This window comes from Cupressus sempervirens, chromosome 1, assembly GCF_028749045.1.
Source record: "Cupressus sempervirens isolate cs-2001-9-10 chromosome 1, ASM2874904v1, whole genome shotgun sequence".
Lineage (NCBI taxonomy): Eukaryota > Viridiplantae > Streptophyta > Pinopsida > Cupressales > Cupressaceae > Cupressus > Cupressus sempervirens.
In genome coordinates, this window is record NC_143118.1 from 172,098,425 (window position 1) to 172,242,603 (window position 144,179).

The 144,179-nt window shown below is 36.4% G+C and overlaps 1 protein-coding gene across 1 annotated transcript; it reads right to left on the bottom strand.

Annotated features, from left to right (window-relative positions):
• Positions 1–28,943: 28,943 nt before the first annotated feature.
• On the bottom strand, positions 28,944–107,642 carry LOC149576686 (syntaxin-52-like). Its single transcript, XM_089819154.1, has 6 exons — positions 107,113–107,642; positions 50,519–50,620; positions 29,822–29,925; positions 29,603–29,688; positions 29,440–29,481; positions 28,944–29,321 (listed from the first exon to the last, which is right to left on the bottom strand). The coding sequence occupies exons 1-6, from the start codon at positions 107,424–107,426 to the stop codon at positions 29,190–29,192; spliced, it is 780 nt and encodes a 259-aa protein (XP_089675280.1). The 5' UTR covers positions 107,427–107,642; the 3' UTR covers positions 28,944–29,189.
• Between the last annotated feature and the right edge of the window lie 36,537 nt (positions 107,643–144,179).

Genomic DNA, 144,179 nt, shown 5'->3' on the forward strand with positions numbered 1-144,179 from the left:
GATTGATTCACCCCCCCCCAACTCTCAGAGTCTACTTTTCTCTATTGTATTTCCAAAAAGGAATTGTTGTGTACATTGAGGGAAGGCCAAAAGAAACAAGGAACATTGCAAGTTTTATAAATGGTATGTGTCCTAGGTCAACTAATAAGTGACCCAATTACATTTTTGAGGCACGTGAGGGAAATAATGTTTTTGTATGTGTGATAAAATCATTAAGTTCATGGGAAGATTTGCTAATAGATTACAATTTAAGTCGCATATATACAAAGAAAGTTGGTATCATGGGACTTGTGAGTATTAAATATGTAATATTTAAACTAATTACTTCCAATTAGAACTCCAATATACAATATACCATTTTAATAATAAATTTTTTTGCTAAGTTGACTATTCCTTTCATCATGCTAATGTTTTTATATATATTCTTTGTCGCAGGGTGAGATGGTCGAACTATTGGATGACAGAGGGAGGGATGTTGCTCCCACCCCTTCTGCACTGCAGGTAAACATTTTGTATAAAAATTTATGCAATTGTAATTTTACAAAATGTCATAGCATTATATTACTTTCGTGAAGGTCTTGGAATTGTTTTGATTGTTTTACTAATTTTTTTGTCACAATTTGATTCTTATGAAAAGGGAAAAGAAAATCTTACACAAGAGCAATTGCTTGCTGATATGGCAGCCACAATGTTATGCAATGATGACATCACGTACTACAATGATCCTATAACCTTGTATAAAAAGACCCTAAAGAGCATCAATCTACAAATTTTACGGCCCTTTGATGGATCCAAATCCATCAGAAGACAAACAAGCAACAAAAAATGAATTGTGTCATAGAGCATGCCATCTGGAAGTAAGCAACAATGAGTCTTTTGCTAGGACAATAGTTCAATAAAGCTTTATATTTTATACTAATTTATGGATCATGAGCCACAATATGTATGTTTTGTTATAGGATTTTTTGAGACCCCACCAAGTTGTTCCATGTAACGAGGGTACCAGTATAGGTCCTATAGGTATGTGATTTCAATTCTCAATCATCATAAGGGACATTATTTTCTTCATGATTATTATTGACAGTTTTATATTACTCTTGTCATGTTTTTGCAATCTATGTTTTAAAAAGATGATACTTTTTTTTTTTTTTGTTTTTGTGTGTGTGTGTGTGTATCATTATTTTTTAGGTGTTCTTGTCATTATTTTTTAGGTGTTCTTGATTTCCATATATCTACTTCTACAAGGCTGGCTAGCACTCCAAGATTGTTGACTACAAGATCAGCAACAAGGAGCATGAAAATATCCACATCTGATGTAACTAGAGCTAGTAAATCCTTATTTTTCTACATTGTGTTATTGTTAAATATGATTTTATGTACTTTCTTGTTCATTTGAGTATAGTATGACATCGATGAACTTTGTTTAGGGACATGTACACCTTCTCATGTTGATAAAACTTACACCAGTACTACTGATAATTTACCAACCTTTCTTGGAGCAGCCCATGTTACTTGTAATAGATCATTGGAGGCATCATTTTTTATGGCAAAGAAAAATATGATTCCCTTAAAATTTCCTAAGCTTTTGGGTACTTTCAAATTGTAATTATTTAGAGTGTAATTATAGTTTACTTATTCATAACTCATTTTTGACTAATGATGATCTCATGATGATTTTGCAGGAAATGATATTTTTTATGAAACTTTTTTTATTCAACATTGAAGATATTTGGCCCACATTACATAAAAAGTATGTATCCTGATAGAATTGGATGTTGCTACATTTTTCCGTTCATCCATTTTTTGTAATATATTCAACATACATAGCTTGAACTAATTTTTTTATCTAAAAATTTTGTTTTTTGTTAAAAGTTGGAATGAGAAGAGCACTAAATTAAAAGATTAGCTCATAAAAACTATGGAGGAGTTCTCTGGTCAAAATATTTTGAACAAAGCCCAAATTCTAAAAAAATCTTGCAAATAGATAAAGACTATGAGAGACCAGTACAGAAGGGCTCTAAGGCTCAACCCAAAGTATGAGCATCCTCCTATGGTGCCATACCTAGAGTGGAATGAACCCATTGAAGATGAAAAAGAGATGAGACTAAAAGATAGAGGAGTTAAGCCACCACAAGGAAAAAATAGGTAAATAGAATTACATTTGGAAGTGTGTAAACATGTCTATCTGGTTTTTGGGGTGTTTTTTTTCTCATGGGATGGGCAGTCTAGTAGGAGGTTGGTGTATTTGCTACTTTTACCATTGATTGCAATTTTCTTATAGATTTCCTTGTTTTCTTTGGATAGATCTAAGTAATGTATTGATTAAATATCTTATAATAATTCCCATACCAAAAGCCTTTCCCCCTTTCTATGGCACCATCCCAAAAACTTAGGGAGATTACGATGTGTAAATTTACTATTTATAATAATTTTTGAGTAATACACTTCCTACCCTTGATTGGAATCTAGGTTCATACTTTTCATAGCCACAACCTACTTTGTACTTTGAAGGAATAAAGTTGGAATACAACCATAGTCAGTAATGTTGCTAGGATCTTCCATCCTAATCTAGCCTCACAAATCTGAAACCAATACAACTTTAAGGGTTTCAACCCTAAGGAATCAGCAAGAATCTCTCCTCTTAAGATCATCAACTCTTTCACAAATGATGTAGGAGCATCCTGGGTGTAAGAGCAATCTTGCATCACCAAAAAATATTTTTATTTTTAGTCTTTTCTATATTAATAACGACTAGTAGACAAGAGGTTACTATTTCTAGGAACTTGCTATTTTTAGTAAGTTTGTCATATGAGCTCAGAATGTTCTCATTTTCTACATGAAGGTTCATTTTAGAATTATAAGCCTACCATAAAAATTGCATTGCTCCAGCTTAAGTATCAGAGAAGTTATTATGGATTTTTGATGGAAATTATTGGAGAAAAATCTATGAACTCAGTTTTGAAGGTCTTAGAGGCCTAGATGAGGTCTAAAAACTCAGCAGAAGGGTGCTTGCACAATTTTGAGCCTATAGGTCAAGAGGTGGCATTTCCAAAAAAAATTTATAATAGCCAATTAGAGTAACGGTTCGAGAGTTATGTCCTTCCAAATTTGGGCTACCTAAAATTTTAAAATAATTGTCAACAATGTATTCGACTGAATCTATATGTATTGTTAGGGTCTGTCATCCCTAGGTATTAAGTTTTAATTTCTAGAACCTTCCTAGGCAGCATAAGATTTCTTATTTAAGAAAGGCCCAAATATTGTCTAGAATAACTTTGGGTGGTAGTTCACAGCTTATCTTGTAGATTACTATAATGAAGGCACCCATGTGGATTAGCATATCGTACTTGTGAATTTTGTAATTCCATATTTGCGGTGATAATAAGGAGTCCATATTTTGTTCTCGCATTTGTTGTTGTTTCTTTGTTTATGTTATGGGTTTATGGTATTAAGGGGAGCACCCTTCATCAACAATGTAAGCCACCACTTACACAAACTTAAAGTTAACTCCTCAACCTTATCTAAGTGCCAACCCAAAGAAACTTAACAATCTCTATTTGAGAAAAAGTTTTTGGCTTTTTGGGAAATCTAGATATTCTTATTTCCCCTTCAATATGTCCAGTTGTCTTCCTTCTAGATAATACATCCATTAGCATTCACCAATGTTGGGTGATGCGATGCGCTCCCCTGCCCACAAGTGGTTAATTATGTGGTGTTCCATGTTCACTAACAGTCATGGCTTTTGGTGCAACGGCAAATGGGCCCTACAATTGGTATCAGAGCCTGGTTTTGGCCTGGTCATGGGTTCAAATCTCTCTGGTGCCTTCCCGACCCGCGTAAGCACCTGGTATGCGCATCGAGGGGGAGATTGTTGGGTGATGCGACGCGCTCCCCTGCCCACAGGTGGTTAATTATGTGGTGCTCCATGTTCACTAACAGTCATGGCTTTTGGTGCAATGGAAAATGGGCCCTACAACCAACTCCTATCAATGTTGTAAGAATTCTTGCTCTGAGCACTCTAGTCACATCATGCGGCAACTAAAGTCTTTTTTCTGTAACACCTTGTTGTGTTATTTCCTGCAAAAATTTCAAGGTGAAAAATTTGAGCTAGGATCAGATACAAAGTGGCTCTCAAACTAAACTTAGCATTCAGGAAGCATGAATTGACATACTATAGATTAGCTTCATATGTACCTAAGGCATGTCAATAGAATACTAGATATTGCTAAAAGATATTGTTAATTATTTGAATGGAAGAATCACCCCTGGCTTTGGTGAACTAGATGTTGTTGCTTCCAAATCTATCTTATCTGTTCCATGGTTGATTGATATATGTATTGATCTATTCACATCCTTTTGAACTGTGCATACATGTAATGGTAGTTTAGAATGTTATCAAAATTTATAGAATATAGCATGTTTATTTTCATGATGGAATGATGAAATGGGGATCTATTCTCTAAAGTATAGTAGAATTAAATTTACACAACATTTTTGTATCTTATATTCCTTTACATGTATGACTTATTAAGTGGAGTAAGGTACAATAGAATATAAATAGGATTTTTGAAGCCCCTATTCTATTTACACCATTTCTGTTAAGTAGCTTGGTTGTTGTTTACACTTTCAATACTACAAGTCAATCTCTACTAAAATGTGTAAGTTATGAATACTCCAAACAAAAATCTTAAAGATGTAGATTCTCCTCTTCCTTGTACATGGTCTCATTTGGAGGATTCCTAAAAAAATATTTAATTATTTTCTTTATAGACTAGTATATCTCACAACTTGTGATCTTGAAAATATTGATAGTTAATAAAGTTAGATTTTTCTTACCCATATCGTTTGTAGAGTCCTTTAAAGAGAAATGGTCCAAAAACTTTTCTTGTTGTTGTTTCACAATTCTTTCTTTAGACAAGATAGGTTGAGGTTTCCCAAGAGCTTTACATCAATAGGATAATCAGTCAATATGCAAGAATTCACTAACTTTTGAAGTAAAAGAATCAATATAAGAAAAACTATCTACATCAACATCAAAGAAACTCATGTATTATATATGCAAGGACCACCGTGTATAGGAAGTTGAAGACAAATATAAAGCCAAACAAAGTAGCAACCCCTATCCAATACCAGCATTCTTTTTGAAACAATTGGTGGCTTTTGAGAACTTCAACACCCAAAAGTGATCTTTCCTTGATGTTCTGCATTGTGCAATCCAATATCAATTCAAAAAAAAAAGTATTTGAGTTGTAGACCATAGGAGTACAAGGTAACAATTAAGTAGTTTTTATGAATGAACACTTTAGCAGTCAATAGGGTTTTAGGATAACAATAATGTAGTTTTGTATGAATGAGTATTATGTATCACACCATAACAGTAAGATAGTTTTGTGTACACATATCTTTCTAGAGATGTTGAAAATATGTCTAAGAGATCCCCATTTTCTACAATAAGTTTTCACCATAGAATTTTCTTCTTTGCCCATAAGGAGAAATACTAACAATTTAGTTTTAAAAAATTGTGATGTTACAAAAATACAAAATGTGCATGTTTACAAAAGTAGCTCAATAAGGGGCATACACATAAAAAGGGTCAAAGTTGCTGATATTATAAATTCTCATGTAAATGTGCCTTATGTTTTTCTTTAATGGTCAAAATCGCATCCAAGAAAAATGTTAAAATGTACTTCCACACTATGTATGTCCATCAAGTAGTTCAATTATTTTGCTCTGTGATGTTTTGCAATATCAATAAACTTACAACTACTTTCTTATGGGTAAATGCATATGGTATATGTTATAGATATCTTTCAAATTAATTTTTATCCATTTGAATCTAATTGAATCTAACATATTTCAAAGTTTACATATGCAGGCTGCAGGACACATCAAAGGCGACATAAGTTAGGAAAGAGAAGGTTGGTCAACACCATCTTGGCTTTGGTGGATATATGAAAATTCAATCACACCTTGTGACTAGCAGTAAATAAAATTTCATATCAATTTTTTATATAAAATTATAAATAAGAAATACATTCAATATTGACGATATTATGCAAAAAATGCAAGGTATTGAATTTTATGTAGCACCCACAGAAGAGGACAAACAAATTGGCTTCAAGCAAGGTTATAAAGTAGTGGTTTCCCGCCACTGCACAGATTCCAGTGGCGAAGTAGATGTAGAAGATCCTGATGCACCAGTTCACACATGGGTAAATAGGCCTAATGAATAATAATAGTAATTGAGAACTTCATGAGAAATAATCTATTTGATGTTAATTTTGAACAATGATAACAATGTGTGCATGACATTTCACTGCAGCCTACTACTCCTGGCATAGATCTTACTCATGATGACAAAGGCATGGATCCTACACATGAAAAAGACCTTTATGTGCATCACAATGATATAGGTACATGTTCAATTTCTATTAAAAATTAATCGTGTAATTATTAATAAAATTTAACATCTTAAATTGCAATTGGTGTAACCTTTATGTGATAATTTTTGAGTATGCAGAGCATGATGTCAATGTTGAACATGTTGAGGTTGGTGTTGAAGAAAATGTGAGAGCAGATGATGTGGCACTATTAGGTAAAAAAAATCCCTATTATGTTCTTTAGATTAATGAAATACTTATAACATCAAAAAAAATGTGTAGAATTAAACCCATTTATTTTGTATTGCAGGGGTGCATCAACCTTGTCCTCGAAAAAAGAAGAGCAATCCTCATGCCATAAGATTAGAACCACAAGAGCCACAAGAGAATGCCAAAGATAGCCGCGATGTTCTTTTTAGCCTTTATCTTCAACAAAACAAAATAAGAAATGAATGTTAAAAAACTTGTTTGATGATGAATATGTTGATGAATTTTTATGAATGTTGCTTATTAATGAATTTAATGTCATGTTATTGAATATTGTTATGTGATTATAATAATTGATGTGTTCATGAATTATTGATGAATGTTTATAGGTATTAATGAATTATATGTCATTTTAATGGATGCTATGTGACTATAATGATTGATGTGTTCACAAATTATTGATGAATATTTATATGTATTAATTAATTGTATGTCATGTAAATGAATGTTGCTTATTAATGAATTTTATGTAATTTTATTGAATATTATTATGTGATTATAATGATTGACGTGTTCACAAATTATTTATGAATGTTTATAGGTATTAATGAATTATATGTCGTGTTAATGAATGTTATGTGAATATAATGATTGATGTGTTCACAAATTATTGATGAATGTTTATACGTATTAATTAATTTTATATCATTTTAATGAATGTTATGTGATTATAATGATTCAATGATATACTTCTAAAATGAATGAATGAAATATTTACTTATTTGTTAATGCGGAATTTAGAGTGATTATAGAGGGGGAGATGCCAAATGAGCTTCCACCCTCACGTAGTTGGCTTTGTTAAGTAGAGAATATGAAAGGATTCTCGAAACCAAGTGAATCTCAAACTATACCTATCAAGTTGGGAGCAAACAAGACTTTAAGCTTGGAGGCAAGTGGCATCCTATAGTGGATTGGGTTTAAAGTGAACTAGATGCTTTTTTCTTTGCATTAACTTTTATCTTCACTGATTTTTCTATAAATCACTACATTGTGACTCGGGGATTCAACCACCAATCCATTGTGTCAAAAGAAAATGCAGATTTCAATGGAAAGTGGGAGTTACATTGTGGTCATAATGTTCTTGGTTTTTTCTATCACAGCAGAAGCCAACTATTACTTCCTTCTCATTCTCAAATTCTAAGCCCCACCCATAAACTCCAAAGTCATTACACCCTTGCAATTGATGCCAAAATATTATGAAAACATCTAAATTCTAGCTCGTTGATTACTACAGGATCGACATTTGTAGTGCTTAATGTGCAAATCTCTTGTAGGTGTAATCTTTACACATTTTCCATGGAACCAATTCTCGCAAACATCATAGCTAATCCAGAAATTAGATGATTTTGTTGTATAAACTCCATCGTAGGATCCACAATGTGTCTCCCCATCCTCCTCCTCATCTTCATCCTAGCCCTCCTCTTCAATATCTTTTAGTTGTAATAACTTTTTCATTTTTGGTGGAGAAGCAAATGTTTGCTGAGAAAACAAAATCACAGAAGAAAAGTATGTGAGGATATTATTTGAGGAAGCCATAGTCCCTATATAAGAAGAAAATAAGCATATAGATATCACCTTAAAATAAAAAAATAGAAACAATGCATGTGAGGATATTTCTTATGGTTGAGAATTGTATGTTCATTGTGAAAGAGGAGTGTATGAGGACTCACCGACTTCCCTATTGACTTTCTTTTGCTATTGGTGTTGTTGGTTATTGTAGACCTTTCCTCCACTTACTTCTTTGCAATTCCAATAAAAACCTCAAATATTGTTGGAAGTTTATTCATCAAGTTGAATAGTCGCTTTTTGCCAGTACCCCAATTTCATTCATACACTCAAGGCTAAAACACTATAAAATCTTATTCAAAACTTTTGTCCAGAATAAAATGTTTCCCTTTTGTAAATATTAAAATTGTCAATTTTTGGTTTTTGTTTACATATATTACCTTCTTTACTAACTTGTCATGTTAATTCATCATTACAATCTAGAGAATGCAAATTGATTCTCTTAGTTCTTATTGTAACAATGGGATGGTTTGTGTGGGTGGGTAGGTTTTTGAGTTTGCTGACAAATATAGAGGCATATACAGTGACTCATTAGAGTCAGACGTTTTCCTATTTTATTGCTCTTATTTTGGATATCATGTAAGTATATCCCACCATAGACTTTCTAAGTTAACTAATAGCAAAAAAATTGGAATATGCCTAATATATATTCATTAAATTTGTGCAAGATGAATTACTTTAGGGAGCAGCATGGTTGTAGAGAGCCACTGCAAATGAATCCTACTGAACTACATTCAAGAAAATGGCCATATGTTGGGTGCTAAGAAAAATATGAATATATTCAGCTAGGATGATAAACATGTAGGAACTTGAGTCCTTCTATCAAAGGTAATGAAGCTCAATAAATCTCCCATATTTTTCCAAGCCTTTTCTTCTAAATGGTTCATTGCTCAGTGGGTATCATCTATTTGATAAAGCAATCAAAGAACTTGATGGAAAAACTATTGATAGTCCTAATAAAGGTCCTAAGTTCAAGATACAGGTCATTTTTAAAATTATCATTCAAACAAATTTTTTATAGTGCACCCTTCCATTGAATATCACTTTTATTGATTGTACATGAGAGTTTTGTTTCTATTTTAAAGCTCCTATGTTTGTAGTGTTGACCTGATATCAAAATATAGATTATAAAGTCTATTAGAATTCTCATTAGCTTCACTAAATATTGCCTCAAGTATGAAACCCTAGGCATGAAGACTTAGACAAGTCTTGATATTGTATGCTTTCATTACAGAGAAACACATTATGAATGGTCATGAGTGTTGCAACAAAATTGTATGCTTGAATTGATTACGCCTTGATTATAGATCTATGCTCAATTGATTTGAATATGCTTAATTGGATTTTCTTGTAGGAGATAATAGTGATAGGACTATGAAAATCATCGATATTTTGACACATCTTTCCATTGAGGGCTTGAGAATACCATCGAATGATCAATGGGAGTCATCGATATTTCAATGCATCCTGCCATCAATGGTATGACAAACCTGTCAAATATTCTCTAGCGTGAGTCAATATTTTGACATGGCCTGCTATCAACGGTATGACAAACCTATCAAATCATCTATGGATGTCGTCAAAATTTTAATGTTTCAAACTAGTACTTTGACACCACCATGTTGCATTGGTGATGATGATTTTCAACGGAGTATATTGTCGATAAATCAACAGTTGTGGAGTGCATTGAACTTTTGATGAAATTCTAGTGACATTATTTTTTGACATGGAAGTGTCAAACTTTCGACCTCCAAGTGTCAAAAAAAAGTTCCAAATTTACTGGTGTGAAGGGATATGTGAACAAATTCTATTATTTGAAAAAGATCAATGAATTAAGTAATAATTTTAGTACTAGGTCCCTAAATTCTTTTATTAGTCATGCATACTATAACTTTCAAGTATATGTCATTCATAAGAGGTATATTATTTATTTTTATGCATTCCTTTATGTACAATCCTAACCTTTCTTTGGTCTCCAATAGACTTTAACACTTCACCAAATTGATATGAATTTCCCCTCAACTATACTTTTCCTTGTGTTTTATGTACTTTCTCATTCAATCTTATCTCACATCCATATCTTTCTAATCTCTTTTATTTATTTTTTGTTTTAAACCTAATCCTATAAACACACCTCTTATTTTAACTTTGATACTCAACTAACTATATGTGTCATAAGGTTTCTCTAAACCTTGAGATCCAAAATTATTTTACATTAGCACTTTTCATCTCACCTACCTTCTAATATGTTTAAAAAATCATTAAGTCATATAATTAACACTTGAATAAAATGTAAAAATTTATTTATCTCATCAAAAAAATAATTAACTTATATTATGATGAGTATCTACAAATACCTTTAGTGACACAAATAGTGAAGATGATGACAAAGATAATTAATAATTTAATTTGGTTTATAAAAGATGGTATGTCTAACAATGATTTTTGGTGCAATGATATGGAGGAAGTATATTTCCTAAGTGTCTAGATTTATTGAATTCAAATTTGATGAAAATATACGATCATGATTAAGTAGCAAAATCTGGAAGATTGTCTATTTGTTTTGAAGGAGCAGTTTTCATTTTTCTTAAGCAATTGATTTGAAAGAAATAATTACAAGTAAAGAGTTAAAAAATTCCTAATAATATGGTCTATGGTATGCTCATGAAGGTGATTTCTCTTTGAGTGTGTTTACTGATGTAGATTAGGAAGGAAAGATTAATGAAGGGAAAAGTAAAAGTGGTGGTGCATTATTTCTAAATTTTATAATTTTATCATAGACAAGTAAGAAGCAAAATTGCATTTCCAAGTCTAGTGCAGAAGATGAGCATGTGGAAGTTAGTATCAATTGTATATAGGTTTTATGGATGAAGTATATCCTAGATGGAATTCAAGAAAAGGTGACTAAACTGGTGACATTTTTTTGTCACAATATAAGTGCACTCAACATTTCAAAGAAAGTGTAGGAGAAGGAATTTAAGTTGGAGTATGTGTCAAGCTAGGAAATATATGCACTAAGCCATTACCTAAGGATAATTTTGAGTATCTAAGAGGTAATATAGGGGCATAACCCTCCTAGAAGAAAACTAAGATGTAGTCATTTTTAGAAAGGTAGGGGTTTATGTTGCACCAAAATATCGACCTGTCAACACTTGATACAATCAATAGTCTTATAGAACCACAGGAGGCAATTAAGACATGTCACGAAACCTATGAGGGACTCTAGCCCACTACCAACAATCTCCCTCCCAACATTACTCATTGTGGTCTACAGGATTTGAACCTATGACCAAGCTCTGATACCAATTGTTAGAAAGACTAGGGTTATCATTGCACCAAAAGATCGACTTGTTAATGCCCTATACAACCAATAGTCTTATAGAACCATAGGAGGAAGCTAAGACATGTCACAAACCCTATGAGGAATGTTAGCCCACTGTCAGCAATTGCAACATCAATCTTGTGGAAACATTGAATACTTTTAACTATGGATTGATAGTAAAGAGACTTATCCTTAGGGGGGGTAGTCATCAATAAAGAAGATTGGTGTAGCTTAAGGTGACCAATATTGTGTGACATGTTTGACATTGTTGTCAAAAGGGGAAGAATAACATCAATAGTAGAGAATATCATAAGACTAACATAAAGAAATCAAGGGGGAGAAGAAGTCAATAAGTTAAATAAGTGTTTAGCTAAGGGGGGACAATTTCTATTAGAAAGCTTGTATTTTTTATTTTTTTTGCATTTGGATCCCTGTATGAATGTACTTTCTTGAAGGACAAGTCCTCCTCTTCTTTTTTATCCCTAAGTATTCTTACCTCCCTGGGATAGATTGCACTTTGGATCCCTTATGGATACACTTTCCTTAAGGAAAAACCCTTTCATTTCTTATTGACCTCTAAGAAAGCTTACCTTCTCTTAGGATAGGTTGTTCCTTTCTAGATTCCTTATTGACACATTCCTTAAGTAAAAATACTTGGATTGACTATCATGGAATACAAACCTACTAGAAATATTAAATCTATCTTTTTTATGCCTTCTTTGAGTGGTTCATAGTAAGACACACAATCTTACTAGGCTAAAATGATCTCTCTCTCTCTCTCTCTCTCTCTCTCTCTCTCTCTCTCTCTCTCTCTCTCTCTCTCTCTCTCTCTCTCTCTCTCTCTCTCTCTCTCTCTCTCTCTCTTTAATTTTGGATTTGATGAGGACTTTAGTCACTTGGGAGTTTGATGTTTCTTTGTCTCCTTAACCTTGATGAGATCATCTTATGCATTTGATCTACTTTGTTGTGAGCATCCACTTTCCTCATACTCTTGCTAAAGTGGGGGATTAATGTATTGTATTGAGATGTTATAACCCTTTTATTTTGAAGCTCTAGGACTTATTAAGTCTCATTTCAGTGATTTCTAAAATCTAGATACATTTAGGCTTGATTTAACACTTATCTTTGTGTTTCTTTGGTGTAGGTTCACCTCATGAAGAACAAGGGAAAAATTGAAGTTTAATGGGATTCCATGAGTGATAATGATTTAATAGGGGTACTCTAGGAATAATAAGGTCTTAAATACAAATCTATCAAGTTATAAATGTAATAAGGCCCATTTTATGAGACCAATTATGTGATGGGCATGTATAACCCATCATGGTCAAACTTAGGAAATGAGTCATAGATGGTCTAGAAATTTGGTAGATAAAGTCCTATGTTGACTTTATTCATTTTTAACAAACTTGGTTGGGTTTTAATTCATAAAGTGTAAATTGATAAAATTTGCAACATTTTTCAAAAGTTGTCACAAAGTTGCATGACAACTTTGACAACTTTTGGAAGGCCAATAGAAAAATTCATCTAGGAGCCATATAAGTTCATAAGTATGTTGGGGAATTTGATATAATTCTATTTGAATTTTTTTAGGAAGATTTGGTTCCATATTAAAGAATTTTATTTGTTTAATGAATAAGGCTTTACATATTCTTTAGTAAAACTTCCATGTTCAACTAGTTGCTACTGCGCTAAACATATTCATAACAAATGGAATCTGTTGTAGTGCATAGAGGAATGATTTATCTATTCTCTAAAATTAGTTTGGTATTTCTTGATAATATTTGAAGGAATAAAGGGTTAATTTTTACAAGATTGTGTCTTAAACCCTAGGCCTAATAGGTTTTGCAAGCTAAAATGCATCTACCTTGAGTTTTCATCATTGGAATTCAATGATAGTTGGGAGAACACAAGTAGAGAAAGCTTAATTTATGTTTCAAAATGTTTCAAGTGGAAAACCAAGTGGACCTGGAAGAAATAGTGAGACCTAGCCAGGCATCTCCATGTGACTGGTTGTGGATTTTATAAAATAATTGCTCATAGATGTAGAAGAGACATGGCTAGGCTCCATTGAATGGTGGGATAAGTAATTTTGTATTGTAGCATCACTAACCCAAGAATTGGTTCACGAGTGTGAAGATTATAGAATATAGTTTCTTTGTAAATGTGTCAATTGGGCCTAATTAGGTTAATTTGAAATGGTACATTTTGATCTAGAAAAAGAAGGAACCCATGTCCAATTATCTGAAATCGTAAAGTAAAAGGGTATTCATAAAAGTAATTTTGTAGTGTGTATGTTAGTAAGTAAATTCAAAAATAGGAAGGAAAAAAAGTGCATTAGGAGGGCTAGTTGGAATTAGGCCTCTTCTAGGCATGAATTGAAAAGTTCAACTTTGAGAAAAGAATGGGTTGTCAAACCTTGATAGTTTGCATCCAAATGAGTGATAATTGAGTCTCAAATGTCTACCCATACCTTAATTTTTAGTTCTTCATTATTATTGTGCTTTGGAGAGGATTGTATATTCAAAGTAAATTTTTTGTGGACCTTGTCAACAAATTGTTGAAGGGTTGGACATATAGGAGTCTTGGAATCTATTAATAGGCTCTAGGAAGTGTGTGGCATCTAGTTTAATTCAAAAGGAAAGTAGAATTTTTATTACACAATCAGTATGCTCAAGGGTCTAGTAACCAAGAACTTATACTTTGATCTATTACCTCCTCATCATTATTCATGGAATCTCCTTACACTTCCCAAATCTCAACTTCATTTTCCAATTCTTCCCTCTTGGGTATATGTCAACTCAAGTCTTTCTATATCTGGTATAGGTCAAGTCAAGTCATCCTATATCTCAAGAGGTGAATTTTACCTAGGATCTAGGCTTGATGTAGGTGTGTTTCTTTTCTCGCTCTTAATTTTTCTTGGCCTTCAAAATTCATTCCCAAATGAGTATCTAAGGACATTAAACATCCTCATTTGGGCATCCATTATTATACAAAAGTATCTACATCTCATGAAAAGGAATCTATGTGCATGAAAATTTTGACTATTTTAAGTGTAATCAAGCTCTTTTAGATTCATGATTTGAAGGTTTCAAATTTAAGATGTCCATTCTTCCTCCATCTGAAGGAAATCTTCTCTCACTAATGCAAGTTTATCTCTTTCATGTTGGTCAAGCAAAGAAATTCACAAGCAAGAAAGAAGATCCACATCAATCAATCCTCCTTATCCATTCAAGTGGTCAAGCATACATACATTTTAGATCTAGGATTTGGAAATTATAGGTTTATTTCATTTGTGAAGATACCCTAGATTCTCTAACACATATTTAAAAGAATTCATACATTTTCATGGGTTTATTGGAAATGTATCCATCTATGAGGGTTTGACAAGCAAGGTGAATACTTACATTTTTGTGTTTTTACATGATTACTTATTTCATTTCAAGATTAATTTATGTATAGGACTTGACCAAGGCAAGCCCCTTTCCACCAACAATATCCAATTTTTTTGGTGTGCAATAATAGGTGAAGAAGTTTTAGATTTAGATTTGAAGAAAATTCAAAACCAATGATAGGTACAAAAAGGAGCTTTATAGTTTTTTGGGACAAGTTGACTTCTTTCTCCATATACTTGGGTATATGTCACTATAATTTTGAATATTTATAAAGAACTATAATTTTTATAGTCAATAGATAAAAGTGTATGGATCCTAGATCCAAAATAGTTTTACTTTTTAATAATTTTTTTATATTCATTTTCAAATCTGAAGTTTTTTTCCTCTTATAACCTTTGAGTACATTTTCATTATTATTCTCTTTTGGTACTTTCTTTCAAGAATTGTATATTATATTATATATATCTGTCTAGAAATAATTTATTTAGTGATAATATGCGATCTCTTGTATATTTTACATATCATAATTCTTATCTATATAGACAATACCCAAATCCAATCTTTAGCTAGATCTTGCATTTGTACCCCTTCCTCCTTTTGGGTTGTGCTAATCATATTTTGCCTAAGGGTCACATTTTAGTGTTCTAATGTGGGGATCAGGGATCTACCCTTGCTAAACATTTTCCATATCACATATACTACTTTTTAAAAGTTTTGAGAAACAAAATGGGAGGTTCCTATGTGAAGCATTAAATGGATGTCTTGTGGAGATGTCAAACTTTAATTTCTACTAGCCTTAGTGAATGAAGAAAGTGTAAACAAAGTTATATTTCCCTTCCATTGAAAAATATTCTTTTGATACAAGGAGAAAAAAAAGTGCATGCTTTGCAATAGTCACAAGGAAATCTAGGACTAAAAATGTATAAGGGGAATTATAGACCCAATAAGCCACGGACTTTTTCAAGTACTACAAATTATTGCAACACATTGTCACATCCAAATGTAAACAATATTCAAAATCATCCCAAGGACTCACCAAAACATAGATATGGGACTAAAGTGAAGAAAATTGAGTATACTATTACACGTTTTTTAAATTTTCAAAGATTAGAAAAATATTTGACAATGACTCCTTCACTTCTTGGAATTCCCTTATATTTTTAAATTTCTTCCATTTCCTTTGATGTATCTACTATCCCCTTGAAGGAAATATATGTTCTATGTCTACATTAATGGTTTTACATTTTATTTTCTTCCACCTAAGGCCCATAAACTTGTAATCCTTGTACTTGGTCACCTTTTGATTGAGTTACAGGAAGTGGATCTTGATCACTACACTCTCCATGTAAAATCAGATCTTTATTTAAATCAACTCCACATTATCTTCTATTTTTTGTATATCTTTCTTGGGATCGAACTAGTTTTCTTTATGCACTTACAAATATTTGAATTATATTGTTTTTTTTTTTAACTTTATCTTTTACTTCATGTTTCTTGCACTAACTAGGCAACAAATTTAGAGCTAATGTGCAATATCCCAATCCGATGCCTTTCCTTGCTATATTGAGAGAAAGGTTATTAAGATCTTTAAATTTAGTTTTTTTTCCCTTGAGGATGAATCTTTGGTAGCCTCATCTAGTATCTCTTTGTAACTTGGAAGGTCTTCCTAGTCTCTTTCTTTGTGTGAATGGTGGAACATCAAAACTTTATCTACTTTCATCCTATAGAAACTTTAAATAAAATTAAATAAAATTAAACTATTTTCTCCATATTATGTTATTATGAATGTTAACCTCGATGTACTATCAAAACTTAATTGATTTGGAATTCATCCCATGGTAAACATGTGCAAATAAATGGTCTCTATGTCTCCATTCAATTTCCTTTACCAATATCTATCTATAATTATGTTGCATCCATCTAAGATCTACTTGTTCAACTCTCCAATTGCTAGGAATTTATTATTATCTAGTTGTGTGACTTTATTGTTTGTTTGTTTAGGCATAAAACCTCATCATCTACATATAATGGCATTATGTTGAATATTGTTGCTCCTGAATTCGAAATCTACCAAGAGATTGTGTAAAAGTTTCCCAAATATTTTCAAAGAGAGAAGAAATAGTATTGTCTCATCCCTTTCTTGGTGTCAGTCAACTATATCTTCCTTGTGATTGTTAAATTTCACTTCTTGCATCTTGTCAAGATTCTCTGTAATTGTTGAATTTCCACTCTAAAGACTATTTTGATTTTGTACAATCTCTTTGTTCCTTGTTACATGTTAAGTTGTGGTTTCATTTTTAGTTATCATATTTTTCACTCTCAATTTCTTTTTTGAATTGAACTTAGTGAGCTTTGGGTAGTGTAAACTAGGTGTGAGGTGCCTTGGTATGATCATGCATTTTGTACCAACATATTGTAGCTTTGAGAAACATTCATGTTTTAAATTATATTGGATGCTCTTTTGGTTATTAAATGTATTTTGCATAGCTCTTCATGTATTTTGAGTAACATTTCCTTGAACATCGTTATCATCCAAATCACTAAGGAAAACACAATGCTTGATGTGTCTCACCAATCAAGTTACTTATCAAGATGACTATGCTTTACCACTACAAATGGGGAATGATGTGAGATTTTTACGAATGAGGAATATGACTATAGGGATATAATCAACCCACTTCCCACAAAATAGGTACCTTATGACCATTATTTTAAAAAAAAAACATGTTATTTCCATGTATGAACATCCTCATGTTTTGATGTATATTGATGATCCTATGCTTTCTCTTAAATTTTCAAATTAAGAATTTTTACTTTAGGTTTTCCTTGGATCATTTGATTATATTGGTTTGGTTTGATATATTTTTCTTACTTTCTAGGCTTGGTTTATAGGGGTCTCATTTCTTAGAAAGATGATGTATTACAAACCACACTTGGGTATACTCTTATTGGGTATGTTTAGTTAATTTCTTGGATGCCTTTTTGGGAGGTTCATATGAATTGAAAAAATTCCCTACTTGTTTCATCATTTGATTAGGATTCCTCCTCAATTTGGAATTGAGACATCCATTGAAATTTTTGATATCTAAATCTTTCAATTATTATATATCTTAAACTTTATTAATTTTTCAAGTCATTAACATTTCTTACGAGAACTTGTAATTAGTGAAAAGTCTTAAATCATGTTTTAGTGCTCCTATAATTCTCAAACCTATAATAAGTTGACTACTTATGAGACAAAATGTAAATGTGAAAAAAATATGTGAAAAAATGATGAAAAGGTAATATAGAAAAGAAGATAAGAAAAGGCATAAATGAAAATAAAATAAAATATCATGTTAGGATGTGCAAAGAATAACTTGTCAAAAGTACAAAAATCCCCATGAGATTGCAATAATAACCTTGTTGACACTGTAGATCCTTGACTAGCAGCTAGGTCCTATCCATGATACTTTTGTAACTATGAATATCCTATGTACCCAAATAAAATAGATTTTAGGGGATTTTAGATGGTTTTTTCAAGAAAGAATGCATAAATTTTCACACACATAAGTAATTAAAGATGAAGGCTCTTACCTCAATTTTTGGTTTCTTCCATTTTAAGTATACACCATAATTGTCTGATAGTTGGAAAGGGAATCGATCATAGATTCACAATTTTAAATAATTTTATACTTGAAAAGTTTTTAAAAAATCATTAGTTGATTTTTCAGATGTTTTAACATTTTCACACTATAGGCCCATTATAAATGTGAACCCCTACTTTTTGCTTGGTTGTAAGGTAGTCAGTTGGCTTAGTAATTTAGATTTGGCGATGATCTAGAGGACCTAAGGCTAATGAGATGCAAGATTGAGTAACTCTAAATACAAGTCAAACCCCTTAATGTGAGTTAAGTTGGAATGGTGTCATTAGTTTCCATACTTACATCCTTCACATAGGTAAATCTTGACTAAGGTAAGAATTTGAAAGATGATCAATCTTGAGGCAAGATTTTGAATATGTCATTAATAATGAGTCATTCAACCAAGCTTGGTTTAACCCTCAAGCACTTTCTCAAACAAGTCACATTCCTTTAACAAGTTTTTAAGGATATAACTCGAGTAACCTAACTCAAGAATCAAGTTTGCATTTGATGGATGGAAGATAGGAAGCCCAACATGGTTTGATTCTTTATGGCATGATAAGAGTTCCAATTAAGGTTGAAATACAATTTAATGGGGAAAGTTTGAAAGAGCATTCTTTCAAAGGAACTAAGTAAAAACTCAAAATGACCTTCAAGTTCTAGAAGTACCTTCAACCCTGGCCTTCATGAGGAGACAACAATTTTGATAAAATGGAGATGATATGTGTGCTCCCAATTAAGATAAAAAAATAATTAGGAAAAGAAATTTTACAATCAAAGGGGGAATTAATTAGCCAAATAATGAAATGGAATATATAATATGAAAACCCAAACTTAGTGTAATTTTGGGTGACCACTTGGAAAATTGCAAGGGTAGGTTAGAGTCCTATCTCTCTTTGCAACAAAACTCCAAGGGTGGTTCAGAATTCAACCTCCCCTTGGAACAAAATTACAAGCCTCTTTGAATCACCATATAATGGTTTTATAATTTTAAATCAGAATTCATTCCTTCAAAATCAAATTCAACGAATTCCAATGGGAAAAATTTGTGTGATCAATCAAGGAAACCTGAATGCTTATGATCAAATCACAACAAAAGCTTGTAAAATTGAAAGTGCAAATCAATGAGAACATGAAATAAAGTATTGTTAAAGAGAGAAATTAAAGTGTAAACCCAGAAATTCGAATAGGTAAGTGGTAACTAAATGAAACAAGACAAGAATTTGTTTAGTGTTAATATACAAAGTCATGCAAATGTAACTTCAATTACAAGTTGAAATCATATGAACTTCTAATATCGAAATATCTTAATTTTGTTTGCACTTTCGATTTTATGAAGTTAATGCAATTACCCTCCTATTTTGCAAGGGAATGAAGAAGGAAGGATCTCAGTTCAAGAAAAATAGGTCTTTCAAACATTAAGAGGAAATGCAAGAGGATGCTCAAGGTTGAGTGCTTCATGTGAAAAATTTATTACAAACCCAAGAATAAGATTCACACCTCAAGATGTATTTCAAAGAGCAAGTTGCACAAGGAAAATAAACAATTCCATGAATGGAGAATATTATTACAACAAAGAATTTCATTTGGAAATCCAAAATCAATTTTAATGATCCAACTACATGGAGGACTTCATCACTTTTGGAAGAGCAAGCCAAGACACAAGTTCAACAATTTGGCAATATAGGCCATTATAATTAATCGAGTGCTTGAGAATGTTAAAGAGGTATTGCTAAATATGCATAGACTTCTTTATAATGACAAAGAAATAGAATTGAAACTAAAATTGCAAGATATACATGCTAAGATTGCACTCAGTAATCTCCAACCAATCAAAACATTTTGATTTCACACATTTAAGTTCATCTGATCCAAAGCATCTACAAGTGATTGTGTAATGCAATTAATGTCTTTAGACACTTAGTGTACATCTCGTTAGGAGGTTGGGCGATCAATGGAGTGTTTCAGTAAAACATCTTTGGTTCTTGCTAAAATGACCCTTCTGTGGATGTATCAGTGTAGGGGCTCGTTGATGAGTTCTTGATTGGTGATCAAAGGGATCAAGATATGAGCCTTTATCTAAGAGGTCTTGAATTTAAATCTACTCAAGTGTAACATTTAATAATTATTTATCACAAAAAATAATTTAAAAATAAGCAATTAGGGCTTGGGCCCACTACCTATCAAAAAATAACAACATTTAAATTTAAGGAACCTTTTTTAAATAAATTCAAATATTTAAAACATTTGAATTTATTTTCTCCTCTAGATGAAAGAGAATGAAAAGGAGAAGAAGGGGAAGGCCAAGGCCAAGGAGGAGAGTGGGGGGTAGGGGGAGGATAAGATAAGATAAATTTATTAATGTCCAACAAGAGGCCACAAAAGGTCTAAGGGACTGAAAGAAAACAACTAGGGCAACAACCAACAACAAGAGCACCAAATGGTGTCTGAGAAGAAAAAAAAAATGGAAAAGGAAAAGGAAAATAAAATAACCCAAGCATAAAGACTAAGGATCCTTTCTAAGTGAGAAAAAATCCAACACCAAAGGATAGGGTCCAAGGCTAGGAAGAGCCCTGGACCACCATAGAGTATCGTTGGAGGTGGAGTGTCATCATAAAAAAAACCTACAGGGAGGCTCACACACCTACAGTGACTAGAAGTGGGCAAGTAAAGTTGTTGCTTTGATCCCTAGACAAGGGACATCGATGAGAAAAAGGAAGTGATAAGCTTATCATAGACCTTCCTTGAAAGGAAAAGAGCCTAGAAGGTGTGATCACAGAGTCACATGGCCTCTTGAAGGTAAAGAGCAAGGCACCATTAGTTGATGTAATTGAAGAAGGACGAAAAAATCTTGCACTCCCTAAACAAACAATAATACCTCCCTCTAATCTCGTAGTAGGTGGGATACCATAAGATAATGTGAAACTCAGTCTCTACCTAGGCCAAGGTACAAAGGCGATAGATCCGATCAATTATGTTGATCTGGTAGTTAGCCTGGATGTGGAGAGGGTGAGAGTCAACACAATAAGAGCTTAAAGAGATGCAGAGGGCATGGTTCTTGCAACGAGATGGATAATGGAGGTGTATAATGACACCATCCTAAGTGTCCAAAAATTTCTCATTATAGGTCATCCTCAACCAAAGACCACTTGTGGGACTACACTAGGTCATGGTAATGTACTACCTATAGATGTCAAGTCCAGCATGGCCATTCAAATACTGCTAAAAGGGGAGAAGGTGGGCGGGGGAATCCAGAGAGTATTGGATAGGAGGGAGGTGATCAATCTCAATACCAATAGAACCCAATAAGGCAAAAGCCTACGCATACCAGCAACAAGATCTACTATCAGAGTCAAATCTGGTAATGGATACATATGAGCAATAATCCGTAGGAGTACCTCTAATGCTCATTAACAGAGGCTGTGAAGCCCTGAAGATGGCAAAGAAACCAGATCAAGTCAAAGATGACCTCTAGCCTAAAGGGATGAGCCCCAAACTTAGCCAAAATAATTTTATAAGGAGTGGATTGATGGCATCTGATGGTATGCCAAAGGAGAAGGATCTAAGGCCTCTTAACTAGGGTCCAATCAAAATCAAGAAGAGAGGGTCCCCACACAATAGAAATGTAGAGAACAGTCACTCTAACCAAGGAGTCCATGAGGGATGGCTTAGACATGGTATCCTAAAAGTGGTTTCTGAAGCACTATCTCTCAAGCATAACTAGGGATCTGAGCCCTTTGTTGACCCTAGGCTCCATGGCAGGTCTCAAGTTGAAGGGGGACCCATGAACTTAAGCCCAAGGTAAGTACATGAGGAAGAAAACTCAATCTCATTTCCCTAAAAATAGAACTAAAGATGGGAAGTCTTTAGGAAATTAAAGACCATCATCTGATTCTTCTCCATGTTCACCACTAACTGTCTCAAGTCATAGGAGGAAGTCAAACCATCAAGAAGTCATTGGAGGCTCTCTAGAGAAGAAGCCAAAAGAACCATGTCATCTGTAAAAAGGAGAATGGACATCAAGACCTAATGCAAGTGATAATCATCATTGGGGAGAGAAGAATCATTAAGGAAGGCCTCAAGCTAGTCAATTTAGATGCCAAATAAAGTGGGGGAGAGAGGGAATCCCTGCTTCACCCTATGGTACTCAAGATTAGGTCGGAAAGCTTGTTAGGAATCTTGAATCTACCCACAATGGACTTGTATAATCTCATAATAATCACCAAGAGTCACAAAGATCCTAATATCTCTAGGTTTCTAGAAAAGAGCCACCCTAGGAACAAAGTTGAAAGCTTTGTGAAATTCTACAAAGCAGCAGTAAACTTTCAACAAGCAATGATGAGCTTCCTCAATAATGGCCTGAAGAGTCAAGATGTGATCTATAATCTAGAAATCAGCCTGAAATTTGGCCTACCCCCTCGCATGGCAACCCCTCCTGCCAAGCTCTCTGGAGAGAATAATGTTCAACACAATATCAATGAGTTTGGAAAAAGTGTGCCTGATCATGATAGTCATGTGGTGTTAGGGTCAGAAATCAACCCGATCTTGTGAATGGGGTTAATAATGTGTCTTGACTAGGAGTCGAGGAAGCACATGTAGACCACCCTATTAAAGGGTGCAGTGAAGAAAGAACCCAAGAACATGTAACCAAGCTTGAAGAGTCTTTCCTGGAACCCTTCCTTATCCATCATCATGTTGCAACTCATGGAAGAAGACAAAATAGAAAGGAAAGGAGAAGTAGAATGTATAGAAGAGAATGAAAAGAAGAAAAAAAAAAAAGAGAGGAAGGAGAAGGAGATGAAGATGAAGTAGAATGCAAATAAATAAAATACATTTTGTTCCCTCCCCTATCTTTAGCCTTCCATTATATTAAGTATCTTAATATCAACATAACTATTATACCTCTTTTAGGTGCAACTGCTAGTATAATTTTAAATTAGAATTTAATCCTTCGTAATCAAATTCAAAGGATTTTAATGGGGGGAAATTGTGTGACTAATCAAATCAATTTGAATGTTTATGATCAAATCACAACAAAAGCTTGCAAAATTGAAAATCAAATCAATGAGAACATGCAATGAAGTATTGATGAAGAGAGAAAGTAAGGTGCAAACTTAGAAATTCAAATGGGTAAGTGGCAACTCAATGAAACAAGAGCTTTGTGCAGCTCAAATCCCTACCTAATGTGGGGTAGGAGGAAAAGGAGAATGTTTTTGTGCATGGATTTATTTAGTCATATTAAAACTAGGTTTCTTCTTATATTTATATTTAGTATGAAATCAATTGAAAATCAAGAAATTTTCCATAAGGTTTTTCATGTCAATTCTAGAATACAAATCCATTCTATATCAAGGTCAAGGGTTAACAAACAATAATCAAAAGTATAAAATATATAGAATTAGGAAAGATACAGCCATCTTCAATATAGTGGAGTGATAATCTATGGATAAAATAACAACCTCTTCATAATTGTAACACATTTTTCTAAACAAGAAAATATACTTGTATTACAATATGAAATTAAAAAAATGAATAGTAATATTCAACTAAAGTTATAAAAATCAAACTAATGGTTTATCTCTAAAGAAACAAATAACAAACTAATTAATTAACAAAAGTATCAAATTGATTTATAACTAATAGATTTTCTTTATTAAAAAATTAAAATAGTCTAACTATCCATTAAATTTTTAGAAATTAAATAATATATTAAGTTGAATTAAATAATATATTTTAACTAAATTTGTAATGACTAGTACTCACTCTTATGAAAGTAATAATATAATTCATAATTTTAGTTGAACCTAAATTGCTTATGACTTAAAGATTAAAATAATTTATCTCAAATGCAACTTCATAATTTTAGTTGAAACCTAATTACTTATGACTCAAAGATCATTAAAATACTTCATCTCAAATGAAACTAGCTAATTTACTTTACAACTGAAAAATTTATGTTAAATTACACAATAATCCCACTTCCTTAACGCTGGAAATAATACTTTGATGGGATGAAGAATTTAATTTCTAGATATTTTTAAATTTAAGATATCATATTGTTTTTGTAAGACATAAGTCTAGCTTCACATAGAGATGAACAATGATCAACTGAAGAACGATCAAATGCAGCTTTGTTTCTATCGTCCACTTCAATCTTACATGTTTTATCTGTAAGCCATTGCAATAAAAAAAAGTTTGAAAAATCACTACACAGACAGATACCGATGAATTATGTTAATTTTAGTGTAATTTATCTCTCATAATATTATTTTTCTTTTTAAAAAATTTCTTCACCTTCAAATACTTATCAAATTAGGGGACAAGGAACAATTTATTTTTACACTATATAAATGGCTCGACAACTTTATAAAAATATATATATAAATTCTTCTATATACAGATTCATTTGTTTCTACAAATATTAAAGATTCATTTTAGTTTTTTAATGAAAAATTATTTGTGTGAACACAATTAGTAGATTGAAATTACAATCAAATTCTTTCACTTGCAATATATTGAAGAAAATCAAAACAGAGAGAAAATTTCCGTCTACCAGGAGGAACATGACGTACCAGAATGGTGTAGAACAGAAGAAGCCTTGTGTCAGCACCACTTCAGAATTTTAATCTAAAAATATCTTCTCACTCATCTCAAACAATCTCTTTGATCTGTGTAGTGGTGTAATGACATGGTTGTTTGATCTAAAGCTTTCATATTTCTTTATTCTTCAGCTGGTCATAGTGTTGTTTTCTCTCCAACTTGACACATTTAATGAGATTTGACATTTATCCATTGTGGGAGAGACAAATGACATCTAGGTTGTTTAGTATGTATCTCCAAGTTCATTTTTCTATAGAATTTTTTATGTATTAAAATTAAAAGACCGCTGGAAAAAAGGCCCTACACCAATGAAAAAATCAGAATTTACAATCAAAAATTGTGTTTAATGGAAAATTATAAATGAAGTATACTTTTCCTAATTTTCATTGTTTCTTAGATCAGATTTATTGCAAATAGTCACCTGAAAACTAGAATCCCCACTTGTAGAAAGCATGAATTAACAAAACTAGAAGTAGTATGATATTTTCAGTTAGGAGTTGAAATCATATGAATTTCTAATATGAGAATATCTTAATTCTGTTTGCACTTACCATTTTGTGAAGTTAATGCAACTACCCTCCTATTTTGCAAGGGAATGAAGAAGGAAGGAGCTAAGTCCAAGCAAAAGTGGTCTTTCAAACATTAAGAGGGTGTTAAAGGTTGAGTATTTCATATGAAAAGATTATTTCAAAATTATTTCAAACCTAAGAACAAGATTCGCACTTCAACATGTATTTCAAAGAGCAAGTTGCAAGAGGAATATAAACCAAGTCTATGAATGGAGAAGATTATCACAATCATGACTTTCCTTTGGGAATCCAAGATCAATTAAAATGATCCAGCTACATGTTGGACCTCACCACTTCTAGAAGATAGAGCCAAGCTACATGAATGTGTATTGGTGTAGGGTCTCGCTAATGATTTCTTGATTGGCGATCAAAGGGGCCAAAATCCAACTCCTCGATTGTTATCGACAGAAGTCTTGCTGATGCAGAGGTTCATCAGTGATTGCAGGAGATATTTTCCTATGTTCTCTATGTCAATGGGTTCCATTGACATGCATCTCGTTGATATTGTTTGGGGCAATGATAAATGCAAAATTTTCATAGATAGAACTTTTAGAGGCGTCTCTGATATCGATTGTTTTGGTAGATAGATCATTCTTCTTAGTGGAAGAGTTGACATTTACCATGAGTAAACCCTATGTTATGACTGCTCCTTAAAAAGGCAGTTTGTACATATTGTAGGGTTTCTTCTCTTATTCTTAAGAGTATTGTAAATTTTCCTATGCCTTGCAGTAATAAAAATCATATTTACCTCTTTATCCCAATTTGGTATATAAGAATCTTTCTTGCCTTGTCTTGATTGTTTCTAGTTAATTTCACATATTTGTATCCCATCATTTTTTACCTTCATGTCAACCTTGTAGAATAGATTGGAGTGAAAATTAGTGTAAAAGGGCTTTATTGGTGTCATGTGAAGTTCTAGGCATAGATTAATCTCATTCAATCAACCTAGTGGATCGTCATTTCATTTCATGCAATTCTTCTTCATTTTTTCTTCAAGCACCCATTTCTAGGTGCATCCAAATTGCAAAGCTCAACCTTCTCTGAAAATTCTATCTCATTGATCAAGTCTACATTGAGAGATTGTTTCCATGTTTCACAAGGTTGTTTAAGTCACTAATCATCACCAAAACAAAGGTGCAAACTTTTGTGACAACAACTATCTCAAACCATTTTTAAGGGAAGAGTTAGTAAAATTGTTGTCTTCATGGTGAATACATGTGATATATTAAAAGCATTGCATAGTTGCTTTCTTTTCACTTGGAATAGGATTCATGTATTTTAATTTATTTATTTTGGTAGGTAATGGGCCAAAGTCTTGATTATTATTATTTAGTGAAACTAATTATTATTGTGTCAAGATTGAGTAGATTCAAACACAAGACCTTCCACATGTGAGGCTCACAAGTTACCATTGTGTTGTAGCCTCTTGCATGATCCACATAGTTTAAATTTGCTTAACTTGATTAGAAGTTTAAATTAGTTCAAGTAAAATAGTTGATTACAAAATGAAAGATATTATTATTGTTGAAATCATGGAAAAATTAGTATTCATACATGTTGATTATAAGTAATAGTGTAAGTTTGGTTTGAACCATGTTACAAGCATTCCACATCAATTTCTTGAAGCTCATTGATTTGCATAGTTTATAATTCTGATGAGCACAAGTGGTTTGAAAATCATAATCGTATGTGTAAAAGATTGCCTTCTCCATAGCATAGTTGATGTGGCAAGGCAAGGACTAGTTTGGTCTCACCGCAACATTATCTTGCATTAGCAAAGTTAGGAATAGGTTTGGTTTCGCCACAACATCAACATTGTCTTGCATTAATAGAGTTAGGAATAGAAGTAGCTTAGATCTCTAAACCCTCAACTATTTGTCTTTTATTTCAAACCATTGCTTGAAGTCATTCAAAGAGCTCAGTTGCTATATCATTTACATTCAAGAAGTTGACAAATCCTCCACAAAAGAGCTAACATAAATGCCCAATTGATTACCAATGAATCACATTATAATGCTGAGTTATGTCCAACGTTTGAAGGAATGTTGAATTTATCTTAGCTGGTTACATATTATCACATGTTTAGAATCTAATTTGTTGTTCTATCCTATAATACTATGTGTATATCCTACATGTTGAAGTGGTTGTGAAACTCACATCAACAAAATTGTTGACAGCAAATCACGAGACTAAAAGTCATGTCTGCAATCCTTTAGTAACATGTTTAACATTAGATGACATGTATACATCATACATGTGGTACCATTAACTGTTAAAGCATATATTCCAACAAAAGGCTCCATAGTTATAATTGTGTTTGATCATGTGGACAAGAATTGAGTTCTTTAAATTGCTTGTTATTTGAAATTCTTATGTCTTTTTTTAACATTGATTTGCCTATGCAAAAATAAAGATCAAGATTATGAGGGTCATTTTTCGTATACCACAATAATGGTATGAATTCTCGTGTCTTGTCCATCATTTACCATTTAAGTTCTTAAATCTTGTTTTGTTATTTGACAAATTGGCTGTGGAGAAGCAAATTTACACATACAATAGTTTAGCTATGAAGAATTCAACAGCCTACCTCTATCATTTGCCTTTACTTGTGCCTGCAAGCATTTGCCACTTGGTAATAGAATTCACACAGAGAATAAGAATAATCCCTCCAGGCCTCCCTTCCATCCATTTAGCCAGCCTACCATCTAATCAAGATGAGCCTATGATTGGCAAGACTGCACAGATCAATAATATTAGAGCTGGAATAGTACATCCTAGTTGCTGTATAAATATGATTTAGGTTGGCGTCCCATGGAGGGGGCTTCTTAGGGTGCAACTGAGATATTTTAGGATTATTTTTAAGTGGATGATCTCATAAAATTTGTAGTATAATTTAAAATCCAAAAGGTATGGAAGCTGGCGGTCTCATGAATTCTATAATTTGGCAATTCAAAGTAATAAAATATTAAATAGTTAAAAAATTAAATAATAAAAATTGAAGGGGAATTGATAAGTGGAAAAAAAAGGGCCTAAGATGGGGGAGCATTTTCTGGATCCCACCTTTCCTACATTAAATCTACGCTCATAAAAGGTAGATGTTGTAGTTTTTAAGAGAAGATTCTAATTAATCTTGGTTTCATTATTGTTTTAAACATGTACACATTCCTGCAAGTAGGCATGCGCTCTGTTCCTTACCAATGTCAAACAAAAAGTATCTGTTCATATTAGATGAAAGGGCAAGATCACCATACCTCTTATGGCTTGACACTTCTTTTATTTAGACAAGATACATAATATACAGCTTGACATGATAGATCTGGAAACTATGATACATCAGTGGCACAATATAAGAGCCAATAAGATGCTTCGATGAAGTGACCATAATATTATCCATTAGGCTTAACATGCTTAGATACAAAAATGCCAGATGGGAAAGCTGATAATTTAATTACAATGAATAAAAGAATTAGTTAAATTGATTTGATGGCTGCCACAATAATAAAAACTATAATTACAATTGCAACTACTATTAGAAACAAGTTCATCATCAACTGACACTTCTCAGAACATCTGTCCGCAAGCAAAAAGCCTTTATGTGCCTCCTAGAATCAACCAACAAAAATATTATGTCAAGAGAAAGTTGATGAAAAGGAACTAATTGAGTAGTAGCCTAAAACCCTAGATTTTGAGTAATATATACAAAAGATTTGTGAATCATACCTGTGAAGACTGATTAGAATTGCCATCCTTGTCCACAGAATCCTGCAGTCATTCATCAAAATGGATCATATGAATCATGGGAAACATCATGAATCACTCACAAAAAATCAAATATTACATGTGTACATGCATTTGTAACAGATGTTGGTAAACCATCTCCTACCAGAAGTGGAATCTGCAATTTTCTTTCCTCCTCAACAGATATCACCGTATGCTTCTTGTCAGTCTCAGAAAATGGAGGCTCTTTGTCTGAATCACAAAACATAATTTCAAGCCAATTTGATGTGAACACTTATCTTGTATTTTCTATGTTATCCATGCATGCATAGGGGCTAAATTCAGAAATAACTTAAAAAAATAATAGGCAAACCAAATTGCACACCTTTCACATTTTGATCTTGAAAATAAATGATACTGCTGTTATTGGGATAAGTAACCTTCTCTTTATCTAACTGCGAACTAACTTTTGCTTCCTGGACATTGGACCTGTGAACATGATATAGGTTTTAGATTCCAGAATCTTTAGCATATGTAAAATATTAGTAAACAACATTTATAGTACATGACCCAAAGTGTAAGTTGGAACTTTATCTACCACACACGGATGCATGTTCAGAATCATAAACAATTCACAATTCAACCAAAAATATGGACTTGCATTACATATTGTCTTTTTTGGTGTAAATACGTATTTACTATTTACACTTACTTAAGTTTACTTAGGTTAATGCATTATTTTATTATTTTGCATTATTTTATTATTTTATTTTGTGAGACACTCAGGAGTTTGCGCACCTTTTTGAGTTGTCATGTTGACAACATAGAAGCACGCAACTCTATTTTAGCACATGGTGTCTACAACACTGATTTGTGTGTCACACCTTTGTAGGCTTGTCCCCTCATCATTGCACTTACCTTCGTGCTTAATGGAAGATAACCCATATCTGGTGGACATGTGCCTGGTTGTATGACTTAACATGTAGTTGATTACGAGGCATTTTAGATGTATCTTAGAGGACTTTAATATATAGGCACTCCTAGTGTACTTTCACAAGGCATATTGAATGAATATATTGTCATTCTGATCATTCTCTCTCTTCCTGGTCTACAGTTGTTCTTGTGTTTGAGTTCTTAGTTCTTGGGTGAATTTTGCCCTTAGGCAAATTCTTACATGGTATCAGAGCTTGGAGATTTTCTCATCACATAGCTGTTCGAGACCATTGTTGCTTCAACACCTCAGCCTGAATCTGGGGTGCGGCAGAAATTGGGAGCGTCTAGCGCCAGATCTGACCTCGCCATTGTGTCTAGAACGCTGATTCGGTGAAGATTGACTATAAACTTGGCTATCTTCGGCCAAAATCGACCGTGAGGCAAAAAAAAATTTGCAAATCAGAACTCGAAGGCCCCGACTTGCAATTCGAGTATAGTCATTTTTCGCAGATTTAATTAATTTTTCGAATCTACATTTTTATTTCTCTACAATTATTTTCGTCAGTATTTCTAGAAAAAAAATTTCCCTTCCGACAACCAATAGAGAAAATTGTTTTAGCAGAACTGGGCAGTGACACCCCGACTCTACTATTTGGAGAAATATTTTATTTTGTGGCAGAGAATTTCACAGCGAACATTCAACACAAATTCGAGCGCATCACAGTCATTTTCTAGCAACAATTTTTCAGACACCACTCATAAATCCGGCTTCCTCCACCGATAGCCCAACAACCAACTACAGCTGGGCAACAACAAATTCCGGCAAGGTCTTCACGTTCCCAATAGCTTTGCCTTTGTGACCCTTTGTGCGGCATTTTGCATTTAAACTGCCCACACTGCAGTTTCCTAGTGCATGTGGGATTTTGTTTACAAAATCCAGCACAAATTTGCACGTCTGGCGACCGCGGCATAATATTCCGGCAGATATTCTTTTGTCGGCTCTCGTGCACCTTTTCGACCTCAACAAAGTTATTCCAGCGACATCAATACCTTTTCCGATGTGAAAACAGTATTCCCGATGCCCTGCGACGCCGCCTTCCTTGTTTACTGGCGCTCGTCCTTTTCAAAACCCGGCAAAATATTCTGCATACATGCGACACCACAAACACATGGAACACCCATATTCAGCCATGCGAACACAATGACCCCTCCTCGCGGCAACTCATCTAATAGCATATGCCACGGTGGACAACGCACTGCCATGCCAGCACACCAATTTCCCAACTTGCAATGCCACGTGTATGTCGCCCAAGCAACTACCACGCAAACTCAAGTTGACACGTTGGCAACACACAGTAGGCAGTACAGTCCACATAAGCAACCTGACACATCAGCATTAATTGCCACATGAGGTGCCATGTCACCAGCCGTATGCGAAACATGTCACGTCCGTACAATATGGACACCCAATCACCCTGCCACGTCAACCCAAGCGCTGATTTTTTCGCTGACATCAACCAGTCACTAGGTTAAATTTGACAACCGTTTGACAATCAAAACCAAGGGTTTTATAACGGTTGTGACGGTCGTTTGACCGTCAAATTTAAGCACAGTTTTCCTGCCATACCCCTCTCCAGATTGCTTTTTGCTTTGGCAGCCTGACTTTGCGAGCCCATAACTTGGACATCTAGACTCAAATTCAAGTGCAATTTTTTTTTAAATTGGGTAGAATTTCCGAAAATTTTTAGTGGTGTTCTTTTTTGGTTTTGGTGCAAGGATTTTTCAAAAATTTCATTTTTTGGTGACTATACCTGCATAATCTTGTATTTTGCAACTTCAAACGCTCTGTACAAGCTCATCTGGTCACCTTTTCAAGTTCCCTTTTTTTTTAAAGTGCGTTATTTTTCGTTTACTTTCCACATCTGCAATCAAATTCTAGCGTTGTGTGGACAAAATTCTTACTTTCAGAACTAGGGCTTTTTCTGCATTGTAAAGTTTTGATTACTTTTCAGAATTGTTGTACATCTGAGCTACAATGCTTAGTGACAGATTTGGGCCTCAAAAGGTAGTTGTAAAAACAAAATCAGAAAGTCCACTTTGTTCATTTGAACAAGTGGCCCATTGTACATGCACTACTTATAAAGTGTCAAAAGCATCCTTTTTGGGGGGGTTTTTTGATTGAGTGAAAAGGGGGGGGGTGTATTGTGTTCTTATGTCTCTCTTTGTGCTTTTTTCATTTTTGCATCATGGGTTCATTTAAATGTCCACCTCTAACTTCACGCAATTATTCTACATGGAAAGATATTGCATGGAGTAGATTAATGGAAAAAGGATATAGTCTTTATGTTGATGGTACAATTACCAAACCTACTGATGCTAAAGAACTCATTGAATGGAAAAGACAAGACCAACAGGCTTTAGGTGTTATCAAGAGTTGTGTACATAGAGATCTCTTCTTTCACATTGTCAGTTGTATAGAATCCAAATTAGTTTGGAACAAACTTGAATCATTGTATGGTAAGGTGGATGAAGAAAAGGGATTTCAGATTAAGGATGATCTACTTCTTGTCAGCCGACTGGATGGGTCCGACGGTGTTTCTGTAGCCGACGGATTGATTTTCGTCGGTGTTTTGTATTTTGTAGCCGACGGGTAAATAGTTTGTAGCGGATGTAATGTTGTGGCCGACGAACTCCTTCGGGAAGGTTCGGCGGTAGTATTTATATCCCGTCTAGGATCATTGAAAATCATCATCTATTATTGCGAATATTATGAAGCCTAATGTATGTTCTAGCATATGCGAATATAATTTTGCCATTCTGTTCCATTGTCTGGATGCGTTGATTTCTTTACCAGTACGGTAAACATTTGGCGCCATTGCCTTATGAATCTGGAAGGTGGGAGGAATGAAGATTAATGCCAAATCAGCTTAACAAAGACCGAAATAAGGCGAAGGGAAAAGATGAAATCCGTACTGCACAAAAACATTTAATTCTAGCACAGCAGGCAGACCGTCGAAGGAGATTCCAGAAGCTTGCTGACGGAAACAGGAGTGCAGAGGAATTTTTGGAGGAGACTCGGCAGCGGGTGGAATTGGTGGAAGAAGCACCGGAGGAGTTCTTGAATTTGTGTTCGCCGAGGGAGAAAAATTCAGACAGAAGAGCATCAACTCGCATGACTCGCAGTGCCGAGGGAGCACGAGCGTGGAGTGACCTCTTCGTCCGAGATAGACTTCCGCGGGAAACAACTTCAAAAGATCCTTCTTCACCAAGGTTCGCAGTTGTCGACACCTCCGGTGTGGGGGAGCAGTCTGCCGGTGTGGGAGTGCAGACCTCCGGTGTGGGATTTCAGACCTCCGGTGAGGGAGTGTAGACCGTCGGTGCGGGAGTGCAGACCTCCAGTTTTATGATGGCGGGACCCAAAGAAAAGCTACCAAAGTTTGAGGGCGACGGTACAGCCGACCCCACCCGACATTGTAAGACATGTGAGACGATCTGGCGGGCAAATGGAATCACAGATGCCAATGAATGGGTCAAGCAATTTTCGGCAACCCTACGAGGTGTGGCGATTGATTGGTTTTCGGATACGGATCCACAAAAGCTAAATATCTGGGATAACATTAAAAAAGAGTTCCTGGCGGAATTTAAACTTTTGCGGGATGATAATGAAATCGTAGCAGAGATTTCCAATACCAAACAGGGGAAGCACGAAACTGTCCGCGTCTACACTAGGAGATTAAAAGACTTAATAAACAAAATGGAAAGCAAGCCGACGGACGGATTGCAGAAAAGATGGTTCGTGGACGGCCTACGATCGAAGTTGCGGAGGAAAATGAAAATTGTGCCACCGTCGTCATATGTGGACGCGTATAACAGAGCACTAGACCTTGAAAGTGAGCAGAAGACAAAGAAGAAGAAAATTAGCTCCTCTGATTCTGATGACGACGAACCTGCCGGAGATGATAGCAGTGACAACGAAGATAGCAGCAAGAAGGTTCGTGCCCTACAAAAGGATATGGTTCGCATGATGGAGTTTAAAAATATGCAGAAGGAGCCAAAAAGCAGTGAACTGTGGTGCACGGAGTGTAAGACCGACGGTCATACTAAAGGATCTTGTCCAAAGAACCAATTTTGTGACATCTATCAGATCATGGGCCATTCGACAAAAGACTGCCCCTTTAACATGAAGACAAAAGGATCTCTGCAGGTGCTTCTCACACAAGAGGCTTCCCCGTCAAGTAGTAGCGGAAACACGAATACCGTCGGTGCTACATCCAGAGGATACAGGAATAATCGGCGTGGACAGAACAATAACAACAACAATAACAATACCAATACAAGCAGAAGCCGGATCCAGTATGATGCAAACGGATGGCCGATTATTCAGTGCCGCGCATGTAACTTGTGGGGGCATTTTGCGCGGGAGTGTCCAATGGCGAATACACCAACTATTGTGCCGATGGTGCGGACCCGGCGATCACGATGACTCAAAGTGTCCAAAATCCGGAGTGAACTTGATCACTGTCGAGGCGGATGAGGAAGAAGTTTTGGCAATTACGCAACAACAAGCAAAAGAATACCCGAACCCCACCGAAGAAAAGAGGAAATTTGCGAAAGCACGGGCGGAGGTTGGAAAAGTATCCCAAGCAGTAACACCTCTAAACACTGCCGGCACTTCAGCGAGGAATTCCGCAGAACAAAACATAGTACGACAAATTTTGCAAACGGAGGTGCGAGTAAAGGTAAGTGATTCGCTTCTCACCATGCCTCAACTTCAATCTGCTCTTTCAAATATGGCAAGAGAATCAAGTCTCGGGAAGGAAAAGTCACCGAGAGAACTGAGTAGATGGAAGGAAAAGGAAATTGCTATTGGAGGAGAAGATCAGATGTTGCTGGCGATGACATCCGGACAGCACCCTGCAGTTGTCGAGATGGGGATACTTGTACATGTTCTCACAGACACCATAGTTGACAGAGGGTCCGACATAAATGTAATGCCAGAAGAAACCTGGAGGAAACTTGGACAGCCGACATTGTGGCCTCCGAGATTTCAGCTGCTAACCGCCGATCAGCATGACATTAAACCACTAGGTATTCTCATGGCACAGCCGGTAACCATTGGCACTCAGCTGTTCCTGATGGATTTCGTGGTGATTCCGTTGAAGAGGAAAGGCTATGACACCATCCTGGGTCGCAGGTGGCTTATCGAAGCAAGAGCTCGACACGACTGGAAGAAGAACACCTTATCACTGGAAAGCAAAGGTCGCCGATTCGTCATTGATCTGCATACCCAAATGGTAGGGGAAGAGGCCCTGTCATCAGATTCTGAGGGAGAGGAGGACGAAAGCAGGCAACGGATGTAACCGGATCAGGAGGGCGTCCTCCGATTGGACGGGGGAACAACGGATGACGACTTAGATTCCGTCAACGGTCTCTACCATTGGCAAATGGAGGACTATGAATTATTTCATAGCTACAATGTCTTGTCAATTGAGAACGAATATCCGAAGGAGTTTAGTGAAGTAAAGGAGGGAGAGGCACCGTTGGATGTTACACCTGCCCATGCATTCAGTGAAGGGGAGACAATCAAGTATAATGAAGCTACGCTGCAAACGATGAATTTGGGGGACAAGGCAGAATCGAAGAACATACTAGTCGGAGATAATTGGGATCCTGTACTCAAGGCCGCGGCATTCAAGATATTTATGGACTACAAGGATGTGTTTGCATGGACATACAAGGACCCCAAGGGAGTGCCGCCAGAATTGTGTGCACCGCATCCCGTTGGTGGAGGGAGTTGTACCTGTACGAAAGCGACCCTACAGGATGAACAAGAACTATGCGGCACAGGTTACGGAGGAAATCAACCGGATGCTAAAAGTTGGCATTATCTTCAAGGTACAGACCATCGAATGGGTGTCACCGATAGTCATCTCATTGAAGAAGGATACTACTCAAATCCGGATATGCCTTGATTTTAGATGCCTGAATGCAGTGACGATCAAGGATCCTTTTCCGATTCCATTTACAGACAACATTCTGGAGGAGGTCGCGGGACATGAAATTTACTCCTTTATGGACAGGTTTTCCGGATACAATCAGATTTCTATAGCAAAGGAGGATAAGTTGAAGACAACGTTTGTCGTTGAAGATGGGGTCTAGGCGTACAACCGGATGCCATTTGGGTTGTGTAACGTGCCGGCCACATTCCAACGGATTATACTGCATATCTTCGACAGGATGTCTGTGGGAAATTTCAAAGCCTTCCTGGATGATTGGTCAATATTTAGCACAGAGGACGGACACCTGGCAGCACTTGGTGAATGTATGGAGAGATGTCGCAGAGCCCGACTAGCATTGAATCCCAAGAAGTGCAGATTCATGGTTCCACATAGCAGACTGCTCGGACACATTGTCTGTAAGGAAGGATTAAAGACGGATCCCGACAAGGTGGGAGTCATTCTTGAAATGCAGCCATCTACTAATGTGACGGAGGTAAAATCTTTTCTCGGGCATATAGGTTATTATCGGAGATTTATTAAAAATTTTGCCAAGGTGTCCCAACCGTTAGATAAGTTAACCTGCAAGGAAGAATCATTTAGATGGGATAAAGAGCAAGACGAGGCATTTGAAGGACTAAAGGTACGACTGGCTACGGCACCCATCCTGGCATATCCGAACTGGAATAAAGAATTTCATGTTCATGTGGATGCCTCCAACTATGCGATCGACGCGACCCTGGCACAGACTGGTAATCACGGACTAGATCATCCAATATACTTTGCCAGTCGGTTGCTATCAAAGGCCGAGCAGAACTACAGCACGACTGAAAGAGAAGCGTTGGGAATGGTTTATGCTGTGCAAAAATTCCGTCATTATTTGCTTGCTACACCGTTTGTGTTCTATGTTGATCACCGGGCCTTGTTGTACATGATTAATAAACCCGTCATCCAGGGGAGGATCAGCAGATGGCTACTCCTGTTGCACGAATTCACCTTCAAAATCATTGTCCGGCCAGGAAAGAAACATGTCAGTGCCGACCACCTGTCGCGGATCAAAACAGGGTAACCAACGGAGGGTGTGAATGACGATTTCCCTGACGCGCAGCTGTTTCAGATTGGGGTACTGCCGGAATGGTACAGGAGTACTGGCGAGTACCTGTCAACAGGACAGCTTCCCACGAGAATGTCATCGAATGACAGGCGCAAGTTGATAATCAGGAGTCGTACATTTCAGTTGATCAATGGATTGCTCTACAAAATGGGGCCGGATCATATTCTTCAGCGGTGTGTGTTGGAAGAGGAGATACTGCAGGTGTTAAAAGAAGCACATGAAGGTCCGGGGGAGGACACATGGGGCTCAACACCACTGCACGAAAGATATTGTTGGCAGGTCTCTGGTGGCCGACGGTGTACAATGACGCGCGAGAATGGGTCGTCGAATGTGACACTTGCCAACGGGACAAAAAGCCGCTGAAGAGAGATTTTATGCCACTGCACCCCTTACACGCGCAGGAACTTTTTGAGAGATGGGGATTAGATTTCATTGGACCACTGAGGGTGAGCAAGACTTGACGGTGCCAGTACATCATTGTTGCAACGGAGTACCTGACCAAGTGGGTGGAGGCACGTGCGTTACCAGATAACTCGGCCGTCAGCACTGCGAAATTTATTTATGAACAGATCATTACCAGGTATGGAATTCCATTACAATTAACAAGTGATAGGGGAGGTCATTTTGTTAATCATGTTATTCGACTGCTCACCACTCAGTTTAAGATTTATCATTCACTGTTGAGTCCGTACTATCCAAGAGCAAACGAACAGGCAGAGGCCATCAATAAAATCCTAGTATCCATCATCTACAAATCCTGCGTAGTGGAAGGTGCTGATTGGGAGGAAAACTTACCTGCTGCCCTGTGGGCGTACCGCACGGTGTACAAGGTGACGACAAGACACACACCATTCCAGTTAATGTTTGGACAGGAAGCAGTAGTCCCAGCGGAATTCATAATCCCGAGTCTTCGAATAGCGTTGGAAAACAAGTTGGATGACGACAGAAGCTTACAAGAGCGGTTAAATAATTTGAATAAGTTGGAGGAGAAACGGTTGTTGGCACAGTGGGCGACAGAAGTGGCACAGAACAGACGCAAGGTCTGGCATGATAAGCATCTGAAACGTAGCAGATTCCAGCCGGGACAATTAGTATTGAAGTATGATGGCCGTAATGAAATCAAGCCGAGAAAATTCAAGGTACGATGGGTTGGACCATATCAGATCCGAGAGATTGGTGACAATGGAGCAATTAAACTGGCGACCTTGGACGAACAGGAGATGGCTCAGTCAGTTAACGGATCTAAATTGAAAATATACCACGCAAGAAGGATATCTTCGTCACCCAGTACTCACATGAATCCTCGGTTGTCATCAGTACAGGACGGTGAGGCGACACCGGCAATTGAAGGTACCTCTGGTATTTTCTTTTAAAATTAAAAACAAAATTTTAAAAAAAAAATTTAAAATAAAAATTGAGGGGCCCCGCGGGCAACAGTCTGTCTACGGGCGTTAAAGACAAAGCCCCACGGGCAACTGACGGTCCGCGGGCGAGAAAGCCAAAGGCCCTGCGGACAGACTGTCCACGGGTAAATAAAAAGCCCCGTGGGCAGCTTGTCCACGGGCTCTAACTCTAAACTCCTCCGCCAGAAAGGCCCCGTGAGCAGTCTCCGCGAGTAAAAAAGGAAAGGTTTGCAGGCATATAACAAAAAGAACTCTGCCATAAAGAACTCCGCCGTCTGCAGATTTCACCAAAAGTAGAAACTTCTTCATTCCTTCATCACCAGCAGAACACTTCGGCAGGTTGCATGGGTGCATTAAGAGTGGTTTGCCGATCGGTAGTCTTGAGATTGGGAGGGGCAAGCGGAAGGTTTGGTTGCCGCATACTTTACTTGCTACGGCATTTTCAGTACGTGCTCGCCTCGGCATCCTACAGAAGTGCATGGCGCTGTCGTGACAGTTTTTGTGGTCCGGGCTAGTAGAAGCACACGATATTACTGCCAATTTTTGCTTGGATGCAGAAACTCTCCATGCCTGTTCTACACGTACAATCCGAACAACTGCGGCTCTTCGGGGATCTGTGAACCGACTGTTGCAGGAGGCAAGTAAAGAGGAGAATGGAGTGCATATTAACGAAGGTTTTGTGACAACGTAGGGAGATTTTGTGCATTCAATTTTGACCTCACAACAGCAATAAAATTGTTGAGATCACATTCTCCTCCAAACGGGATTCTTCGCCAGATACTATAAATACACTTTGCACATATTTCTCTTCCTCTCGACCTGCAGGGGATTGGACTGGCAGTTTTCCGCAAAACTTCATTGGGTTGCCGCGGGAGTAAGCAGAACTATAAAAGAAATAAGAAATAAGAGGCCACCTTGATATGGAATCGGCAGGCAAGCGGAAGCCGTGGAAGAGTCAGTTGGCAGCTAATATGGAAAAGAATTCAAGAGTTTTGGTATCGAGAATTCGAGTTGCAGGCCCCTCCGGTTCGAGTAGCAAGAAACAGAAGACCAAGGAGGAACTCACCTATCTCACCGTCCAATATGAGAGTCTTAGTGGGAGCGAATGCCGGAAGTGGTGGCAGGAGACCCCGGAAGCAAACCAGATTAAACAGATTTTGATGCGAGCACAGGTGCATTGGGCCATCCAGCTTCCCATCTTTTCCATCCGGTTGTTCGAATCTGTATTGCGCACCATGATAAAGACATATAGCGCCCGGAGCAGAACAAGTACATTCCTGTACAAGCAGCAGCAAATGATGGTGTCTTTTAAACCTAGGGATTTCACTAGGGTTTTCAGCATCCCTGGCCCCGATGGGAGGAAAGTGGAAATCAAAAACCATAAACTCTCCCGGGAAAGGAAGGAGCATTGGATAGATCTAGTGTGTCGGGACCTTACACCCATTGAGAGGGAGACAGCGGTTCAGGGGACAAAGTGCAGAGGGCTTCGCAGGGACTTCATTCGGGAGGGTCATTGGCGGTGTATCATGGACGTCATCAAGAGCAGGTTGACAGGCGCCACTCGAGCTTCGAATATAGCATTGCCGCAAATTGTGTTTATGAATGGTATCATGCAGGGAGTGGTATATGATTGGGCCTCAGTGCTTGCTGACAGGATGGAGGAATTCATGACGCTTCAGCACCGAACATTTTTTATGCCGCACCATGTCATCGGGCTGTTTTTGGAGGCTGCAGCCAACCAGATTCCACTAGATGGTTTTGAGGCTCCTCCAAGGGGCAAGTTGGCAGACGGGGAGCCTCCCATATTCTACTGGGGACACTTGGATACAGGAGGATCAGCAGCAGGTCACAAGAAAGTACTCCGCGGACTGGCTGCTTCCGGAGAGACAGATAGCGGACGAAAGGGCACTTCGATGAGTGACGAGGCGGAGTCCGTGGAAGAAGAGGTGAGCACATCGGCGGAAGTTGACGGTGAGGCAACGGGTAGTGGGCCCACATTCTTTACCCCTCCTCAACTGTCAACTTCGGCGCATTTGACTACCTTTCCGAACAGTCATTCCCGCGTTTGATCAGCGCCATGCCCCGGTCTTTATGACTCCTCCAGCGGAGGCAGATGTCCCACGGACAATGACGGAGATGGTCCCACAGGGAGCGACAGATGTCCCACGGACAGTCGCCGAGATATTGCCAACGGCTGTAGCAGAGGTGATTCCAATTGTCCCAACAGATGCCACCGTCGCAGTCTCAACGAGAGCACAGTTGCCACCACTAGAGCCTGAGCCGCAAGTTCGGTTGGAGGTCATTGATTGTGATGCAGTTGTCACCGTTTCATCATCTTTTTTAGCAAAGGCCGAGTCAGCTCAGCCAGTACCGGAGGAGAACATGGAGATCGCGCAGTCAGACCAACCAAAGGTGATGGATAGAGCTAGTGAGTTTTTGAGGCAGCAGTTCCGACTCACTCCTGCGAAGCGAGGTCCGTCCATTCAGTCTCCTAGGTGTTCAGGAACATCACCAGCAGTACCAAAGCCTCAGCTTCAGGAGGAGGGAATGCCACATGCTATGGTTGCGCCAACAGCAGAGAAGGCGGCACCGGATGTGGGCATGGCTCCCGCTGCTGAGGAGGAGAACAATGATGCGGAATAGTCATTGGAGGACTTCACCAAGGAGGATTATGGGTCGGATGAGGACAGGTGTCGAGATTACCTCAGGACTATGAAGTCTGCGTTGAAGAAGGGACATGATGTGGCAATCCAGGCCCTGACTCGATGGAGGGAGTGGCATTTGATTAGAGCATATATCCGTGGGATCTGTCCTCGACGATTTCAGACTTGTTTTGTAGACAGGGCTGGCCGGCGGTGGAGACAACTAAGATGTTGGCAGATTGGGCTATTGAGCCGGAGTTGGGACCCAGTGACACCCCTATGATGAAGCTGGCACATGAGATTGTGGGATTGTACAAGGATGTTTACTATGGTCGTCGGCGTGCGAAAGCGGACAGGGTTGCAGCAGAGAGATCATTGGCAGCTGAGAGTGAGGCTAGACAGAAGATAGCCGCCGACTTGGCCAACCAGCAGGCAGCATGGGCCGCAGAGCGGACAGCACTACTAGCAGATATGGCAGCAGCAGTGCAGGAGAGGGACGTGGCTAGGCAAGGTACAAAGGCGGCGGTTCGAGATAAGGATGCGGCTGAGCACGAGATGCAGTTAGCTAGGAGGCAGGCTATGGATGCGGCGCTTCTTCTAAAGGAGGCCGTCGAGGTTATTTCTCAAATTTAGACAGATCTCCGCATCAGGACAGAGCAGGTGTATGAGTTACGTCGCCAGCAGCACACTTCTGGGATGCCCCCTTCTCTCTAGTATTTCTTCTGTTGTCTGTAAGTTGTCTCCTAATTTTGTTAGTCGTCAGGAGACAACTATTTTTTTGGGGGGGATGGTGTCAGCCGACTGGATGGGTCTGGCGGTGTTTCTGTAGCTGACGGATTGATTGTCGTCGGTGTTTTGTATTTTGTAGCCGACGGGTAAATAGTTTGTAGCAGATGTAATGTTGTGGCCGACGGACTCCTTCGGGAAGGTTCGGCAGTAGTATTTATATCCCGTCTGGGATCATTGTAAATCATCATCTATTATTGCGAATATTATGAAGCCTAATGTATGTTCTAGCATATGCGAATATAATTCTGCTATTCTGTTCCATTGTCTGGATGCGTTGATTTCTTTACCAGTATGGTAAACACTTCTCTTGGATCCAAAGAACTTTGACACAATTCAGGATTACATCAACAAAGCCAATGAGTATAGGGCACTACTTAAAGATTGTGGAAATCCCATGAAAGATGAAAAGTTGATTCATCACATCCTGAAGGGGCTGCCTTCAGAGTATGCTTCGTTTGTTTCGAGTTTTAATACTCACAGGTTGACCATGGGAACTGCTTATCAGAAGCCTTCATTTGATGCATTTGCAGAGATGTTGATTGTTGAACAATCTCACTTGATGGATTGAGGACTTCTCACGACATCAAAGACCAAAGCCTTGGTGGTTAGTGATGACTGATGAGCTCCAATCAAGTTAAGGAGGGAAAAGTTCTAGCAACAACAACAAGAAGCAGTGGAAGCAGAAATCACAATTTGAGACACAACAATCCTCCTCACACCAAGGCAATTCTTCTTCCAACAAGAAGGGAAGTAATGACAAGGACAAACTTTTTTCTGCATATTGCAAAAAGCCGAATCATGACAAGCATCATTGCAAGACTAAAAGAATCGATGAGTTAGAAAACCTACTCAGGAAGAACAAGATTCAAGTGCCAAGTACTTCCAAGGATTCAACTCCAACCTCTTCAAAGGGTAAAGGGCAAGCACTTATGGCAAACTCAACTTCTTCGGAATGGATACTTGACTCGGGTGCCTCCTACCATATGGGTTCTTTAAAGGGAGATTTTTCTTCATTGAAGCAGTCAAAGGTACCACACATCTTTGTGGGAGATGATACTAAAATGGAAGTTGAAGAAAAAGGACATGTGGAAATGGACAATGGGGAATTCAAAGATGTTCTCTATGTTCCAAACCTTAGCTCCAATCTCCTATCAATTTACCAAATCACTCACCTTGGAGATGGTCATAAAGTTGAGTTCCTTCTAGATTCAGTGATGGTGCGCAGTCTCAAAAATGATTCATTGGTTGCAGTGGGGAAAGTCAATGATGACAAGAGGTTTTATTCCTTCTCCCACTTTGTGCCTAAGTCTTCTTCTCAAGCTTTGTTGACTCACTCTAATTCACAAACAGCATTATGGCATGAGCAGTTTGGTCACCTTGCCTTCCACCATCTTCAGCAACTTTGCTCAAAACACATGGTCAAAGGTCTACCTAACATCAACTTTTCTAAGAGTGAGTGTTCATCATGTTCAATGGCTATGCATCTCGAGGAGAAGTATGATAAAGGGAAGTCTTCTAGAGCTCCAGTTGTTCTCCAGTTGGTTCACATGGTTTTAGCAGGTCCTTTTGCAGTGACTTCAGTCAGCCAAGGCTGCTATATCCTCACATTTGTTGATGACTTTTCGAGATTCACTTGGCTCTACTTCATTCATCACAAGAATGAAGTAGTTCATAAGCTTCAAGACTTTAAGACTCATGTTGAACACAAATCAAGGAAAGCCATCAAGGTTCTATGGGTGGACAATGAGAACAGATATGTAGACAGAAGACTTCAAGACTTTGCAAACTTGAGAGGATTGATCTTCAAAATCAACCAGCATTAAGTCCGCACAAGATAGATGTTGCAGCACTGAGGATTAGGACTCTCAAATCCATGGCAAGTTGCATGGTAAAGGCCAAGTCTCTCGATCTTACACTTGAAGTTGAAGCCATTAGCAGTGCTACTCACATACTTAACAAGTCTCCTCATAATGCCCTAGACGAGAAGACTACTTTTGAGGCATGGTGCAGCAGAAAACCAGTTGTGAGTCACTTCAGAGTCTTCGGTTGTCTAGCATGGGCAAACCTATCTTCCAGGGGTTGCAAGGCACCAACACCTAGGCCTTGTACTTTCATCGGTTATGAAGACAATGTGAAGGCTTACAAACTTATGGATCCAGAGACTTGTGAGATTTTTGTGGAGAAGGATGTTCACTTTGAGGAAAGTTCACCCGACTTATCCTCTACCCCTCTCCGCACATCATAAATAGTGGAAACTGATAGTGACACCAGCGATAGTGCTTCAACAGATTCAAACACGTGGGGTTCTATTGACAGTTGCAGTGAGAGGTCACATCATCAATCCAGTCCACATGCTTATATTGCCACAATGAAAGGTCCAACACAGCATGGTACATCTCGTCTTCCAGCTCCAGCTTCAAATGATGACTACATGGCAGACATTGCAGGTTTGTTCATGGAGTCACACACCGCAAACTTGGGAGATAGCCTCGAGGACTTACATCTTCTCTTTGATGAAGGTGATCCTTCAACAATTGTTGCGAGGGCTCACTCTGACCCTCATGTCCATTCTCTACATGATCAATCTTCACAGATTGGCGTGATTGTGGATACTTATGTACAACAATTGGCGGAGGTCTCTTTGTCAGTTGAGGAGACAGATGGTTCATTGGAACAGGTTCAACAGACATCCTTGCCAGATCTGCATTCGTTCTTTTCAGCATAGTTGGAAGGGGTGAACATCAGCATTAGCACAGGGATACTTGAGCAGGTTTCAGGGCCACTATACATCTTCAGGATTGTACCTTTGCCTTTGTTTCTTCATAAGGGGAGGAACGTCATTCTGCACTCTTGGACCAGCTTCTTCATTGGAGCAGCTTTCACTGACAGGCATTCTTCATTTGGAGGGGGGGACTACCTTGTCTCTCTTCCTCTTCTTTCTTATGGGGGGACTTTTTCCTCTTATGAGGTTCTTGTTCTTCTCCTTCTTCACTATTGTATATACTAGATGTATGTCGTAATTGGGGGGTCTTGATTACTCCATCCATCCATGCATCCCTATTTATCTCTCTTTTTGGGGGAGGGTTTTTCCCATGAGGTTTTCCTTCTTTCTCCGCTTTATGAGAGATTGCATTTTCATTATGTACATGGGTACCTAACATGGCCTAGTAGCCGGGACCCACCCTGCATTTCATCCTAGTTTTCGTAAGCTTAAGGGCATTCCCCTAAGTTGCACTTAAAGGGGGTTGTTAGTGTAAATATGTATTTACTATTTATACTTACTTAAGTTTACTTAGGTTAATGCATCATTTTATTATTTTATTTTGTGAGACACTTAGGAGTTTGCGCACCTTTTTTAGTTGTCATGTTGACAACATAGAAGTACGCAACTCTATTTTAGCACATGGTGTCTACAACACTAATTTGCGTGTCACACCCTTGTAGGCTTATCCTCTCATCATCGCACTTACTTCTGTGCTTAATGGAGAATAACCCATATCTGATGGACATGTGCCTAGTTGTAAGACTTATCGTGTAACTGATTACAAGGCATTCTAAATGTATCTCAGAGGCCTTTATATACAAGCACTCCTAGTGTACTTTCACAAGGCATATTGAATGAAGGAATACCAGCACTTCCATAATAAACCTTTTAAAATATAGCATTTATATCTAAACAGGAGTCCAGTGAAGTAAATTTTCGTAACGAACAAACTTGCAGGAAGAGTGTTATTCACTGAGCATGTGAACGTTGTACCAGAGTTGCTATGTAGATCTTGCATTGGCATTTGTAGATCCAGTGCCATGGCCATCAAATCAATGATCAAGTAGTTTGGCAGCACAACAGGTGCACATTGGGTAGGTATAAATATTGTCCTATTACAACTAAAACAGTTTTACATTGGGTAGGTATAAATATTGCTTCACAATACATATTGCTTATAGTTCTGAGACTCGTCAATAAACTCTTCCATATAGCTGGAGATCTTCAGATAGCATGCCTGCTCTTCTTTGTTGTTATTTTTCAAGATTTCCACTTCAATTCTTTAGGAGCTTTCCTCAAAATTATCCTCTAAAATCTGATTCATGTAGCTATGCGTCTAGGATTGTGAAATCTGTAGTAATGTTTATTTTATATTGCACGTACATTAAATTTGTATTTTTATAGGTTTGTACTAACTATGAGTCATAAAAGTAAATTTGGCAGTAAAATGTCCAATCAAACACAACTGAAAAACAATGTTCTGGTTTCACCTAAATCTGTTGTACCCAAAGCTGGAACTTCAAAGAAATTATGAATAAAGGAGAATTTTCAGAGACAGAAATTTGGGACTACAGGATTGAACAAAGCATTTTTGGAATGACAAAACTGAAAATAGTAATTAAGTTGACAATGTTATCTCTTCCTCACAAAATGAGAAGCCTAAGAAAATAGACCAACCTACAGTTAAGAAACATAAGATCTGTATGGACTGTAACAGTACATGGTTCCCATTCTTAAGCATGTGACACAGTTTAGAAGGCACTTTCTATTGAACAGCTCCATCAGAGTGCCAGCAGCCAGTACATATATAAGAATTGAGTGGAAAGAGAACAATGTGATGGAGAGCTCTATCCTTCTAGAGCACTCTAGCTCTTACTAAGACCTTTCTCTTGGTCTCATTAGGGCAACTTACCTTACCCTTACCTAGAGATCACTTCAAAGATCCCTCTCCTCCTAATAGACCTCTCCACCAACTTCAAACCCTCTCACATTGCTCATCAACTTCCCTGTGCACCCATGGACTCTAGTTGCTCATTGCACCTCAAACTGGTTTGGGAACTTGGAAAAGGAATTCCTACTAACATATCCCTATTTGAACACCATTTGATCCATTAGGAATGGATCTTTCATTGATCTGCTTACCAATCCCTTGGTTTTTGACCTTTAGGCCTTGTAGCCCTTTTGCCCCCAATTAGGTCTCCTAGAAACAAAAAACCTAGTGTAGACTTCAACTTTGTCAAATGAACCCCCAACTTTCTTTGGGATTCCTTCTAAGGTTCTCCTAACCTTCAAGATTTCCAAGGTCTAAGGTTCCAATACCATCCGTACATGTGCCTATCAGAAAACCCCTATTTTTGAGGGTTCCTAGGGCTTGTGGACCAGTCTGAGTTCTAGGCCTTCTTTTGGAGCCTTGTGCAACTCCTCCTTGCAACCATCTGTCAAGGATTCACAACTCTTCCTCCTCCAACTCCTGATTGGCACAAACCAACCATTTAGCAAGTTTTCTTGCTACTGTCCTGCCTAAACCACTAGCTAGAATGCCTCAGCACTCACCTAGGGCTTGCAGGCAAAAATAGCAACCCTGCATTTCAACACTCCAAAATTCATACTTACGATATTTACAGAATCTACCTAACTCACAAGGTTCAAGTTCGAGTTCAAGTTCGAGTTCGGCAACTATGAAATTCGGATGAAGTTCGATAAGGATAAAAATTCCAAAAAAAAATCGATATTAAATTCGCCTGATATAAAAAAATAAATTATATATAATAGTATATCAATACTTTATTTTCATTTTCTTCTATTGACTCTTACAAATTGAAATAAATTGAAATAATACTATATTTTATTTATAAAACATTAAACTTTAAAAACAAAATAAAATCACCAATTATATTAACTAAAACATAAAATAGAAATACATTAGTTTTTTACTTTAACTTTACAAAACAAATTGAAAAGCATTTAAAATAGTAAAGTTTTAAATTTGTTGACATGTTAATATAATAAATAAATTATATACTAACTACTAATATTATCATCAAAATTAATAAAGATAAATGTTATAATAATAAATAAACTTAAACCTTTTAATATTAAATGTATCTTAAAAATCTAAAAATGAAATGAAAACCTAATATTCTTTGCATGGCGACAGAAAAGCTCGATCAGGCAAGAGAAAACTGTGTTTGCGGCCAGATGAAAGTGATCACGCAGCTGTACCATGCACTATAGTCTTTCCCCATTGCATAGATGACAACGATGGCGACAGAAGTCTAGGCGGAGAATAGACAGAAACAAGCGACAACAACTCGGGCAAAGAATAAACGACAACAATGGTGACGGAGCCCAGGGGGGAGAAGCAAAATGGATCTGTATTCCTATGAACTGAAGCCAAACCAGAAGTTTTTCTCCATGCTGGACAAGCTCAACCCAAATTTAAACAAATTTTTTAATTTTTTCTAGGTTCGCCGAATTTTGAACCTGAAGCTGAAAATTCGGCGAAACTTGTGACTTAGGAATCTACTGCTTGATTCCAGTGGCCATGGGATTTTCACCATGGGAACTCGAGTAGGAGACATTTTGACAAAACTAGTCCTGTCCAGGACAGCGAACCAGTAAAAACCTAAGGAATTTACAAAAAGACTAAGAACAGATTCAAAAACACAAACCAACTCCACAAATCTTTATTAAACAATGAACATCAACTTGTCAATGCATAACAGTAAGCCCCTCAATCCATTAGAGGTCTGGATGATGGCAAAACTCCACTCTGTGATCAAATTCTTGTGCTGCAACTTGTGATTCCATACAAATTGATAACCAACCACTCTAACTGAAGTGTATCTTACCTTATATATCCTATTCCCTCCTGTCTAGACCCTCAAGTCGGGTTTAGGACCCCATTTGAGTCATTTCCTAGATTTTAGGAAATGTTGTCATGACAACTTTTACAACTTTTGCACTTTTGGCAATTCCTCTACTCTCCAAGGTATAGTTTGGTCCAAAACCTTTTGTATGATCCTAAAAACACTTAAGGACAACAACTTTATGATTCTCACTTCATTTGAGGATTTGGTCAACCCTTTGACTCACCTAGGCCTTTCTAGGACTAAGCCTTGACCTTATTGAAAACAACCTTCAAACTTAACCTTAAGAACCTCTACTCAACAACATGCATCCTACACTACTTGGGACCTCATCAATGGTCCTTATTACCTTGGTGGTTAGCTAGAACCACTTACAAGCCAAAACTTGGATTAACCCCTATGCAAGATTCTAAGGTGCTCCTGCACCACAATGATTAGGTCTTTGAGAGTGAGTACATTGGTTTTCTATCCTATATATAACATTCATGTCAAAAAATAGGATTAGATTTTTGAGTTGATGTAACAGACCTAAAGGAAGCCGGAAGGAATGAGCTTAGCACTCCAGCAACTCACACTACAGATGTAAAAGATGTCATAAAGTAGCAGCTGGACGGCATCAACAAAAAATAATCAAATTTACATATTGATAACAAGTATCACATGGTGTCCCAATTCTCAAAATCTTGTGAACTTAAAAAGACAGCCAATGACTAGATCAAGCACACTCACAACACATACCATGACATACCCAATAAGGTACAGAAATTTCTGAAAAATGGGAGGATTTATTCAACCAAAGACCAAAAGCATCTGCTCCAAGTTACAAAATCCAATACCAGCTTGTACCAATCAAGGCATAAGCTTATGACTAGAATCTATAAATAAATAGCAGTATAATATTGCAAAAATGTTATCTTTCAAGAGTCCAAAGATAGGCACATGCATCTGACAGGCTTTTAGAGCAGCAACTAAAAATAGCTCTCCCATCACCAAAACAACAATTTTGTCATTGCACAGTCCTGATGTTGTATCCCCTTTGTAATTAGCTTTTTGAAAAAGGCCTTGTCCCAGTATATGCAAAACTGGAGAATATGGGAACACCATCTTACCATGCCCTTGAGATTCATCCCTTCAGCAAATTTATTACAGGAAATCTCGTTTCTCTCATCAAGGATTGCATTATCAATTTCCTAAAGATAGGGCAATCATCACTTTTTTATGTATAAAGCTTAAATGTACTCTATTGCAGAAAAAATAAAAAGAATCCAGACTATTGGCCAGACATTTAACATTCTTCTCTACACTTAGGGTTTTACTTTTAACCTATGTAGAGAAAATTAGAGTGAACTAGTTGTTCAAACTTCCTTCCCATACTTTGAACAGTGTTCTATGAATGCTTTCACAGCACTTTGGTACCAAGACTTTATGCTCTTAGCACATTCTGCTTCTAGATTGTAAAGGGATGCTATTATTTCCATTAAATAGTATTTAAAAAGAAATTCAATATGTATGACATAATGGGAAAGGCCACAAACAATGCAGTTTCCATAGATGGGGCAGGTGGAAAATTACTTCTTGGGAGACTGCAAGGTGCATAGGCTGAGTGCCAATTGCTTTAATTGCTGCCGCATGTCAAGTATCATATTTTTCCGGCTGTGTAAATCCCTCTCACTCCTGCATATCATTAGTGTGTCAATCCTTCAATTGTATAACTTTTTATAAAAGAAACTGTCTAATGTAGTTTGCATCTGAAAAAAACTTAATCTAGCAAAAAGAAAAATTCCTTCAACAAAAAATATTTAGGGTTTAACACAATGTCATGGTAATCAATATTAAAGACAAAGTAAGCTCTCAAAGGAATTTCACAATGCAATGAATTACAAATGAGAGAGAATAATAGTGATTTTTTTAAGCATCTTGGCACACAGATAGATAACCAAAAACATTCAGAAGTTTGCGAAAAATGTCACAATAATAAAAGGTAGCACAAATATGAATGCTTACAGAACCTCAAACACTTCAGTCAATGATTGAAAAACTTAACAATTGAATGAACAGCTGTCTTCCCAATTCAGGCATTAAAACCTCATAACTAATTTGCACATATAAAGATACAGTACCAATTTCGAATATAGATCTTAGATACAACACCTGATACAGTTACAGTATCTGTTAAAGATACAACAAAATTCAAAATAAAAGTTGGATACAACATGACAGAATACTTGGAAATAAAAGTTGGACACAGGCAACAGTAGGTGAAAGGAAAGTCAATTTTCTAGGCAAACTCGGAAACAAAATAGCATGTTAACGTTCATATAAAAGACAAGAAAATTAAAATTAAAACCAAATGTTAATAAAGCTGCACATAAATGTTTCGTACAAATTGTTTGAAAAAGCAAAGTAAACAAAAATGGACATAATTATTAATACCCATATTGAATTTTCTATGATCAATGGTTCTGAAACTTTGATTGTCAATTCACGCATTAGTGCTTTGTTCGGGTTTCAACTGTGTAGGATGATTTATTTGCACTTTGCAGCATGGAGTGTGATCCGAAACATTGATGCAAACAAATCCTACACATTTGAATCTAGAAATAAAGCATTTATCTTAATGAACCGTGAAAAATCTAATCTCTCTAATTCATGCATTGCAAATGTCCATCCACAAATAGTTCGTAAATTGTGATTTAGTTGTTCAAAATTCAAACCACGTCAAGGTCAAGTAATAAGAACAAATGATCATGCATCTCTACGTGGAGAGCATCTGTGTCATCTCTGTATCTATGTATCAATCCCCTTGCTACCATTGCCAGCAAGTAACAAAAAATGACAAGGGTAACTCCTTAAGCTCCAAATCAGACTGCTCTTGCTAAATATCCCAAAATTTGATCAACCTTTGTTTGTATATGTTAATCTTATGTGACGAGATCCAAATTGGATTGTGCGGTACACTTATTTCTCTGCCTTACTTCAGAGTAGTGCAGATGAGGGTTAGGGACAGGGTTAGTTTAGCTTAGGATTGGTTTCGTATTAAAAGGTGTGACACCCACTTTCGTGCTATAAAGTGCCCAGAAATGTCAAGCTGTTTGTGGAAATGGTCTGGAAGGAAACATGAGTGTTTCACTTAAAATCAATATCCATGTTCAGAATACAGAATGTCATTTTTCCTGCAACATAGTTCGTCAATAATGTTCATTTTATACACATGCACATAAAAACCATTAAGCACAAGATTCACAATAACGTTCATTAAAAGAAAATTATGTCCTTTTGTTTCTCTCCTTTCTTATGCTTGTTGTTCCATGGGGAGGCACCCCCCAAAAAGAACTCGTATCCCCTATACGGGGACATTTCTGAGACTTGAGGACTTAAGAGAAATGTTCCCCCACAGCACCACCACATCCGCCAAGGACATGACCAAGTTGATTTCTATATGTCACATGCCAACTACAAACTTTAACTTTGTGAAAAAAAAGTTTGTCTTTCATGGGGCACTTTTAGTGATGTTAATATTGCAGATTTTTTCTTGAAAATTTCAATTCACCTCAATTTGTATATTAGTGCCTGCCCTCACCAACGCTCTGCTGCTGCCCCTGCGTCCCCATGCCATCCCCAAAATTAGGCCCTTGGTCCTCTCATCCCCAAAACCCATCACCCTACTAGGAAACTCCATGAAATTATGCTTATGTCTTTTATGTTTATTTTCTTTTTAAATCCTGTTATTTTCATTTATTAGCTCACAGTACTGAAAAATACATCATAAACATTCTCGATATAGGCACGATGCAGCATCACAGACGTATCCAAGTTGTTGGGGGGAACCCTGTGCATCTATTATCTGCAACGAAAAAAAGGTGCAGAAAATGCTTCCTACACTAATCAGTGAAAGGAAGTATGTGAAAATGGAAATGATCACACAGTTGCAAGGAAATACCAAGAAGCATTATACTATGACACAGCGATAAGGTGAGTAAAATCCTTTCAGGAGAAAAAACCCCACTATGAAGCAACTCAATGCAACATTCAGTAATCAGTGGTTACAATACACTTGCAGAAGCATATCACCAGCAGGAGATCTGAAGCAACTCCAGCATCATAACAATACCTATAGAACTCATTATATCAACAGCTAATGCCCATAAAATTTAATATGTCAACCCCTAATGCATGTGTCTATTATAGCCACATGAAAAATGTACACTATGCGCACAGAAACCATTGGACAAGAAAACATGAAAAACACCCTAATACAATCCCCTCACAAACATATTCAAGGGCACCGCACCCCTAATCCTCACCCCCATCGCCACAGCTCCCACCACCATCAGCTCACTTGTCAGGGAGAATATACATTACAAATAGGATTGCAAGGTGAATATGTCACAATTAATATGACAGGTCGAGTTCCTCATATTATCATAAACTCTTTGACGACAAGTAGGAACTTTTCAAGGGAATAAAAATAATTGCAAATGAGACATATCACATAAAGAATCAATAAATTGATCTCAAAATAAACTTCAAATTCTCCATTTGAAGCAACTGATTCTCTTCTGTTCAGCACAGAAGTCAAATGTAACCAGATCCATTTATGTGTGATTGTATCACCTCTCTCTTGAATTAATGAATCTCCTAGAAAACATTTTTTATTCTATTTCTCATCATTAATGGTCAATGTTTAAACTAAAAAATTATTTTTTTGGTTATTTTTTGGAGCTTATAATAATGCTGATGAATTCCGGCCTGTTCATGGGCTTGTTGGGGTTAATCCAACGTCTAAGAGGGAGAAGGCATTATGGACACCTCCAGAGGATGGTTGGATTAAAATTAACTTTGACAGGGCGGTCAAGAGAAACCCAGGTGTTTCAGGGTGTGAGTGTGTGGCAAGAGACCATAAGGGCAACACACTCACATTTGCAGCCAAACGTTTGCAGGATGAAACAAATAACACTACAGAATGTTCGGCAGCCAGGGAGACTCTTGGCTTAGGAGCAAGAATTGGCTATAAACAAATACATCTCGAAGGTGATTCAAAGATCATTATAAATGGCATAAAGAGAGGAAAGATGGAGGCATGGCACCTGGATCAAAGTATACCAAAGTAACAAGAATCGGAATCGGATAGAAATCGGCAAGGCCGAATCAAATCATGAATCGGCCATGAATCGGAATTGAATCGGCCATGAATCGGAATCGAATCGGCCATGAATCGGAAAATTAAAAAAACCCTTGAAATTTAGTGAGTAACTTATTTCATAAACCCTTTATCGCTGATTTGATTCACCGATTCACAAAAAATCGTTTGGCTTGAATCGAATCGCCGAATCGCGTGAATCGCATGAATCGCCGTGATTCTTGGAACTATGAAGTATACAGCAAATCAAGGAATTGCTTCTAGTTTTCGATGATTTTAAAGTTTCACATTCATTTCGGGACATGACCAGAGTGGCGGATTTGCTAGCCAATTTAGGTGCCAATTCAGCATTGGGTCCACAAAATGAAATCTTTGAGGACTTTCGTCACCTTGGATTTGAATAAAGAGAGTACTATTGTTCGGCCTTTAGCTACAAAATTCACTCATGATAATTAAAACTGGAGGTTTTAATGGAAAGGCATTATGAGTCCGAATTTCGATGATATTAATCATTTCACGGTAAGCAGAGATTTCCTTGCTACCAATGTATCCCTCACGCATGTCAAATGGAGTGTTGGCTTGCTTTGGTACTTCGCTCCAGAGAGTTCCGAGGCAGATATATTCATATTGAAGGTAGGGCAAGCTCATTTTTTTTTTCATGGAGATAGAAATGGAGGTGAACTTTGCTCTCAGCTCAGACTCTCAGATTCAAAACTATGAAGGCCAAATTTCCACGCAGCGTCTTTAACATATTTTTGTTTTTGACAACCCGATCTTTCTGAAGGTCATTCAGTAGATGCTAGGGCCAAAATATTTGGAGGCATTCTGGAAGAGGAGATCTAATTTGGATGTGACATCATTGTTTGTTGCGCTTGCAGTGATGGTGGGAATCGAAAGAAGAGGTCCGCCAAGTGGTGGCTTCATGTGTAGAAAGGCAATGGCTTCTGGGGCTGGAAGATATAATTGAGAGAGTGGTTCTCGGCGTTGGAATTGAGATGGGTTTTGCGCCTTGGTGGCTAATTGGTGGAGGGTACTCTTCTATTCAACCACTGGTGGTGTGGCTTTCCTATACTCCGCAAGGCATTCACATCCCCAAAGCAAAACATGTTAGAAGCATGAATGTTGATGATACCTCTATGGGGGAGTATTGTAGAAATATGATTAGATCATTATCATGATGATATGTTACATTCATGACTGTGTTTGTCATTGATGTCAACATAGTAGTTTTCTATGGTATCTGAAAGAAGAACAGCAGTAAAGAACAAGTTGGTACAGATAGACAGTTGAGCATATTCACTAAGAGAGGTTAAAGAGATAATATTAAGTGTCTAATATATGCAACTAACCTCGGAAGCATAAGATATTAATTTTGGAAGAAGTTATACAGGTTTTAGTGAAGAATGTTCTGAGATAGAGTTTACAGAAGCATGCTCTAGTAAACTTGCTATATCTCTTGGCAGAGTTGTTATTCTAAGAAGCCAAAGTTAAAGATGTGAAGAAGACATTCTAGAGATGACGTAGCTAAGCTCGCTCCTCATAATGTTACACGTATGGAAGGTTATTCAAGTTACAAAGCGAAAGATTAATGTTATCACTAAGTGTAACATGTTCTTAATGAGGTCCTATAATAATTAATTGACAGGTTGTAATAGCCAACTCAGGGAGTTGTTTTATGAATTCGATATAAAGGAAGGACATTTTCCTTTATCATATATGGAACGGATTAATAATTGCAAGAAGCACGAAGAGCAGAATGCAAAGATAAGCAAAGCAGAGCGAAGGTGAAAGAAACTTCATTGCCAAGGTTTTATTGTGTGATCCGAAATTTGATATTTGGATCCGAGGTTCCTGACCTGGTCTACAAGGTCTGACAGTGATTGGTCTAGTTGACAAGATAGAGGAAAGGAGTTAAAGTACCATACAGACAATTATTCTGCAAGGAATAGTTGAGAGATTAGTTGGACAGTGAGTTCAGTGGTCTTGCCCCAAAAGTTGTTAGGACAATGGGTCCTTCTACCTTCTACAACTCCTAACAAGATTGGCACAACTCCTAACAGGGTTGGAATCTTCTAACAAGGATTCAAAGTCTCCTAACAGGGACTCATATGTACTAAATGTTGTAATAGACTCCTAACAAGGTCCATTGTCTAACAAGGAATATTTATATTAGTAAATCATCTTGTGAGCATCATTCCCACTGGGGTTTTCCCTGTAATCAAGGGTTTCCCTAGTTAACAAATCTGGTGTATTTGTGTAATAACCCCAATAGGTTATAACTTCTTCAAACACCAAAAATCTTTATACTTCAGTTGTTTGACATTTCGTCAAACACTTTGCAAGCAAGCTCTGATACCACTGTAATGACCCTCCTCAAATCTGCCCTCAAAAAATGCTAATGAAAGCTCAAGGAATTTCATCAAACAATTCACATACAAAGGACGTATGACTGATATAGTATTTCAGCTAGCTTCAAATGACGTTTTCTTCAATTTGCATCAATGAGAATCTTGTGCTAGAAGACTACAATGGACTACACAATGACCTAACATGAGTGTGCTACTAATTTTGACAATATTCAGTGCATATATATGATCTAAGCATGAGAAATGAACACCTACAGCCAACTGGCATTTTTACAAACAGTTGGTATGCAAACTAACTAGCTGATAAATAATGGTATTAAATTGCTTAAATAGCACCAGCAACTATTATCTTCTTAATTGCAATGAAAATTACAATGCTCATGAAATATGGCCAAGACTTTGGCATTTACATGGATTACAAAATAATAATGCTGGTATAATGCACACTTACAGCTGAAAGCTTATAACACCCTAAAAAACAATACTAACAAAGAACCTGGTTGTAGATGGCTGTAATAATTTTCTTCTATGCTGCCCCTTCTACTTTGCTTTTTTCGAACTGCTTTTTCGGCCTGCTTTTTCGTACCCGCTTTTTCGGTTCCGCTTTTTTTGGACAACTTTTTCGTACCCGCTTTTTTTAGCCTGCTTTTTCAGTTCCGCTTTTTCGGACTGCTACTATGTTGAATCTCAAGATCATATCTTTCAATGGCGTCAAGATTTCCAGCTTGAAGGGATTTCGTCCTCCAAACTATTGAGACAATCTCCAACAAATTTTCCAATTTCTTTGATATTTCCAAGCATGCCTAAAAGAAGCTCTTCCATTTCTTTTATAGTGTTCTCACAAAGGCTCAATCCTTCGTTTTCTCAATGTGGGATAAAACATCACTCCCTTTTATGTAACTTATGTTTCCAATGTGTTATAAAATAAAGGGGACTCTTTTAATTTAAATATTTCCCACAAACTATAGTCTATGCATTAATAAAGTTAAATATTTAAATTTAACTTTATAAAATAGCTTTATCAATGCATAACAAATCTTATCAATGATAAACAAGTCTTCTTGCCGATTTTAAACAATCACCATCGACATACCGCTGCCACTGGATGTCCGATCATATCCAAGATGACTTACTATAAATAGTAAGTATGCCCAAAGTTGCCTCAAAACCCCTCAGAAAGACCTGCAACTGAAACTATCTAGGCCAAATGGCCTCTAAGTCCCTTTAATGTCCTGGTTACCCTACGGGACAGTGGGGAAATAGGCTAACGACAACATCATGCTATGAATGCTAAAAAAGGGGACATTACAATTTGTGATGAGCCTCTAAAAGACCATTAATTTGATTACTTTTTATCTTGATTTTAGCAGTTATCTTGCAAGAAACAGTTTAAGACTTTATGGTTTAAGCAAAAGAACTTATGTTTTATGAATATGCTATCCATATGTTAAGACATGGAGATTGAAGTGTTGATTGATCAATTATGTTGTGTTTGCTTGAATCTATGGCTTTTTATGGTTTAATGAAGGATATTACATATTGATAAGCATTTCCTCATCTATGCTATGTTTGGGTAGGTTTCTTCCTATAGTCGTAGGATTTGGAAGAGTGATAATCTAAACATTACCTTTTCTAATGTTGATGATGAAATAAATGCATGTATGTAGAAGTTGTTGCGTTTAATGCTTTTTAGGTGTTGTTGCGCATATTGAAGACAGCATTTCAGCACTAAAGTCAACACTGACCAGATGATTGATGAATCACCGCAGTAGCAAATCATGATACGAATTTTGTTATGGTGGCACACGAAGATAGTTTCCTCAACCTACTATATTCCTAGGGAAGTTAAAATGCAGTTAATAGCGTTTCTATTATAAACTTTATGATTTGTAATTGATCCGTGTTGACAGAGTGATCGTAGGAGTAGGAAGTTGTTAGAAGCTTTCCTTTAAATAAATTATGTTGTAACCTTGAAAGGAGATTATGAGATTTTGATCTTTTCTTGGTTTTGACCAGAAGGAAATAGAGTAGACTGTTCTATTCAGCAGAGTAGAATCTTGTTTTCAAATGTAATTGCTTATTATGAATGAATAGAATACAGAGTTCAAGTTTCCACCTTCAGACTTGATTGTTTTTTGTTCACTCATCCAAAGGGGCCCACTTGGTGAGTGAACTGCTTTGTTAGAATAGATTTCCTTTCTTAGTTTGTTTCCTTGCAAAGTAGACTTTTGTTGTTCCTACAGCAATTGATAACAGAATCATTGAACTGTTCCTGCAGCAGAAGTGTTCAAGTAGATTTACTGTTTGCAGCATTACTCTAAGCTTTAAGGCAAATATCATTTCAGTTCCTAGCTTAGTTTCCTTCAGCATTCCTTTCCTTTTGTAGTTGTAATGACTTAAAGAGGAATCAAATCATATACTTTGCAGCCACCCTCTCAAGCTTATGCTCCCGGGTTTATAGATAAAATAAAGTCAATATGTTATACTTAGGAAAATACATGATTCTGTTTAGTCATGGAGTCAATGTAGAAGGATGTCCAATCCTTTATTACTAAGGTATTTCGCTGACTAGACAATTTGTGTAAGTGCATTTTAGTATGGTGGTTGTTTACTTTGATTGAATGGTTAAGATTATCTAAGGTTGATAATTATTGGATAACTGACCGCCCCCCCCCCCCCCCCCCCTCTCAGTTATATTGGTGGACTATTGTTTCGAACAATTGGTATTGTTGTCTTGCATTTTGTCACCACAAAATGTAGATAACAGTACGAAACTTTTTCAAATTAATTTCGCATTTCTCTGAGTTTATTTCATTTATTTAATTGGTTAGTATTGATCAACCAATCGGTACCAATTGATACAATGAATCTTTTTATTGAAGGTCTTCGTCAAGTCTTTTTTGTTTTGCTTTTTGTCGAGCCTTTGCTTGATTTTTGAAGCCTTCAAAGTCCATTTTTTGTTTTTGAGTTTGCGTTTGTTTGTTTTTAGTCCTTTGGTTTTGCTCATGTCATGCCTTTCATTTTCCCCTTCAATTTGGTATAACCTAAAGGTCAATTGGAATTGTCAATCAAGAGATATGGTCATTTTAGTGCCTCAAAAGTGGACATTTTAGGTGCGCAACAGCACGAATTTAAAAAATGATGTTATATTTTCATTTTGACATTCATTTTTTGAAAATATAACATTTTACTCACTTTTTGTTATGTTTTGAAGTTACTTTTCATTTCACTTTATAACTTAAAGTGACTATAGTGCACTTTATGTTATAATTTTAAGTTGAGTTACTTTTTAATTTTTCATTTAAAGTGACTATAGAACTATATAGTTACTTTTTAAATTTTTTATTTTTAAATCAAATACTTATGTCACTTTAATATAATATTTATGTATTATATTGATTAATATGATGCATAAATGTTATTTTTGACACATATTGATGACATTTTTATAAAATTAAGTGAAATACATAACTTAAATGCCTCAAAGTGGACTTTTTATGTGCAAATGCATATAAAAATCTATAAAAAGTGGAAACTTTTCATACTATTGCACCGAAAAAATTCACTTTGAGGATACTTTTCATGCCATTACATCAAAAGCTTGTAAAATTGGACCTTTTTGATGCAATGACATGAAAATTTGAATTTTTATGCTTATGCATCAAAAAGGTGAGACATTTTAAAATATGTAAGTGACTTCAAAAAGTGAGATTTTAGAGACTTGCACATTTTAAAATATGTAATGGGCTTCAAAAAGTGAGATTATGTCTCAAGACATATTTTAAAACATGTAATGGACTCTAAAAAGTCCTCTTTTGCCTTCCAATATGTTTTAAAATATGTAATGAGTATAAAAATGTCCTATTATGTGAAGCAAACATATTCTTGCTTCAAAAACCTCCTGTTTTGATCATAACTTTTAATTTTTTCCATGGATTTGGATGAAATCGGTTGCATTCAAAATATTTTGGAGAGGTGATCATTTTGCCCTCATCAAAAATCAGTTTATTGCACCCAAAAATGTGTTCAAAACTCCCAAGCTAGGGCACAATTTTGCAAAACTCCATAAATCTTCAAATTTGGAACATGTTTTGCTTGGAATCAAATCATTTCAACCTTATTTGCTGATTCCATTACATTGTGATCATTATTTTGGTGTTAAAACACCAAATCGTTTTTGCTTGGAGAAACACGTTTTTGCTTAGAATGCTCAGAAAATTGGGGTTTTAATCCACTTTTATGCGTTTTGAAGCCACTTTTTTGCATTTTGATCCATGTATATCCATTTGGGGAAGTCGTTTTTGCATTCACAAGTCAAAAATGACTTCAAAACATGCATTTTTTTAGTCACGTTTTTGCAAAAACGGCTCAGATTTTTGAATAAAAAAGTCATATTTTTGTTCAAAAAACTCAAAAAAATGCATTTCCAGCCCATACCTTTGATCAAGAGGGATTGTTTTTGAGTTTTAAATGCATGATATTGTCTTTAGAGACCATTTATTTGGCATGTTCATGTCAAATCCGACCACTGAATGTCCATTACATGCAAGTGCGGAAAAAGTCTAAAGACTGTTTGAAAATCCAGATTTAAGAGAGAATTGGTCTTAAGTCTATAAAACTTGTTATTTTGGCTCTTTCTCCTTCATTTTTGACTCTTAATCTTCATGCAATTGGACTTTTTCTTTCTTGCTATTTAATTTGTGTTTATCTTGCTATTTTCATGCATATTTTAGTTTGAAGTTGCCCATTTGTCCATATATATGCCATGAAAAGTGCATTTTGCCTTTAAAAAGGATGAAAACTCTCATTTTCACACTTTTGGAATTTCCCCAAACTCCAAATTCGAATTTGCATGTTGAAGAGGTTTCCTTGTTGACATGTTTGAGTATTTTGCCAAAAGCATGTGTTTATTTTGTGTTTGTTTTTATGTTTTGCTTCTTTACATTTCGATTTTTTTTCTCCATTTGGAACAATTGCAAGTTCTTTCCCAAAAACTTGAGCATGTTTCACTTCACTCCACTTTCCATTTCCATGTCACAACACTTCATCTCTCACTCAATGAAATGTGATTACATGTTTTTCATCTCATTCGCTATTCACACATGCATGTAATCCCATTTTCCACTTTCGTTTTCATCCATCTCATTTTTCTCTTTCATTCGCACGACACGATTACACGAAATGTCTTACGTGTAATTGCATCTAAAAGGTCCAATTTTGACTAAAAGTCACTTTTTGTAAAGTCATAAAGATGTCATTTTCTCCTCTCCATATGCATTCACACCTCCATGAACAAATACATGTTTCCGTATCTTTCCATGCTTTCCATCTTAGCCTTCAACCGCATATGCATGTAAAGCGTATCTTTCACTCACACTTGCATCTCATTTCACCCTCCACCTTCCGTTACATGTTGCATTTACATATAATCCATTTTCCGTGCAGTGACATCTTGAAAGGCCAAGTCACTTTTTGAAAATCGGCAATCTCCATTTACACGCATTCCCATGCACCAAGCACTTTACTTCAAAAAAAAAAAAAAAGAGTTAAAGGTGTTGATGGAACGTTGTTTCGAGTGTACATCCGAACATCATCAAGAAGGTTTTCAAAGTGTCAAAGACTCCAGTTTGTGCTGATCTACAAGAGAGAATTCACAACAACTTGAGCGAAAAAAGATCGATCACATCAAGTTTCCACATGATAGTGGACAATTCATCAAAGAGAGCTAGAGGTTATCAAAAGACGCAACACTATGGTTATCAACGTGAATGCAGCAGTACAAGGTACAGGAACTCCCAATCCTGTTATCATCTAAGATTGCATCGTCAAGTACAAGGCCTTTCAAAATTGTTCTTTTCTCTTCCGTCTTCTTTCTTCTTCTTTCATGTTTGTAGTTGGAGAAGATGCATTACATGAAAAAGTGTAATTACATGTAATGCGAGTTACATGTGTATATAAAAGATGTAATGCGAGTTGCATGTGCAGTTGCATGTAACCCTTTAATTTTTGTAGTTAGAGTTGGTCAAAGTTGATTGAGTTGCTCCCACTTTTTCCTCCCCCTTTTTCTCAACTTCTTTGCCTATATAAAGGAGTGCCCCCTCATTGTATAAATTATCTTTTGTTGTATGCAAGAAAGCTCTGCCACATTTGTGCAAGCATAACTTTGATTGTGTAGTACGAATTTGAGAGAAATGTGAATAAAAGAAGCAATTGAATTCGAAGCTTTGACTAGAAACAATTGTGATAGAACAAATTAAAAGCTTCGACTATAATTTGTGCCTATTGTCTTGATTCATGTTATTATTGTGTGTTCAATAAAAGAGCATAGAGAGTTAAAAAACAATTGAAGCCCGACCTTTGACAAGGAACAATTGTGAAAATCCATAACTAGAAGCTTTGTCTGTGGCTTGTATTTTCATCTTAATTCGCAAAATAGTTAGATTGTTCTTACTTTTAGGAGTCTTTGTGCCCTAATTGTAAAATTTTTACCATATAGAAGTATGATCGGACTTAGAGCCAAACCAGTATGTTTTAGCTAGCCTTTGAGTTAGTAAAAATTTATCGGTATCACTGTTTCTAGCTCTTGATAGAAGTGTAGTTAGAGATTTACCTTGCCCATTATTCGTTCTACAAGTAAGTGGATCCTTTCTTGAAAGTTAAGAAGAAAGGATATTAGTAACACCCTGTTTAAGATCTCTCGACTTCTTGCTTACTTTGTGTTGATCCAAGGAACGATGAGAAGGAGGAGCAGCCTTCCCTTTAAGGTAGGAGGGACTTTGTCTCACATGCTGTGGTTGGTCATCCTATTTTGCAACTGAATTTTTACCCAAAGCTGTCGGTTGCAAAAAATCCACCCAACAGGTATCAGAGCATCAAGTCCTTGAAGATAAAGTTTAACTTTGGGAGATCCATGGCAAACATATTCAAAAAGGATAGTCAGAAGTTCGATGGAACAAATTATGACAGCTAGAAGGAAAAGATGAAGACACATCTGTTGTGTATGGGTCTAGCATATTGGATCTTGACAAAATCAGAAAAGACAATTGTTGTTGAAAGTGTTTTAAAAACTTGTACCGAGGAAGAGAGAACTTTTCATGTGCGACATAAGAGCTAGAGAAGCACTATTGTCTGCACTTCCTAAAATGGTAAAATCACTTAATACTTCTCATATGATTTGGAAAGTTTTGGAAAATAGTTTTGAAGGTATTGAACATTCTAACAAATTGAGGCTACAAAGCTGGATTTGTGCATTTCAAGATGCTAAAATGATGGAAGATGAATTTATAAGAACATATGTAGGTAGGATATCAGAAATTACTGCAGGTATCAAATCTCAAGGAGGAACCAAACAAGATGATGAGTTGATATGGAAGATATTGAAGAGCTTAACTGATGTAAGAGCATCCTAGGTTGCCTTGTTATCCTACTCATTTTTTGTTCATTCTGCAAGTTGGTGTCGAGTTACTGGAGCACTTAGTTGGTGCCAAGTTACTATAGCACTTGGTGCCGAGTTACTGTAGCAATCTAGTGTTGACCGAGTGTTCCTTCATTTGCCGAATTACCCAGTGTATGCCAAGTGACTCTTCATGTGCCGAGTTACCCAATGTATGTCGAGTGACGCTTCATGTGCCGAGTTTTCCTGTTTATGCCGAGTGTCAGCATTTTGATGTAATTTCTGTGAGCCGACTTGCAGGATTTATTTTGATTGCGATATTTATGTTAAAATCTTTTCTTAAGATGTGTCTAGACCGTTGTTGGGTCAGCCTTCCTCTTATGTAATGTTCTAGAATGATCTTTAAGCCGTTTTGACAAGTATATAGAGAGTGTTTAGGCTTAGAGTTAAGCAATTTTTTTGAGAAGAGGATTGAAGAGCAGAATTGGAAAGTGTGAATTTGTTGTTGGATCTTTGAATGTGAATGTATTGTATTTGGCTATAATCCAGAAGGCCTTACAACTGGGCATGTATGTTAATAATTTGATGAATCAACAAGTGTTTTCTCTTCTTCCTCCTTTGGTTGTTGTTCTATGTGTTGTGTTTCCGTTGTGTTGACTATTAAACAAGGTGGTTTGGATAGTTGGGTGAGCCTTTGGCCTTAGTTATTCATTCCTTCCCTGCGTCAAATGGTATCAGCGCTAGAGGTTCGTCCTCGTGGAGATTGGATCATGTAGAACTCTGATTTGGATTTGGTTATAGGGTGGCAGATCTGCAGATTTGACCTATAACTTGCAGAGGGTTACAATCTTGTAGGAACCTGATTTGTAAAGATAGTTTGTGGTAAAGGAAATAATGTTAATAATGTTATATTGGATCAATTGAGACAAATTGCAACCAAATTAGATGCTGTGGAGATAGCATAGAGAAGAGGAGCACATCTAGATGATGTAAGTGATGATGAAGTAGCAACACCAAACCATAATCCAGAACTTGAAGAAGATCAAGATGAGAAAAGATTATTGTGAGTGTTGTCTAAGGCAAATTCAAAGCCTATTGTAGAAGTTGTTCCGTATGATGGAAAATTGGATACCAATGCTATGTTGGACTGGATCTCTAATATGGAGAAGTTATTTGAGTATGAAAACACTCCTAATAATAGGAAGGTGAAGATTGCAATCACTAGGTTGAAAGGACATGCTTCGCTATGTTGGGAGCATTTGCAAACTGATAGGCAAAGGAGAGGAAAGGAGAAGATCAGAACTTGGCCAAAGATGGTGAACAAGGTAAAGAACAAATTCTTTCCTACTGATTACAAAGTTAGCTTGTTGAGGAAGATGCAAAATTTGAAACAAAAGGACATGACTGTGAAAGAGTATACCGAGGAATTCTACAGATTGGAGATCAGATCTGGACATGTGGATGATGATGTTGAGAAAATTGCGAGGTACATAAATGGATTGAGATCTAGAATTCAAGATAAAATAAATTTTGTGAAGTTGGAAAGTGTTGAAGAAGCATATCAATGTGCCTTAAAAGCTGAGTAGATCTTGACAAAGAAGCATGAACAAAGACAAAGAGGTAGAGGTGGTAGATTCTAAAGAGGCAGAGGTAGACCTTATGGTGAAGGTGGTAGATCTGACAATTTTGTACAGGATAAAGGCAAATCTAAGTGGAAGAATGATGACAAAAGCAAGACCGAATAAAAAAGTGGTAATTCTTACAAAAGAGGTACTAATTCTTACTGAGAAAGAGGCAATTCTTATTCTAGAGGTGGTTTCATGGTAATTGTTTCAAATGTGGTAAAGAGGGACATAGATCTTTTGAATGTAGATCCTCTGAAAGTAGACAAGGTAATAGAAATGTTGTGATTCAAGGAGATGATGAGGGTTCACCAAGTGGACCTGAGGCTGGAGAAAATTTGATTGTGAGAAGAACCTTATGTGATAAGGGAAGTGATGAGGAACTTGTTTTAAGGAGAAGTCTTTTCAAAACAAGATGTAAGATGGCTGGAAAATGCTGCAAAGCGATCATTAACAGTGGAACTTCTACAAATTTGGCATTAGAAGAGTTGTTTATAAAGTTGCAATTGCAGAGGTTGAAGCATCCTAAACCGTATCATGTTTCATGGATCAAAGATGAGCATAAGATATTGGTAAGTGAGCAATGCCTTATGAAGTTCAAGATTGGACATTACTTTGATGAAGTTTTGTGTAATATTATGCCTATGGATTGTTGTCATATTCTATTGGGTAGACCTTGGGAATATGATAGATATGTTGTACATGATGAAAGATTGAACGAATATACTCTTTGGGTAAATGGGAAGAAACAAATATTGTTGCCTTTGATTGAAAGTCCAGATGAGGTTAGTTGTACTGCAATAAAAGTTTGCATAGTTAATGGAAAATAATTTGAAAAGTAAAGAAGAGTCAAGTTTGTTTTGCTATAGTTCCTAAAGAATTGAGTGTTGGTAGTAATGACCAAGTAACAAAAGTTGGTATAACAGCAGAAATTACTAAATTGCTGAATGAGTATAAGGATATTGTTACTGAGGATATTCCTGATGGTTTACCACCAATGAGAAGTATAAGTCATTGTATGGATCTGATTCCTAGAGCTAATTTGCCGAACAAAGCACCATATAGATTGACACCTATAGAGAATGAAGAACTTAACAGACAAGTACATGAGTTGTTGCAGAAAGGTTTGATTAAAGAAAGCTAGAGTCCATGTGTTGTACCTATTGTATTAGCCCCTAAAAAAAATGAAAAATGGAGAATGTGTACTGATTCTAGAGCTATTAACAAAATCACAATGAAATATAAGTTTCCTATGCCGAAGATGGATGACATAATGGATTGTTTGAGTAGAGCAAAGTATTTTACCAAGATTGATTTGAAGAGTGGCTATCATCAGATTAGAATCAGAGAAGGTGATGAATGGAACACTACTTTCAAGACAAAAGATGGTTTGTATAAAAGGTTGGTTATGCCTTTTGGTTTGACTAATGCACCTAATACTTTCATGAGGTTGATGAATGAGGTTCTGAAAAGATTTTTAGGTAAGTTTGTGATTGTTTATTTGGATGATATTCTGATATTCAGTAAGACTAAAGAAGAACATCTTGAGCATATTAAACAAGTATTGCAGAAGTTGAAAGAGGAAAAGTTGCTAATGAATCTGAAAAAGTGTTCTTTTATGCAAGAGGAGATTGTGTATTTGGGATTTGTAATTTCAGCTGATGGTTTGAGGATGGATCCAAAGAAGGTTAAAGCAATTTTGAAATGGCCTACACCTAAGAATGTGGGTGAGGTTAGATCATTTCATGGTTTGGCTAATTTTTACAGAAAATTTATAAAGAATTTTAGTGTTGTTTGTAATGCTATGACTGAGACAATGAGGGGAGATAAAAAGAAATTCAAGTGGACACATGGAGATGATAAGAGTTTTGAGACTTTGAAACAAAAGGTTGTTGAATTACCTATATTGGCTTTGCCTAATTTCAACAAAGTATTTCAAGTTGAATGTGATGCAAGTAGTAATGCAATCAGAGTTGTATTAAGTCAAGAAGGTAAACTCGTTGCTTTCTTTATTGAGACGTTGAATGATGCTAAAAGGAAGTATTATGTGTATGGTCAAGAGTTTTATGTTATTGTTCAAGCATTGAAGAAGTGGAGACATTATTTGATTCCTAATGAGTTTGTGTTGTATGCTGATCATAAAGTTTTACAATACTTGGGAAGTCAACATAAATTGAATTAGAGACATATGAAGTGGGTTGAGTAATTGCAGAATTTTACATTTGTTATTAAGCATAAGAGTGGAGTTACTAACAAAGTTGTTGATGCATTGAGTAGAAGACGTTCTTTGTTGACTGAAATGAAGGTTGAAGTTCTTGGTTTTGATGAAATGAAAGAGTTGTATGATGCTAATCCTGATTTTTCTGAGGCGTAGCGAGAGTGCAGAGCACCAAATCTAACAGATCACATAAGAAAGTATGATTAGTCTTTCACTTAAGAAGGTATGTTGTTTAAAGGCATTCAGTTGTGTATTCCTAGAAGTTCTATGAAGTTGAATTTGATTAAGGAAAAGGATAGTGGTGGATTGGCTGGACATTTTGGAATTAATAAAACATTGAGTTTGCTGAAAAAGAAGTATTATTGGCCACAAATGTATAAGGATGTTCAAAAATTTGTAAAGAGTTATAGAGTTTGTCAAATTGAAAAAGGAGCAAATTAAAACACTGGTTTGTATACACCTATTACTATTCCTAAGAAACCTTGGAGTGACATCAGTATGGATTTTGTTCTTGGATTACCTAAGATAGTAAAGGGGTATGATTCCATATTTGTTGCAGTGGACAGATTTTCTAAGATGGCTCATTTCATACCATGTAAGAAGACATAAATTGTTGAGCATGTTACTGAACATTTTTTTAAAGAGATTGTAAGATTGCATGGATTACCAAGAAGTATTATTTCTAACAGAGATAGTAAGTTTGTTGGTTATTTTTGGAAAACTTTGTGGAAGATGGGTACTGAGTTGAAGTTTAGTTCTATGTTCCATCCACAGACAGATGTACAGACAAAGGTTGTGAATAAAAGCTTGGGTAATTTGCTGAGATGTTTAGTTGGAGATAAGCCAAGTAATTGGGAAGTAGTGTTGGCACAAGCTGAGTTTGCATATAAAAATTCTATGAATAGGAGTACAAGGAAAACACCTTTTGAAATTGTTACTGGAATGCATCCTAGAGGTATATCAGATTTGAGAGATGTTGCTGGTGAAGAAAAGAAAAGCGTTGAAAGAGAAGAATTTGTTGATTTTATGAAGTCTTTGCATAAGAAAGTGAAGTTGAAGTTGGAACAAAGTAATCAAAAGTATAAGAAGAATGTTGATAAGTCCAGAAGACATCATAATTTTGAAGTTGGTGATGAGGTGATGGTTCATTTAAAGAAAGGATGATTTCCTGTTAGAACATACAGTAAACTGAAGATGAAAAAATTTGAACCTTGTAAGATCTTGAAGAAGTTTGATAGTGGTAATGCTTATGAAGTTGAGTTACCTGATGACATGGATATATCTCCTATATTTAATATTGTTGATTTGTATAAGTATAATGAGTCAAATGATGAAGTTGTTGTATCGGAAGATTATCCTAAGAAGCAAATTGAAGAAATTGAATAGATATTGGATCAGAGAGTTGGCAAGAGCACAAGAGGAAAAGATTACTATGAATATTTGGTGAAGTGAAAGAACACGCCTATTGAAGATGCCTCATGGATTTCTCAACTGAGTTGAATTCAACTCAGATTGTGACATCTCAATGATTCAAGAGAATCATTTCTTTCAACCCTAGTTGTCTGATGCAAGAGCGCCCTGGGTTGCCTTGTTATCCTGCTATTTTTTGTTCATTCTGCAAGTTGGTGCCGAGTTACTGTAGCACTTAGTTGGTGTTGAGTTACTATAGCAATATAGTGTTAAACGAGTGTTCCTTCATGTGCCAAGCTACCCAATGTATGCCAAGTGACTCTTCATGTGTCGAGCTACTTAGTGTATGCCGAGTGACCCTTCATGTGCTGAGTTTTCCTGTTTATGCCGAGTGTCAACATTTGGACGTGATTTTTGCAAGCCGACTTGCGGGATTTATTTTGATCACGATATTTATGTTAAGATCTTTTCTTGGGATGTGTCCAGACTGTTGTTGGGTCGGCCTTCCTCTTATGTAATGTTCTAGAATGATCTATAAACCATTTTGGCAAGTATATATAGAGTGTTTAGGCTTAAAGTTAGGCAGTTTTTTTGGGAAGAGGATTGGAGAGCAGAACTAGAAAGTGTGAATTTGCTGTTGGATCTTTGAATATGAATGTATTGTATTTGGCCGTAACCCAGAAGGCCTTACAGCTGGGCATGTATGCTGATTATTTGATGAATCAACAAGTGTTTTCCCTTTCTTCCTCCTTTGGTTGATGTTCTATGTGTTGTGTTTCCGCTGTGTTAACTATTGTAAGGTGGTTTGGATAGTCAAGTGAGCCTTTGGCCCTAGTTATCCATTCCTTCCCTGCATCATTAACGCCACCATTTAAGCAAGCAATTCAAATGATAGAGTTGTTGATCTCTTGTACCAAAGATTTCACAAAGGAAACATTACTTGGGAGACTTGAAGCAGTTGAGAATGAGCTTGACAGTCCGGAGAATTGACCAGGACAAAAATAGCTTTCAGTGCCCTAAATATTTGACCTAGTTTATTGAGGAGCACAAGTGTTAGAGGAGACTTTACTAGCATTTGCAGATTTGATGAGGACAAAAAGATAGCAGAAGTAGCCCTTTTAGTAAGGAAAGAAAAGGATGGTAAGAAAATCTTTAAATGTTGGACTTGTAACGAGTTTGGTCATTATGCATCTAAGTGTCCTAAAAGAGAGAAAGTATAGAGGAAATTTCAAACCTAGAAGAGATAGAGAGTGTTTGTATGCAAATGAAGAAGATGATTCTGACAAACAAGCAATAAGTGCTAGTGATGATGAAATAGGATTTGTAGCTATTAAAGAAGAAAGTCCAAAGAAAATGGCTTTGATATCACAGGTTGAAAAGAAATCTGATTGAATAATTGACAATGGTTGTTCACATCATATGACTGGTGATATGAACAAATTTGTTGACTTCAAAAGTCATGATGGAGGCATTGTCAGAGTTGGAAACAATGCAACATGCCATGTTAAAGTTATTGGATCTATAACTCTTGATGGTAAGACTAACACTAAGGATGTATATTTTGTTGATGGTTTAAAACACAATCTTTTGAGTGTTGGACAACTAGTGGATAAAGGTTATCAGTTAGAGTTCACAGAGAAGACATGCATGATCAAAGACAAAGATGGAAAGGTAATTGGAACAGGAACCAGATCTAGAGGTAATGTATTTCAGCTGAATACCACTGAAATAACGTGTTTGGTTGCAAAGGTAAATGACAATTGGTTATGGCATAATAGATTTTGTCATATAAACTTTGATAGCATTGTGAATACTAGTAGTATGTTTGCAATTAGACATTTGTCTAAGATTGTAAAATCTACCAACACAATTTGCGAGTGTGTATTGGCAAAGCATAACAGAACTTCTTTTCCCAACAAGAAGTTTACTACTACAGCAAAGTTGGAGATTGTACATACAGATCTTAGTGATCTTACAAAGAATAAAGGATTCTATGGTGAAAGGTATTTCATGAATTTAGTTGATGACTTTTCTAGAATGATGTGGGTTGTATTTCTTAAGGAAAAATCTGAAGCATTTGATAAGTTCAAGATATTCAAAAATAAAGTTGAGAATGAATCAAGTATGAAGATTAAATGTTTAAGATCAGATAAAGGAGGAGAATTTACTTCAAATGAGTTTAACATCTTTTGTGAAGCTAATGGAATCAAAAGACAGTTGTCAGCTCTGAGAACCCCTGAACAAAATAGCATTGCAAAGAGAAGAAACAGGTCAGTAACAAAAGCAACAAGAGCTATGTTAGCTGAGAATGATGTGTCCAAGATGTTTTGGAGAGAAGCTGTGAATACAGCAGTGTACACTAGAGTGCAAGTCAGGAAGGACACAAACAAGACCCTTTATGAACTATGGTTTGGTCACTCACCTACAGTTAAGTATTTCAGAATTTTTGGTAGCAAATGTTATATCAAAAGAGATTATGATATTTGTAAGTTTGATGCTAAAAGTGATGAAGTTACGTTTCTTGGTTATTCATTAAAAAGAAAGGCCTATAGATGTTATAATCTGAGAACTAAGACTATTGTTGAAAGTGCAAATGTGAGAGTTGATGAGAAATTCAGGATACAAGAGAGAATAGTTGACTATAATTCAGATGATGAGAATGTTGTTACTAAACCAAGGAATGATGAAGTATTCTTTGAGACTAACAATGATTTGCAAAATGCAGGAGAGCTAAGGCAAGAACAAAGCTTGGAACCTTCAACAAAGCTAAGAGTTGAGATAACAACTACTTCTGGAAAGAATATGACAAAGAGTCATCCACCTGAGTAGATCATCGGAAGTAGAGATAAAGGTGTGATGACAAGAAGCAGAATCGATGAAGAACTATGTTTGATATCTCAAGTTGAACCAAAGAATGCAGATGAAGCATGTAAAGATGACTATTGGAAGCAAGCTATGAAAGAAGAATTGGATCAAATAGTGAAGAATGAGACATGGGAATTGGTCCCCAAACCAGCAGACAAGAAAATGTGATAGGAACAAAATGGGTATTCAGAAACATGATGAATGAACAAGGTGAAGCAAGATTGGTTTCTTGTCTAAACAAGAAGCAGGATTGTACCTCACAAAGTACGGCAGAAGCGGAATATGTTGCAGCAGCAAACAATTGTAATCAAGTTGTTTGGATAAAGCAGATGCTGAAGGATATAAGAATAGAATTCAGTGAACCTGTTGTCCTACATTGTGATAACACAAGCTCAATAAATATGTCTAAGAATCCAGTGTTGCATTCTAAGACTCAACACATTTCTATCAAATATCACATGTTGAGAGAGAGTTGCAAAAAAGGAAATTAGATTGGAGTATATAAGCACCGAAGAGAGGATTGTAGATATTTTCACCAAGCCTCTTCCCAAAGAGATTTTTGAGTATTTGTGAGGTATGCTAGGGGTTATGCCCCTTCCTACATCAGAGTAGATGATGCAAGAGTGCATTAGTCCAGTGTAACAGAGCACTATTGTTTGTTTGGACTGAATGCTGATGTTTCCTGTATGGGGGAGTATCTATGATGGACAGAGTCATCTAGGACTCTTGATAAATGTTGTTTTGAACAGTGTCTTTGGACACTTGAGCAAGTCAGAGATAATTGTTGCAGAGATTGATGGTTGCTGAAACCTTTGACATTGATGTCAATGGGGGAGAGATTACAGCATGAAAAACAATTAAGGGAGAATGATTGATGAAAAGGATTTGAAAAGAAAGGTTAACAGTCTTTTACAATTGGTATTTTTGGAATTAGATGTTTTTCAACTATGTTACCATCAATGCCAAAGAGGGAGATTGTTAGAAACATGAATGTTGATGATACTTCTATGGGAGAGTACTGTAAAAACATGATTAGATCATTATCATGATGATATGTTACATTCATGATTGTGTTTCTCATTGATGTCAATGTGACAGTTCTCTGTGGTATCTGACAAAAGAACAACGGTAAAGAACAAGCTAGTACGAACAAACAGTTGAGCATATTCACTAAGCAAGGTTAAAGAGAGATAATACTAAGTGTCTAGAATATGCAGCTAACCTCAGAAGCATAAGATATTAATTCTGGAAGAAGTTATGCAAGTTTTGATGAAGATTGTTCTGAGATAGAGTTTACAGAAGCATGTTTTGGTAAACTTGTTATATCTCTTAGCAAAGTTGTTATTCTGAGAAGCCGAAGTCAAAGATGTGAAGAAGACATTCTAGAGATGAGGTAGCTAAGCTCACTCGTCATAATGTTACACGTATAGAAAGTCATTCAAGTTACAAGGCAAAAGATTAATGTTACCACTAAGTGTAACGTGTTCTTAATGAGGTCCTATAATAATTAATTGAGAAGGTGTAATAGCCGACTCAGAGAATTGTTTTATGGGTTCAGTATAAAGGAAGGCCATTTTCTTTCGTCATATATGGAATGGATTAATGATTGCAAGAAGCACGAAGAGTGAAATGCGAAGATAAGCAGAACAGAGCGAAGGTGAAGGAAACTTCATTGCCGAAGTTTTATTGTGTAATCCGAAGTTTGATACTTGGATCCGAGGTTCGTGACTTGGTCTACAAGGTCTGACAGTGATTGGTCAAGTTGACAGGACAAAGGAAAGGAGTTAAAGTACAGTTCAGACAATTATTCTGCAAGGAATAGTTGAGAGATCAATTGGATAGCGAGTTCAGTGATCTTGCCCCAGAAGTTGTTTGGATAGTGGTTCCTTTTGCCTTCTACAACTCCTAATAGAGTTGACACAACTCCTAATAGGGTTAGCACAACTTCTAACAAAGTTGGAATCTTCTAACAAGGATTCAAAGTCTCCTAACAGGAACTCATATGTACTAAATGTTGTAATAAACTTCTAACAGGGTCCATCCTCTTGATGGAGCCCCAAAATTTTGGCATCCATTTAAGAGATATGAATGGATCTGATAATTTTAATGGATAATGTATGCAGACTGGTTGAAACTGAAACAGCAGGAGAAACCATTCATCTACAATAGGAAATGAAGTTGAGGATTTTTAAATCCATGATCTGTATACATTGGCAGTAATTGCTGAGCATCAGGGTAGCTCCGAAGTATTGAAGCGGGCTATTGCAGAAATTTTATCTTTTGTTGATAAGCAGCATGCCCAGTGGTTAACTGGAGTTCAGTTAGTTGACTATATACGAAAAAATAAACATGTTCTGCCCACTGGCTATGACGGGGTGGATTCACTTCTTGGAGGTGGATTACTTGAAGGCACCATCACAGAGCTAGTTGGCCCTTCAGCATCTGATTTCCTTGACGATCTTTCTAAATCTTCCGTTAAGTCCAACGATCAACAAAGAAAATTTGAAATAACAATGAAAGAAATTCTCCATTATAATGTGTTTGACATCTACTCTATGCTGGACCTACTACACCATACTAAATTGTGCATGAGGACTCAGGACAAAAATAGAAATCCAAGGGTGCATTTACTTATTGTAGATTCAGTATCTTCTATTGTAACTCATGTTCTCATTGGCGGCAATTTGCAAGATGAACGTATGTGCAGTAGAACCATGGCAAAATTTCCAGATTTCTCAGTAAAGCAAAAATTATCAACAGGATGTTCGCAAGAGGCATATGGAGAAATATGGAAGCATATATAGCAACCAACGTTATGTATTCAGATGAAACTCCATCTATAACATAGAATATGTACCCACGTGGAATGGGGAGAGTTTGCAAAAGTATGAGTCAAGTGATCAAGGTTGCAGTTTGACAGACCCGAGAATAAAATCATATTCAAAAATCCTTTTGGAGCGAATAGAAAGGTTGGATAGTCGCCCATAGTCTTCATTGGTAAAGACGGCAACAGAGATGCCTAAAGAAATCGCAGCCACTACTCGAATAGCAGGATTCAGACTTCTGAGAGCTCGATACAGAATTATAAATGTATGTGTTGGAAGGATTTTGCGTAAATGAAGATGCAAAAAAATATATATATATACATGGTGGATGGAGCACGGGAGATATAATTTATCCAAACGTCAATGAAGTTTCCTAGTCCAGCCTAGCGCAAGAAGGAATCCTAGTGAAGTTTGAAAGAGATATGAAGGACTCAGTTTTAATAATTTTTGATCATAGATATTATAGCACTAACCCTTCATCAACTCGTTAGCAATTGTTTGATGATGTGTATCTGATGACGTTTTATGTTTTCTACAGATCTGAATACATGGAGACATAGAGACTTTCTTGCGGCAAGGATATTCATCCGAATGATGCTCTGCCTATAGAAAATTATGCTATCACGTGGATTTTCTGTTGAAGCCCGCACGTCCCCAATTCAAAGGTATACCAACCCGACCATTAGACGGCAGAAGCCTTGAAACATACTCCAAATTATATCCAAGTGCTTGCACGATTTCATCACAGTCATGACTGGAGATTGAAATTGAAGAAAGGAAGCCGTTTAACGGGTGAAGGATTGCGCAGGAGATAGTTACAGGAAGAAGAAAGAAGTGGCATCCTGGAACATAAGAGAGGAGTAATTAATTGCCAGTTGTTACTATTATATTAAAAATTTAAACATTGTTTAGTTTTTCTCAAGAGATGCAACGTTTGGGGAGGCAACCGTATAACCATTTAATCATCTATAAATATGTGATAAGAAGAGAGACGAGAGAGATATATTCATTCTTATCTTTTTTTTAAAAACAAAAATTCTATCCTATGCTTTATGATATGTTATATGTTCTCATTGGCAACGGAGTGATCTGTTGAACCAAGCCTGTAGATGGTGGATTTTTGAGACAATTTCATTTGGTCCCGATAAATTTGTTGTGGATAGATCATCCATGAAGAGTGCTTACATATAATTTTAATTTTCCGGCAAAATCTGTAAGAAGAATTTATTTAACATATTTGCATTAGAGTTTAACTTATTATTAATTGTGTCCTTTGTAAATGTCTTTTATTTATTTTTTATAAATATTTTAATATTCAGGATAAGTAGACGGGATCATTATCGCATTTTAAATTCGATAAACATAAATATTGTGAAATACTTTTGTTTCCATATTTATGTCTAATTTGTCTCTGTAAGAGTTAAAGTGCATTTTAGAGTTATTTAAAATTGCATTTAAATAATTGATCCTTCACGTCTGAATATTAAAATTATTTATAATTTAGATATATTAGATTTTATAAAGTTGTACGTTTCAGTTGATAAATTTTGACTCTATTGCCCATCTAATTAGGCACTGGTCTTTTGCTCTTAATTCATAATCCAGATGCTGGCAATTGTTTGAATTCTTGCCTTTGAGAAAATAATATATTCATATATTGCATTAATCTATATTTATCCTTTATTTAAAACGTTATCTCCGTCATTTTCTTTTGTTCTCAATTCATAAATCTCAAGTTTAAAGTTTTCCTATATTTCTTGCCATTTGGAAAATATTTATTGTGTTTGTGCTCTGATTGATCTGTTTTAAGCGTCTTGGATCTAAGTGTTTCATCCAAGATTAGGTGCACCCGCCTCGGTCTTGCAGAGCCGGAAGCGCAGGGGATTTAGATCACATTGATTGATCCCATTAAGTTGGCCTTAACCAGTTGGATATCCCAGCATCGAGCAGGCAAGGCTCATAGGATTCCAATTTGCGGTTTTGGGAACCAACAGATTGGCGACTCTGCTGGGGAAGTCGCAAGTAAGGTTTACTTACTCCAGGACCAGTTTAGAGTTTCATTTAGGCAAAAGCCTAGAGGTGAGATTTCTGATTTCGTCTTCTTTCACTTAGATATAGATACATTAATAAGTTTTCTTTTGTTTCCATTTGTCGTTTATAATTTTCAGATTCCAACATTCAGACTTTTAATCATCATTGTGATAAAATCTACAAATCTTTTCTAAAATTTCAAAGCTGTGCTCAAAAGTCTTAAAGTTTTGGCTAAAATTTTCATTTTATAAATCAGCAACTAAAAGGAGATCTCTTTTCTTACTTTCAGCAAATTGTTTTTCAAGCTATTGGCATAAAGCTCTGCTGGATATAGAACCCAAATTTTCATTTCTCTGTGTTTAAAAGAAATTGGCGACTCTATTGTTTAATTTTGCAAGTGTATGTGGGGTAGAAGATCGGTAAACCCCCAGCCTAAAAGACTTGTGCAACTCACTTTTGAAAAAAAGCCAAAGAATAAGAAAGGCAAAGATGTTTTATACAGGACATAGAAATTTTCAGGAAAGAGCTAATAAACAACCTGAAGTTTGTGAATCAAGCCATAATAGCCCAGAAAATGAAGAAGAAAACCCGTTTTTTCATATTCCTAGAATTGATGAAGAGCCTCAATGTGAAGTAACTCGTATAGAAGACGATGATGAACAAGAACAAATAATGTAGTAGGGCATGATAATAAGGAAAATGGCTGAAACTACAAATGGAAATAGCGCAATATTGGCAAAAGCGTTAAAAATGCAGCCGGATGATATCCTAGCAAAAATAGGAATGTTTAAAGACCTTATTACTTCCCCACCTAAAACTCCTAATGAACAAAGACCAGATAGGTGGAGGGAAGAAAAATCAGATCAAAATACTCCGCCTAGGTATAATCCGCCCCACAGAAAAAATTTGGAGGCACAATATGCTACTAATCATGATAATCCGCTATTTGAGAATAAAAGAGAGAGAAATCAAGATAACAATTTTAATAGATATAATAATCAGCAAGCATGGAACAATGGTCCAAATAATAGAGGAATTCAGCAAAATAGTGGGAATACTAGACAGCCTTATGGGGCAAATCAGAATAACAATAATCAAAATATTCAAAGATATGTGGCTCAAAATCAAGGCAATAGAAATCAAGTGATGCGGCAACCAATGGCACTTGAACGCTATAGGCAACTTGATTTCATTGGGATTCAAGGATATCTGAATCCTATTTCAAATGATTTGAGGAATGCCATCCCAAAATTTTCAAGAAATGGAACTAAATCAGCTGAAAAACATGTTATCAACCTAAAAAATGTGATTGAAGATTTTGAAGAAGAACATGAAGATGTGTTCATGAAATTGTTTGTTCAATCATTAACTGATGACGTTGCGGAATGGTATAGAAGTTTGCCAGATAGATCAATTTCTGGCTGGTGTAATTTTGCAGATCAATTCATTGAACAATTTGGGGATCACACTGATACATCTTTCGCGTCACATGAATTGACTAACATTAAGAAGAACTCAAATGAATCAGTATCAGAGTTCAACAAAAGATTCAATAAAGTCCTTAACAGAATTCCAAGAGAAACTAGGCCCGTAGATTCATTCTTGATTGATTTTTATTTAAGTGCCTTTGATAGCAAAACTCACTATGAAATAAGATCTCATAGACCTTCCTCGCTACCCCAAGCTTTCAAGGTTGCCATGACTATTGAAAATGATAGGAAGGCCGCAGGAAGAGTTAATAAGAGGGATGATTCAAAATTGTATAACCCAAAAAATCCTAAAAAGGACGAATTTAAAGAAATAATGGATATGTTAAAAGAGATAAAAGTCAAAAATGAGAAGCCACCATTTAATAAAAATAGCAGAGTAAGATTACATGATATGCCTTATAACACAAACTGGAAGGATGGAAAACCAAAGAGACCAACTCATGCTAAAGATACACCTGATCCCTTGAAGAAAGTGAATATTGTTGATGATGGCCCATGGTGTGATGCGTGTAGGCTGCCCCACGATTCTAATCATTGTATTGTTGCGCAAGCTATTTTTGAAGAAGGAAATCAGGAAAGTGAAGAACAACCCGTGGTCAACACAATATCATCTAAACCAATATGGGGAAGAGATGAGGATGATTTTGGGGATGAAGATCAGAATGCTGATTATTATTACAGAGAATCTAACCAACAGCAATATACTCAACAAGTCTTTTCAGATGAGGAAGACAATCCTATCTTTCGTAGATTAACGCCAGAAGAAAGAAGAGCCTATACTATCGCAGCAGTTGAGCATGCTAAACATACATATCAAAGAAGGAACAAAGAAAATAATGTTGATCAAGGGATTCCTGCTGGTATATTTGTAAGGAATCAGCAGCATATTGAAGCATCTAAGAAGCCTGAAAATCAAGCTCAAACCAAACAGAAGGAAGGTAACCAAACTTATAGAATGACCAAGCAACCAATTGTGCAAACTCATGGTAAGAAAATATCCGATTGTCATAGTTTTATGAGTCATGCTTTATCTCAATTAAAGATTACTGTGCCACTAATGGATATGATGAAATTTGCTGATTACAGGCATGAAACGGTGAAGATATTGTCTAATGTGCAAGATATTAACAATAAGGATGATGGTAAAAGTAATGAAGAAACGCCCATTGTATATCTAGGAACAACATTAAATAAAAGAGCAAATCAAGTTGACCCATTCTATTTAACATTGTTGATAAACAATAAATTGGTAAAAAATTGTATGATTGATTCTGGCGCAGCAGTTAATATTATGTCTGCTGATGTAATGAAGGAAATAGGACTTAAAGTTGATACTCCCTTTGGAAAATGTTATGCCATGGATAACAGATCTGTACCTGTAGTTGGAATAATTAAAAATGTTGAATTTCGTTTTCCATCATTTTCGCATATATCATACAGAACTGACATTACAGTAGTTGAAATATCAGCAAGCTATGGCATTGTTGTTATCTAGGCAATGGTCAAATTTGGTTGGAGGTCATGTGCAGCTAGATATGTCTTATGCCACCATTCTTGTGGGAGGCAAGGAAATACGAATCGAAAGGGAACCCCAGTCATACTATTTGGTTGAAGATTACATTTCAGATCTCGAGGTTAACTTTTGCCATTCGAACATGGACAACTTCCAAGTAAGTATAACCAAACCTACTTCTAAGATTGTTGATCCATTTTCAATTTATGCAAAAGAAAATTGTAATGATATTTGGTAAATGTTTTTTGATGGCGCATGTAGTAAGGAAGGAAATGGGGCTGGCGTTATTTTTGTTTTTCCGTCAAGTAAAACTTTTAAATTTTCTTTCTTACTAAATTTTGAATGCACTAATAATATTGTTGAGTATGAGGCGTTAGTCATTGGTCTTGATATTGCTAAAGCATATAAGATTAAAATGCTCGCTGTTTTAGGGGATTCAGATTTAATTGTTTCACAAATTAGGCATAAATTTTCAACTAGGAACCTGAGATTAAAACAATATCGGAACTATGTATGGGATTTGATAGAATTTTTTGATGCCTTTTCAATCAAATGGGTCGATAGATCAACCAATTACTTAGCTGATATAATGGCTAATCTGGCTATTAGGCAAATGGATATCCCATTTGATGAAGTTATTCAGGTTGAAATGAAAAATAGACCTTCTATACCAGACAATGTTCAAAACTGGCAGAGGACGATAATGATATCATTAAATTTTTGACTTGCCAAGAAGATTATGAAAATCAATTTATTGATTAGAATGGATACATAGAAGAAGAAGACGGTAAGGAAACATTGTTTGGAAAGGAAATAATGCAATTAAAAACCAATAAAATACCAAAGGGTCTTGTTTCTTTAGAGCAAATCTTTGATGAAAAGGAAAGTCCAAAAAATAACAAATCTACCAGAATCCAAAATGAAATTGAGGAAATAAATTTGGGAAGTGAAAGTTCTCCCAAAAAGATTTACATAGGAAAGAAATTGTCAACAAAAATAAGGGCTGACCTAATTGCTTTATTAAGAAAATATAGACACGTCTTCGCTTGGAGCTATGATGAACTTAAAGCGTATAGGGAAGATTTGTTTCAGCATGAAATACCTCTTAAACCAGATGCCAAACCATTTAGACAAAGACAACGTCCGATTAATCCAACATTAGCTCCAAAAATGAAAGATGAACTCATCAAATTAAGAGACGCCGGAATTATAAAACCTATAAGGCATTCTACATGGGTTTCGAATTTAGTCCCAGTTAGAAAGAAGAATGGAGATATACGGTTATGTATAGATTTTAGAAATTTGAATATATCTTCCCTTAAGGACAATTATGCATTACCTAACATGGAGATTTTATTACAAAAGGTGACTGGTAATGAATTACTATCTATGATGGATGGATTCTTGGGTTATAATCAAGTTAAAGTGAAAGAATCCGAACAATATAAGACTGCTTTTACTACACCTTGGGGTACCTATGTCTATGCTAGGATGCCTTTTGGGTTAACAAATGCAGGGGCTACCTTTCAAAGGGCAATGGATGTTGCTTTCGATGGATTGATTGACTTGATCATGGTTGTCTACCAAGATGACCTTACTGCTTATTCGAAGAAAGCAGAAGACCATTGTAAGCATTTAGAAAAAATCTTCATAAGGGCCCTTGAATTTGGAATCTCTTTGAACCCTAAAAAATGTCAATTTGGGGTAACTGAAGGAAAATTGTTAGGTCATATTGTCTCCAAGGAAGGGGTTAGGATTGATCCTGAACGGGTAACAGCCATTGATAACATCCAAATACCTAAGACGACTAAGGGAATCCAATCCTTCTTTGGGAAAATAAATTTTGTGAGAAGGTTCGTCTCTAACTTCGCTGAAATTGTTAAACCTATTACTAAGATGCTTAAGAAGGGTGCTAAAATTGCTTGGGATTGTGAGGTTGTAGGGGCATTTTCTAAGATAGAAGCCCCGGTTCTAAAATCTCCCGATTTTAAGAAGCCGTTCCAGATATTTTCATTTGCCTCTTACCACACCATAGCCACGGTCATGCTGCAAAAGAAAGATGAAGGATACGAGCAACCAACTGCATTCTTTAGTAAGAGTTTACAAGCCGCTGAATTGAATTATGATATAAATGAAAAACAGGCTTATGCTTTGGTTAAGGCAGTTAAATCTTTTCGACCTTACCTAGTAGGGGCTGAAGTTATCGCCTATGTGCCAAATGCTGCCATTAAGGACATATTTAGACAATCTGAAACCACTGGAAGACGATGTCGTTGGATAAATCAGATCCAAGAGTTCAATATAGATATTCAGATTACTAAATTAGTTAGAGGACAGGGTTTAGCTAAGCTTATGGCAGAATCAAATTTGGAGGCTGCGCAAGTCAACCAAATTAATGATGAACATGCTAAAGTTAGTATTGGGAGATGCCCTTGGTACACAGATATAGTATATTACTTACAGCATACCAAATGTAGAGATAATTTAAATGAGAATCAGAAAAGGACCATAAAGTTACAAGCTGCAAAGTATGTTTTAATTCAAGGTGATTTGTACTGGAAAAATTAGGATGGGATCCTATTGTTTTGTTTAGATATTGCGCAATCAGAAGTTATTCTCAAGGAAATGCATGAGTGGGTTTGTGGGGGTCATTTTTCGGCAAGGACTACGGCTCATAAGATATTGCGAGAAGGGTACTATTGGCCTCAGCTCTTCAAGGATTGTCATGCTTATATTAGAAAATGTGAGGCCTGTCAAAAATTCTCCGGTAAATTAAAATATGATGGCGCTCTCCCATTAAGGACAATGCAAGCAGAGGAACCATTCCAAATGTGGGGGGATTGATTTTATAGGAGAAATCAGTGAAAAGTCAAGTGGTGGACATAGCTGGATCTTAGTAGCCACTGATTACTTCACCAAATGGGTGGAAGCTATACCTACTCGGCAGTCAACAAGTAAAGTGGTTATTAAATTTCTTATAGAGAATATCTTGACTAGATTCGGAGTCCCACATAAAATCATAGCAGATAATGGTATGTGTTTTAGGTCTAGCGAATTTGTTGAGTTTTGCAGGAAGTACGGTATTGCAGTTTCATACTCATCTCCATATCACCCCCAAGGTAATGGACAAGCAGAATCTAGCAATAAAAACATTCTGAAAATCATCAAAAGAATGCTAGATAACAACAAACGTGCTTGGGATTCGAAGTTAAGTCTAGCATTATGGGCAGACAGAATCACAATGAAGAAGTCAACAAGTTTCTCTCCTTTCAATTTAGTTTATGGCAAAGAGGCCAAGCTTCCCTTAAATAACTTATTACCTGTTTACAAATTTGTTACCGAAGAGCAATTAGAAGATGTCAATTTTATGGAAAATAGGCTAAATGCTTTGATTGAGTTGGATGAGGTAAGAAGGTTAGCACAGGAGCAAAATATAAATAAGCAACAGCACGTCAAATTTCTTCATGATAAAAAATCTTCTAACCGATCTTTTAAGGTAGGAGATTGGGTTTTAAAATGGAATGCTAGAGATCAAGACAAAGGTAAGCATGGTAAGTTCGAAGCCTTATGGCTCGGACCATTTGTTATTTCTGATAAAGCAGGTGAACAATTTTATTTTTTGCAGGATACAGATGGTCATATTCAGGATTTCTCGGTTCATGGAAAGTATCGTAAACCATTTTTTAAATAAGCTCGATAGGGAAGTTATTATGCTTTTCTTTATTTTCTTGTTGTTCCCCCTTTTCATTTATTTTGTTTTGTTTTAGATTCTTATATATAAGTATGCAAATTGATTTCTTTTAATTTGTCGCCAGGTCTGCTCCTCCAGAGATAGCTGGAATCTTGCTATGCCCACCAAGAGCATACGTCTCCAGAAAGAGCCACTGATGGAGCCCCAAAATTCTGGCATCCATTTAAGAGATATGAATGGATCTGATAATTTTAATGGATAATGTATGCAGACTGGTTGAAACTAAAACAGCAGGAGAAACCATTCATCTACAATAGGAAATGAAGTTGAGGATTTTTAAATCCATGATCTGTATACATTGGCAATAATTGCTGAGCATCAGGGTAGCTCCGAAGTATTGAAGCGGGCTATTGCAGAAATTTTATCTTTTGTTGATAAGCAGCATGCCCAGTGGTTAACTGGAGTTCAGTTAGTTGACTATATACGAAAAAATAAACATGTTCTGCCCACTGGCTATGACGGGGTGGATTCACTTCTTGGAGGTGGATTACTTGAAGGTACCCTCACAGAGCTAGTTGGCCCTTCAGCATCTGATTTCCTTGACGATCTTTCTAAATCTTCCGTTAAGTCCAAGGATCAACAAAGAAAATTTGAAATAACAATGAAAGAAATTCTCCATTATAATGTGTTTGACATCTACTCTATGCTGGACCTACTACATCATACTGAATTGTGCATGAGGACTCAGGACAAAAATAGAAATCCAAGGGTGCATTTACTTACTGTAGATTCAGTATCTTCTGTTGTAACTCCTGTTCTCATTGGCGGCAATTTGCAAGATGAACGTATGTGCAGTAGAACCATGGCAAAATTTCCAGATTTCTCAGTAACGCAAAAATTATCAACAGGATGTTCGCAAGAGGCATATAGAGAAATATGGAAGCATATATAGCAACCAACGTTATGTATTCAAATGAAACTCCATCTATAACATAGAATATGTACCCAAGTGGAATGGGGAGAGTTTGCAAAAGTATGAGTCAAGTGATCAAGGTTGCAGTTTGACAGACCCGAGAATAAAATCATATTCAAAAATCCTTTTGGAGCGAATAGAAAGGTTGGATAGTCGCCCATAGTCTTCATTGGTAAAGACGGCAACAAAGATGCCTACAGAAATCGCAGCCACTGCTCGAATAGCAAGATTCATAGACTTCTGAGAGCTCGATACAGAATTATAAATGTATGTGTTGGAAGGATTTTGCGTAAATGAAGATGCAAAAAAATATATATATATACATGGTGGATGGAGCACGGGAGATATAATTTATCCAAACATCAATGAAGTTTCCTAGTCCAGCCTAGCGCAGGAAGGAATCCTAGTGAAGTTTGAAAGAGATATGAAGGACTCAGTTTTAATAATTTTTGATCATAGATATTATAGCACTAACCCTTCATCAACTCGTTAGCAATTGTTTGATGATGTGTATCTGATGACGTTTTATGTTTTCTACAGATCTGAATACATGGAGACATAGAGACTTTCTTGCGGCAAGGATATTCATCCGAATGATGCTCTGCCTATAGAAAATTATGCTATCACGTGGATTTTCTGTTGAAGCCCGCACGTCCCCAATTCAAAGGTATACCAACCCGACCATTAGACGGCAGAAGCCTTGAAACATACTCCAAATTATATCCAAGTGCTTGCACGATTTCATCACAGTCATGACTGGAGATTGAAATTGAAGAAAGGAAGCCGTTTAACGGGTGAAGGATTGCGCAGGAGATAGTTACGGGAAGAAGAAAGAAGTGGCATCCTGGAACATAAGAGAGGAGTAATTAATTGCCGGTTGTTACTATTATATTAAAAATTTAAACATTGTTTAGTTTTTCTCAAGAGATGCAACGTTTGGGGAGGCAACCGTATAACCATTTAATCATCTATAAATATGTGATAAGAAGAGAGACGAGAGAGATATATTCATTCTTATCTTTTTTTTTAAAACAAAAATTCTATCCTATGCTTTATGATATGTTATATGTTCTCATCGGCAACGGAGTGATCTGTTGAACCAAGCCTGTAGATGGTGGATTTTTGAGACAATTTCATTTGGTCCCGATAAATTTGTTGTGGATAGATCATCCATGAAGAGTGCTTACATATAATTTTTATTTTCCGGCAAAATCTGTAAGAAGAATTTATTTAACATATTTGCATTAGAGTTTAACTTATTATTAATTGTGTCCTTTGTAAATGTCTTTTATTTATTTTTTATAAATATTTTAATATTCAGGATAAGTAGACGGGATCATTATCGCATTTTAAATTCGATAAACATAAATATTGTGAAATACTTTTGTTTCCATATTTATGTCTAATTTGTCTCTGTAAGAGTTAAAGTGCATTTTAGAGTTATTTAAAATTGCATTTAAATAATTGATCCTTCACGTCTGAATATTAAAATTATTTATAATTTAGATATATTAGATTTTATAAAGTTGTACGTTTCAGTTGATAAATTTTGACTCTATTGCCCATCTAATTAGGCACTGGTCTTTTGCTCTTAATTCATAATCCAGATGCTGGCAATTGTTTGAATTCTTGCCTTTGAGAAAATAATATATTCGTATATTGCATTAATCTATATTTATCCTTTATTTAAAACGTTATCTCGGTCATTTTCTTTTGTTCTCAGTTCATAAATCTCAAGTTTAAAGTTTTCCTATATTTCTTGCCATTTGGAAAATATTTATTGTGTTTGTGCTCGGATTGATCTGTTTTAAGCGTCTTGGATCTAAGTGTTTCATCCAAGATTAGGTGCACCCGCCTCGGTCTTGCAGAGCCAGAAGCGCAGGGGATTTAGATCACATTGATTGATCCCGTTAAGTTGGCCTTAACCAGTTGGATATCCCAGCATCGAGCAGGCAAGGCTCGTAGGATTCCAATTTGCGGTTTTGGGAACCAACACCTCTAACAAAGAATATTTATATTAGTACATCATCTTGAGGGCATCATTCCCACCGAGGTTTTCCCTCTAATCAAGGGTTTCCCCACTTAACAAATCTGGTGTATTTGTGTATGTGCATTTTAGTATGGTCGTTGTTTACTTTCATTGAATGGTTAAGATTATTTAAGGTTGATAATTATTGGATAACCGATTCACCCCCCCCCCCCTCTTAGTTATATTGGTGGACTATTGTTTCTAACAGAACAGGGGTGGAAATTGATAATGGAATTCCTGACTGAACACATTTGGGTGCTAAAGGAGTAGGAAAGAGGCTTTTTGAAGGCCACACTAACGAAGAGCACACTTGCGCCTGGACAACAAATTTACCACCAGATTCCAAAGAAATGCCATCTTAAGGGGGGTGCAGCCACAACATAGGGTGTTTGGGTTGATGCATCTTTGATAGTCGAAGAGAGGGAGGGCAATGGAAAGCATCATCAAGGGAGACAAGGGATTTCGGTGATGGATGACCACTCAACTCCAACTTTTACTCATGAGGAAGCCGCACAATGGTTCAAGGAATAGCAAACAATGGAGATTCCGGTGGCTCCTTTTTCTGTTCAACTGGTTTAATGGTTGGGCTAGGTGGTTTATCTTTGTTAGAGTGTTCATACTCTAAATTTTTGTGTCTAAAGGCATGTATATGGGCAGGGTAAGGGTAGTATAGAGTGAAAGGCTTCTAGCCATACCACAACAATGTATCTATTTTTATCAATATAATACAAATATTACCTATCAAAAAAATACAATGCTGATGAATTTGAGAAATCTTCTTCAGCATGTAGTTTACTTTTGTGACCTAAAAAGTAATAAATGGCCATCGGAAGTGATGGCAAGCCACAAAGGTTAGTGAAAGAATAAAGAGTTAGAGAGGCAAGCAAGCTATACAACATGAGGTTGTATTTTATATATCTATATACCATCTGATAGGGGCTGAAGGTTTGTAATGTGTCCATGTAGCCTTGAAAACATATAATGTAGTGCCTCTCGTGTTTACAGTCTGAAACTTGTTATGTTTTGATCTATGAGATACTTGAAACTCTTGTTATGTTTCATTTTTAGATGACCTGAGGGTCGGATGTTATACTTTGATTTCAGTATCATAGATTCTATACTGCTATGCTATTCAGTTTATCATATTTGCATGTTGATGCCATTTTGAGATGACAGGTGGGTCTATGATGATATTTGGTTATCTGATATTTTGGACATATCTCTAATTCTGTTATGTGATGGATTTTATGCTATGGATATTTACTTCATTCTGTTTCATTATATTTTATATGAACGTGAGTGATTTAAATGGATTATATCAGTATAATTGAATAAATGGTTAAATTGGGTATGTAATACATTTATTACTTCGGCTATGTTATTATATGCAATTGCACTTGATCGTGTGTTTTAGTGTGCAAGATTATACCCCTAGCAATGGCACGTGGAGTTAGTGATTCAACTATTCATATTCTACCAATGTCATCCCTGTATGGTCGAAGTATCCTTATTTAATTGTTTAAATTAAACTTTTCGGTGATTATTAAATCTAAACTCATTTGCATTATGTGACTAGACCTATGAGCGTGTTTGTGCACTTAGAGGGTCTGCATTGTCACGAAAGTTGTTAAGAAAATTTCTGTGCTTTTGGGTTTTCGAGCTTTAAATTTTATTGAATTTAATTTCTGGCAGCTTTGCCATAGATGAATTCTTATTATTAGGAATAGTAGGAAAAGCTTGTTTTCGTTTGGTTTGATTCGAGATTTAACTAGGTTGGCTAGTTATTTGCCCTAATCGATTATTCACTCGAAAAGTGAATAAGTATTGAAAGAGGAATTTAATTCCTCACTTTTCACTTTTACAATTTGGAAAATTGAGAGCTTTTTCTGAAATCCTTCTCTAAAGGATTGGTTTTTTGTTCCTTATGGGAGCTACGAGTGTGGGATCTTCACTAGGACGGACTCATTGGATCCAGCTTGAGGAGACCTTGCTTTGCCGTCATTTTCGGTTGTATCTGCGAATTATTTATTTTACTTGGTTGTTTTCCGTTTTAACCCTTTTGACTATCAGGTAGGGCTCTCCCATTTTCTTGCTTCAACTTCGTTTCTAGTATTGTTTTTGGTAGCTTTTTGTTTGGAGGCTAAGAACTAGTGTTCCCCTCTGTTTCTGTTTGTTGGTTCTGACCAGTTGGTCGGGTATGAACGTTTTCCCATTTTTTGGGATGAAGGTTTGGGATTTCGCACCATTATGCTAGTCGTTTTAATGTACGGTGTCCAAACCCAAATTTTATTGGATTTCTAAGGCTTTTGTGCCCATAGACCAAATGGGTTTTAATTTCGAAGTTTTCCAGCTTTTGGGATTTTTACCTCGTTTTGCCTGCCGCCATGTTTTCTCGAGTTTTCTTGGCATGATATTGATCATGGACCTAGATCATCTGTTTGGATGTCAATCAGACCATTGTTGCACTTTTATGTTGCATTGAGATGTGTGCCACATCCATCCTCCCGAGCTTGTTTTCGATTAAGTGATATTTTGTTTGTGTTCTCATCCAACCCTTGTTTTATGATCTTCGTGATGGTAGTGTGCCACACACAAGCACGCACACACGTGCATTTGTCGGGTGACTTACGAGAACCAAACTCCCAATTGTATTTGGTCATGTTCTTTGGGGTTGAGTTGGGAATATGCATGCCTATGGGCACTCATCGTGTGCTGAGTATGGGTATGTAGGGTAGGAGTGGAGGGGCTTCTCTCGCAGCCTTAGTGATTATTTCCTAGAGGGTTGGCGTGAAAAAGTTCTAAACAAGTGAAAACTAATTAATTTACTGGGTAATAAAATTAAGATAATAAAATGAGATGCCTGTTCGGTTTATCCGAGGGTGAGTGTCTTACGGTTTGATTCCGAGAACACTTAGTGATGGCCTCCAAGGGAGTACCTTGAGAGTGTTTCTGCACTAGTGTGATGGCCTCCAAAGGAGTACCTTGAGAGTGTTTCTGCACTAGGTTAGCTTGGGAGTCCCAAGCGTATTACTCTCCACTATAGCACCTACATAGTTACCCGTAGAGTGTCTAACTAGAACCTATAGTACTTGCATTTTCTCATGTTCTTGGTTTCAGTCGTCATTACTGTCTGGCGTGAGTGTTAGCCATGGACGTTTTCTTTATGTGTGTTTGTGGTTGGATCATTATCTCCATCAACACAATGAGAGTGGACTTATGGGTTACACGTGGTTGGGAGGCGTAGCTACCTTCACCACTGCTAGGGACCGGTGTACAAAGACGATCTATTGTCCCACTGCGATCGTTGTTGGATGTTTTCACTTAGTCCTTCGGGTTCCGGAGTATGCTTTCTTGTGATTTATGCTTTCATTAGAATGCTTGTATATCATGTTTAGATGATGTTAGTTTATTGACGCATTCCCTTATTATGATGTTTAGTATATGATAGATGATGTTATCTGCTTAGTTGGAGTATCTATTGCTTTTGGTTTAGCATGTTAGATTTACTGTTCTTATGATGTCATTACATTTTAGTAGTTATGTTCTTATAAGACAGCTCTAACTATCTAGTTGGCAATTTGGGATAATATGCGTAGGGGATGGGTAGGACCTTTGGGGTTTCATGATGTTATTACGGTTGGGAGGAACCGTGCACTTAGCTTGTTATTTCAGTACATTGCAATGTTGCTTTCAGTATTTTCCCTTCAATGCTATGTTTGATGGTTAGATGTCATTTCCATCTTGTAGTTATTGTTTTGAGTGTCTATGCCTCGACTATGGATCTGGTACTCCCAGGTGTGGAGGTTCTGACTTCTTGTTTCTCCCCTTGTTTGCCTTGGAGCATTTCCTACTTTTCCTAGGCGACCATGCATCAGCATTGGGCGATACTTTAAAGTGTCGCATGCCTAAAGAAGAAAAATTGTGCGACCTCTAAAAGTATTGCACGTTTTAAGGAGAAATGTCGTGCGATACTGGAAAGTATCACACACCCATTGAAAAAAGGTAATATGATACTTATGAAGTATTGCACGCCTTCTTGAGAAGTGTCGCCCCTACCCTGAAAGTATCGCACGCCTTCTTTAGAAAGGTCGTACAATATTGGAAAGTATCGCATAGTGCTGATATAAAGTATCACCTAGATTTTAGGAAAACTTGTCCGGACGGACAGCGGGCACTTTTTGATTTGACCGGAAGTTTTTGGGAAGTGTTTTGGCTACCCTTTTTAGTGTTCTTGAATACCTTGGAATCACATTTTGATTTCGGAATAATTCAGATTCAAAATCGTTTGCATTCTTCTGTGGTTCACCGTTTTTGGCCAGTAGTGGCATTTGGAGATCCGTTGGTGTTTGGACGTTTGTTTAGTCTTCCGTTGCGATCTTTGTGATCCTCGTATGTCATATGTCATGTGCATCCATACTTGTTTTTAAATAAAAAAAATTATCTTTGCTTATATTTATCCTTGTTCCAAGGATCTCCGGGTGGGACATTACATATAACATCCCAAAAGAATACTATAAAAAAAACCTCGGTAAATAATCTTCAACAATCTACAATAATTAGAATTATAGTAAATCAAAAATAGGAATTGTGCCACACAATTATAAAAGAAGTGTACTTTTGTGGACTGAAGCAGATAACAGCAGATATAGATCAGTTTATAATATGCATTCAATCCCACAAGGAAATGTTTTAAAAATATAGGGATAAATAATTTTCAAGATATGCAGGTAAATATCAGACTGATGAACAGTCAAAATCATACAAATTGAGAAATCCCTTGAATGTAGTGAGGCACTTTTGTATACTAAACAGATGTATATTGGGGGTTATTACTACTCATCTTTGATTGAGTAATTTGAATTTCCCCAATAAATTCAAACTTAATCTCCTTAATCTAGAAAATTGAAAATGCAGAAAAATAAGAATGAGTTACTTCATTTCATAACAAAAAATATCACTGAAAATCCTGGCATCAAAATAGGCAAATTGGAAGTAAGTCAGTGAAATGTTTTAAAGCACTAATTTTCTGTTTCAGCTCACAAGTTCCATAAGTACTCAGTGTAATCACCTAAAAATGGTCATCTAGACTATTAGCCCCCTTCTCAGCATTTTGGCTAAATTAATTTAATCATTTACCTAGACCAAATTGCTAATAATCAATTTATTTGATTATAACCTATAGTTTGACTATGCTATCCTAAGTTCATTATTTGATTAAAAGAACATGTCCCATTTTAATTAAATAAAAGACCCCATTCTTCTAACCCACTTAAAGTGCACACATAAAGTCTTTTTTCTATTTTGCAATTAAAAGAAAAGGCTTTGTGACTTTTGTCTTATATGACAAGTCAACTTATATTCTATTGGTTGATTTGTGTGTGCACATGGATCACTCCTCTTTTCAAATTCCACCGTTGATCATCCACCATCTTCATCTTGATCTCTACCGTCCATACATCTTTAAAAGGGAGAGAGCTTTCCCCTTCAATCGATCCTCATTTTGAATATTGTTATGCTGCAGGTTTTCTAACAGGTTTCTTTGGAGCTTTGTGGAGAACTTCTATTTCTTGTCTACATTCTCTCATACCATAGCATCTTAGCTTAGCTTTCATTTTTACATGTAGATTAATCTCACATAGCTTAATATTTGGATTGTAACACTCTCATCCATGCTTAGAATAGCTGCACTTTTCATATTCATGCTAGCTTAATCTTTAGTTGCATTGCATCCTTGAGGAACTCCTTGGGACATTTGCATTCTTGCATCTTGTCTTTGGAACCTCCCATTGCATGGTTTACTAGCAAGAAGAGTATCTCTAAGGCTCATCTGAGAGCCTTTTTATTCTTGAAATATACTCTCTTGCACTCCATGGATAGGGAGCTCTAAGCCGGCATCCAAGCATTCCAAACTCATGGAATCGTTTGGATAGAAGGGTTTAGAGTGTGACACATTTCGAGTGTACATTTTTGGCGCCCACCGTGGGGCTTGAATCAAATTTTCAGCTCCATTTGCTTTCATTTCTTATCTCTAGTTTTTTACAGCAGCATATTGGATCTAATCAAATGCTTTTGTAGAATTATCACTTTGGTTTTAAGGCCAAGCCATAAGTAAATTGGTTTGAAAGCCAAAAACTTAGTTGGTTTAAAGATTTGATCATATCTTTTAAACCGCTTAGCGTTTGGTTCTGAAATTTTGTTTTCAGGTTGGGTATATGCTCAAAATGTCTCAGTCCAATTTTTAAAGAATTTTGACGTGATTTTCGGAAGTTATGATTTTTTCTTTATTTTTCATAAAAAGCCGTTTTTGATCGCAAATAAGCGCATTTTTTGGAAAAACTTACATTTTCAGAAATATTTTTGAATTCTAATGGGGGTTCTTTCTTTGTGTTTTGAATTTTGAGATCGTATTAAGGATAAAAAATTCGATTTGATAAATTTTGCCTGTTTTGACAAAATCAATCTCTAGGGAGCAAATGAAGAGATTTTTTAAAATTTCTTGCATTTTTGGAAAGCTCTCTAATTTTTAACAGGGGTCTCTTTTTTTCATTTTCATTTTTGGATACAAAATCATAGTAAAAATGTCCAATCTTGTTGACTAGGTCAAAATCAAAGAGTAAAAATGAGAGCATTTGTGATTAACTTGCACTTTCTTTGCATGCACTTGGTTGGAAGATAAAGTGGATTTTTGAGGCAACTCACCACTTTTTATTGCAGATTTTTATGTTATTTCATACTAACTTTTGGTGCTAACAAGTTGTGATTACAGGTTGCCATCCTTATGAAAAAAATTAAAACATTGCATAAAAAGAACGCATGTCAAAGCTTCAAATGCACAAGGGCTACTAACGATTGTTTGCAGGGCTGCCCAATGCATAAAAACTCAATTTTGCTTGTTCTTTAATTTTACATGTGCGACACATACTAGTTGTTTATTTTTAGGCACATTAAAACTTACAATTGGGATCTTTTGGTGATAGGAGAGTATGCTCTTCACCCTTGTGGTGAATCAGAAATCTTGACTTACCATTTGGTTTCAAGAGTAAGAGGCAACTAAATCTTTTTGGCGTGTTTGGGTGAAAATGATTGGAATAGGAGAGTATGCTCTTCACCCTTGTGGTGAACCAGAAATCTTGACTTCCAAAATTTGATCCACTTTGTGTAGTTAGAATCCTTTAGAGGGCCTGCTCTCGGACAACCTGAGAGGAACGACCCAAGTGGGAACAATCCGATTACCTGGCTCTTCCAACCCACTATAAACTCAAGGCTATCAAGGACACAAAACCTTGGTAGACGTAGTGTTTATCTTTGTCTAGTGTGATCGCTTATGGGATTTCGACCATAGGGAGATCACTAGGCAAGAATGCTTAAGGTACTCTTGTGATCGCGAGATCGGTTACTCATCGCAAGGTGAGGTGTCCCGTAATTGGGAGCAAGAGGAACACTATGAACGGAAGCCCGATCTAAAAACTCTAAGTTAGTAACTACCTTTTTTTTTAGCCGCTCAACTTCTTGGTGCAAGGATTGATCCTAGTGGACTACCCGGATCACCCCAAGATTTACACTCACCATATGTGTTCCCTTGGTTATGCTTATGGCATTTCCATGACAAAGCCAATATCTCTTGTGGGCAACCACTTGGTGTGAGGCAAAGGAGCATCAAGCGTGGGCCAAGTTGTTGAGTAATGAACCATGACTTCTAGGTAGATATTGCTTGATGTGTTCTCGAATGTGGTATACTTGTGAAAATCTTTTGAACATACACATGACGATAATTCTAGGGAATTCTTTTGAGACGTCACATATGCTTGTATCATGCAAGGTTGCTTTGTCCCTTGCTTGATTGTTTGAAGACTACTTCATGTGTCACTATCTTGCTTGGAAAGAAATTGCTTTTGAACATCAAACTTGCTATGCTATCAACTATTGTCAAACTTTATCAACCAAGTCAAAACATCAAATGCAAACAGTTTCTTGTGTTGCTTGCTAAGAGGAGTCTCATCATTTGACTTTTTTTTTATATGTCTCTAGTGCTTGAACATGCTTAAAGTGAATCTTTGGTCTTAGTGCTCATGGTCTTCCTATCTTCATGGTCTATGTTTGCTTGCTAGTTATCCTTTTGCTAAAATGGTTACCTTGATTTCTTGACTACACTCTTGGGTTGGAGAGTTGTTCACTTGTCACCCCGCTTGCTCTATCTATTTGGCTATTTGGGCATCTTGCCTAGCTATTGACTTGAGTCATTCATGTCGTAAGTTTCTTGGACATATTGTTTGACAAGTCACTTTAATCTCTCTCTAATATCTTGGCAAGTGAACACTCTACCTCCTATAGTTTCAACATCAAGTTATTTTCTAGACTATTTTATGCTTGGCTTTGCATCTAAAACTATGGGATCTAAAACTTGTGCTACCAAACTTAAACAAAATCTAGATGATCATGATATCCTCCATGTCACTAAAGAGTTTCAAGATCTATATGCACAATACAAAGAACTAGAAGAGACAAATGATCTTTCTTACCTTCATCTCTCTAAGCGCATGATAGAAATGAAGTCTAAACTTGAGAAAAGGTTGGAGGAGAAGATTGCATCATTACATGAATCTTCCTTAAGGTCTTTACATGCATGTGAGTCACCTTCTTTGAGGTCATCCTCTTCTTCTAGGTCTACATACTCTACTTCAAGACATCAAATGTCTTCATCTTCTAGATCTAAAGACCTCTTTAGAGAACAAGCAAGTGATACCTCCTTTGAGCCTATGCCAAAATTTCATGATGGACCTATCTTTGACCAAGATAATGATGAAGACATGAATGCATTCTATTCACTTGAGAAACAACAAGAAGATCCTAGACATACTTCTAATAGAACTTTTTCTCCCTTGGAAGATTCTTATGATGACACTTTGCAAAAACTTCTTGGCAATAAGATCATCATGTTACCTAAGTCTAGCTCATATGGAAATCCATTCTTGGATACCTATTGTGCCTATCATCAATCTAATGACCATGCTACTTTTGATTGTATAGAGCTGAAACATAAAATCCAAGATCTCATTGATGATGAGATTGTTGATCTTGGAACCTCTAGTGACTCATGTGGTGAAGATACTTCTCTTGAGCAAGATTACATTGATGAACCTATGTCTAGTAGTAGCTCCATTACATCTTCCACTTCTTCCAACACTCGTGCATCTCCCAACACATCAAATCTTTCCAACATGCCTCCATCAAATAAAGAACATAATGCTTTCCACATAGACTACGTGTATCCTCAAGGGCTATCTCTAAAAGATACTCAACCTAACCTTCATTTGGCTGCAAACCTTTTCCATGATACCAATCCTAAACATCCTCAACCTTCATGCACTACTCCATTCACTCTTCATTCTCCCTTGTCCTTAGAAGTGTCTCCATGTCAAGAGGACTCTCAAAAAGAAAAAGCTATAAATGTCAAGAAAGATCAAGATCAAGCACCCGTTCATCTCTTTCAAGATTTTTCCATTCCATATCCTATATCTTGTCCACCTCCTAAGTATGATGAAGATATCACTTCCACTATCTCCCTTGAGCTTACTGAAAATTATGAGAAAAGTTCTCTTCATATGCTATCCAAAGCTACTTGTCAAGATCAAAGTGTCCCCTCATGTTCTACTTCTCCACATCCGCTTCAAAATTGTGCTCAAGCTTCAAGTGCTTCTATTAAAAATGTTGTTCCTATCAAAGGTACTCATGAGTCTATTGATGGATTTGATCATGTTGCTCACTCTAAAGATGTTGATATCCCTTCCCACTATCCCTTTGCATCTTCTAAATCTATCCTTGGTCCTTATCCATCTAAGCTAAAGCATTCAAACCTTCCATCCATATTGGGACCTTATGTTCCTCCATCTCCTACATTCACTCCTAGCTCATCCCCTAGCTCTCCTATATTACCTCAAGATCAAAAAAGACACTCATCCTTGATGACTTTTCACCCATCTATACATCTAAACCAGTCATATCATCCTTATTCATCCACAAATCCCAAGTCCCTTGGAAGTGAGAATAAACATAAGAATCCATTGAAAAAGAAAGATCACTATGTCCCATCTAATCGACATGTGAATGCTAAGAAGGAAAATGCACAAAAGAGACTACAAAGGTCCACTATTAAGAGAGCTAAATCAAAGAAAATGTGGGTTCCTAAATCCATCATTGAAGAAATGCACTCTCAAGCACCCAAAGAACGAGGAAAATCTAAAGCTATGTGGATTCCCAAGTCTCTTTTAAAAGACTTGAATATTGAAAATACTTCAAAGTTGACATTCAAGCTTCCAAAGGCTTCTATTCCATCTTCTTCCAAAAATCTTCCTAAAAATATTCCAAAGCCTTCCACTCCACTTTTTTACAAATCTTTTCTACCACCTCATACATCTAAACCTCAAGCTACTTCATCCATGATTCCTCCATTGTTCCAATACCCTTCAAGGTGTGTGTTAATGTTGATCTTGTCCAATATTTCAACTACCCTCATGAAATCCTCTAAAGCTTACACTAACTTTCTATACATGAACTATTATCCTCCATATACTCTTCCTACTACCATTTCTCTTTCATCACCTTATCAACATCTTTGAGCATACCTTTCTATGGTCTTGTCTTATCATGGCTTATCTTTCCTATAGGAGCACTATCTAAATTCAAAAAGCTTGAGCTCTTTCTAAAAATTCAAAAAAAAAAAAAAAAATGAAAAAAATTGAAAATGTGCCTTGGTGAAAACCACTTCTTGTGGCACCTTGGTAGCAAAAGTAAAGAGAAATAAATCCATCCTATGGTGAAAACTACTTCTTTTGGCACCTTGGATAAGTACCATGATGAAAACCTGGCAAACAGGCATCATGCGTAATTCTTCCATCATCCATCTATCCCCTCTTCTCTCTTTGATCTTGACAATGTTGAGCTATCTTTGCATATTAGCTATCTTATCCATGAGATTTTCTATTGTGCTCTCCCATTCACTCATAGCCTCTATCTTGAGCTTTATTTTTATTGCTCTATCCCATCGCTATCTTATCTAGTTGACTCCTTGATCTTGATCATAATAAATGAAACATGGTTCTCATAGGTCTTTTGACATGGCTACTCTTTTGGACTACACACTTCATGCTATCTCACTTGTTGGCTTCACTGCTTATCCTACATGCTATCTTGCTCATTTCTTCCATTGCTTATCCAAAACATGCTTCATATGACTATTTCACCTCTTTCCCTAGCTTGGGTACTCTTGAGGAGTCAGTTCTCTAGGATCACTTTCACTTGCTTCACATTCCTTTCTTATGCATCTTTGCTTATCCACTCGGCTTGTTTCTCCATCGTGTCCTATACCTTGCTAGACATTAGGAGAAAATGATGTGATCTTGCTTGAGAACTAGTAATCTCTTAAAACCTTCTGAAAATTCCATAAAAAATCATATATGATGCTGAAAAAATACTAAAAATTAGAAAATGTCCTGAAAAAAAGATCTTCTTAGTGAAAACCTAGCAATAGGCACTTTGATATATCACCAAAAAAATCAAAAATTGAAAAATACAAAAAAATTGAAAAAAGTCTCTAAAAAAAATCTGTCAAGTGGTGAAAACCTAGAAACAGGCACTACTTGAAACCCTCGCACCTATGTCTATCAGTCTCAATCATCCACTTCGCTACACATTTCCTGGCTTGGAATTGTTTCTTGTCCTCATCTTGGGGGCATAGCTACTTAGCCTATTGAGGTATTCTTGTGCATTAGGGTTTCTTTGACAACTCACAAAATAGTGTTTCTCAACACTTCCCCCACTTTGACATCAAGTGTTTTTCAACACTTTATAGATAGTTTACCTACGGTCTCCGATGTCATGATATTTCTCACTATCAGAATCAAGTCTGAAAGAAATGGCCAAGTGACTTACACACACGCACTTTAACACCTAAATGACTGAGCTATGCTGATCTTTATCTACATTGTGTGCTGTCTATGATGATTTCTTTGCCAGGTGTTCCCTCCCTAATAGTCTTTCAAGGATGTCATTGACTAGAAGACTGGGGGCATGGGACATATTTTCTTGATTTCTGCTTGTGGGTATACTTTTGTTTGTCTATAGTGTTGTAAGCATTCATGCTTGTCCTATTCAACACTTTGACTTATAAATGTATCATCCTTAATTTTTTTGCAAGACCGCACTTAGGGTTTATCCTGGCGCTTATGCCTTGATACAGGTGTAATCTTGCTAAATTAAACTTAGGGAATCTAATTGCGTAGTTATCTTGACTTACATGTCTTTGATGCTTAGATTGGATTTCCACATACCTATCTGATCTCAATCATATTCATATCCTCATAGTTTTACTAGTGATGGTTGTATGATCTCATGATGTCCCTAATAAATGCTCAGTGATGAAATTAAGAGTCTAAATGTTATGCACTTCTTGCTGGTAAACCACTTTGCATATTAGCTTGCATTTTAGGTTCATTTTCTAGCTTAGTCTTGCATTCTTGCATATGGGGAGAGCTCTCTCTTCATCTTTTTTTTGGACATATCAGCTAACTCCTTTCATATATTTCTTTACTTTCTTCTTGTTCATGTCTTTTCACCTTCTTAATCTTTCGCTTCATCTCTTTTCTATCTTGTCATCACATTATATAAATTTTTGACCTCTTAAATAATTTTGACGTCCTAGATTCATTTTCGGGATCGAAATCCAAATTCGAGTTCATCTTGATGGTCAAAATTGTCTTTTAAAATTCTACTTTCTTCTGAGTAGTCAGCTGACCTTTTGAGGTCTAATCTCTGAATCATCACTGGGGCATCTTCATTTCTTCATGTCTTCATCATTTCCATACTTCATATCTACTTAAATTCACTATTTCATGTCTAAAATCACCTTTCTACTCATTTCGACCTTATTTTTATGCTATATCCTTCAAGGTCAACTCTAGTCAAACTGGGGCATTTTATCAATTTTTTTATATAGTCATTCTTGGGTTCTAATCATCTATCTGTCATCTTGGACATTGCTTTATTCTAATTTTCTCATGTCTAGCCAGTTTTTTGCATCCCCTTACCTCATTTCAATTTCGATCCCGAGGGGGCAGAAATACTCTATCACTGCTTAGGAGCATTTGTTTGATCTTCTCACCTATTCTCAATCTATCTACTTTGCTAAGTGTTAGCATTCTTCTTGAATTCTAACATCATCTTCCTAGTGTTCAGTACTACCGCTATCAGGCTGTACATTTAGGACTTGCTATCTTTTTCTACATTTCGTTCTTCAAAATCAGATATCTATATCTATCACCGCCTACTTGGCTTTCTATTTTCTTTGACATAATGTGTTCCCAGATCGATCACGCATTAGTCAAAGAGGGGCAAATGTAATCACCTAAAAATGGTCATCTAGACTATTAGCCCCCTTCTCAGCATTTTGGCTAAATTAATTTAATCATTTACCTAGACCAAATTGCTAATAATCAATTTATTTGATTATAACCTATAGTTTGACTATGCTATCCTAAGTTCATTATTTGATTAAAAGAACATGTCCCATTTTAATTAAATAAAAGACCCCATTCTTCTAACCCACTTAAAGTGCACACATAAAGTCTTTTTTCTATTTTGCAATTAAAAGAAAAGGCTTTGTGACTTTTGTCTTATATGACAAGTCAACTTATATTCTATTGGTTGATTTGTGTGTGCACATGGATCACTCCTCTTTTCAAATTCCACCGTTGATCATCCACCATCTTCATCTTGATCTCTACCGTCCATACATCTTTAAAAGGGAGAGAGCTTTCCCCTTCAATCGATCCTCATTTTGAATATTGTTATGCTGCAGGTTTTCTAACAGGTTTCTTTGGAGCTTTGTGGAGAACTTCTATTTCTTGTCTACATTCTCTCATACCATAGCATCTTAGCTTAGCTTTCATTTTTACATGTAGATTAATCTCACATAGCTTAATATTTGGATTGTAACACTCTCATCCATGCTTAGAATAGCTGCACTTTTCATATTCATGCTAGCTTAATCTTTAGTTGCATTGCATCCTTGAGGAACTCCTTGGGACATTTGCATTCTTGCATCTTGTCTTTGGAACCTCCCATTGCATGGTTTACTAGCAAGAAGAGTATCTCTAAGGCTCATCTGAGAGCCTTTTTATTCTTGAAATATACTCTCTTGCACTCCATGGATAGGGAGCTCTAAGCCGGCATCCAAGCATTCCAAACTCATGGAATCGTTTGGATAGAAGGGTTTAGAGTGTGACACATTTCGAGTGTACACTCAGCAGATTTTCATAGTATTCTCCAACCCACATTGCCCAGGTGTAAAATTTGAGGGATACAACACTGCTAGATGAGTGTTGTATACTTTCCATGTTTCATTGTTTAACAGTCTCGATTGGGTTGATAATCAAGATGATATCAACCTCGCTACTTGAAGCCATTTTCTGATTTCAGTTAGCATTTTTGAAAGAATAAAATAAAAATGACAAAATTGGGTATCATTTTTGGCTACTTTCTATTTCCACCCATGTTTTCAAGCACTCGTATTTATCTCTTGCATGATTTCATACATTATGTAAAACTGCTTTCAATGTGCCAATTTATATCCACACATGTTTGAGGGTTAAGTAAGAGGGATTCAGCATTTTAATGAAGAAAAGAACAGTTTTTGCTGTTACATCCCAATTTTTGACCTAATTTGAATTATAGCCGTTGAGGTTCACGTGAAGTCAATTGGCAGTTTAATTTGTTATAATCTGACAAAATGGTAAGATAGTCATGATTTCAAGTGAAGATGACATGATGAAGGTTAACTATTATGATTATTAAATTTAATTACGGAGAAATTCCTTGCAGGAAGCATGTTGAAGGGGTGGAAGTATTGTCAGAAAAGAATTAGGCAGGGGCATCACCATCATTGAGCAGATGGGTAGAAGACCTAGTGACTTGGAACAGAATATATCTGTGGGACCCACATGAGCTATTTAATAAATAATTTAATTAAAATATTTTGAGTTAAAATATAAAATGCATCTTAGAGGATTTTAATTTATCTTTCATCATATTATTTTAATAATAATTTATATACATGCATTTAATAAATAAAATGATTTTTGGCACCATTATAATTTAATAATTAATAAGTAATGTTACAAATAAGATTATAATAATGTTCGAATTATAATAATTGTATTATTATAATTTTTGAATTTTAGTCTTCCAATTCTATTCTCTTCTTTTTATTATTCTTTTTGTTAACCGATTATTGTTTGGCATGTTTAATCGAATTTATGTTTCATATTGACTTCTTGGGAATTCGAATGGATTCTTGTAACTAAAGGAAGTCGATGAGTCAATTTAAAACTTTATATTAGAGTCTCATAATCGTATTAATCCAATCTTTTTCCATAATTTTTCCTTGCTATCAGAGGCTCTCAATATAACTTTTTCTATTGGCAATTCCGTAACTCTCTTCTTGATTGACTGAAATCAAATCCGATTGTTTTACTGCATATACTGATTTCATCTCTCCATCTTGGCTGCGGAAATCAGAGCAAGCTGTGGGGTTCCGTACCCGACCTTAGAGTCTTCCGAAGGTTGAATTCCATTATTCTCTTCTTCACCGTCGACCAGTTCAAAGCAAAAGGGTTCCATGGATAATCTTTTAATCCAGCCGTGGGAGTAAGAAATCCCTTGCTACAGGTCACGATTAAATACTATTTAATACTCGCTGTTTTGTCTTTATACTGAAGGTCATACCAGATCCGAGTTCTGCATTTTTATTTATTTATTTCATTTATCCTTGATAGAGTCAATACTGTTGTCGGATCAGAACTCTGGACGAAATGTAATAAGACATAGATCCTTAGACATAGCTTTACAAGAATTCGTTATCATGCTAATTGTTTACTATCAATAATCATGAGAATGTCTTTGTTATACAATTATACAAAGGATGTAAAACAGTATTAAAATCCATGAATCAAAGAACCTGTCTATCATATTATATTTCTTTCCATGCATTTAATAAAAGTGTAAAAGATGTCATAATGTTCAAACACCAAGGAACTCAACGGCAAGGATGCCATTAAAGGTGAAGAGGAATAAATTAAGAGAAAATAGTGTATGCCTTACATAGGCTTTATGAGACTTTGGCCTAATGAAACATATATGCAGATAAGTATCTTTGATCTGGTGATTAATTTGAGCAGAGAAATGAATAGAAATGATATCCGAGGTGTTTTAAGAATCCAACCATTTAAATGATCTTGAGCCTACACCAATTTATACAGTCCACTGAAACTAAGATAATCTTGCATAAATCCATATGATTGCAAAGCTTTAACATATTACCAAGCAAGAAATTAGAATATAATGACACCGAGGAATTCCCCTAGTAGATAGGCCAAAGAACGATGAAGAGGTGAAGATTTAACCTATAAACAAAATCAAGAAATTAGATTTGAATAATGAATTATTAATATTAGCTCATGCTTGATCCTGATATTGTATTCTCCTGCTGCCAAGTCATATGGTGTGCTAAATACTAGGATGCCCAGTGGATGGCAAGATGACCCCTGTCTATTCTGGGTAGGGAGGGCCTTTCTCGTTAGAGATCGTGTGGGGATAAGATTTGGTCCGAGTTTGGGTGGTAAAGCCCCTGACAATGTTTCACCTCTCCTTAAGTTGCCAGACGTGCATCGGACAAGGATAAGTCACACATTCAATTGTTTATCGGAAACAGGTATTATCACTCTTATATAAGAGGTAAGGTTAAATTGAATTATTTCATTGTTACCATTATTTTACTTTCATGAATAACAAATATTAGTATATTTTCTAGTCTTGAGATACTATCACAGTTAAGTAATCGGAAGGAAAGGAATCCTGAAGCACAAAATTGATGGAGTGATGACTAGAACCCTAAGTGATATAGTGGGCTCAAAAGCCCTAATTGAATCCGTGGTAGCGGAAACCCTATTTGAATCAGTGGTACTGAAAGCCCTATTTTAAATCAGTGGTATCGGAAGCCCTAATTGAATCTATGGTTGCGAAAGCCCTAAGTGAGTGAGCGGTATTAGAAGCCCTAAATGAACCAAAGGTAAACAATGCCCTAATTGATACAGTGGTATGTGATGCCCTAATTTTATATAATGGTATTTAATGATAATCGTCATTTGATTTTGGTTTAACAATATTGGATAGAAGTCGTTTTTGTGGTATTGTTATAGAGGTATTTGTGGGCTAACCCGGGTGGTTGCAGAAGTATCCCTAGTTGATTTCAATCACAGTTTTCCGAGGTATGTGGTTTTAATTTCTGTAGTAATTTCATTTGATGGTGTTTTTAAGTTTTAGTTAAGAAATTTGTCTAACTGATTTTTAACAGTAAGTCTTATTCACATGAACCTAAATGATATAACTGTCTTCCTATGAAACAAAGTAGTAACTGTATTCTTTGAGTATGATAGATATTTAATTTAGACCCGAGAAAACCAGATGTTACATTTGCAATCACGGAAAAAAAAATTCTATGCTAGGGGTTTTCACCCAAAAAAAAACCAGAGAAAATACTGTGTATTGTCTATGTTTTCCATTATTCTGAATTTTCAAGTTGTATATGCACTACATCTTTCGTACATGTTTATAAGGCTTCTTATTCTCTACAGCCATTTACAATTCCAGTCACAATAGGTGAAGCAATGTAAGATCCTGGGTAGCTTCACTGAAAATATACCATCAAATTTTTCCTTTTTAAATCACAATGAAACTTTCCTTTAATATAAGTTTCTATTCTTCTGGACAGAATCAGATGTATATGGAGCGAACATTACTCATCATGCTTGACCCAGTATAAAAGTCTATAACCTAAATAAAAAATTAAAGCCTGAAAGAAAAGTAGGTTCTTGAAGTCAATGGGACGAGTTCAAGTGAAAAAAATCGCTATGTTTTCATGGGGGTGGGGGCTCCATCTTACACCTCTAAATTAGAATGCTCGTGTCTAAGCATAAGCAACATGCCACACCCAAATCACAATGAAACTTTCCTTTAATATATGCTTCTATTCTTGTGGACAGAGTCAAATGTATATGGAGAGACATTACTCATCATGCTTGACCAAGTAAAAAAGTCTATAACCTAAATAAAAAATTAAAGCCTGAAAGGAAAGTAGGTTCTTGAAAGTCAATAGGATGAGTTCAAGTGAGAAAAATCTGTAGTAACATGGAGACGCGCCCCCCCCCCCCCCCCCCCCCCCCGCTTTTGCCCCATGTTTCGGAGACTTGGACACACCAGGGACTTGGGGACTCTGTCCCCCATCCCCAGTGGCGCAACCAAATTCTGCCACCTCCGCCAAGGATGGGGGACGTCCCGATGTTGACTATTTGCTGATTCGACTATTTATGTTTAATGTTCGATGTTCCAATTCCATCTATTGTTCAAGTATTTACTCTTTTACATCTTTATATCTTATATTGCAATACATCTTTTCATAACTAGCATTTAAAGTACCATATGTATATATATACAGACCCCCTCCTATCCCCCGACACCGTCCCCCCGCCATCCGCCCCCCCTCCCCCCATATTAAGGCCCCTCTGTCCTCTTGTCCCCTCGTCCCTCCATCCCCCAGGGTGATGTAACTATAGAAAAATCGCTATGTTTTCATGCGGGTGGCAGGCTCCATCTTACACTTCTAAATTAGAATGCTCATGTCTAAGCATAAGCAACATGCCACACCCAAATTCAGCTATATGACCATTCAGTCCAGGTGTGAGCACTAGGTGGTCACAACATACAAAATTCATAATTTGTTTCTCAATTAAACAGCAATAAAACTCTCTTAAATAAACTCTTCCCACATGGACAAAGATAGACATATAGAGGGCTATCTACTGTCAATTGCAGTCCATAGATCATTTTTTGGGGATGGAGGGGAATATATATATATACACAGTATTTGCAAAATTAGCTCCAGATGACATCAAAGTCCAAAATCAGACATTGATATAATGTATGGAATTCAATATTCAATGTTAGATGATCACTGACTTGAGTATAGAAGATATAAAAAATAGAAATTTCTGAATTGATTGTTCAATGGCACCAATGTGCAAAAGGCCCAGAACATACATAAATATACATGTAAGTGTTACAACTACGACAACATTCTTTTGCTAGAAATGTATGCAGTCATGCATTTGCTCATCCAATGCCTCTATACTCTCATTTTATAATTGTATTGCACTCCTACAGTTGTATACATCCATAGAATTGTGCATTGTAGAAAAGGGTAACAACTGTTTTCTGTCATTCAACAGTTATACAATTTCATTCCATGGCTGTATGCATCCATTCAACAACTGTAAATTTTATTTCCATAGTTGCAAAAAATCAACTGTAAATGACTCTTCTTAGAAATTAAAAATACAAAGATTTTACCAAAAGGGAGGCATCTCTGATTTTTGGGTGACCCTAGAGGACAGGGGACTGTAAGGGGATGTCCTGGGATGGCAGTGGGGACTGGGACTCAGAGTTAAGGGGTGAGAACGAGTCACTCTGCATCATAGTTATAGGAACCATGTTGCTACTCGACTTGACAAAGTATGGTTCCCTATGAATTCAATTCTAACCCTTTCATACCCAGAAAGTGGAAGTGTGGAAACCTGATGAACAATGGATCTATTCCATAACTAGAACATTCTGCAAAAGGCTGAAAGCAAAGTGGTTATTACTAGTCAATGAGATGAGCTCAAGGGAACAAATAGTAAAGCTTTCTAGCTCCGTGTTCAAATCTCTGAACCACGCTGCCCTTGCGTAAATTTCAAGTAACAGAGCACACGTAATTCTAGTTCCGACGGATGAAACCAGGTGTCAACGCTCGGTAGATTTTCCAGAATATGTAGCAACATTTCTTCAGTAGAAGTTTCAGCCCCGTTCAACAGAACGCAAGATGAGAATACTGTCACTCTGAGACAACAACTTAACGATACAACAAAAAAAGCAAACATTGGGCGGATTTATCATCTAACAAAATACATACGGTCAATAAATTTCCAGATCGAATTAAATAGAAATAATTCTTCACCACAAGCTCCTACCCAGTGTAATCCAAAACAGTTTCAACAGAATACACATCCTCTATTTATAGCATCGGAGCTAGAGGTTTCCCCTCCAAGAACAACAATTTACCAAAGGAAAAAAAATGTTGGAGCTCCTGTAATGTTCAAAACTAAAGCCAAAACATCAGAAATATTTAGAGCAAACGTATATAATAAAGCAGCTCACAAGAGAGTGCTAATACACCATGAAAGACAACAGATTTCATGTTGGGTACCGCTGCAATCCTCAAAAAAAACATACCGCCCTACAAGAGAGTCTCCATACACCATAACGGGCGACATATTTAAAGTCGGGCATTACTATTATCCTCAAAACCATAGCCAAAGCACTGAAAATGTTCAAATAAATCTTAAAGCATCTAGCAGGCCACAGGACGGAGCATGTTTACATACTATAACAGGAAATAGATTTATAGATTTGTGCTCCTATATAGAACATGCCATTTTAGCATGTTTGAAACTTACAATATGGGCTTCGCTGGTGGGTTGTGAATAAGAGATTCGAGGCGATCCAGTTTGGTGCCGACCACCATGAGCTTACGCCTGGCTGCCGTCAAGACATGGTGAGAAGGATTTGCCCCTGCTGCCATAACAGAATCTCGTTCTCTTATATGAGACTCAATTTCATCTACCAATTGCTTTGCTTCACCAGCCTCCCGCATCCATGCATCGAATATAACTTTTGGGTGTTGATGTCCCTGTGACCCCATTTTCCCTGTTTCTTTACGAGTTTGTTTTTCCCTTTTTTCCTTATTTTTCTTCGGGAATTGTAATGGCATGCGTATAAAAGCTCAGGACCGCCATTGAAATTGACATTCTGAGGTTATAGTTCTAGAAGGCATTTGGGCTGCCGCCTTCCTAGTTTTAGGATCCATTCGGGAATGTGGGTTTTTGTTTGTGTGATAATTGATGGTCTGAAATTCAGGTGGCACTAGCTGAGATTGCCTGCGGCTGATTTTCTCATTTCCTTCTAAAATTTATTTTATTTTTAGATTGAAGTAACGCAAAAGTTAAATACCACTGCATGTAACTTTAATTTCGTTTTTCCCCGTGTCTTATTATTAACGGAGAGAACATGACTATTGGTTCTCAGGGAAAGTTGCAATTGGAATGGTTGGACTGTACTTAAAAGAGGCATGATTAGCGTGCTCAAAAGACTTCTTTCTGAAACGAGCCAGATGTTGGGTAGGAAAGCAAAACGCTTAGAATTCATAGGTTCTTTCATCTATTTTTTATTTTTTATTTTTTTCCATTTTGACCCGAAATTTTAAATTTTCCACTAGTTATTTTCAGTCAATCTAACAGATAGTTATCGTGATATTAATTGATTTATTTGAAAATTATTAAGAATTATTTAGAAGCCATCAATAAAAAAATTGAGTAATTTTAAGTTCTTGTCACTTTCTTTTAATTGAGTACTTTTAGGTTCTTATCACTTCATTTAATTGTACTCTGACTCAAACATCATTTGTATTTTAAAGTAGGATAATATGAGTCATCATTGTATATTAAGGTAGAATAAAATGAGTCATCATTTGTAATTTAAGGTAGGCTAATATTAGAAATGTACTAAAATTAATTTAGATTTTACAATCATTTAAAGAAAAAAATCATATAATTAGAATTTATTGTTTAAAGTTATTTTTAACTGTAATAGTTCAAATAATAGAATTGATAAGCATAAGAGTAGGTAAATCTAAATCATACAAATTAAACATTAAAGTTGTATAGATAATTACGTCATTTTTGTTTAAAATTATATAGAATTTCTATGGTCTAATAATTTTGATGAAGGGTATTCCCTTTCATACCATAAATACATAATAGAAATAGAGAAACAATAACAATTCAACACATTAACTTTGTGCTCTGCAACTTTCCCACTCTTTTGGTGTTTGAATTTCGATGAGCTAGGGTGGCCCCATTAAAAAGGGCCAGATCCCTAGGATTTTCCCTAACCTGCAGCTAGTTTTGACCTCGAGTGAGAGAACCCAGGTGGTGGTGGATCCAGAGTTCTCTATGGGTGGGGACCCTATTGTGTCAAATATGTTCTCTAGGGATCTCATGGAGAAAGTTACGACAAGCTTGCCCCCAGCAGTCCCAGGTTGGAAGGACGTGGTCCTCAGGGAGAAATCGACCGAAAACTCCCTAGAAGGCCTCAAGGTGATCAGTCAAGATGATGGGTTGGAGATTGGTGTCCCTAATAGCTTGGTTGATAGTGTGTCAGCTAACCTAGGGTTGTGTCTAGTGGGACGTTTTGTGGCCTTTCGCCCATCAATTGAGATGGTCAGGAAATGGATGAGTCAGAAGTGGAAAGTGAAAGGGAGTGTGGTAGTTTCAATGATCCCTGGGGGTCTCTTCTGCTTCAAGCCTACGAAGAAAGAAGATATGGGAATGGTTCTAGCTGGGTCATGGTACTATGGTAAACATAGCCTTACGGTGGCTAAATGGCACCCTGCCTTGGACCCAACGAAGGAGTTAAACAAATTGGCTTCAGTCTGGGTTAGGCTCCCAAGCCTCCCTTTGGAGTTTTGGGATGAAAGGGTCCTCAAGTCGATTGGGAACTCCTTTGGGCATATTGTTGTTGTAGATTTGGTTACCCTTCAGAAGTCTAGGCTAGTTTTTGTGAGATTCAATGTGAATGTAGCAATTAGTGTTACACTACTTGAGTCCATCGTTTTGAATTCTAAGTGGGGGAAGAAGATTCAACCTATAGTTTATGAGAATGTGGGGTTGTTCTGCCAGAATTGCTCAACGTTTGGACATGTGATTGTGGACTATAAAAAGAATAGTAAGCCTTCTAGGATTATAGGAGAGAAATTGAGGGAGAAAGAAGTAGTCAACCCACCTAATGAGAAGGTGGAAGAGGAAGTTGATGGGAGGGTAACAAAGGACTCCACAGTTCTGGAGATCCTAGAGATGGGTAATGAGGAGGCGAAAAAGTTTCTCACTGTTACTTATGAAGAAGGACTATGGGTTGAGGAGCCCTCTGTGCTCATTGAGAGGCCTTTGGAGGTGGGAGAGTCTTCAGATGTGGTGGAAGGAGAGATTATAGACATCGATTGGGGGTGATCCTTTCCCCTTCTTGCAAGGAATTGAGGATCTTCTAAAAAATGCCATGCGAAATAAGGTGACTGAGGAGGTTTGTGGGGATGTAGAAGGAATGTGCAAGGAGATTAAGGAAGACAAGGGGATTGATTTGGTAGACAAAGAGGTGGCATGTATGCTTAGTTGGAGCAAGGCATCCCCTTAGAAGCCAAGCTGGTGGAATCGATGATAACTTCTACATCAGCCTCTGCCTCCCTTTTGGGAGTAGATGAAGGAATATGGAAAACCTAGAGAAGATAGACTAGAGTGTCAAAGAAATTGAAGGTGGGGAAGGTGACAAAATTGGATGTCGGGAAGACAACAAAGCAGAACAGAAGGACAAATAGATGGCAAAGGAGGTGGCTAGTGGCAGGCAACCAACCTTGGAGGCTATGACCAAGGGTGGGAAATGAGTGTCCTATCATGGAATATGAGGGGATTGAATAGCCCCCAAAAGAAATTTGCGCTTAAACAATAGTTGACTAATACTAGGACATATATCTTTTAATTCAGGAAGTTAAAATGTCCTTGGAAAATCTGGATAATAATGTGGGTTATATTTGGTCAGGGGCTAGTTATTGTTATAGTGAAGCGAAGTGGGCTTCAAGAGGAGTGGCCACCTTTTGGAGCCCTAGTGTTGGGATAGGGAGATTTATTCATAGTTATAAGTGCTATCTTATTATTGAGCATAAGAAGGATGAGGAGATCTGGAATGTCATTAATGTGTATGCCCCAACCTCGAGACAAGGAAGATGTCGACTCTAGGAGGATTTGTTTGACTTCTTATCACATTCTAAGAACTCCTTTTGTATGGGTGATTTCAATTCTCCATTGTACCCCTCAGAGAAGTCTGGAGGAGTAGTTGATTTACTAAAAGTATGAAGGATTTGGCTAAATTTATAAATAAAAATGACTTAATGGATTTGGAGTTGAGAGGTGTCAAGCTTACATGGTCAAATAATAGAAAGGGGGAAGACCTCATTCAAGTCAAACTTGATAGACTCCTTATCTTGGCTAATTGGAATAGGCTGACTTCTTCCACTCTCATAGGACTACCTAGGATAGTCTTAGATCATGCCCACTATCCTTTTCAATTGGAGAGAAGGGGTGTAGGGGGGCCCAAGGCCTTTTAGATATGAAATAATATTGCAGTCTCACCCAGACTTTAGAAAATGTGTAGGGGAGTGGTGGAATATCAATATTGAGGGTATTGCAATGTTCAAGCTCTCAGCTAAACTAAATAATGTCAGAAGGAATGTTCAGCCTTTGAATAAGAGATACTTTGGTGATATCTTTAAGATCAAGTAGGAGGTGGAAGGAAAGCTGAAGAATCTCTAAAAGGCGATGGGGGATGGTTCGGCCTCAGGAGATATGATTATTGAAGATGAAAAATGTAGGAGGACGTGGAAAGACACAATGAATAGGGAGGAAATGTTCTAGAAACAAAGATCGAGAATCTTGTGGCTGAAGTTGGGGGACAGGAATACGATGGTCTTCCACAAGTTCGCCTCTAATCATAAAAGGAGAAACACAATTGACTATGTGATGGATGACCACAACAAAAAATTGACAAAGATGGAAGAGATTAGTATTTGGGCGAGTACTTACTGTAGACACCTAAAAATCCTTTAGAAAATAAAGTATTTTTATTTTTTGAAAAAAATCCCTGATGACATCATCATTTATTAATTTATTAATTAATTAATTTTTATGCCATTAAATCCCTTTATCTTAATTTAAAATATTTAATTAAGGAATCCCTCCCAAAAATGTTTAAATCTTATTTAAACATTATTTCCTTATTTATTAATTATTTAATTAATAAATTGACCAAAAAACCCAAAATAAATAAAAAATTTATTTTTTGCCCAAAACTTGGCCAATTTCTTTAAGACCACTAACCTCTTCCAAAATCTTCTAATCCTTCTTTAATTTTGATTAAAGGCTAATCCCATCATTTCCTACCCCCAATCCCAACTCAAAATATTTAATCAAGATTAAATATTAATCCTCATGTTTATTAAAAATATTTCAATAAATATCTCCTCAACCCAAACCCTTGAAATAAATAAAACTTTATTTATTTCATAAAATCTTATCCTAGGAAGTTCTAGACTCTTCTAGAAAGTCTTCATCCTCATCCAAAGCCTAGACTCTTCTAGAAGATGTCTTTAACCCTAATCCTAATCCCCTCCTAACCTTGTCACATTCCCTAAACATGGGTTAAGACTTGCTAACTCAAGCCAAAGTTAACAAATATCTCCTCCTTCACCCACCCTCATTAATTGCAATCCACTTTCCATCCACTTGCCTAGTCCTAAGCCATCTCTAACCCTTCCTCTAATCATTTTTACAACCCTAAGCAAGCTTAAAACCCCCCTAAACCCTCAAATTCGAATTTCATGGTATCTCTCACAAATATCTTCAACCACAAAACTTTATAAAGCCCACAAAGTCATAAATGTTCTTACAAAGCACTTATGAAGGGTCTTTATGAAAATTTTATCCCTTGAGCCTCCTTTGTTGACTCATCCTTCCCCTTTCATCCATCCTCTCACCATGTGACATGTGTCACTCCTTGATTGGTTGTAAGGAAGTACAATCCATGTGCTCTCCTCTCATGCAATCTAAGCCCTCCATGAGTTTTTTCCCATCCTTGCATCTTAGCCCTCAATTCCTCAAGCCTCTTGCCTATAAATTGGATCCTTCCCCTTTGCAAAATAACACAATCCATGAAGTAAAGTTATAATGCTATTTTGAGAGCCAAATCCATACTAAAGCCATCTATCCACACCAAAAATCCACAATCATCCATTGAAGCCTTTGGAAGCATATTGAGCATACATCCTATCTATTTAGACAAAGCTACTCAACAAGAGAGCTTCTTATTGAGAGAGTCCATTAATGGCTCATATTCTCAATTGAGAGCTCATCTTAGTCTATCTTGAAGTTTATGAATTTTTTTTATTTTGTAGAAGCTTTATTTAAATTTGGTTTCTATTAGCATACTAACATTGTTCATATACATTTTGGCACGCCCGGTGCGACCCCGCATGGGTCATCTTCATTAGCTTTTTTAGTCAAGTTTTGTATGTCATTTGCTGATTTTGGCTAATTTTGCTTGTTTTTGTGATTGGTAGGATTGTATAAATTGGTTTTGTAGGTCCACATGAGCATGAAGAAGACAAAGGAACTCATAGTCTATCTCATAGTATTTGTAGATTTTTCAAGCTTATAGGTGGACAAAGCACTTGGAATTCTTCTTCCTCTTCTTGTCTATATTTTTCTTATTCCATCTACTTCTTCTTCTTCTTCTTGTGGGAGATCTTGGCCATTTTTTTTTTTAAGGAAGCAAAATCATACACACTTCTTTTTAGTGCTTAAAATGAACCCCCAAATCATACTTAAATCCATTAAAAAATTAAAAATTTGCAAAAAAGAAAAAATATTTTAACAAGTGAAACTAAACCAATCTAATCATTTGCATCCTTGCAACATCAAGGTTTTAGATGCATTCATGCAAAGTTAGGAACACTTCATTTTTGGGAATTTAAAAAGAACTTCAAGTTTCCGTTTCAAAAGGTTCAAAATCAACACTAAGTGCACACTAAAATCTAAATCAAACTCAAAGCATCAATCAAGGATAAAATGAACCTCATTTGCAAATATGTTAAAGTTCTTTTAAAAATCTCATGAAAACTAAGAGTCCTAAATGGTTGCCAAAATTGTCCTAAAAATCTTTGTTATTTGTTCCAAACAAATGTCTTGTTGCAAAATCTTGAATGTTTCTTAGGTTTTTCATGCATCAAAATAATCTAGGAATATCATTTTTGGGCTTAAAACATGCAAACTAGAACACAAAATCTTGAATGAAAAGCAAAGTCCAAAGAGTCATTTTCACTTTTGAGTCCAAAACAATCTTGAATGATCTAAGGTTAAAACAAAGCACTTCAAAGTTCTTAAAACAACACACAAAATCTCAATCTTGAATGCTCAAAGGAAAAAACTTGAATGTTTAATCACTTGTCTTTGAATGCATGTTGCTAAACACACTCTTGAATGCCATGGATTAAAATCAAATTTTTCTTGAATGCATGATTAAAACAACAAATCCAATCTTGAATGCCAAGGATCAATTAACCATTGCAATATCAAACACTTCATTTGGAGCTTCTAAAATTGAACAAAACAAATCTCTTTTCCACATGCAATTTAGGTAAAGTTTGATTTTTGGATATTTAAGAGACTTTGTTAAGTTAAATACAAATTTGCAAAAATCAATTTGAGTAGTTCCTTGGACTCACCTCTTTTCTAATCACCCATCAATTCAACCATTGGTTGCAATCTCAGCACCATTTATGGGGATGGGTCTACTTGAAAAAGGTGTTAAATGTTCCACAATCTAACTCACTCACTTGGTCTTTGAACGTTTGCTTTAACTTTATTAAAAAAATTAAATGACCAAAATTCTAGATTAAATCGATCACACTTCAAGTTTGGGCACTAAAATTGAACAACTATTGACGTGGAGGACCTCTGGGCGCATGCTTGGCAATCGAGTTTCACACATCTTTATTTTGAGCTTAAAATAAACTCACACTCAATCTTGAATGCCTAAAAATCAGTGAACATCGCATGGTTTTGACGCATTTTCAATGGCGCTTGCATTTCTTATGTTGACGATCTCTCGACTTTCATTATGCTAATGACGCTGTCGAATTTGAATGAACATTGTATGCCATAATCACAAGTGTCTTCAATCATAGCTTACAAAATTTAAATCATCAATTGGAATGAACGCGTGTCTTTTAAAGCCCAAGATCATGTATGTGGTCTTGTTTTACACTTTTTAGGAGGTCTGCTTGGGGATTTCATCACCCCTTGGGACGACCTCAACTCCAACGTTCCGACGGAGTATAAAGATCGGGAGGTGAATCCAAAGACACCTCTTTTGGGATCAAAATTTTGTCACTCAGGCTAAGCCTCAAGGAACTTTATACCCTTGAGAAGTGAAAGAGGAGAAGTGGGTTACCGCTCCTCTCGGCTGTGTGACATCTTTTTGGTTTCATCTACGGATGTGGGCCTCACGTACCATGCGTATATAGAGGACTCCCTAGCTATAACAAATTTCATCCTTATAGAAAGCTTCCTAGGATGTTGGTGTGTTTGACGTGCTTGCTCAAAACTTGTGTCTACTTATTTGTTCATAGCTTTTGAATGAATGTTTGCCAACTTTGGTCAAAATCCCAAAAAAGCAGAAATCTCCCAGCCCAAGGCATACTTAGCGTAGTCACTGCCTCATCAGAAAATCATCCAAGCTCCCCCGCTACAACCGAATCTATCTAGTTCTTTGCCTTAGAACAATCCCAAATCCAAAGTCCATCCAAATCATCCCCCTAGCCAACTAGCAACCCAATCCAAAATCACCCAAGCCTTTAAAGAGTTGTTGTCACTTTGCCAAAATTTGCTATCCAATCAATCTATCCTACCAATCAACCAATCTCACCAAGGTTACCCCTCTGACAGAGCATTGTCTAGGGTAATCTAGCTTTGTCACTTGCATCCCTCATCACCTTGAGCTAAAGGTTGGGATCCACAAGTGGTCAATCTCGTGTCATGCCCATAGGATCATTAGTCTATCCTCAAGTTGACACAGCCACCACCAAATCTAGTGCATAGGAAAGCAAAACTCTCACCTTTTGACAACGTGCCCTTGAAGTCTTCCATCCACAGGAAAGCCAAAAATCTCCAGCCAATCCTCCTTAGGTCTGTCATGCAGCTTTGACTCTCCCTAGGAAATCTTTCATCAGCCAATCCAAAATTTGTGCTTAATCCAAATCCAACCATGAGCTTCCGTGTTCATCCATATGCAAGACCCCATCCCCATCAAACTCATCATCAAAGCATGAAGTACCAATCCTATCATGATGTGTTTGGTCGCATTGTCCTTGCTCCCGCCGCCTCCTATTCCAATGATGATGAAAATCTTGTTGACTATGACGGGTATATTGAAAGCCTTAGAAACATTCCCCCAAGCATCCCCCAAAATCCAAGAGTTATTCCAAACTATCTAGTCATGCCATCTGATGTTCCAGCTTCCCCTCCATCACCCCATCAACCAAGCTTCCAATCTTCCACCCCCATCACACTAGCTATTCCTGTCAATCCACCTCCACCTTTGACACACGAGTCTCCAAGGAATCTCCTAGAGGAAATACAAGAAAAGTTGCCTCCAACAGTCGATAAGCCATGTCATCTAATCCAACCATGTGAAGTAGTCAGTGATAAAGCTTCCCCATCTATAATATCACCTCCATCTCCCATAGCTATCATCCCCATACCATCCATCAAATTGCTTAAAATCCTTCCACTTCCCGCAAGCATCAAAATCCCACCACCTGTCAAATCCCTCCAAATCCTATCCACATCGCCTCCAAGCATTTCCCAAATCTCTCGTAATGACCCTTATGCATCCATCTTCTACTCACCCATCTCCACTACTGAATCTCCCATCTATCCATCCGCTGCCTTTGAAGAGTCCATCTCTTCACCTCCTATCGCACCATCCACTCCAAACCAATCTTATCAAGATCCTGCCCAAAAGCATGTTGAAATCCCCCAAAGCATAAATGAAGATATCATCGTACCATGTCTTCCATCCATAGTGCAGTCACCATCTCCTCCATCTCCAAAACCTCGAGCCATATCTCCTCCACTACAAGATATCTTGTCATCCCACCAGCTACATCAAGATCCTATCCTTCCATCTCCCCCACTCCATGCTTCCATCTTACCACCTATCCAAGCTATTCCACCATCTATAATCTACCCTCTTGGTTCACTTACATTCATCCATGGTGGCCCTCTTTCGGCAGAAGAATTAAGAACAGTATCTCCCCATTGCAATACACCTAATAAATCACTTCTACCATTTTCTGCAAGCAAAAAGTTTCCTCAGCTTGTTCAAATGCTCAATCGATGGCATTATCAAGGTCAAGGTTTAGGACCACAAGATCAAGGAATCGGAGAGCCTATTATTGCACAAAAAAATCTAGGATTTCATGGTCTTGGATATGTATCCAAAGGCTCACCATCTAAAGGTGTTGGTACACCACACCCCCAAACCAAGCCTATCTCCAAGCCCACCATGCCAGCCTCCCATCACTCCTTCAAGAGATCTTATGTCGTCCCCCCTCCACCATCTTTGCAACTCAAAACAACCTACCATATCCCCCCTTCATCTGCTAAATCCATTTTGAGTCCCTATGTCCCAAAATCTACCATCCTCCATCCTCCTATCAACCATCATAAAAATCCTATTCCATCCATTTCTATGAAAGATCAACAAAGGCACATATCAGGGCACATCATCCATCATCATCCCCCTACATGCTCTTTCGTATCCTCTCCATCTCACAAAGCTTCTCCTAACCATCTTCCCAAAGCTTACCACAGCAATGTGAATGCCAACTTCAAAATGCATAAAGCTAAAAATCCACATCCTAGGCAATCATATGCCTATTCTAAAAGACATACTCCAAAAAGGAAAAATCCAATCAAAGAATGCAAAACAATGCAAAAGCCTATGAAAAGAAAATCCAAAACCATGTGGATCCCCAAGAAAAAAGTTGAAACCCAATGCATAATGGCATCCACCATTGCTAATCCCCCATCTAGTGACTCATGTCCCCCATCTCCTAACTCCATCTTGGGTGCCTATATCCACAAGCACTCTTCCACAAATCCTCCATCACGTCTGCATCTACCATCTATCCCCCATATGCTCTTTTCACACCCATTCCAACATGTGCCAATGTTGCTCTTACAAGCATCCCCATCGCATGCTCCTTTCCAGCATTTTCATCCCTCCATCTCCTACCATCAATCCCATCTAATCCGATCTATTGCATAAATCACACATCCGGTGTACCAACAGCTAGCAACAAAATTGAACATTCCAACAGCTAGTGAAAAATCCCAAAAAAGCCAAAATAGCTGAAGAAAGCCAAAATCATTCCAGCTAAGTCCAAAGTCAAAAAGTCAAAAAAGAAAAGAAAAATAAAGCGTCCACTGGTGAAAACTTGGCAATTCAAGCACCTTGGACAAGTACCATGATGAAAACTTGGCAAACAAGCGTCATGCGTAATCCCGCCATCCCCAGCTTAGCCTATCACCCTCATGCTTTTGGTCATCTCTTGACATCCAACTCCATCTTCCAATCTATCCACCTATCCTCCATCCTCCAGCTTCCATCTCAAACCAGCCACTAATCTTATTCAGCTTCAGCCAATCATCTCAGCTATCATCCATTTCCCTAGCCCCTTCATCTTTTTCCATCCTAGCTTCAATCCTATCACATCCATCATAAGACCTCCTTCTGCATGTTATCTTCTGATTGGGGGCACTATATTCCTTGGAGATCTTGTCTTGTCCATCCTCCCTTGTCATTGGTATCTAGCTCTAGGCTATCCTCATGCAAACCTAATGTCATCTCTTTATATCCATCATAATCCTAGCTATCTACCATCCTATCTAGCCATCTCATCCTGCTCCTCTAGCTATCCTTGGTCACAAAATCTCTCATCATCGTTGGATGCATCCTACCAAATCCATATCTTTCACTATCACCCCACCCTTAGCTTTCGCATCTTGCACAACATCGAACCATCCCGCTATCCTATCATCCTGAGCTTTTGCCTGCTTGTAACTATCTTGGTCCATTAGCTTGTACCATATCTTGATTAGCTCACTTGTAAATATCTTGGTCTGTCAGCTTGTACATCCTCTTTAGCTTAGTACCATTGCATCTATCCAGCGTTCGTGTCAGTTCGTCCTTGATCAGCATCTTGCACCCATCGCACATCTTGGTTAGCTATTCCAATGCATCCTTTAGCTAGATTTCCTATCACCAAAGTGTTATCTGTCTTAGTTCAGCTTGCTAGACGCATCACTCGTCCAAATCCACCAGCTTAGGTGCTCTCCGATAGGTCCTTGCAGGATATAGCTTTCCTCATGTCTGATCTTGGTCTGTTAGTACCTCGTCCTACCCATCTCATTGGAAAACGGTTCTCTTTTGGATTTTTGCTTTCTTTTGATTTGGACTCTTCCCTATTGGGTCTTGAAATATCTTTTCCAAGAAATCTCCTTGTTCCCTCCTCAAGGTTGCCACGATCTTCCATATCATGGTATACTGTGAATGGGGCAATCAAAGCGTAAGGTCTTGATCATGTCTTTTGCTTGTTTTCTTTTTTGCTTGTGGGTTACCCAGTGTCGTTTCCACACTACTTTCTCTGGGATTCATGTGTGATACTGGGGCAATCCTTGCATGTTTGTTTTGAGTCAGTCCGTCAGTCCTCTGGACAGTTGGTGAAAAGGCCGTGATGATCTTGGTAACCTTGGCAATTAACCAATAGTCCTATAGCAAATCTAGTGCTCAACTATGTGGTGGTACTTCTCTTTGAAGTATTCCCCCCGCTCAAAAAGCTTCAATGGTTTTCCTTCATCTCCATTATCCCCCATCCATATCCAGCATCTGTCTCTCCTACCCCACCTTATGCATCAGTATCTCTTTGAATCACTCCTCACCTTTAGCTTTAGGGATCCACAATCCTAGTCTTAGGGATCCACCAATCCAAATCAATCCACCACGCCTCATCTTTCGAGATCCACAATCCTAGTCCTAGGGATCTCCGAAACCCATCTTCCACCAATCTGACTCTTTGAAATCCTGTTGCATCAGCTTTTTAATCCCCTCATCCATCTCCCCATCCTGGATTCCTTTTATAGCGCTCTGCTCCTTCATCCTCTGCAATCCCTGAGATCTTAAGTTTGCTTCCTCTTGTGCCTCCGATTCTCCTTTATCATTCTCCCATAGTAAGAGTTTGAGCTAACTAAACCTCTTCTCTTAAGCCAATCTGAGTCTTCTTGCTCATCTCGAATTTTTGTATTTTTCAAGAAGCCATCAAGCCTCGCTTTCTCTCCCCACCACCTTCTTGAGGGGGCATCTTGCAGTCCATTCTCTCCTCTTCTGCTCTAGCCTTGGGCATCTTATTTTCTTATCTTTGATGCCATGCCACTTGCGGCATCACATTAAAGAGGGGCAAAATGTAGACACCTAAAAATCCTTTAAAAAATAAAGTATTTTTATTTTTTGAAAAAAATCCCTGATGACATCATCATTAATTAATTAATTTTTATGCCATTAAATCCCTTTATCTTAATTTAAAATATTTAATTAAGGAATCCCTCTCAAAAATGTTTAAATCTTATTTAAACATTATTTCCTTATTTATTAATTATTTAATTAATAAATTGACCAAAAAACCCAAAATAAATAAAAAATTTATTTTTTGCCCAAAACTTGGCCAATTTCCTTAAGACCACTAACCTCTTCCAAAATCTTCTAATCCTTCTTTAATTTTGATTAAAGGCTAATCCCATCATTTCCTACCCCCAATCCCAACTCAAAATATTTAATCAAGATTAAATATTAATCCTCATGTTTATTAAAAATATTTTAATAAATATCTCCTCAACCCAAACCCTTGAAATAAATAAAACTTTATTTATTTCATAAAATCTTATCCTAGGAAGTTCTAGACTCTTCTAGAAAGTCTTCATCCTCATCCAAAGCCTAGACTCTTCTAGAAGATGTCTTTAACCCTAATCCTAATCCCCTCCTAACCTTGTCACATTCCCTAAACATGGGTTAAGACTTGCTAACTCAAGCCAAAGTTAACAAATATCTCCTCCTTCACCCACCCTCATTAATTGCAATCCACTTTCCATCCACTTGCCTAGTCCTAAGCCATCTCTAACCCTTCCTCTAATCATTTTTACAACCCTAAGCAAGCTTAAAACCCCCCTAAACCCTCAAATTCGAATTTCATGGTATCTCTCACAAATATCTTCAACCACAAAACTTTATAAAGCCCACAAAGTCATAAATGTTCTTACAAAGCACTTATGAAGGGTCTTTATGAAGATTTTATCCCTTGAGCCTCCTTTGTTGACTCATCCTTCCCCTTTCCTCCATCCTCTCACCATGTGACATGTGTCACTCCTTGATTGGTTGTAAGGAAGCACAATCCATGTGCTCTCCTCTCATGCAATCTAAGCCCTCCATGAATTTTTCCCCATCCTTGCATCTTAGCCCTCAATTCCTCAAGCCTCTTGCCTATAAATTGGATACTTCCCCTTTGCAAAATAACACAATCCATGAAGTAAAGTTATAATGCTATTTTGAGAGCCAAATCCATACTAAAGCCATCTATCCACACCAAAAATCCACAATCATCCATTGAAGCCTTTGGAAGCATATTGAGCATACATCCTATCTATTTAGACAAAGCTACTCAACAAGAGAGCTTCTTATTGAGAGAGTCCATTAATGGCTCATATTCTCAATTGAGAGCTCATCTTAGTCTATCTTGAAGTTTATGAATTTTTTTTAGTTTGTAGAAGCTTTATTTAAATTTGGTTTCTATTAGCATACTAACATTGCTCATATACACTTACTTCCAAAATGCTTATAAGGAGGAGCATAGGGTATACAATGGGGAGGATAGGAAGTGGTTGATTGACTCCATACCTAATGTGATCTTGGTGGAGCAGAATGTAGATCTTTCTCAACAGGTCATGGAGGAGGAAGTGCATAGGACTGTTTTCTCCATGAAGGCCTATAAATCTTCGGGCCTTGATGTATTCCCCTTGGCCTTCTTCCAACACTTCTAGGATGTAATAAAAGTTGATGCGATTAGAGATATGAGATATTTCTTTAGGACTGAGAAGATGCTCAAAAGAATTAATAGAACATTTATAGTTCTAGCCCCAAAAATTAAGGACTCATTGGCTCTCACTGATTTTAGACCTATTAGCATATGTAATACAATCTATAAGATCTTCTCTAAGATCTTGGTGAACCACCTAATGTTGCTACTTCACAAATTGATTGGTAAATCTCAAAATGGGTTTGTCCTAGGTTGCTTGATCCTAGATGTTGCTATTACTACCCACAAGGTGCTTCACTCGATGGGTAAGAGTGGTAATCCTAGTATGGCTTTGAAGCTAGATATTTCAAAAGCTTATGATAGGATCAATTGGTCCTTCCTATATGAAGTCATGGAGAATATTGGCTTCAACCAAGGAATTATTAAAATCATTAGGACAATGATTGAGACTGTGAATTACTCAGTGCTAGTGAAAGGTCTACCTTGGGGGAACTTTAATGTGGAAGGGGCCTTAGGTAGGGGAACCCTATTTCACCTTATCTGTTCATCATGGTTGCTGAAGTGTTGGGAAGAGCATTCTTGAGAATGGTGAAAAGGGGAGAGATCAAAGGTATTAAATTGACCACCTCCCTCCTAGTGGAGGTTATACAACAATTTGTGGATGATACTTTCCTAAGTGGGGATTCTTTGGTGTCTGAAGCTAGAGCCTAGAAACATGTCTTGGAGATTTATGCAATGAATGCTAGCCAAAAAATTAATCTAGATAAAAGCAAGGTGTTCTTCTTCAATAAAAAGCTTGATATCCAAAGGACGGTGCTTAATATTCTAGGATGCAATACAGCCTTCCTTCCTGATATTTATTTGGGGCTCCCGTTGACTGTTAAAGAGGCAAGTAATAAATTTTGGAATACTATTCTTGAAAAGATGCTAAATAAGTTGATTGGGTGGAAGGGTAAACTCTTGAGTAGTGTAGGGAAGCTCCAACTTTTGTCGTCCTCCCTTTAGGGTATCCTTGTTTACTTCCTTTCCCTGTTGAAAATCACTCTGGCTATGGCTAAGAAACTAGAGAGAATCCAAAGAAACTTCTTATGGTCGAGGGGAGTGGGGAGAGGAAAAGAAACGACTAAACCTAGTGAGTTGGGATACAATTTGTAAACCTAAGAGTAGAGGATTAGGAATCAAAAAGATTGTTGACTTGAATAATGCTCTCCTTACTAAAGTCGTATGGAAACTGGCAAAGGATGAGGCTATTTGGTGTAAGATCCTCAAAGAAAAGTACCTAGGGAATATGAAATATGTCCATTGTATCTGGAAGAATGATCTTCTTGCTGAGTCTAGGATGTGGGTTAATATCATAAAAAATAGAATTTTTCTTAGGGAAGGTGTGAGATGGCTAGTGGGAGAGGGTAGCCAATTTAGCTTCTGGGAGGATACTTGGCTGGATGGTAAATCATTGGTCCATTCAAAATTTGGTGTCCTCGAGGATTATCTCCAGTTGATGATGGGAAATAAGGTGATGGATTATATTGGGGTTGGCATGAGGTGGAGGAAGATACAATTGCCTTTGAGATATTTGGACAGGGGGAGCCTAATGGAGGATCTTGAAGAGTTACTTATAGGATACAAAATTCCAAGGGTGGCTCAGGAAGATACTTTCATATGGAAGGCAACTTCATTAGGGGAATTCTTAGTTGGTTCATCTTATAGGATGATATTTGAGAAGGACACGATGCCTAATTATTGGTAGAAGATCTAGATAAGTCAACTAATTCCAAAAGTCAACATCTTCTTGTGAGTCACCATGCATGGGAAGATTCTAACAATTGACAACCTTAAAAAAAGGGGCTTCCAAATACCTAATAGATACTATCTCTATAAAGAGGAGGAAGAAAGTATCCCCCACCTCTTCCTGGATTGTAGGTTTTCAAAAAATATTTTGGGAAGGATTCTCCAAAAGCTGGAGGTGGAGTGGGTTTTCCATATGGGCATAGAACTATTTGTTGTCAATTGGCATAGTCCATTCCACTGCCCTCTACTCATCCAAATGTTGAATATGATCCCCCCCCATGTTTTCTAGGGTATTTGGAAGGAGAGAGATAATAGGGTCTTTAGAAATGAAGAAATAAGTGAGGAGATTGTAATAGGATTGATTGTCATGATGATAGTGGATAACATGGAAAATTGCAAGTGGTAGAAACTGTTGTCACTCCCCACACTAGGTGAATAGAGGATCACCAAGATCTGGAATCTTAAGGAAGGTTTCATGGAGGTAGATAATTCAAAGTAGCTAGCAAGAGCAAGGATGAGATGGTGCCCTCCAAAGAATAGCTGGGTTAAACTAAACTTTGATGGAGCTGCAAGAGGGGATGGGTTGGCAGGAGGGGGTATGGTAAGAGATAGAAATGGTAGAATGTTGTTGGCTTATGTTGGTAATTTAGGAAACACTTCAAATAATGTTGCAAAGGTTATGGCTCTCCTTTGGGGTCTAAATTTGACAATTTGTGTGTGATGGGAGAATATGATTATTGAAAGAGACTCAAAGGTTATCATAGACAAGGTGAAGGGTAATATGAAAGTAGGTTGGGTGATCAAAAGGGTGATTGAAGAAGTGTGGCATTTATTAATGATCTTGAAGCAATATGACCTACAACATATTTACTAGGAGGGGAATGTGGTGGCAGATGTGATGGGGGTGATATGTCTAAGGATGCATGGCTTACTTTGTTGGAGAGAGATTGGGGCGTTACCAAATTTGGCAATACCATTGATGAATAAAGATAACCACCCATGATTGGGTCTACGTGGAATGGATATATTGATTATGGTTACAACTCAGTGCTGAGTCAACTAATGGTGCTAGGCCACTGTAGACAAATGGTGAGAAGTTATAGAAAGGGTATTCCCAATAATAAAGACATGAGGTTCAAGAGGGAAAGAAAATTGAAGTACAATTCTAGTGTATTTTTTATGATTTTCCTTATTATGAATTTGTATTGGACGTTGAGTAATAATTCAAATTTCTAATGGCATTAGTTTCTTGTTGATGATGAGACAAAGTGGAATAAGGGAAGTGGTAGTTGGCACGTGGTAATAAGATCAAGTAATGACATAGGTTTTCATGACATTAAAGGCATTTATGGGTATTATTTTGTACAACTTTTTTTGCATAAGTGTGACTAAGATTTCAAAATTCATCCCTGGCCTAAAATTCTAAAGGGTATGAGAAGTGTTGTGAAGGATATTGAAATGGGGGGAGACTTACTATGAATTGAACCTTTGATTATTGATGACAGTGCTCAAAAACCCCTTACCTAGTACATGTTAAAGGAGGGGCAACTGGTCCCGTTTATGGAGGCAATGAGTTGTTATGATGAGAGTTGTACACTTTAATTTTTGAATTCCTAGGAGGACAGAAGGATGATAGTGAATTTTTGTCTAGTGTGGAGCCTGATCAATCCCCAAGTGGGAGATTATTAATTTGTGATGACTGATTAGGGTAGTACTGTACATACTTCATAATTTTTTGGAGTTCAGGTTTTAACATCAAGCTGCTCCAAATACAAATCTTTAGTAGCCACAATACTTAAAATAGTATGGATAGAAGCTTTTTTAACCATAGGAGAGAATATCTCATCAAAATCAATGCCCTTTTTCTATGCAAATCCTTTGACAACTAACCTGGCTTTAAATCTTTTCTTACCTCCATCCTCTTCTTTCAACCTATAAACCCATTTATTCTGTAAAGCCCATTTACCTATAAGAAACTTGCATAAATTCCAAGTCTTATTTTTTAGCAAGGAGTCCATTTCATCTTTCATAGTAGACTCCCACTGAATCTTAGTATCCACCTGCACAACTTCATCGTAACATTTAGGTTCATCAACATCAGTTAATAATATAGAGTACAAAGTGTAGACACCCAAAAATTGGCAAAGACCTGAATTACACAATCCTAATCAATCAATGTAAATTAAGGAGGGAAATCAGAAGAACGTGGCAAACTTTCAAATCAAAAATCACATAAGGTCATTAATTATCTATCAGATCAACAAGACCTAAATCAACTTTAAAAGACAATTCAAAATCATAAAATGAAATTCAAAAAGGGATAAAGAAAAAGACAAAGTGCTGAAAATAAATAGAACATTTATTAAATCAATAAAGTCAATTATCCTCACAAAAGTGAAAATCCCCCTTTTACATTTAAACGAATTGGAAAAATCCTCATTTATCCTCAAAACCAAATTTGTTGGACTCTTCCTCCTGATCTCTTATGAGATATTTTCAATTTCACCTCTATCCGCTAGTCAAAAATAAAAACCCTGATTCTTACCCCAACCTCTTCTGAAATCCTATAAATAGGAGGAAAATCCAAGAGCTAAAGGACCTAAGTTTAGGCATCTACACTATAGGCACATTTTGAGTTATCATTTTAGCATTGTCATTATAGCAAGTTCATAGCATTTTAGCATTGTTTTCATGTTATTTAGTATCATTTATTACATGTTTAGCTCATTGTATGTCCATTTTGATAGCATTCTAAGAGTTATTACTTGCACATAATCTACATTATAGTTGTAGATCTTGCATGCATTCTTGTAGATTTACATTTTAAGCATACTTCTGTTCTAGAACTATCACTAAAATGTTGGTCTGAGAGCTTTCTTAGTAGTTATAGTTAGCAAAATATGGGACATTCATAGAGTTTACATTCTGATAATAATTTCTAGGGTTTAGTCTCGTTCATTGTCATTTTATCTGCACTCTACATTAAAGTCTCATGAATACGTGATTATACCATGTACAAACCGGCGCCCACCATGGGGCTTGAACTTAAAGCCTCTCTATTTTTCAATCTTTCTATATAATCTTTTATTTTTAGTATAGATCTATGTTCTTTGTTGGTTTCTTATGCAGATCTAATTGGTTGCAAGTTCTACAACATTTTAGAGGCTTCATAACAATGACAACAAACTCTCAAAGGCTTCTCTGAATGCACAAAGGCCAGATCTACAATCTTCTAATGCTACAACACTTTTGAACTCTATTTTAACACTTTTGAACAATATTTTAACACACTAAAACTTTTTGAAGTGCTTTTAAAGATTTGCGTAGCACATCTAAACATTTATGCAGCACATTTAAAAAAAAAATGCAACACAATTAAAGACTCTTACAATGCATTTGCTAGTTTTTGTAGAGCATTTACTAGTTTAAATAACACATGTAATACATTCTATAATGCAAATGCTTATTCCTGTAGGACATCTGATAAAAGTTGAAATTTGTTGAATCTAACTTCTAGATCTGAATATCAGTTGCTTACAAGTCTTTTTCGAGCTGACGAGAACTCCTAGACTACAGACAACACACGACAGGAATGGAGACCCTCATAAATGTGCCTAGCCTTTGCTAACTTCAAATCATGTAAGTGGACCTTGACCCTTTTTAATTCAAAGTGTGACATTTATAAGTTCCAAACCTAGTTTAAGAGAAGCGTTTGATCTTGTTGATCTAAATGGGAGTAGGCCTATGCTCTCAACTCTTTTGAATTGATCAAAATGCCCAACCTTTTGTAAGGATTGGTTACAATTGAATGAGGAAAGAACCCACACATAGTTTAACTAGGAGCCCCATTGTCTTTAGTAGTATAAGGGCTAGTGATTGAGCATTTGTGTCTATTGTGTTTGGGAAGTCAAGATAGTAGGGATATGCTCTCACTCTTCTTGAGTGATCAAATTCCCAAACTTGTTTGTGATTTCCATTTTCTTGCTTTCCACTAGGTAAGATTATCTAGCCATAGAAAGGCTACCTCCTGTGTTGCCTTAGTAGGGCCGGTGAGAGGGAACACCTCCCAATCTTGTATTCCCAATTGAATGTAAGCCACTCATGTTTAGAATATAGCCTTCGTCTAGTACTCCCATAAGGGATTGTGCAAAACCTCCTTAGTGTTGGTGGGAAGCTCTGTGTCACAAGAGAGGTAAATTCAAACATCGTTGGTTAAAAACTAAAACCCACTAGTCACCAGCTCTAGATAACCCTATAAGGACGCCCTTTTTTTCCATTTTATAGGTGTGTGCAGTTTTATATTTCATTATGGTTTCTACTATTATTGTGCTTGGATGTGTTTTAAAGCTTAATAACAAACACTAGTGTAGATCACAGTCCTTCCAAAAGATACAACCATAAATTGATATGAGAAACCAAGTTCAAAACAAGAACGTTGCTTAAAAAATCTTAAAATAATGCTATAGGAATAAGAATTTGCATTACAGAATGTATTATATGCACTATTTAAATTAGTAAATGCACTAAAAAAACTAGCAAACACACTCTAAGAGTTTTTAAATGCACTGATGTTGTATTAGTTAGGTCTAACTAATAGTCTTTAGAGGAAGCAAATGCACTGTAAGAGTCTTTAGAGGAAGCACATGTCTTGATACCTAAAAATTGACAAAGATCTAAATTACACAATTCTAATCAATCAATGCAAATTAAGGAGGAAATTAGAAGAACACAATATACTTTCAAATTAAAAATCACATCAGGTCATTAATTATCTATAAAATCAACAAGACCTAAATTAACTTTAAAAGAGGAGAAAAACAATTAAAAATCATAAAATGAAATTCAAAAAGGGAGGAAGAAAAAGAAAAAGTGTTAAAAATAAATAGAACATTTATTAAATCAATAAAGTCATTTATCCTCACAAAAATGAAAATCCCCCTTGTACATTTAAAAGAATTGGAAAAATCCTTATTTATCCTCAAAACCAAGTCTATTGGACTCTTCCTCCTAGTCTCTTATGAGATATTTTCAATTTCTTCTCTATCCACCAGTCAAAGGTAAAAACCCTAATTCCTACCCCAACCCCTTCCAAAATCTTATAAATAGGAGGGAAATCCAAGAGCTAAAGGACCCAAGTTTAGGCATCTGCACTATAGGCACATTTTGAGTTATCATTTTAGCATTGTCATTATAGCAAGTTCATAGCATTTTAGCATTATTTTCATGTTATTTAGAATCATTTATTACATGTTTAGCTCATTTTATGTCCATTTTGATAGCATTCTAAGAGTTATTACCTGCACATAATTTGCATTATAGTCATAGATCTTGCATACATTCTTGTAGATCTACATTTTAAGCATACTCCCATTCTAAAATTATCACTAAGATTCTAGTCTAAGAGCTTTCTTAGTAGTTATAGTTAGGGAAACATGGGATGTTCGTAGAGTTTAGATTCTGGCAATGATTTTTTGGGTTTAGTCTAGTTAGTTGTCATTTTATCTACACTCTACATTAAAGTCTCATGAATGTGTGATTATACCATGTACACAAAGAAGGAGAAAATCTTTCTAGAGGTCTACTTAGCCTTGTTGACTGTCTAACATTCACTATTGTGTGTGGTATTTGTTGTTACAGTTATTGTACATCATGACGAATTGCTAGATCATCATGTTTTGGACTATCATCCAGCACTACATAATCATCTTCTTTCTTCTCATGTTGCTGCAACAGATCCTTGTACACCACTTTCTAATTGAATATGACATCCTTGCTTCTTACAATTTTATGATTTTTAAAATCCCAAAGCTTATAACCAAATTCATCAATGTGATATCCAACAAATACACATTTCTTTGACTTAGCTTCCAACTTGGTTCTATTTTTAGAATCTATATGAGTAAATGTTTAACAACTGAAGGTCTTGAGAAAAGAATAACTCACCTTCTTACCAGTCCATTCTTCCTCTAGAATACCACAACCTAAAGGAGTAGAGAGACCTAGATTAATCAAATATACAATAGTATCGATAGCCTCCACCCACATGTTTACTGGAAACCCAACATGTAACCTCATTCTCCTTACATGCTCCATTATTGTTCTGTTCATGTGTTTAGCCACTCCATTTTCCTGTAGAGTCCTTGGAAAAATTTTCTATCTACAAATATCATTAGTGGAGCAATAATATTCAAATTCATGGCTACAATTCTCACCACCATTATCAAATCTAAGACATTTTAATTTCTTACCAGTCTCATTTTCAAGCATGCATTTCTATTTCTTAAAAGTTTGAAATACATCATCTTTCTATCTAAGGAAGTAAACCCATACTTTTCTAGTTGCATCATCAATAAATGTAACATAATAATGAGAGCCACCATGGAAAGGTACTTGAATCAATCCCCATACATCTATATGCACAAACTCTAATCTCTCGCTTTTCTTTTCCCTCCAAGTCTTCATAAAACTCACTCTCTTTTATTTTCCATACACACAAATTTCTTAGAAATTCATATTAACACATTTCAAACTTGATAAAAATTTATTTTCTCAAGTTTTTTGTAATAATATCAAACTTGTTATTTGGTGGACGTAACCTAGGGATTGGGTGAACCATGTTAAATCTTGGTGTCTTGTGTTCTTTTCTGTGTGATCTAATATTTTCTGATATTGGTCATATTTGCATGTAATTGTCATTTATTTCTGTGGTTTAATCCTAAAAGTGGTATTAGAGCTAGGTTGTTTTTCAGTTATCCTCTACAAAAAAGTCTCACAGTTGATTGGGAGCAATGGCAGATGAGGGTAAGCTGAGGGTTGATAGGTTTAATGGGCAGAACTTTCAGTTATGAAAGATGCAAATGGAAGACTATCTTTATCAGAAGGATTTATGGAAGTCGTTGGAAGGCAAAACTAAGAATTAGGGATCTATGTCAAATGAGGACTGGGATCTTTTAGATAGAAAGGCACTTGGAAGCATTCAATTATGCCTGGCACCATTAGTGGTGTTTAATATTACAAAAGCAAAGACAATAGAAGAGTTGATGAAATCCCTAGTGACACTATATGAAAAGCCCTCCGCTTCAAACAAGGTATTTCTCATGAAGCATTTATTTAATATGAAAATGGTAGAAGGTGGATCTGTTATAGATCATTTAAATGAGTTTAATACTATTACTAGTCAATTATCTTTTGTGGGTATTAATTTTGATGAAGAAATTAGGGCTCCCTTGATTTTGTGTTCTTTGCCTGAAAGCTGGAATGGCTTGGTAATGGCTGTGAGTAATTCTATTCCTGGATCTAGTACCCTAAAATATAATTATGTGATCGGTGTTATTTTGAGTGAGGAAACTCACAAGAAATCCTCAGATGGATCTACATCAGGAAGTTATTTGAATGCACAAAGTCGAGGTAGAACAACTAAGAGAGGAAATAATTTTGGAAATCATGAAAAATCAAGAGGAAAGTTAAAGGGGACGAGGTCTCAATCGAGAGGACCAAACAACTGTTGGTACTGTGGGAAACCTAGGCATAAAAAGAAAGATTGTTAGACTCAAAAGAAAAATGAAGGAGATAAACCAGATGGAGACAAGGAGGAAAATGTGGTAAGTAACAAATTCGAAGAGGATGCTTTACTTCTATCTTTAGAAAGTGTTGATGCTTCATGGGTTTTAGATTCTGGTGCTTCATTTCATGCTACACCTCATAGAGGTTATTTCATTGATTATGTCCAAGGGGATTTTGGACTTGTTTATTTTAGGGATAATGAACCCTGTTAGATTGTTGGAAAGGGAAAAGTTAGGATTAAGTTGTAGAATGGGAATCATTGGCTACTACATGAGGTAAGACATGTTCCAAGGCTGAGTAGAAATTTAATTTCAGCAGGGCAACTCGATGATGAGGATTGTGTAGTTACTTTTAATGATAAAAATTAGAAGGTTACAAAAGTTTCCCTTGTAGTAGCAAAAGGTGTGAAAGTAGGCACCTTATATCTTTGTACAAGCCATATTGTTCCTTCTACTTTAATTATTTCAGAGAAACATGAATGTTTAGGAACAATTGCTACGATTGAGTAGGGAGAACAAATAGTTGTTGTAGATTCTGATACAAAACTATGGCATAACAGAATTGGGTACATGAGTGAGAAAGGTATGAAAGTACTTCATTCAAAGAAAGTTCTACCAGGTCTAAAATGTGTTAATATGGATTTTTGTGAAAGTTGTTTGTATGGAAAATAAAAGAGAGTGAGTTTGGTAAAGACTAGGAAGGAAAACAAAAAGGAGAAATTAGAGCTTGTGTATATCGATGTATGGGGATCAGCTCAAGTATCTTTCCTTGGAGGCTCTCATTATTATGTTACATTTATTGATGATGCAACTAGAAAGGTATGGATTCATTTCCTTAGACAAAAATCTAATGTATTTCAAACTTTTAAGAAATGGAAATTCTTGGTTGAAAATGATACTGGTAAGAAATTAAAATGTCTCAGATCTGATAATGGTGGTGAGTATTGCAGTCATGAATTTGAAGATTATTGCTCCACTAATGGAATTCATAGACAAAAATTTGTTCCAAGGACTCTACAAAAAAATGGAGTGGTTGAACACATGAACAGTACTATAATGGAGCGTGCAAGGAGCATGAGGTTGCATGCTGGGTTGCCCTCACACATGTGGGAAAAGGCTATCAATACTACTATATATTTGATTAGTAGAGGTACCTCTACTCCTTTGGGCTATGGTATTCCAGAGGAAGCATGGACTGATAAGAAGGTGAGTTATTATTTTCTCAAGACCTTTGGTTGTGAAGCATTTTCTCACATAGATTTTGAAAATAAAACCAAGTTCGAAGCTAAGTCAAAGAAATGTGTATTTGTTGGATATGGTATTTATGAATTTGGTTATAGGCTTTGGGCATAAAATTGTAAGCAATAGGGATGTCATATTCAATGAGAAAGTGTTGTACAAAGATTTGTTGTAGCAACATGAGAAGAAAGAAGATGATTATGTAGTGTTGGATGATACTCCAAAAGATGATGTTCTAGCCATTCCTCATGATGTGAAACAACCACAACAACAAATACCACACATGCCAGTGAATGTTAGATAGTCAACAAGGAAAATTAGACCTCCAAAAAGATTTTCTCCTTTTTTGTATTCTATTTTATTAACAAATGTTGGTGAACTTGAATGTTATGATGAAGCTATGCAGGTGGATACTAAGATGTAGTGGGAGTTTGCAATGAAAGACGAAATGGACTCTTTGCTGAAAAATAAGACATGGGCTTTATGCAAGTTGCCTACACGTAAAAGGGCTTTACAAAATAAGTGGGTTTATAGGTTGAAAGAAGAGGAAGGAGGTAAGAAAATATTTAAAGCCAAGTTAGTTATAAAAGGATTTGCACAGAAAAAATGCATTGATTTTGATGAGATGTTTTCTCCTGTTGTTAAAATGACTTCTATCCGTACTATTTTAAGTATTGTGGGTATTGAAGATTTGCATTTAGAGTAGCTTGATGTTAAAACAACCTTCCTTCATAGTGATTTGGATGAAGAGATATATATGGCTTAGCGACAGGGATTTGAGGTCAAAGGTAAGGAGAACTTAGTGTGAAAATTGAAGAAAAATTTATATGGCTTGAATCAAGCACCTCAATAGTGGTATCTGAAATTTGATAGCTTTATGCATGAGCATGGTTACAGTAGGTGTCATTCAGATCATTTTGTCTACTTTAAGAGGTTGGATGATGATATCTACATTATTTTATGTTTATATGTTGATGATATGCTTGTAGTTGGCTCTAACATGGATCACATTAAGGGGCTAAAATGCCAATTAGCACATGCATTTTCTATGAAGACTTTACGGGTAGAAAAACAAATTCTTGGTATGAAGATTTATAGAGATAGGAAGAATAGGAAATTGATGCTATCTTAGGCTGATTATGTTGAGAAGGTGTTGCAACGTTTCTTTATGGAGAATGTTAAAATTGTCAACACACCTTTACCTAGTCATTTGAAGTTGACTAAGGAGATGTGTCCCAAGACACAAGAAGAAGAGGATAAGATGTCTAAGGTACCCTATGCTTCAACTATAGGAAGCTTGATGTATGCTATGGTATGTACTAGGCCAGATATTACACATTCAGTGGGAGTCATTAGTAGGTATATGAGTCATCCAGGAATTGAGCATTAGAATGCAATCAAATAGATTCTCCTTTTGCTACTACAAGGGAACCTTTTGAAACCTTCCAATTTTTATCATTAAAAGTAACTACACAACCCTCATCGTTGAGTTGCTTTGCTGAAATTCAATTCCTACTCTGCCTTGAAAAATGTCTTACCTTATGTAGTAGCCAATGATTCCTATTCTACAACTTAATCTTAACTTTTCTTAATAAAATAACCTCTATGATGTGTAGCATGAAATGAAGCACTAGAATCTAAAATCCATGAATCATCAATACTTTCTAAACACAGAAGTAAAGCATCCTCTTCGAATTTGTTACTTACCACATTTGCCTCCTTGTTCCCTTCTGGCTTATCTCCTTCATTGTTCTTTTGAGTCCAACAATATTTCTTCTTGTTCCCTCATTTCCCACAATACCAACAATCTCTCCATCCTTTGGATTGAGACCTCTTTCTGTTTGACTTTCCTCTTGATTTCCCATGATTTATGGAATTATTTCCTCTCTTAGTCATTTTGCCTCTACTTTGTGCATTCAAAGCACTTCCTGAGGTTTTCCTACAAGTTTCCTCACTCAAAATAACACTAATCACATCGTTATATTTTAGGGTATTAGATCTATAAATGGAATTACTCATAGCCATTACCAAGTCATGCTAGAGCTTTCAAAAAAAGAACACAAAAACAAGAGAGCCCTAATTTCTTCATCAAAATTAATACCCATAGAAGATAATTGATTAGTAACAATAATAAACTCATTTAAATAATCTACAATAGATCCAACTTCTACCATTTTCATATTAAATAAGCACTTCATGGGAAATACCTCATTTGAAGCGGAAGGCTTTTCATACAATTTTGCTAGGGTTTCCATCAAATTTTTCCTCATCTTCACTTTTGTAATGTTGAATGTCACCGATGGTGTCAAGCATACTCAAATGCTTCCAAGTGTCTTTCTATCTAAGATCTCCCATTCCTTATTTGTCATATTTCCCTAGTTCTTAGTTTTTCCTTCCAATGGCTTCTATAAATCCTTTTGATTAAGATAGTCCTCCATTTGCATCTTCCATAACTGAAAGTTCTGCCCATTAAACTTGTCAACCCCCAACTTAGCCTCATCTGTCATTGCTTCCACTCAACTATGAAACTCCCACTCAACCGTGAGGCTCCCTATAGAGGATAACTAAAAAAATAACCTCACTCTGATACCACTTGTTAGGATTAACCTCAAACATAAATAATAATTTCATGCAAATATAAACAATATCATAAAATAATAGATCACACATAAGAGAACACAAGACACCAAGATTTAATGTGGTTTGGCTAATCCATAGGCTACATCCACCAAATAGCAAGTCTAATATTATCATGATCTAGTGATTACAACCTAATTATAATCTGTAATCCCTTATAGTTCAATACTGCCACAAGAAGCAATTTTTGCATCACACCTTATAGAAAGATCCCTAACCGTAAGCCCTTTTAAACAAGTATTTTTTTTGCTTTAGGGTTTTAGTTAATTACAATATGTTAGCCCAAAAATTACTGATAAAATATTCATGATAAAATAGGGCCCAAATTTTCTTTTGAACCCCAAAGAATTATAAAGTATGTACAATGCTTCCCTAATCAGTCACCACAAACTAACATGAATGGTATCATGTTCCAAGTGTTTGAGGAAGTTATTGCTATAGCGACAAGGCTTGTGTCAAAGGGCAGGCAATGGTAGAAAGTGAAGAGGGTTGTAGATGAAGCTAGCCTAAACCACTTCTGTCAGGAGGTAGAAGAACCCATCCACCACCATGGAGGGTTTCTAGGGAAAAAGCTTATGGAGCCCTAGAACAAAGTGTGTCTAGTGCTAATGAAGTATCTCACTCTAGAAGGGAGGTATGAAGTGTGCTATTATTACTATTTTCCCCTCCTAAACCATTTCAAACATCAAGATAGCCTTTCCATTCCTTTCTTTTTGTTGCATGAGTTAGTTGACATTATTTTAGATGTGAAGGAAAAAATGAAAAGGGGTGCTAATTACACTATCCTTTACTAGGGTTTGATGTTCTGCCTATACCATTTTCGTTTGGCTCTATTACCCCCTAGAATTATTGAGGTTGATATCTCTTCTCTTTCATAGCCCCTGCCCTCATCATGTCCCTCTGAGAATTACTAGCCCTAGGGCCCCTATTCCCCAACCCTCTCCTAGTGGGTTCCCTAAGGAGAGAAAGAAGATCTCACCTGGGAAAAGGGTGAAATTAGAGAATGGGAAGGAGAAGGACCTAGTGGATTTAGAAGAGGAGATTAGAGGGGGTAGAAGAAGGTTTGGGAGACTAGAAAAAATGAATGCTAAAAGGAAACTGAGAACCACTGCCTCACAAGAGGGGGATGAGTCAAATTCTGATGAAATGCCCCCCCACTAGCAAAGGATGAAACAAAAGATGACAAATTATAGAGCAGAAAAGGAGGTCAATATAGATATGGAGGTGGATGTTTTAGATTCCTTTATGTTAGGTTTGGGAGGGGAGGAAAAGGAGGGTAAGGAGGTGACTCACGTCTCTAGGTCACTTATGATGGATACGGTGAACCTCACACACGATAAGTTTTTAGAGATAGTGGATAAGGTCCCCTATCCTACGACAGTGTCCTCCCTAGCTCAGGTGATTCCTAAAGGAAAAATTATTTCTATCTCACTAGTTTTGTAGGTAAACAACATGGACATGGAGAAGGGCAAGTTAGGTGGTAATTTGGAGGAAACTATGGAGTCTCTAAATTTGGGGGTAAATGATCTAAGAGAGAAAATGTAGGTCCTGGAGGAAAGTTTCAGTATTTTGTCAAAGATCACCATCAAGGTGACCCATGCAGCGACTACTACCCTATATTTGTTGAAGGGCAACCAGGATGAGGATTTGAATCAGGAGGACTCCAAGTTTTTGTTTGAGTTCTTGGTAGAATACTGGGTGAATATCCTTCTCAAAGGGAAAGGTGATAGAAAGCCTAATTAGTGACTTGCTCCTTTCTAGTTATGTGTTTTTGGTTTTTTTGGTGGAGCTCAGACTTGGTCAGTTTTGAGGCAATGTTTCCTTTGTTTAAAAGCTCTTTACTTTTAAGCAATGAGATTATAGGTTATCTTAGTAGGATGCTTGGTAGTTCTAATGCTCTTTCATATGTTGTTTTCGATGTGTTAAGCTATGCTAGGGGGTGATCTTTTGTGTGGTTGGTAATCTACTGGTAGTTGGCTAGCTTTTTTTGTAAGGGCCAACCCCCTTATTTTGGCTGCTTAGTATTTCAAAAACAACAATTTGTGAGAACAAACAAAGATGTGAAATATCTCCCAAAACTATCCTAGACAGTCTACATGCCTTCCTTATATAGGCAATTTTACACCGTCTAGGAAGGTTGTAGACATCAAACCCTAGCCCTTGAGACCTACCAACCCTAAAATTACATATATAGTTAGCTCTAAATAATTATGAATTTTGTTTTGGGATTTTTGGGTGGGCCAACTTTGAAAGACTATAACTTGCAAACCATTGAGTCAATTGGCTATTATGACCTCATTCTAGAATTTACATCTTCTAATCTATAGTGCTTGATTGCACAAGCTCTAGTCAATCAAGTCTTAGAGCCCATTTGGAGCCTCTAAGGTCTTCAAAATTGAGTCTGAAGTTTTTGTACCAAAATTTCACTCCAATTTTTTAAAATAATTTTATGATTACTCATGATATGACTGTTAGGCTCTATTGCTAGGCTGATATATCCAAGATGAACCTTTACATCTAAAATTAGGACATTCTAAGCTTGTATGACCAACTTACTAAGTAGCAAGCTTCCATAAACAACAACTTTGTGTTGAGACAAACCTTATTCAAGTGATAGAAAGGAAATATTTTTGGGTGATGCAAGATTGCTGTTGCATCAAATTTTCTAGTTAATGTTCTTCAATGACTCAATTTTATTTTCAATGCTTCTAGATGATTCTTGATGATCTTCAGAAAAATCAATTAAATGAGACCATGTAAAGGTGGATTCAAAGTATGGTAGGGGAGACTTTGATCTAGTTTCATTTACTACTTTGTAATTTTTATCTCCAAAATTTGCACCCTAATGCTTAAGCCCTGAAACTTTTAGCAATTTTGGATCAATCAGAGGTTGTGGGCAGCCTATGACCTGATTGAACCTATGGATTCTAGATTGGTTCCTATCTGACATATCTGATAAACTCACCTATACTAATAAAAGATGTGAATTTTGCATCGAAAAGGGGTAAAGAGGTAGGCTTGTAAACAAAAAATATGAATGATGAAAATTAAGGTGATACATTAGAACAATAATGCAGATTACTGTTATATTATGTGCTGCAAAGAACACTTTCAACAAATAACTACAAAACACACCTTGAAGGAATTGTTAGTTCATATGAATATTTCAAGAGAAGGCTAAAAGATGAATATTATGAAAGGAAATAAATCACAATCAAATAGATCACCAATGAAACACAACTGAAGACCTATGAATAATAGATATCAAACATGGAAGATGTAGAACTAAAAATTACCCAAAAGGTTTCAAAATAAAACATAGTTAGATAGCATCAATCACCAAAGACATACAACCAAATCTTTACTCCCAAAAGTTGAGTCCACTAAAAACTGTATTACAATCAAAATCAAAGAATAACATATCTACATGAATAGCTCAAAAAATTTGAGAAAAGGATGCCAAGGTCAGAAAATCACATATGCATCCACTCCTCTCAAAATCTGAACCCTTTCTCTATCAAAAAGAGAAGTATATAACAATAACAAAACCTAGTCATCTTCCCACCAAATCAAGAAGTGAGGGTCAAATATCAGAGAAAATTGCTTACAAAAGAGTCTAAAAACTCTAAAAAACATGCCACATGCACTCCAAACCATGCCTTGATCAAATACACATGTTGACAAGTCAAACAAGACTCCAGAAATGTCAAAAACCACTCCATAATTGATTCTAGAGTCATGAGTCATAACTCCAAGCCTAAAAATAATAATTGAGACAACATGTCATTTTGACTAGTCATTACTATAAGTCATTGTGTCTTAAACCAAGCTTCACTCCCTTGAAAATAAGCATTAAGAATGTTAACTCCCCTCATAACCTTTAGTCAACAAATGACTTGTTATCTTGTTTTGACAGTAATTTAATCTTCATTTACAATCATTATTTTATTGTATTTGAAATTTATTATTATTCAATTGATTTATAATGATCAACTAAATAATAATAATAAAATACATGAATACAACAAAAATAATAAAAATAAAATTAACAAAATAATTAAAAGATAAATATAGACTTAAATAACCAAGTCTTATATTCTCACTTTAATTGCTAAGCATAATATCTCCCTTGTGGACCTAAAAACTTAGCAAACCAAGTCTAATATATACAAGGGAAAAGAGGAAAGTCGTCATCTTATTTCATTTCTAGGTTAATGAAATGAGAGAATGAAGAAGAAAGCGATTTGATGAAACCTTAGCCACACCATGTTGGCTTCTGTAGATTTTCTATGCCATCATGCTTAATTCTTCTTCATGTCATGATTGGCTCGAGTTGTGGTGAGGTGATTTAGCCATTTCCTGAAGTGCAAAGTGCCTTATCTATTTCATTTTTAATGGCATATTGAAGGCTTCTCTACTATAGCCATAACTAAGTCTCCATGGAGCTAATGTGGCCTCATTTATGATCTTTTACTGTAAAATCTGAGAGTCTTTTTTGGTGTTATTTAGCCTGCATCTGGGCATTTTTCTTGAGCAAGATGTGGACACTTTAGTATCATATTTGGGCATTTTATGTAGTCGCTAGTATGAGAAGTTGTTTTCAATGGTCATGGCTTGATTTACTACTATTATGGAAGTCACTAGCTTTACTAGGTAAGTCGTTTCAAGCTTAATAAGCTTTTAATTTCCCTATCTATAGAATTATTTTAAAATAATTGCTCCATTTTATGGGTTTTATCTTTTTGAAATGCTAAAAAAATAATTGTGAAATGCATATTCCTGACAACATCTTTAGCATTTATATAGAAGAAAATCCTTGATTCTGTCACTCACGTGTTTCACTGAAGTAGTAAATATTTTATGAATTTCTAAGTTCTAAATTGCATTAGGGTTTTAGCTTCTTCTGATACAAACCTTCATATTGCTTATCTATCTAGATATACCTTTCTGTGACCTATATCTTTATTTTAAACAAAAGACTTTTTCTTTAGAGAAATCTAAAGTTTATTCCTTCCAACCATGACTATTTTTTTACAAGAAACCCTTACCCTTTTAAGGGGTGGCTCAATATGGAAATCTTCAGTTGCTTCCTATTTGGACTCTCGATGTCTTTTTGATGTTGGGTATAGAGATTTTCTTACCATTGCTTGGTATTATTGACATTATTTTATTATCTTCTATTAAAAATAAAGAGCTTTGTAACAAAAATTTCTTTCTCTTGTGTTGAATATATACATTTCATTATTTTCAATCTTTGCCATCCTCCTATCATTTGTACACTTACTACTGTTAATATATTCTAGTTTGTTTGTAGCAGCTTCATGAGTCTTTTGAATACGAGCATGGCTACCAATCTTTGTGGTGTATGTGGGAAAACCTTTTAGTAATTCTATCATTAGATTATATTCATGTGGCTGATATCTCTTTTATGTCTGCATAACCAAAACAAAAATTGAATATAATAGAAATTCAACTTGTATACTTTGATATTTGTATGCTATGCTCATTTAGATTCTACATCACTTTCTTATTGGGTTGTATTTGATAAGATATCATGATTCTTATCACTTACTATTGTGGCATCCTCTTTATCTACATGGTTGAAAATTGAGTTTGAAGAACCACCAACATCCGTTGTTCAAGTTGTAGCTTTATTTAGTTCTCATTTTCAACTATTTTTTTAGTAGATTCATATCCCATGCTAGAGAATTTTAGAACATATTATGATAGATATTTTGCCTCTTAAGTTATTTGAAGATTTCTCTTTATTTCATCATCCTGATTCCTTTCCTTGTAGGTGTTTGTAGACTTCATATTTTTAGCACACTTATTTGTAGAATACTCTTAGCTAAAAAATTCACTCTTTATCTGATATAGAAATGGCTGAATTATCCTAGTTCTAAAAGTAAAGGTTTCATAAATTACTATGTATTTTTCTTACTTTGATTTGAACATAAGCTAAAATAGATGCTTTCTCTATCATAGAAGCAAAAGGTTTCATAAGTTAATACATCCCTTTAATGCTTCTATTTGTCATGATTGTGTTGCACAAGAAACATACATGTCAATAATAAAACATTTTGTTCATGATTGTTTTCCTTTATGCTAATATATATTTTTATTTTTTTGGAGATGAGTAGCATGACATGAACATGAATGTGTTGACATTCTAGTCATATTTGTTATTAATGACATACAGTTATTCAAATTGTGAGGTCAAACTGAGCATATTGTACAGTTAATAATGTTAACCAAGTATTTCAGTTGTTACTGAGTTCTACAGTTGCTACTGAGTCCTTTGGAAAAATTCTAGTATATGCCAAGCAATTACAACTATTGTGAAGATCAACAGTGTAAACCAAGCATCTCAGTGTATGTCAAATTTACCAATGCAAACTAAGTTATGTAGTGTTTACCAAGTTCGTAGTTGATATGATGCAATTCCAGTGTTGAATGAGCTACTTAGTGTTAACCAAGAGACTCAGTTTATATTGAGCTTGAGGTGATAGTGTTTACTGAGCTATGCAATGGTAACCAAGTGATTCAATTTATATGATGAGTTCCATAGTATTTTCCAAGTCACTAGTGCAAACCGAGTTCAAGACTACTTGCAAGTGATCAGTGTGGACTAAGCTTGTACATCTACCAAGTGCATGATGATGCCGAGTGGTGATAGTGGATGCTGAGTATTAGAACCTCACCAAGTCAGTCTTCAGAGCTTGAGTTTCTACACTTTGGTTGACTTTGTAATATTTTATGTAAAAGTGTATTGTGACTTTTTAATTGTGTAATTGGATTGATATATATGTAATGTGTTGTATCACATCCAATATATTTATGGAATAAAAAAGAAAGTAATGTAATCATTATAAAAGAGTAGAAGTGTGAATTACAAAGGATACAATACTATAAGGAGTAGAAAAGATTGATCTATCACAACAAGGTGATTTGTACACTCATAGGAATCTCATTCAGCAAACCAAGTTGTAGATCAGAGATCAACTATTGCTTCATCCTTACAGGTGGATCAATCAATTCCTTTAACAAGGTAGACCTAACAGTCTTATGTAGATCTCTTTATCGAGCACATACTTCATTGTATGTTTGTATATCCTTTTGCAAGATGGATCTAGCAATCCTTATTGCTCCTAACAAGGTAGATCATTAGAAGTGATTAATGTAAGCCTTAATAGGCCAACTTTATACTACAATACTAAAGCTTGTGGGTATCATCCCCACCCTAGTTTTACTTTCTATTTAGAAAGTTTTTGGGTCACCAAATCTATGTGTCAATGTGTTATGTAAGCTTTCATGTTTTATTTTCTTATGCATGAAGTTAGATTAGAATTCATTTAAAGGATTAATTGCTAATTGGGATGAAATTTATTATTTAGGAACTGATTCTATGTTCCATGTATAGACTCGAATACTGAGCCGACTCAATCATAGTTGACCATCCCTCTTTGTTGGTTTGAAAAGGCTTTTTGAAAGAGACATTCATCATTAGGACTAGGGATAGTAATGTTATTGATTCACCCCTCCCCTCTTAGTAACTTAGCTTGTCATAATATTTCTAACAATTGGTATTAGAGCATTGTGGTTCTTAGAGAAAATTTTAACAGCTTGAGCAAAGATCAAAGGCCATGGAGATATTTAGACTTGACAAAGCTATTAATAATGAGAAGCTAGATTTGAAAATGGCTATTGCCTAGCTCAAGAAAGCAAAGGAGAAACTCTCTCAATCCTTGAAAAGAAGAAAAGATCTTGTAATTGAAATGAATGATCATCTTTACATTGAAGAAAGAATTAAAGACCTTCATTCAAGCAACTGAGATGAAGCCAATGAAGCAATCAAGGAACTAGAAAAAAATGGTTCACTACAAGAAGAAGTAAGAAAACTAAGAAGAGAACAAAAAATTCAGTCAGTAAGACAATGTGAAGTTATGGAAGAGAAAAATAAGATAAAAGAAGAAATAGAAGGAAAAGACAATGAGATTCAACATTTATCCCTTCAACAAGTTGACTTCATAAATCAACTCACCAATGCAAATGAAGAAATCTTACATCTAAGGTTAGAAAATGAAAGATTGCAAAATGATTTAAACTCTTAAAGGAAAACCAATGAAAGAATGATGAAATCCCAAGCAGACATGAATTAGTTGAATGAGCAAAATCTCTATAGACAAAAAGAAAAAGTAGGAATTGGATATATAGAAGGAGAATCATCCAAGCAAGGAGCTCAAAAGAATCAAAGACCTACTTGCAATCATTGTGGTAAGATAGGTCATACATCAAACAAATGTTGGAGCAATGGGAAGGCAAAATTCAATGGAAAGTGCTATAATTGCAATTGGCATGGTTATAAGGCTAATGACTACAAAGAAAAACAAGATTTGAAGGCAAATGTCACAAATGTAAGAAATATGGACACAAGTCATCAGAATGCAAAACCAAGATATTGAATCTAGTAGAACAGATTGTAAAAGCTATATTTGGTTGGGACTACAACACCTAGTGCATATGTCATTACTATGGAGAATTTGGACACATTGGAATGAATTGTGTAAAGCATTATTTGAGGAAAAGAGATACTACTAAAATATGTTTCATTTGTACTAAACTTGGTCATCTTGCCAATAACTATATGAATACTAGAAGAATTGAAGATGAAAAGAAGGCAAAGGCTAATAATATCAAAAAACAAATCAGACAACAATGGGTTCCAAAGTCTATCAAGAATGCAAATCTAAGTGATGATGAACAAGTCACTCAAGAATTGGGTGAATCCACCATTTCTACTTGATCTCTCAAAGGAATGTTAGAATTTTGATACTAAATGAGACATCATATATCAATTTCAGTTAGTAGGACAGAAAATCCAAACTAGCATTCAAGATGCAAAAAGGATCATCGAGTAACAAATGAAAGTTATCACCGAGCAAGGACGGTTTATTGTCTTACTGAGAAAGGATAGGTTATAGACTCTACCGAGCAAGGTTGGGAGTAATTAAGATGTGTGTGGTTACTGAGTCATGAAGACTTTGCCAAGTGTTCAATAAAAGGAAGTGGATGACAGTCTGTCAATTTGATCTAACATTTGTACCAAGCATTTATGATGAATTTTGATAAAAGGAATGAAATCAAAGTCATTTTTATTGTGAAACTTTAAGAGCTATTGCGCAGTGTGATCTTCAAGTGATTTGAGTGAATTATTACCAAAGTTTTTGATTTCTCTCAAACCCTATCGAGTGAAGATGACATCCAATAGTAGCAAGGCAAAGCGAGGTTCATATATGCTAGTTCATGGTGTAGAATGGAAGGCACCAAATTTCAAGTTCACTCATGCAATTGGTGAAACCCTAGATCCGAGTGGAGTGTAGTCTCAAATCCCTTCCAAGGTACTATTAATCAATGATATCTATTCTCATTTTAAATGTGTGATTCAAGAAATTGGAAGATTAGAAATAGATGAAACCCTAGAAAGGTTATG

Bases quoted from the DNA above. Each gene is read 5' to 3' on its own strand.
- LOC149576686 (XM_089819154.1), bottom strand. From the start codon at position 107,426: ATGCCATTACAATTCCCGAAGAAAAATAAGGAAAAAAGGGAAAAACAA. The intron at 29,926-50,518 runs GTAATTTTCCAC...TCATGTTCACAG, and splicing joins ACCTTGCAGTCTCCCAAGAA to GTCCAATGTCCAGGAAGCAA. The intron at 29,482-29,602 runs GTAGGAGATGGT...GAATGACTGCAG, and splicing joins AATTGCAGATTCCACTTCTG to GATTCTGTGGACAAGGATGG.